The sequence below is a fragment of the Schistocerca americana genome, chromosome 6, assembly GCF_021461395.2.
Source record: "Schistocerca americana isolate TAMUIC-IGC-003095 chromosome 6, iqSchAmer2.1, whole genome shotgun sequence".
NCBI classification, from domain to species: Eukaryota; Metazoa; Arthropoda; class Insecta; order Orthoptera; family Acrididae; genus Schistocerca; species Schistocerca americana.
Window position 1 is genome coordinate 337649625 of NC_060124.1, and position 133197 is coordinate 337782821.

Below are 133197 nucleotides of genomic sequence, written 5' to 3' on the forward strand. Positions count from 1 at the left end.
CAGCACAGGAAATAGTGATGAAAGTCAGTTTGGAATTTATTACACAGAAAATGTACCATTTGAAAACTATGTAACCAATGGATTCAAATAAATATCCACAGAACAAAAGAAACAGTCTGAGGTTTTTAAAATCAAACATAAGTGAAAAGATAAGAACGCCATCGACATCCACCTCTATTATCTCGTGAAAGATGACATCATGTTTTATATAAGGAATGTAGATACAAATTCATTGGTAGTAGGTATTCCAGAAGAGTTATTTAATAAATACATTTGGTATACACATCTTAGCAATTGGCAGTACGGCCCACAAAAAATGTTACTTGAAATTAAAACATTTATGTCATTTTTCCGATATGGAAAAAAAGAATTAGAAACGAATTTGCCAAATGCAAAGATTGTCAGTGGGATAAGCACATAACTTTTCAAACCAGACCACCTACACATCCAATAATTCCTGAAAAATTAAAACACATTGAAGCAACCAATTTAATGGTACTGTTAAAATGGAGAAATAAGGGAAACACATTTATTTTGCTGTGGTAGAATTAACGCCTAAGTATGTTACACTCACTCCGCATAAGCGCTCTCCAACTTCCATGTACTTAATTTTATTTATCTGACAAACCCTACTCTTAGGGCTATATTTGATTTTGACTAATGCAGCTATGGAGATGTTTGTAAAAATGGCAATGACGTGTCACTCCATGTTAATATAATACTGCCGACGTCTGAAGAAGATAGGTTTAAACTTATCGAAACCTAGGTAAAGACTACTTTATCCTTTGCAACGGGTCGGCTGTTTTTAATCTAATTACAGTTAATTGTGTATTTTGATTTGCGTGACGCTCCTCTTATGTGACTGGACCGAGCATCGGTAAAAGAAGACACATTAGGATTCCTCCAAATCATAGCAGCTGCGACAAAATATAAGTAGTACCGTTTAGCCGGCCTCGGTGGTCTCGCGGTTAAGGCGCTCAGTCCGGAACCGCGCGACTGCTACGGTCGCAGGTTCGAATCCTGCCTCGGGCATGGATGTGTGTGATGTCCTTAGATTAGTTGGGTTTAAGTGGTTCTAAGTTCTAGGGGACTGATGACCACAGCAGTTTAGTCCCATAGTGCTCAGAGCCATTTAAACCATTTGGTACCGTTTATTTAACCTGTAATAGGTCCGAAATGCAGTATCGGTACGTTATACTTTCGCGAAATTTTCAAATTTTCACTAAAGATATGTTTATTCGATAATGAAGACATGAGAGAGGACAAGTTACTCTCTCACTTGTTTTTCGTGTACGGAAAATTATTAAACATTTTACTACTGCTTGGCTCATCTTGAGTGAGACTCTAGAAAGTTAATGGCTTGAGCGGATGTTGGTAGAGCCTGGTAGGGCGTTAAGAGCATGAGGTATTCTTGCGGTTCTGAACTCGTAGAAAAGCATGTTGGGCGTTGAAAGCAATTGGTGGCGAGCCCATCCCTCAGTAAATCTTGCCAGACAGGCCCACAGCTGTACAGGGTAGACAGAGCAGCCCCTTCTCGAGACAGGTCTCCAGCAGGACAATTCCACTATACCTGCACTGCTGCCTGTGGAAGGCTGGGCTGGGGCTGACAGACTGAAGGGACACGTCTATACAGTGGAATCCTAAACTGGGCATTGTGTGCAGAGCCATGCATAACAGGAATACATAAGTTTACATCTCCTTGATACTGCAAATAGGAATGTGACCCACTTCCATCAGCCACCTCGGTTGTATAAGAAACTATGGCGTCTGAGAATCGTTTAGAGATTGAATCTTTATTACACCTCATAGGTAGGACTAACAAGCCCCAAGGCACAGGAGATTTAGATAAAAATCTATAACATTGTACCTGATCGCTTCTTGCCATGGGAAGTGACACAACTTCAGAGAAAAACATCTTCCCCCCTCTGCAAAAACTTTAAAAAGCCAGTAATTGGCGGTTTGCTATTTTCCAGAGACACTGGTTTTGTAACTCTTTTCCTGGTGCGACATGAGTTTGTGCTGTCATGTGGGAGGGGAGAATCAGCGCCTCTAGAGCACTACGATTGGCTCAAGACGGTGTGCAGGCGGTATCGTTCGTGCAGTTTGTGGGAAAGCGAATTTTTTTTTTCTCGGAAGAGATGCAAATCAATCTCTGGTAAGAGACGTCTGATCGATGCTCTGGCATGTGTGCCTGGTGCTTGGGACCTGTCCTGAGAGGCAGGCCGGAGTGGCCGAGCGGTTCTAGGTGCTACAGTCTGGAACCGCGCGACCGCAACGGTCGCAGGTTCGAATCCTGCCTCGGGCATGGATTGTGTGATGTCCTTAGGTTAGTTAGGTTTAAGTAGTTCTAAGTTCTAGGGGACTGATAACCACAGCAGTTAAGTCCCATAGCGCTCAGAGCCATTTGAACCATTTTGAACCTGTCCTGAGACTGACTTCACTTGCGAGTAGTTGGGACGTGGACCCTGTGGTGAAGTTCTTACTGTAGCAACAGTGTGATTTCAAACATCTCAGACTACTCATTTGCCAAGGGCACACTTATTTGTTTCTAGTTTACCAGTCTTGATATTTGGTACCCTTGTGCGCTCTGTCGGATAAGTGAGCCAAATTGTCCCTTGCTATGTTAAGTAAACAGGTGTGTCTACCGTGATTTCAGGGCTCTGGCAGAGAGTAAATAGCGATCCATTCGCCTGATTGCTGGACCGTGAGATTTTTGCATTCCTTTTGTGGCCGCGATCGGTTCACAGGTACCACCTCACGTCTCGCCTCCACCACACATATCTCGCCAGCTGCGAGTTACATCGCCGCATGAAGCAAAAGGGTAACGTACTGCGGCTCCGGTCTTGTCAGGGCGCACATATCTCAATTGCCACTTGTTCTCAGCGGCACTTATATAGAGAAAATTCTGTGTGTTTGAACGATCAAAGTCTCCTCAGTTTCAGATTCATTCAGATTGCATTATCCACATTTTTAGGGCCAGAGTACTTGACGCACTTCTGGCACCCAGGATCCTTGCCCATTGTGGTCTTAAACCACCTGTGAGTTGTATACTGTATTCAACCATTGTTTCTTTAGCATAATTTATGTCTGTCTTTGTTTTGGGAAAATAAATGTTTTCAGTAAAGTAAATTTTGCTTCGTTCTTAATCATTTTATATAGCCCCCAAACAGGATAACCTTTCAATGATAATGAATTGAAACCCTCATCTGCCGACAGGTGTTGTTCAAATGGTTCAAATGGCTCTGAGCACTATGGGACTTAACATCTATGGACATGTCCCCTAGAACTTAGAACTACTTAAACCTAACTAACCTAAGGACAGCACACAACACCCAGTCATCACGAGGCAGAGAAAATCCCTGACCCCGCCGGGAATCGAACCCGGGAACCCGGGCGAGGGAAGCGAGAACGCTACCGCACGACCACGAGCTGCGGACAGGTGTTGTTGATATACCTCGATGGGGACACCTGAAAATATGTGCCCCGACTGGGACTCGAACCCGTGATCTCCTGCTTACATGCAGACGCTCTATCGATCTGAGCCTCCGAGGACACAGATGAATAGCGGGCCTGCAGGGACTTATCACTTGCACGCTTCCTGTGAGCCAACATTCCTAACCGTCCACAATCTACATACATAATGTACCTAATAGATATTTGCCCATACTCTCATTACTAACGCACACTAAGGTGACGATTCCCGTGAGAGTTCAGGCAACCTGTGTGCATTCGCACAGACGAAGGTCAATGGACGGGTAGCCTTTAACTTTATATGAAGATAGTAACTGCCCTCGAAAGAACAGATACTATTGATGACCATGCAGCTTCTCTAGAATAAATGATAATTAATTGAAACCCTCAGCTGCCGACAGGTGTTGTGCAGTCGTGCTATTTATCTGTGTCCTCGGTGGCTCAGCTGGATAGAGCGTGTGCCATGTAAGCAGGAGGTCCCGGCCGGGGCATACACTTTCAGCTGTCCCCATCGAGATATATCAACAACACCTGTCGACAGCTGAGGGTTTCAATTAAATATCGTTTATTCTAGAGATGCTTCACGGTCATCAATAGTATCTGTTATTTTGAGAGCAGGTACTAGTGTATATATATGGGTAACCTTACATTGAGGCATCTCTGACGGGATCTCGGATTGATGGCACCTTCTGTGACCGTCAGATTATAGATAGTGTTGCCTAGTGAAGTTTCTGTTCCCCATGTTTAATGTGGTGCACTGGGTAGAGTAGATTCGCGTGGCTGGCGCCTAGACACAGGAATAATATTTAATTATTGTGTGTGTGTATTTTCATGTTGTGGTTGTGATCTTCGTTTGTGAGTATAGACAAGCGTGCTTTTATTTGAATTCGTTGTCAGGAACTAGCAGCTCATGGGAGCGTAATTTAGAGTAGAAGCTGTGTGGCACAGTAATGTGCATTTCGTTTGGGTCATAATTAGAGTGCATCCTTACAAGAAGCAAGGCACGTTTGCTACAGAGTAGCAGAAGTAACTGTGTTTTGTTAAGCATGGATTATAAGCAGTGAGCGGGCAGACAGTACACGGGATTCTCTCGTAAATGCGGTTGTGGACAGGGCGGAAATGACAAACGTAGTACCTGCAATGTATGACGACATTCCTCAGTCAGGTGACGAAAGTGAACAGGAGACCAAAGCAGAACGAAATTTTGGCACTGCTGGTACAAGACGCACCATCAGTGAGACTGGCAGACCGAATCACGAACAAAACGTCACAGAATTATGGAAATCTCGTTATCTAGTCTTGGAGCTTGGAGGTTTTAGCGGTGAATCTCAGTTTGAGGCTCTCATGCAATTCATGCAAGAGGCAGAAAGGAAGAGGCGAGAGCAGAGAAAAAGAGACGAGAGGAAGAGGAGGAAAGACACAAATTAGTCAAAAGAACGGTCATAGACGGTATAGATGGAATCAAGAAAGAGATCGCAGGAATCCAAGAAGAGCTAGAGAACGTCAAGAAAACAACGGTATCGACGCGTGAGGCCTAGGACCAGGCGAAGTGCGATGCCAAAACAACGCGATAGGTAGCGCAAGTGGTGCGAAAGGGTGCATCAGTGGCCAAAGAGCAAGTAAAATTGGCAAGAACTAAGGTGTGTAAGACAAAAAAGGCACTTGCAACTCTCTAAAAGCAAGGCAAAAAATGCTTCAAGAAGTTCAGGAAAAGATGAGTGATTCTGTGAAGCGAATTGAACAGACAGAAATCAAACAGACCGAAATCTCTAAGGTTAAGTATCAGCAGACCCGAGTCGCCGCACAACAAAACGAGTTGGCTAAGGACGTTCGGCAGGCACATGAGAGGTTCGCGCAATTGTAAACGCAATCTCGTCCGGCAGAGCGCCATCGAGAGCATCACAAAAGTGAAGAAAATGTTTTGTGATTGTCTGAACCGCTATATGAGGACACATCCCCTACAGATGGACGAATGCAGCAGGAATATTCTCCTGCCGTGGCGGAACACGTAACAGAAAATGCTAGTACTCCGTCGGTAACACGCAGAATGTCAGAGACAGAGACAGAAAACAACTGTACACGTGTGTGGAGGTCAGAAACGTTATTACGTGAATCTGACAACACGAGGGGATACCATAAAACTGCACGAGGATCGTCTGGGCACGGATACATGGAATCACTCGCTGCAGACGAGAGGGAGAATTCGTACGGCAGGTACGTCGAAGCTTTCTACCACAAACTTTTCTTGACCATCCAAAATTTTCAAGTCTACAAGGAGACAGACAACGCATTACATCCAAATACCTGGGTGGCACAGTACGATCAAGCGCGAGCAGAAACTTGGCCACTGAAGTACGAGCTCCAGTTTATCTGTGGTTGCTTAGAAGGATCGACTGCAGAACATATGCCCGGGGTTGCGGAGAGTTGTCGTTCCTACCAAGAATATAAGGACGCATTCCGTAGCACATATTGGTCGCAAGACTCACAGGAGAGAAGAAAACAGGAGATAATGTTAGGAAAGGGCTTAGAAGCATCAGGATTCCGCAGTCCTGCCAAATTCTTTGAATCCCTGGTCAAAAAGAACCGATTCTTGAATCAACCGTACAGTCCCAAGGAAATTACAAGACACTGCTACGTTAAGTTACCTTTACGTTACCAGCAACTGCCTATCGGTAGATGCAGTGATTCAATCGAAGCCTTTAAGAGTGCGCTGTGCGAACTCGAGTACGTGAATGAAATTCACAATTAGCGGGAGAGAAGTAAAAACAATGACCGTAAATGGCCAGATTCATCAGAGAGGAATGACGGTGGACGAAATGGGGGAAAACATTCATCGATTCAAAACCAAAATTCAAACTTCAATTGGAATAACCAGCCATCTTGGGAAAATAAAGAAGACGAGGAAATTATAATCATAACAACAGCATCAATTACCGACGAAAAGGAAAGTGGAGAGTGTAACAGAATTGTAAGCTGGAACAATGGGTTTCTAGGGACCAACAGCAAAGCAATAGCAGGACACACAATGGTCAAGGTCAATGGAATGACCAACCTAGCGAATATATGCTATTGGGGACACCTAACGCATCACAGAAAATTCAACCAGGAAATGATACACAGCAGCCGCGGACTCAGCTCAAAACGGTGCTGAAGAAACTATCGGAACGACCGATATTAACCTGTTAGAGTACGAAAATACAAAACAACTGCAACTGGAAGAGAAGGTGCAGTATGTAAATAGCCACCATGAATGAACTGCTTAACGTAATTTAATGTTTATATTGTGCTGCTTAGCGTAATTTTCCATTTCTTGTATTTCAGTGTTATTTTGTTTGTTTGTCATTCCCATTAGTTTTCAGCTTGAGTCCTTATTGAACGTGGTCAAATGAGTTGCATATTTGTGACATCTTCACGCCGATATTTACTGGAAGGTTCAGACTGAATTAAAATTCCGTTGCCAGTTACATGTAATCACCAGTTAGCACCTTTTGTGGCATACCAAACCAGGCATGTTGCAATACTGAGTACTCCAACCAACTGAGTACTGCTATTATTTCCTTCGACCTCACAATTGTTGTCCGATTTCCGCAATTGAGCATCGTACTCTTAATAGCAGTCTTGTATAAGAGACTTCAGAATTATCACCATGGTTGATGAAATTGTTTCTGTTTACTTTCCGTGGTTCCTTGTACACCGCCCAAGTGACGGATGTACGCCACTTTATGTTTCTCGTGGTGTAAAGAAGGTAAATCATGCCATAGAGCATGTGGCTCTCAATTTTCGGATGTGTTTCATATGGTGTTAGCGGTCCACGCTTTGGGCGCGTGTCAACACTAAGACTCGGTGCGATATGAGCCATCGTCTGTCGTGCGATGTAGCCTGTTTCGTGGTGGAATTTCGTCGGCGCCACGTCAGCGCTCTCGGCGAAATATTGTGCATGGGGAATTAGCATGGACAAGTGCAAGTCACGGTAGAGTGGCGAAACCCAGACCCCGAAATAGGAAGTAGAACCGAAACGATGGGCCATGAAAGAGACTTAAATTATAAAAGTATTTTTATATTTATATTTCAGTAAGCTTTTGTTTCATTTCAGCAGCAACGATCATGACAGAGGAAACAGGAGGCATCCTCGTAAGATGTAAAATTTCGTGCACATAATCATAAATGGCAATACAAAGGTTTCAGGTAAATCATCAGCAGAGTAGAAGCACGTCCTGACCACTTCAATGCCAGCTGACAACACCAGCGGACATCGAAAAATAAAATAGGAGTGTACAAGGAATAAAATGTTTGAAAATTCGCTTCGGTAGTGTTAGCAAAGGCATAGGGTAGTACAATTAGTTAGTATTTAGTATTGGGAGAAGTCCGCACATTTGGTGGAGGTATAAAGGTAGCTCCACTGTAAGATTAGAGTGCATGACAGGAATATAACTAACCAAAAACGATCAAGAACACGTGCAAACACTAACAAAGACACCACACACCACATAATTTACGTCCATACAACGCTAACAAGGCCTTGCAGTCGTTAAATTTACTTTTTTGATTTGCGTCCTTAGCAAAAAATAAATAAATCAGTAAACAAATATATTTGGTAAGGGAAAAAAAATAGGGTTGTGCAGACTCTGGAACCCACATGGTAGACTGGATGTCACAGCCCACACCAGCCAGGGAGGGGCGAAGGGAGCAGGCAGACTTAATGAGTCACCTGTAGCAGCCCAGGTGGGCAGGGGACTGGACCACCTACTGTAACCGAACCAACCTGCCAGCTGACGTCACAAGCCGATTCAGACAGCAGCATGCTACCACAGGCTGGCAGCCACCCTAGCGGCCAACGACCCACCAGTTTCCTATTACAGGGACAAGAGAGTTGTATGGCACCATGGGTGAGTTGAGCCTAACCGACTCAGTGGGGCGCCGAGAGGGATGTGTCCCATCAACAACAGGTGAATCTGGTGTCCCACGCCAGCAGGCGCGTTCCAATGCAGAGGCATATGGGAAGAGCAGGGCTACCCCACGACCCACTAACGCTGAATGGATTTATTTACCAGAGGGCGGGTTGCACATCAAATGCAATGCTTTCACGCCAGTCGCTGACGGTTAACTGCTGCCTGACCAGGATGATGCCAAGGGTCCTGCTGCAGTCCGTAAGCTGCCCAAAGATGCCGCCTGCTGCCCAGTCGCCAAATGCTGCCTTGAGACGAGAGGGAACGCCAGAGACGTCTGCAGCCACTTCTGCCACTTTATCCACTAAGTGAGAGGCCATTCCACACTGGCGCAAACTGCTGTTCTTCAGTTCTACCAGTCACAGTTTGTGCGAGTGCATAAGTGCCATGTTTTCAATTCGTATGACATTTTCAATTGTAAAAATTGTCTCCACAGGGTCCTTTGAGGACAGAGCTATTGGATACCTTTCTGTCATATCATTACGTAATATCAAGTGTTTTTTTGTATGTATCAATTGAACTGTCTTGATTTTGAGATGTATATTTGTGTGCTCATTTATTAATGTTCTGATTATGTGCATGTATTTGTTTTCGTGTCATAGAAAATAATACACAAATTACACAACTTAGTAATAAGATAAACAGATTATAAATGTGATATCCTTCTTGATTGAGATTTTGAGAATGTATGTGTTTGATGATTGAGACAAAAGGAGTGATAGAACAGGGATAAATCTATGAGCAGAGAACAGTTCAGACTCCAGGACACTGTAAATGATTAGGGACATTAGTCATCTCTGACCTCAGTATATGGCGTGAATGGCTATATTTCTTTGCTGCAAGGCCTTTTAACCGCCAATCGAATGTTTATCAGATGTCTGTGATTTAACAATGACACAATTCATCCTACTATATGTACTCTTGCTGGGTTGCAGCTTCATGTGAGTGAAGGACCCCTGAAGCGAATGAGCCCAAGCTAGGATGTGTTTTAACCATGGGCAATCCTGATTGGCAAAGTTACCTTTTTTCACATAAATATCGGTTATCAGGATGACATTCTCCTACTATTTTTAATGATTTCCTCTGGATCGTGTCGCACTAAACAAAGTGAGACACTACCCATGCAGAAATCAACTGCAGGTAGAGGGCAGTGCGAGAGGACAAGTTACTCTCTCATCTATTTTTCGTATTTGGAAAATTATTAAAAATTTCATTACAACCTGATGCACCTTGAGCGAGATTTAAGAAAGTTAATGGCCTGAGCGGACGCTGATGGAGACTGGTAGGGCACTAAAAGCATGAGGCATTTTTATAGTTCTTAGCTCTTTATATGAATTCTTAGCTCTTTATATGAAGAAGATCCTGTCATCTGTATACTCTTTATTAAATGTCCCTCAGTGTATTTATTACTTGTGCTTCAGCTCCTTCTATATACATCTTTTCCTATTCAAACCCCAACATTCAACAGCTCTACATAAGAAAGGGAAAAATAATGATGGCACAGATTTCTGTTGTTAAACATTGTATGCAACAAATGCATAACGAAGTAGTTACATACTTCTTTGTCAAAATTTATTGAGAAATTCATAGTCACACTTTACGAATGTCACTGAAGGTGGCCTCCTTCCTGAAGTTAGAAGGTAATAATAGTATCCTGTGTAAGGCATTTACCTGATTTTTTTTTAGGTAGCGGAACGTTGTAGGAAGTTCCCACATAGCTGGACTTTTGCACGTATCAGCCTGCCGTAGTGTAATGTGAATTATCAATGTTTTATACTGACAGAAGATTTACCTCTACTGTTGTAGGTGTCTCTTTAGCTGTTTGTTTGAAAATGACGCAAGCTGCGGGAGAGGGAGGGGAGAACACGATGCAGAAAAATATCAGCCCTTGGTTCACAGACTGATATGTTAGTGCAATAAAGCACAGTGGATCTCGTTTCACAAACACAACTGAAAGTTGAGGAAGAAGGACAAAAGTTTTATCTTCCTTGACGATGTGTACTTTATTTTAAATTTTAAAATCGATTACCTATTACGTGTAATGAACATTTATTATTTATACTGATGAATAAGCGTTACTGAGTATCGAAATGAAACTATGTATCTGTTCGATTGTTATACACAGGTTTTCAGTACAGAATGTAACAACTTCACATGAACAACACAAAAATAGTTTTGTAACTGAATTTATTTTTCACATTTGGTATATCTTTTCTGTTAGTAATTTGGTTTGGAGTCTTGCTTTTCATTCTGGTACCTGTCTTTATCTTAACAACAATTTGATCTTGTGTATACTGTCCTCGTTGTGGCACTATGACATAATAGCTGTACTGATTGGTGTAAAAGTGTGAAATTTAAGAATGTTTCTTCAGGATAACAAATGAGATTTGCCCTTATTAAAAAATCCATCTTAACAATTGAAAAAATCAAAATAGTGACTGGTTGCATATTTATTCACAAGTAGATCACCAGTTCAAAGGCGGCTGAGGCAGATATGTGTCATTAAATTGCAAATTCTGTAACTACGTCGCGGGATGCAGAAGGATGAAGTTCAAACATTCCTCATAATTCCACATACGTGACGACGTTTAAATTCTCGTATTCAGTACTATCATAATTTATTAATCTCATTGTCTTACTGTGAACATAGTACTCGTCCTTGAAAGGTGGTATTTTTAGTAAAGCTGAACAAACTACAATTCTGGGAATGAGGATAAAAATGAACCTTCTCACGGCGGGTATTCGTGGCCTCTTACAGAAGACCACTGCTTGTAAGTCTAATGTAAAGCAAAGGCGTAAGTGATGTTCTGAAATATGTTAGTCTGCTCAAACTTCCAGTTCTCCATGCCATATTGTATAATGCAGTCAGATAAAGTTTTAACAGAAAGATGAGTTGTAGCCCATAAACGAGATATTTGTGTTGCATATAGCGTCACTCCACGAAGCTCATGTATGTCTCCAATTGCAGAGTTAGTGCGTCTTACACTGACATTTCAGCTGTATCTGTTCACTTATGAAATTTACAAACTACAAGAGACAATAGCAAAAAAAGAACTTATCTTCAGAATTCGCTAAGTGAAAACGATGGAGAATCTCTGTGTTGCGAACACATACTTAACTACTGTTTGAAAAACGTTTGCAGTACTTTTTAACGCTTGTTATCTGTTTGTGGACAACGACCTCTTTTTAAAATTCCTTCAACTGGTATATTGTTTCCATCCCAGGTGCAATAATGTAAATTCACTATGTGTGTCTCATGTATGCAATTCATTGCAGTGAATGGAACGTAGTTCTGTTCATCCTATTGATAGTATCCGTCCTAAAGGTCTTCTTGAATTTGCTATTACATCTGCATATCACTAAATTCATTAACAAGTGTGGGAGCTGTAATATAAAGGGTATAGATTGTTTTTATATCTGAGAACATGTATAAGTTAGGCTTTCCTTGGTTTCTGCAAATAATTCCATGTGAGTGTCGAAACGTCTAGGACTTAGACGACAGATGCAGATATCTTCGCCATCTCATTTTTAAAGTAAATTATAAATTAATCGGTGCTTCTGGAATTTTATTATTGTTATTATTATTATTAGTAGTAGTAGTAATTAATATTAGTAAAACTACCAGTGTTATTTTCATTCGAATATGCTTTTATAATTACGTTCTGTATTTCTCTGTATCATCTTTGTATGTTGTGGTATTGTACAGAAATGGCGTTACCACACCAAAGTTGATAACGCGAATCAATAGCACATACATTGGAGAGGGCCCAGTGCAATCCTCAACAATGTATGAGTGGCGCTACTGAAGACCAAGCCTCCCCTGTCAGCATAGCAGCGCCATTACGCTGTGGTCAATATAGTGTGGAGGTAGCAAAAGCTCTGTCCAGTTCAAGCCCTCATCTACAGCAGCCAACATCGTAGTCTAGGACCAACGAGCAGTTAAAGTTTCAAGTAAACTTCTAGTGTTGTTAATGTTTAACATTGTACCTCAAGAGAACGTTTTGATAATTAGTGCATCCAGTATGCTTTGCCAGTCTATGACAAACGTAAGTTATCCATCACCCTTGTGACAAAGACGAGTGTCAAAGTTAAGTTAATCTTTCATTTACTTATGTAATGAAGAGAACTAATACTTCTGTGTCAAAGTTAAGTTAATCTTTTATTCACTTGTACAGGGTGGTCCATTGATCGTGATCGGACCAAATATCTCACGAAACAAGCGTCAAAAGAAAAAACTACAAAGAGCGAAACTCGTCTAGGTTAAAGGGCGAAACCAGATGGCGATATGGTTGGCCCACTTGATGGCGCTGTCATAGGTCAAACTGATATCAACTGAGTTTTTTAAATAGGGACCCCCATTTTTATTACATATTCATGTAGTACGTAAAAAAATATGAATGTATTAGTTGGACCACTTTTTTCGCTTTGTGATGGATGGCGCTATAGTAGTCACAAACATACGCCTCACAATTTTAGACGAACTGTTGGTAACAGGTAGGTTTTTTAAATTAAAATACAGAACATAGGCACGTTTGAACATTTTATTTCTGTTTTTCCAATATGATACATGTACCTTTGTGAACTTATCATTTCTGAGAACGCATGCTGTTATCGTGTGATTACCTGTAAATACCACGTTAATGCAATAAATGCTCAAAATGATAACATCAATGCATTTGGCAATATGTGTAACGACATTCCTCTCAACAGCGAGTAGTTCGCCTTCCGTAATGTTCGGACATGCATTGACAATGCGCTGACGCATGTTGTCAGGGGTTCTTGATGGATCACGATAGGAAATATCCTTCAACTTTCCCCACAGAAAGAAATCCGGGGACGTCAGAACCGGTGAATGTGCGGGATGTGGTATGGTGCTTCAACGAGCAATCTACCCGTCATGAACTATGCTATTCAATACCGCTTAAACCGCACGCAAGCTACGTGCCGGACATCCATCATGTTGGAAGTACGTCGCCATTCTGTCATGCAGTGAAACATCTAGTAGTAACATCGTTAGAACTTTACGTAGGAAATCGGTATACATTGCACCATTTAGATTGCCATTGATAAAATGGGGGCCAATTATCGCTCCTCCCATAGTGCCGCACCAAACATTAGCCCGCCAAGGTCACTGATTTCCACTTGTCTCAGCCATCGTGGATTTTCCGTTGCCCAGTAGTGCATATTATGCCGGGTTACGTAACTGCTGTTAGTGACGCTTCGTCGCTAAATAGAACGCGTGAAAAAATGTGTCATCATCCTGCAATTTCTCTTGCTCCCAGTGGCATAACTGTACACGACGTTCAAAGTCGTCGCCATGCAATTCCTGGTGCATAGAAATATGGTACGGATGCAATCGATGTTGATGTAGCATTCTCAACACCGACGTTTTTGAGATTCCCGATTCTCGCGCAATTTGTCTGGTACTGATCTGCGGATTAGCCGCGACAGCAACTAAAACACCTACTTGGGCATCATCATTTGTTGCAGGTCGTGGTTGACGTTTCACATGTGGCTGAACACTTCCTGTTTCCTTAAATAACGTAACTATCCGGCGAACGGTCCGGACAATTGAATGATGTCGTCCAAGATACCGAGCAGCATACATAGCACACGCCCGTTGGGCATTTTGATCACAATATCCATATATCAACACGATATCGACCTTTTCCGCAATTGGTAACGGTCCATTTTAACATGGGTAATGTATCAAGAAGCAAATACCGTGATACCACGTAGTTATACGTTTGTGACTATTACAGTGCCATCAATCACAAAGAAAAAAACGTATTTCTTTGCGTACTACACGAATATGTGTTAAAAATAGGGGTTCCTATTAAAAAAAAAAAAAAAAAAAACGCAGTTGATATCCTTTTGACCTATGGCAGCAACATCTAGCTGCCCAACCTTAACGCCATCTGGTTTCTCACTTCTAGACGAGTTGCGTTCTTTATAGTTTTTTCGTTTGATGCTTATTTCGTAAGATATTTAGCCTGGTCACTATCAATGGACCACCCTGTACAATAAAGTAACTTAATATTTTGTAATTTCTAGTTTGGTGATCTTTCTGGCAGAGCAATGAAAGAACCCAAAGCTGTGGCCAAAGTATTTTCTCCTGTGCAGGTACATATTCTGGACTATATGTAACTGACACATAGCCATGAGCCCAAGACCTCGTCCCCATTCCCCAGCACACCCGTCCCGAATCCAACTCCACTCCTGATGTCATCCTCTCCTCCCCCAACCTCCTTGGCCACATATTGGTGGATGTCCTGGAGCCCATTGGTAGAGACCATCTCCCTGTCCTCCTCACCGTTTCAGATGGTCGTCGCCCCCACCCCGACCCTCGTAATGACCCTCCCTCGAAGTATGTCCATGATTATTCCCATGCCGACTGGAATGCCTACAGGGATACCCTCTCCACCCAGGTCGATAGCCACCCCTTCACCTACCACCACCCTGACGACGTTGCCCATGCCGCCTCCTTTCTCCAGCAGACCTTGTCTGAGGCCGTGGAGGCCCACGTCCCTACTGTCGCCGTCCACCCCCACCGTACTACCTTACCCCCACAAGCTGTCCCTTCCTCCGTGAATCCCGCCTTCTCTACCGTGCCTTCCTGCACACGCATCACCCGGACACACTATGTTGCCACCGGCAACTCCAGCGACACATCCGAAACTTGCTCGCGGCTAAGAAACGCCGGGACTGGCGACAGACATGCATCGGTTTAAATGCTACCCTACCTATAAACTCGTCTAAGTTCTGGTCAGCCTTCCGTCGCCTTACTGGAACTAAACCCTCCCCCTACTACCCTCTTCTCCATGATGATCACCGCTTCCCCTTAGGGGCCCTTAGTAAGGCCAATCACTTTGCCTCCAACCTCTCCGATGTCTTTTCCATCCCCGACGATCCCAGTTCGATTACTCCCTCTTCCCGGATGTCTGCGATTGAACTGACACCTCTGTCCCTCCCCTCGCACCTGGTTTCCAGTACTTGGACAACATTGCACACACGGAACTCAATGCCTCTATCACTACACAGGATCTCATTGCTACACTCCGCACAAAACGTAATACCACTCCTGGTCACTATCGTGTCACCTACCGTCACCTTCTTGAAGCTCCTGTCTCTTTCCTCTCCACCGTGGCCAGGCTCTACAATGTAGTCCTGTCCACTGGCTACTACCCCGACCTGTGGAAAACCTCCCGTATCCTGATGTTCCTTAAACCCAGTAAACCGCCGTCCGCCATCTCCTCCTACCATCCCATCAGCCTTACCTCGGTCTTCAGTAAGGTCCTGGAATCCATCCTCACCCAACGTATCCACTAGCATCTCCGCCAGCACCGCCTCCTTCCCATTACCCAGTGTGGCTTTCGGCCGTCCTTCTCTTCTGATGACCTTCTCCTTCACCTCACCCATCTCCTATCTGAACAGCTTAACTCCTGTCACTCTGAAATCTTCCTCTCCCTGGACCTTGAACATGCCTATGACTGCATATGGTATTCCGGTCTCCTCTCCAAGCTCCAAACCTTCGCCTTTCCCATTAACTACGTCCATCTGATCTGCTCCTTTGTCTCCCACCGTCCATCCTATGTCACCATCCATAACACAGATTCCTACACCTTTTTTCCCTCCGCCGGTGTGCCCCAAGGCTCCGTCCTCTCCCCCCTTCTGTACCTTTTGTATACGGCGGACATGCCGCCGCTGTCACCCCCCATCCACCTTCTCCACTTTGCCGATGACACCACCTTCCTTGCCCTTGCCCCAACCCTGCAGTGTTCCCAACACCTTCTCCAATCCCATCTTGACCGGTTCACCGCTTGGTGCAACCAGTGGTTGCTCAAGATCAATCCCTCCATAACCCAAGCGATCATTGTAGTCAAAACCACCCCTTCCTTCCACCTCCTCGATTTCTATCTAACCATCTATGGCCGTCCTATCGCCCTCTCCCCCACCCTTAAGTACCTTGGCGTCACCCTTGACTGTCGCCTCTCCTGGACCCTACATCTCCGGACAATCCAAGCCAAGGCATGCTCCCAACTCCGGCTCCTCAAGCTCTTCTCCGGCTATACGTGGGGGTCTGGACCCCTCCACCATACTCCACACCTATAAATCTCTCATCCGCCTTATCCTCTGTTACGCCCATCCAGCCTGGATCTCCACCCCCCCTCCCCTACCTTTTATAAATCCCTTCAGATACTTGAACGTCATGCTCTCCACCTCACGTATCGCATCCTTTTCCCTCCTCACGTGGATCCTGTACAACCTAATTCCGTTGCCCCACCTCCTCCTTTTCCTCGAACGGATATGGATCCTCTACACCTCCCGTAAACTCGATCCTCCTCACCTGCTCGTCTCACCCATCCTCTCCCACCCCTGCCCACTGCTGCGCCTGTATTCTCACATCCCACCCAGTCTCCATCTCTCCACCCTCCTTACCCTCTCCCAAGGTGGATTCCACCAGCTCCCCCTCCCTGATGATGCCCTCCTTCCCTCCATCTACCCCTCCTATCAACTTTGATCCCTCCCTCCCACTTCCTGTGTTTTTTCCTTTGGGCACCCTCCCTCCCTTCTCTCTCCTTTCCCCACATCCCCCCTTCCTCCACCCCTTTTCCCCCAGGCTTCCCCTCCCCCTTCCTCCCCCCCCCCCCTCCCCTGCCCTTGGTATCTCTGCTCTCCCCTCTCCCACCCCCTCCTCCTCTCTTGGCATGTCCCTGGACTCGTACACACTCAGTGGACATTCGCGCGTCGGAGATCATCGCCAACAGTGTCTCGTGTGTGTGCCTTCGTGTTTGTGTTTAGTGTTCTTTCGCCGTCACGCCACCACCCTTCACCTGTGCCGTCGCAGTTGTCCGTGTTTCGTGCGCCGTGTCAACTGGTTTTAGTGTTTTTTCTCGTCCAGCGTGAACAGCTTCGTGTATATTGTTTTCCGCGTCTGCAGTTTTTTTTTTTTACTCGCCATTTGTATTGTATCATCTGTACCTCCATTATGTTTTATATTGTATAACTCGCGGCTGAAGAGCAGCGTATTACGCTGCTGACAGCCGACCTTTGTACGAGGTGTTCAAAGTAACAATAAAGAAAAAAACCATGAGCCCAAAACTGTATAATAAATAATTAAAATATCGATTAAGTTACGTGGCAAATCGTATCTTCAGAGTTATGTCTGTTCTCTGTTTCTCGTAGGATACATCAGCAAGCATGTCAACTGCGTGTGTTAAAATTCTGTAGCACGGGCCGTCGTATATAAGTCAAAAAGTAACCCTACTAAAGCCGTGAAATTTATGTACTGCTACATTAAATGCAGAGCTACAATGAAGGTGAGAACCGAATGTCCCTTGTGGCTTACATATATGTTAAAACACTTTCATATTTGTTCACTAATATACTCAATACAGCCGTTCCAGCTACTGTAGACATAGGTCTTTCGGTGTTTAGAAGCAAAATAAACAACTAGATGACCTGGGATAGGACGTCTCTAATATTTTCCACATTAGATAGATATGTGTTGAAAACTGCGCTGTTTTACATCTGCCAACAAAAGGAAAAGAGATGATGAGACTTATAAAAGATGGAGGAAATCGAATTCATAATATGGTCAGCGCAGGTCAGGGACGGCCAATCGAGCCAAATTTTCCAGTTAATCACAGAGCAGAAATGCTGTGATATCGAGGAACACGCATAAAACAGCAGCGATCTATGCGCGGTGACTTTGCAGATACGATTTGCCACGTAACTGAATTGATATTTTAATTATTTGTTTTACCTGGAAAGTTAAAACGTCTGCATGTGGTGTCTAGTCACGTGGTTTTGGTAGATTAAGTTACTGCTATGTTAGGCTGACATTTTTATGCTCCACACAGTAATCTGGAGCATTTGCTTTAAAAAAGACTGATTTGAGAGAAATTAGTTTAAAATTTAAATTCTTTTTTCATTATCGTTTTAGCTTACATTGTGGATGTACTGTACTTGTCAGAACAAAAGACCATTGATACTCTCTGTACGACTGCAAAAACCGAAAGATGCAACCCTTAGATTCCATTATTAGTAACACTACAACTTAGAGTCTTAGACTATCAAGACGGCTATCTTACTGCGGTACTGTTTTTGGAGTACAGCCTATTATTGGACTTTATAAACTCCTCCTTCTGCAAAGCATAACGTAACCTTTTTTCTGTTTCCTATAGTGTTTTGCAGAAGGTTACATATAAAATCACGGATTTAATTCGTAAACACAGCATGGGTGCTAGTAACGACGTCGCATGGTGTTCAGCGATGAATCGCGGTTCCACACTACCATGGATGACCATCGTTAGTCAGTATGACTGTGACCTGGAAAGATGTTACATTCATCCAATGCTTTGTAGAGGCACAGCGGTGTTACACCTGGAATCATAGTGTTGGAAGGCATTGGGTATCAGTTCATGACACAGATGGCAGACATCGTGTGTTCTGTTACTTCTCATGCGACTGTATCACGGCGCCATTTATCAACAGGACAGCACTCGTCCACACAAGGGACTTACCTCTGTGAACTATCTTCCTGATGTTAAGATACTCCAGTGGCCAGCAGGATTCCAAGAACTGTTGCCAATGGAAGATGTGTGGGACACGCTCAGACGTCGTCTCAGTCCCAGGATATCGAGGACCAGTTACAACAGTGGTGGGCCAGCTCGCCTCAGAAGAGGATACGATGGCTTTATGTCACCTACCCAACCGAATAAGTACATGCTTCTAGTTCAGAGCGGGTACAACGTTGTACTGGTAAGTGACCTCACACTGACAAGTTCGTCGTTAATTTGACTCCAATCTGACTGAACTTACACCGTCTCAAACCTGAAATTTCATTTGGGTTCGTTCTCCCCTTCTGGATGCTTCCCGTGTCTTGATTTAACCCAAACACTTTAATTCACTGGCAGTGTGTCATTTTATGGCCATGGATGCATAAAGATACAGTTATGACTACAAGCCATTCAGAAAATTTTGTTCGATTCGACATCCCCTAGACTAATCTGAACATGTTGACAGATTGTTTCTCTCCAGCCTGTATATCGCACATACATTATTTTGCTACAACACAGAAGGAAGTGTACAACGATACGTTCCTCATAAATGGCACCGTGTGACATAACTTGCATGTAGGTGTGTTCCTACTTGACTCTGTAGCGGAAAGGTATAATTAGTAATCAAAAGTAGGATGTGAAAATTGTAAGGCAAAGTGTTAAGTTATTTTGCTTAAATCAAATCAGTTGTCAAGAAACTGATTTTATAAATGACGAAAATGTCAACAGTTTTATTATTCATAAGACAGGTGCTCACCCTTCTATCCACTTTTAAAATAGGAAAATATTCAGTGTCTGATTACTTTCAGAACTTTTTAGAGATGTAAAACCTCAGTTAACACCCTGTCGATACTCTGGAGGTAGGGAAGTGTGTCGCGTACGAAGCAGAAATTTTTCCATGCAAATTTGCGTCCCTCCTCTCTGCCTTTGCATGCGACCTATCCTGGTGGTTTTCCACTCCCTGCATGAAGATATGGGGTGCAGGTCGGAGGGGTAAGGAGGACATTCTAATCAAATCAGGGTGGCAGGTGCTGGTACGATCTCCCATGCCCATTAACAATATGAGCAATGAGATATCTTGAGAGAAAGCACACAGTACAAGAAGTAACTCGATCGGCTTACAGCATGATCTATATGTATTCTGTTACAATATCAGGTCATTTGCAAGCTGGAAAGAGAGCGTCAAGAGATGTTTTGTGCCCTATGTCATCTCAGTAGTACCATTATTTGATGCTCTACCGCCTGTCATTGTGTTGCTACATGGTGTCGCACAATGTGATGTTTCCGCAGCCAACTACACGGTGGTAGCCTGCTTCCCGTCATAACAACCGGTCTGAAGGTAGTATCAATGCTCCCACCTTAACTGGTAGCAGAATGACTCTGGTGTTCTGTGCACACTCCACTCAAGTCATCGGTCGAATCTAATCCAGTGTCAAAGACGAGACGTAGCCGCTGATATACGATTTGTCGGCCTCCGCTGACAGTTCCAGGCTACCATCTGGATTCGCCAAGCTCAGGTCATACAGCGGCTGTCTTCGCCTGAAATGGTTCAAATGGCTCTTAGCACTATGGAACTTAACATTTGAATCTGAGGCCTGTGTGGCCGAGCGGTTCTAGGCGCTTCAGTCTGGAACCGCGAGACCGCTATGGTTGCAGGTTCGAATCCTGCCTCGGGCATGGATGTGTGTGATGTCCTTAGGTTACTTAGGATTAAGCAGTTCTAAGTGCTAGGAGACTGATGACCTCATATGTTAAGTCCCATAGTGCTCAGAGCCATTTGAACCTTTTTTTTGTCATCAGTCCCCTAGACTTAAACCTAACTAACCTAAGGACATCACACACATCCACATCCGAGGCAGGATTCGAACCTGAGACCCTAGCAGCAGCGCGGTTCTGGATTGAAGTGCCTATAACCGCTCGGTCATAGCGGTCGGCTCACCTGAAATCCTGCCAGTCTTCAGAGGAACCTTGGTTTAACTTGGGACGTGCACGCTTACCGCCAGAGTCAGTCGATACCCTCTGCCTGGCTTGGCCTCACGCCAACAAGGTCAGGAAACGGGTTTGTGCAGCTTTGTGATTTCTAACGAGAGGCAGCTTTCGTAAAAATAAGCAACGAAATACGAACGGTCGGGATGAAATTACATCGAAAGCAAACCTGATTCCAGGTTGAAGCCTCACACACTAGTCATTCGAACCGGACTACTTGTTATAGTTCGCTGACTTTTTACAGTTCGCTGACTGTAGCGTCTTTAAAAAGATACTGTGTTATCAGTCCTGACACAAGATATAGAGAATGGTTGTGACAGCTGTACCCTGTGGGAGATACTCCGCAATCTCTTATGGAACACGACCATGATACACGCAGCACCACGAAAGATGCCGATAAATTTTGGTTTTTTATTCGCCATACTTATCGTTTCATGATAAATTTGCTTATTACTGCACATGGCGTTTCCTAGATGGATCTTCCGTGTTGAAAGGGTGCCGTCCTTTTACATTTGTGTGAGAGAGATGTGATTACATTACCAAAGTCTATAAAAGAAGAAAACTACAAATAATTATTTTGCGTTACTATGCGTATCAGCATGCATTAAAGGAAAAGCATGTAGTATTACCTACCATAAAATTAATGTAACATGGTGCGCAGTCAAAAATAATAAGCAAGTAGCAAACAAGATTTGTCAAACATGTAGTACATATGAGACTTTCTCTTACACATATCATGATATAATCGCTCATAATTACCGGTAGCACTTAACACTCTCGCAGACCTCTCCTTGCTGACCGAGATCAAGTGCCAATCATTTACCAAAACTTGAACTATCTTGTTACAGGTACATGAGCGTCACTAGTACTATTGCTGCCATCGCGGAAACATCTGAGCGCGCATATACCAAGTCATAGTAAAACCTACAAACAATCCTGCAATTGTGGTATAATGTTTGCAGCTACTGAGATTTGACAGAGCATGATACTGCTATATTATCCCACATACACTACCATTAGTGACCAACGATCCAAAATGTGCTCACTGCTTACATTATAAATTACAAACTATAAGCATTTGTGCTAAGGAGTTTAGGTTGGTGGCTGCTATTCACAGGTGGAAGCAGAAATTACTATTGCATAATTGTGTGTTTTCGTTCAACATTTTCATTCATCTCTATTTCATCTAAATTCGGTAGCAACCGGCACCATCAATAATTTTTCATGTTGTACCACGATATATAACGAAGTGTCTTTTGGTTTTAATAATCCGTGCTTGCTGCCTGCCTATCAGTTTTGACTCTGCTTAATGAGCTATTAATTTTAAGGCACTTTACTCTATATAGTAATATAGACGTCATCCATTACATGTATGTTATTATGTTTAATAACACGAAGTAGTAGTATTATCCTTCGCCTCTTTCCAGAACCTGACAACAGGCTCACGTCGCCCGGAATCAAGATCTGTTAAATAAATCACACATTAAGACAACTGTTGCGCCATAATATCTGTAGTGATTCGTGATACAGCTGTAGTATAGCTCACGAGCTGCATTATTGTAATTTAAATAAGTCACGTGCGAGATTATACAGGGTGCTACATAAAGGTACGGCCAAACAATTTCAGGAAACATTCCTCGCACACAAATAAAGAAAAGATGTTATGTGGACATGTGTCCAGAAACGCTTAATTTACATGTTAGAGCTCATTTTAGTTTCGTCAGTATGTACTGTACTTCCTCGATTCACCGACAGTTGGCCCAATTGAAGGAAGGTAATGTTGACTTCGGTGCTTGTGTTGACATGCGACTCATTGCTCTACAGTACTAGCATGAAGCACACCAGTACGTAGCATCAACAGGTTAGTGTTCATCACGAACGTGGTTTTGCAGTCAGTGCAATGTTTACAAATGCGGAGTTTACAGATGCCCATTTGATGTATGGATTAGCACGGGGCAATTGCCGTGGTTTGTATCGAGACAGATTTCCAGAACGAAGGTGACCCGACAGGAAGACGTTCGAAGCAATTGATCGGCGTCTTAGGGAGCACAGAACATTCCAGCCTATGACTCGCGACTGGGGAAGACCTAGAACGACGAGGAAACCTACGATGGACGAGGCAGTTCTTCGTGCAGTTGACGATAATCGTAATGCCAGCGTCAGAGAAGTTGCTGCTGTACAAGGTAACGTTGATTTTTATTTGCCGGTTTACAGAGCACGGTGAAAGTGAACCAGAGATATTATTGTACCATGTAGTATAACTTCTTTCACATTATTAATTGTTTATGCACATTATCCGTGAGTGTGCGACAACACTGGAAACAATAAATTACGAATGTTGTCAGTGACGAAGCGGTATGTCAAAAACCCAGCATGAAACATTATGAGTATATACCGGCTCCTTTCAGAATGTAGCCACATGTACTAGCTAATTTTAAACATATTCAAACATATTCTTCTTGTGAAGGGTAAACACTAAAAAACTAAATTCATATGAATGATATTTATACACGCAACGAGTACAAATTTACTAATTATGTATTCTGAACAACTTGGACGTTTACATTGGTACTGGGCTGAGGGGAGGCTGTTCATACCTACGTCTTGTATAACCATTGTTCCTATATCCATCTTTATTTGGTGTGATAACCACATATCAGTGATTATGTATAATCACTTTGTGTATAGTCGCACCACATATGAACAATTATAATATTTACATGACCCTAGGCTGCCAAGTGAAGGAGTGAATGTCGTATGCAGTGCACGAGATACCTGTGAACGCTAATTTCCTACTGTCCCTGTCGCTATGCACTATAACGGATAAACTAAATTTGTTGTGAGTAAAAGGTACAGTAAATAAACATGTGTGGAACGTAACAGTTTCTAGTGAAGAGGGTACATACTGTCTTATCCACTCATCTGGTATTTAATGTTAACTGGAGCCACTGAAGGAAATGTTATCACCTTATTTTGTCCCTGTTTTCAGTTTTACTATTTTATTCAAGCGAATACCATCTCATGAATAGTTGCCCCTCTAGGTGTCATGAATGTTTTTATTGCACAGTTAAGTGTGCCATTACTCTAATAGAGCTAGGTCTCTTTCAGTGGACCTACTGTGTATTATCATATGCAGGCCACTATTTTTTTTTTTTTTCAAATTAGTGCAGTGAAGTTATTTCTTTGGCTTCCCGTTTTAAGCGAGAATTTTACACAGATACCTTTCATAATAACAAAGAAATTTTTCAGAAAATGTGGAGGTATGAGAAAAGTGGGTACAATGATTGCAAACAATCGTTTTTCGTTGATTAGTTCGACTGTGTCGATTACTTCATTGGTATCGGTCACTTCACCTCAGTGTATCACTTGAATTAACCAAAAAAAAGTGGATTGGTTGATAAGTGTCAGACTACCACTCCAGACATTCCACTTCAGAGTTCATTCCTCAGTCACAACCAAGCAGTCAAAGTTATATGTCCCTCCATGATTGTTACCATCCGGGTTAAAGACAGTTGTACTCTTGTCTCTTTTCGTTTTTGTACCAATAAATGGGTTCATAGATTTGCGATGGAATATGTCTATGTTGCCTTTGAGTGTGGTACGTGTTTTTATGTTAGAAGACAGGTTAGTCGTGTTGAGAGAGACCTGGCAACAACTAGTGGATGACACATTTAGGAGATGGTCTCGCTGCTGCAATTGAACTTTCCGAATAATTGGGATATTTAGTTGCTGAAACTGAGTTTTGTATTGTTACAAACGCATACTTATCTCACGCTCTGTAATACTTCGCAGATACATACTACTGATGAAACCTGATTATAAAATTATAACATAAAATATGTCAGAGAGTTTAAAAATGCAGTTGAATGCATGTGGCAAAAGGACAAAGCAATCTGACGCCCTTAGGTTTACCGCGCTTGTATGTGGTGTTATAGAAACTCGTGGCTGAATGTGTTTTTATAGAAACTGAGATGCATCAACATTCATCACGAAATACGGAGCTCATTATAACGCTGTAAGCTATTTGTTCTTACAGTTGTAATATTTATTTCTATACGACGCTACGTGAGTTTGTTCGGCTGGAAAGCTTGTAGTAATAAAGTCATACGCCCGAAAATGGGCAGTTGTCTTATGATCCTTCACTAACACAACATATTTACCCATATTCACAGGTAAGTTACTTTATGCAGTTCAATGGATATGCATACTGACGTAGTACTTGTTTTAATACGAAATTTTCTCTCGATACACACACACAACGCACCTGAAGTTAGTACTGACTTGGTTCAAATCAAACAGAGCCATAAATGCTCCCCCAGTTGCTTAGGACTCTGTTCTGTGTTCAACTACAAGAGCTGAAACGGTCATCTCACTCACTCACTCTCAGAATTCAATTGCATTACTCGTGATTTGTTCAGTAAGATATTATTTGTTCAAGAAATAGAGATGTTGCTGTCAATGGATTCTGTTTACTTAAAACCAGGTGTATATGTCACAGAAAACATCTTAGGTATCCCCTCTGAAGCCAGTCTCATCAGTTTCAAATTAACCTAATACAAAGAAAATTACTGTACCATTCGGTTAATAATACACTTTTTTACTATGGTATCCCAGTATTTAGGTACGAAATACAACTGCAAAGGACGTGGAGAATGAAGAAATTTAAATACATTTAATGAGAATCGAAAAAGGTTTGAATGTAATTACGCGGTGCGTTAGGAGGGAAGCAAGAACATTTTTTTATGTTCATCACTTACAATACTCAGTCTGAACTGTGTCTTCATACAATGTGGTTAAATGATGTATTCATGTGTGAAACTTCACACTATGTGTCATATACAGTTATGGTACAATTTTACTATCGCTTAAATGTGGGCTGTTTATGTGCTAATGCGTTGTTTTTCATGTTATGCTTCCAATTAACAGCGCTACGACATATCGTAACAAGTATTGTAGAGTGTCAGTCAGAAAAGAGAAAGTGCATTCTTAGTGGCATGACCAGCTTTACCGACAGTGAATAGCTTCTAATCTTCTTTAAAATTACGAAGAATGGCGAAGAATGAATAGGAGACGTTGACAATCTGTAAAAAAAACAGGAGAAGAAGTTATAAACATCAGGTACAGTATCGTTTATTAATTACTATGACATTGTACTCATATTTTGCCTCTCCTTTTTATTAAAAGATAAGTGATTAATAATTAAATGATAATGAACTATAAAATATGAGAAAAGGTAGTCATCTAATAACAGATTCGTGGATATTTAATTGTTGATACACCTACACACATTCGCCGTATTTAGAGCAATGGAGGTGGATTACACAAAAGTTCGTTACTTTTACGGACAGTATTTCAGAAATAAATACCCTTCGTGAACTTGTACTACCATTTTTAACGTCACGCCGACGATAATGTCATCTGAAGAAAGGAAAGAATATCAGGATTCAGCGTCACGCCGACGGTTATGTCATTAGAGACTGAGCACACAAACTTGGAATGTGGAAGTAGGGTGAAGGAAGTAGGCCGTCCTTTTCAGAGGAACCATACCGGAATTTGCGTTAAGCGGTTTCGGGAAAGCGTGGGAAACCTAAGTCTGGATGGCCTGAAGAAGATTTGAATCACCACCCTCCTGTCTAGTGTCTTCTGTCTGACCAGGAGCCCCTGGCACTTCGCTCGATACTATTAACATTCAAAACCTCGTATCACATCAGTTATACAGTGTGTTTCAAGATTTTGAGTTTAAAAGCGGTGTGATGTAATATTTCGCTGTATTTGGCTTTGTTCGTTGATGTACTTGCTGTGGCCACCCGGTTCATATACATCGTAGCGCCTACTGCAACGGCGTCCCACTTCCCGTCCAACCAACACGGGATGACTGCATCAGAGGCCGTATGTTCAGCAGGAAAACGTACGTCGTCTGTGTTGTAAACACAAATAATTACCGGCGGGCACAACACAACACATCACTAGGTCTCCATCAACAACCACCAGGTCCGCTATCCGATATTCGGAGCCTGCAGAACAGCTTCACCAGATGTCCCAGCTAGCCCAACAACTACTTTGATACGGCAGGCACGTGATCGGAAATCGTTCCGGCAGGGACCTCTGCCAACGGAAGTTATAAGGAGGTGCACTGCCGGAAAAAGGCAGTTCGACGCACCACGTGGATGGATACAGAGCAGCCACAGCCAGAGGCCTGGCCTATCTCTTGCCTGGTACAGTCGACGAATCTCTTGGCATTGTACAGTTATTGATTGTGTTGGTTCCCCGTGGAGAGTCGGGTCTTTTATATTTTATCATTATTGTTTGGTATTGTGTCGATCCGCTGTTGGGATCGAGTCTGTCGTTCGTTTGGAGACTGTATTAGTGTTTCGTTTTGTTGAGTCCAATAAATTGGTTTCGGACTTGCGTTTCCCGCATTTGTATTCTACTAGCGCAAATACTTTAGTACTCTTTTTCCTTCTCTCTCTAAACAATCTCGTACTACGGCTACAAGCAAATTTATGAACGATCGCATGTGAAGTCATACAAGTCAGAGGTAATGAACATAATTCACAAGTAATTCTACTGAAAGTATGGAGAAGCGTCGCTAGGTGTTAGTGATATTCCAAAATACTGAATCCTGTAATCATTGTATACAGCAAAAATAACTTCACGTTTAAGGGATGTCAAGAAATACACAGTTCACGCAATGCTTGATATGTCTCATAAACGAGTTTACTTATATTCATGAACTTAGACGATCATTAGAATGAGGAAGTCGATAATTATAACATAAACTTTCTTCTAATTTACTCATTTCTAATACGGTTTTTGGGGGAATACTTATCAAAACCTCTCTCGGTGGTCTATAAGTGTAAGGCAACCATCATTTTCAGATTACACTTGATTTCATTATTTTCCAGATCGACATTTTGTATTGCTCCTGCAGAAATCAGTAGCATTCAATAAGCTCAGACAGTACAGCAGAGTGAATACCAGGGAGTAACGTTTCGTTGGCCATATTGGCTGAGGTCGCCCCTGGACCATCTGGAGTTGCCGGTAGACGGTGGACTGAAGCGCTGAGATTAGCTAGCTGTGGCAAAGACAGTTACGGCAGCGAAACGATACGCAGTGAAACTACAGCCACCCTGGCACGAACCATTTGAATTTCCTTAATAAATATTTACTAATAACAGCTATTTTTGACTATTTCTGTTAGGTTAGGTCAATTGGTCAAAAACAATTTCTTGCAACAACATTAAGACCCTAGACAGTAGTCATTTCAAAAAGCAGATGAACTTTTTTTACGTTAGCGAAGCAAAAAAATGGTTCAAATGGCTCTGAGCACTGTGGGACTTGACATCTGAGGTCATCAGTCCCCTAGAACTTAGAACAAACCTAACTAACCTAAGGACATCACACACATCCATGCCCGAGGCAGGATTCGAACCTGCGACCGCAGCAGTCGCGCGGTTCCGGACTACAGCGCCTAGAACCGCATGGCCACCGTGGCCGGCTTAGCGAAGCAGTAAGAGTGGTTAAGATCTCCCACAACTGGAAGTACGAGATCTAGAGAGCGCGCCACAGTAGCCAGTTTGCGATGTGATGCCTTTCGATGTAGTTCTGTCGCAAAACCTTGGTATTAGTCACTGCTATATGAATGCGTCCCAAGGAACAGACACGACGCATTCGCGTAAGTGATTCAGCTAGATGGTCAATGGATCCACCCACATCAGTGCTGTTGCACAAGTACCTCCGACGACCTGCCGACGCTCCAGGCAAATGCCGGGATGGTTCCTTTGAAAGGGCACGGCCGACTTCATTCCCCATCCTTCCCTAATCCGATTAGAACGATGACCCCGCAGTTTGGTCTCTTCCCCCAAACAACCAACCAACCAACATCCTGCCGAAATCTCAAAGTAGCGACCGTGGAGGAGATGGACAGGGCTGCGGACATGTGGCACTAGGTGGAGCTGTGTGCTGAGATAGTCCGCACAGCTGCGATAACAATGTGTCCTGGGTGGCCCAGTGTTTAACGCTCCAGCCTACTAAACAGGAAATTCCGGTTACGAATCGCAGTCCCGCACCCGTTTCCACTCTTCGCCACTGATACATGTAACGTCCCGATGCAGCTATCAGTCATTATTTTCCTTTCCTTTCTCCCTCTTCCAGCTTCATTTTAAATTAAAAATGGCTAGTTTGAGTCAATAAGTATTATATTGTTTCATTTATTATGAAATTACGGTGTTTCCGTAAATAAACACATCTTAAGGGTTTCCACCAACATTGTTTCAAATAAAATACCTTCCCCTTTCATCACTTAGAAATGACAGAACATATAATTGCACTTTCGGGAGAATCCGATGACGCTAATACTGCTCCTGCGAATGACATCAATTTGTAGGGTTTTGTGGCAAAACAGGTGGGAGGAAATCTTACGCGACGACTCAGAAGGATAATCCAAAGACGGGTTGGCCTGATCTTTGTAAGTGTTGGATGGAAAAGCACAGCAAACCATACTGCACTCCTCATGCACCATATTTTACAAGTTTTCTGACTAAAGTGACTGAATCTTACATAACCAGATCTGTTTTACGCACAGGTTGGTTTGAAACAACAGGTGTCTTCCTAAATGCACCAAAGCATCGATTGTACATATAAGTTTTGCTAAATTTTGCCCATCTTCCGTTCGCCAGTCACCGCCTGCACTAAAACGGCGTTGTAGTGCCTATAAATAGAAATAATGCTCATCTATGTGCTCGAGTTTGGTAGCGTCCGCTAGTACCTTCTAGTTAAAACTTATTCCAAGCGATTTCATTCCTACATCACATTAATTAATAGAAAAGGAGGTTGATCAAAAATCTACGGGTGTAACCTACCGAAACAAAATGGTAAGTTAGATTATTAGAAATCCATACGACTATATCGAGGTGAACAAAACTCTCCCTGACCTCTTTTAAATGAACAGTCTGACCAGCTGTTTTGCAGAACCAGATAATTTAGCGCCCTTTTACGAGATGAAAATAAAGTTCGCATTTTAACTAGTTCGTCGAAATAGGCTACTAAGATGCAGTACATTCCAGGCCCAGAACAAGCATTGTTGGAGAACACCTATAAATTCCTTTGCAGTGGCATTAATTAATATTTTCACTCATTTTATGCTTGTTTGTTGTATACATGCGGTTTAGATATTTTGTACTGTAAACTACGAATATGAGTATTAGAAGCAAAAACAGAATTATAAAAGTATACTATTATTACTGTAGAACCGATTATCGTAACAGACCTATAATGACACTGGTGTGGTATGGCTGGCGTCACATCCCTATACCTTCTCTGTTCTGATATAACCTTTAGGAAACCAGACACCTTCCATCATGCTGCTAATGGTCGACAGTCACACAGTGAATTGCACAAAGAAATCACGTCTTGTCTACCTCTTCCGTAAATTTGTTAAATGCGGAACTACAATGACTTTTAACTTAACTCATTCATTTTAACATGGACCCCAAACGTACATTGTCCGAAATTTCTCCCTCAAATTAAGGCCTATTTTTGATACTAGTAGAATCCTCTTATCCCGAAATGCTCTTTTTACCAGACCTAGTCTGCTTTTGATGTCCTTCTTGCTCCGCCCGCCATTGGTTATTTTCCTGCCTAGGTAGCAGAATTTCTTAACTACAGCCACTTGCCCCATTGCTGTATAATATCTATACCAATGACCAACCGATCAGCATGGACGCTCGCTCCTTCATCTATGCAGGCGATACAGTCGTTGCCACCCAGGGAAAACCTTTGAAGAGGTAGAAAGTAAATTAACTTTAGCGATTGAAAAGCTGGGTGACTATTGTGATAATAACCACCTCAATCCAAACCCAGCAAAAACCCAGGTCTGTGCTTTTCACCTACGTAATAAGGAAGCAAGGAGGAAACTCAACATAATCTGGAAGGGACAACATCTATCTCACCGCGACACACCAAAATATCTTGGGATTAAACTTGACCGTGCTCTCACCTACAAGGAACACTGTTTGACCACAAAGATGAAAGTGAGTGCCAGGAACAACATCATCCGCAAGCTAACAAATAGCAGATGGGGAGCGCAACCTACAGTTCTCCGCACGTCAGCTTTAGCTTTATGTTTCTCCACTGCGGAGTACTCGGCACCCGTTTGGCAAAATTCCACCCACGCTGAACAAGTAAATATAGCATTGAGTGAGACTGGACGCATCGTGACAGGATGCCTCCGCCCAACTCCCACAAAGCAGCTGTACCACCTCATGGGCATAGCCCCGCCAGACATCAGAAGAAGGACTGCCGCAGAAATCGAGAAACATAAACAGGAGACAGATCCCAGGCATCCAATGTTCGGATACAATCTTCAACCTCGCCGACTTAAATCAAGGAAGAGTTTCCTACGAACAACTGAAGCAACTCTTTTATCGCCTAGAGCACGACGAGAAGTGCTGTGGTACAATGTGGACCCAGGAAGACCAGGGAATAGCCCCAGGGAAGAACCCACAGCTGGCTCTGAACTCCCATATACGACCTGGAAAGCCCTGAATAGACTACGAACAGGCGTATCAAGATGCAGAGCAAACTTGGAAAAATGGGGCTACATCAGTGCAGACGAGCCCTGCGAGTGTGGAGAACAGCAAGACCCACAACACCTACTGGTCTGCAGGAGAGTAAACAATCCGTGTTCGACTCAAGACCTATTTGAAGCAAATGACAAGGCTATTCAAGCTGCAGTGTATTGGGCTTCACGTGGGATATGAAAATCGCTCTGTTTCGCATCCTTAGCGCTTATCATTATATGTTACATACTTTTCTATATTATTGTAGTTAATTTACCTTATAACCATGTATTACTGCATTATAACTGCTTCTCTTGCATTGTAATATAATTTTTTTTGCAAAATGGTGATGTCTTGGATACGATAAATAAACCCCCCTGTTTTTTGTCAATGTGTGCTGAACGCTAATTGAAAGTGGCAGAAGATTCCAAGTTATCGTGTATTATTTGCAAATATGTTCTACCTGGACATTGCTCATCTAGATATATGATAGATTTTTTTTATTTGTTTGTTTACCTTCTTCTGGAGCCTCCTCTCATTGTGGTCTTCCTAGAGAAAAAGATCTGCTTTCTTTTGAAAACCCGAGATGTGGAATTTATGTCCCTTAAGTTCTACATTCATAAAAAATAAAGAAAAAATAAAAAGGCATAAAAATAAAATAAGAATTTATCCTAGTACCATGTCCATATGAGGGAGCAGCACAGTAACCGGGTACTGGGTATGAGACAAGAGGGATGGGGGATGTGAAGCATTGTGGCCAGGCCTTCGGATTCTACTCCTGTGCATTTTGTCTCCACCAGCCTGAAGGTGACTGTGACTATTCTATAATGTAATGCAAAACAAAAAAAAAGACTACCCATGTGGTCTAAAAAGAGCAGTGGTTAGGTAACTTTTTTCTCTTTGCCTTTGAGAAAAAGTAGTATAGCTGCCAAGACATTAAACTGGAAAACCGCTGGTCCATGTTAGACTCTTGATCCACAGTATTTCATTTGATATTTCTTTCGTTGTAAGAAAAAATGGGGTTTCGTCATTGATTAGTAATCAAAACGTCCGCGGTCCTGGATTCGAACATCATCATCACTTAAATTTTGAACCACGTCATCATGGTGGCAGCCGAAGACTTCTGGTGTATGAAGTAACCCTCACTCTGACAATGCCCTTGTAAAAGAGAGCGCAGGAGTGGACAGAGGTTCAGGACACTCTTTTGCCTTTAGGGTGGGAAACTTCTCTTAAAGGGGAAATACCAGCAATGATAAAAAACAATGGAAGGTGACAGCTTGAATGAATGTTAATTTCGCACCTTACATGAGATCTTATACATCATAACAAGTAGATGGATATGTCACCTGACATACTTCAGCGACAGTGAACAGATTTCCCTATCAAAATGTACAGTATTTAATGCAAAGGGATGTTGATTTTAACACACCAAACCCAAATCCTTAATGTCAATGAGCAAAAGGTGAAAAAAGCTGCTGGAAAAAATGCATTAGTTTTAGGGCAGACTCGAGTTGCGCCATCGCGGCCCACATACACCGAATGGCTTCTAACAGGGATTGGTCACCTGCAGCGAGAGAGACCACGAACGCACCAGACGGTATATTAAGGGGATCAGGTAGCTGCCCAGCACTGTCTGTGAAGTAGAAATTCATTAGGAAACTGCATTGGGGAATTTCCAGATGGATACAAGCAGGCGAGCGACGTAGTTGCTCACGTGAAAGACCCGTGGTGCTCTTGTGTGCGTGTAACTTTTAGGCGTCATGAGCGAGCACAAAATATCAGATTGGCAGAAATAAATCAGAAGGAGTAAAAGTGGCGATATTTCGACCCAGTTTAAAGGCAGGAACTTTGCGATTGGTGGGGTAGTTTCCACAAGATGAAAGGAACGCTCCCAATGGTCTGAAAATGCCGTGACGTGAAGCACGAAAGGACTCAGGGGCGGGGGACAGTTTGCTACGAAAGACACCATACGATAAACTTCGGGGACTCTCCTCAGAACCAGCGTCAAGTGTAGAACAGAGCGCATCACGCAGCCATGCTTCCGTCAGCACGTCGCTGTCACTGGCAGAGGCGTAAAACTGTTGGATCACCAACGTCCACTGTGAACATAAGCAACCTAGAGTAATCTTTTGCTCATCTCATCACAAAAACTAACCATCCTCTGTAGACTTCATTGTCATCCTAAATAGTACTGAACTTAGAACCGGAATCGGATGATTTGTCGTAATACTGACCACCTCAGACAGTGCTTCACTGTCTAGAAGTGAGAAAAATCTTATTGGGAACCTTTTACTTAAATTTGATTTTGTGGTGTTCAGTGTTATTTATGCTAAGCAGGACTTAACACGTTATCTTGACAACTATTCTGAAATTGTCATGTCACAATCTATGTAAACCCATTACCTTCTATGACAACAATAGAGAAATTAAACAAATTTTACAGGTGAACACCGATGTAATCTGTCATAGAATAAAGGTCCACTCTGAACCTCATTAATGTTCTAGCGATGCTAACACACCCACAGGGTGTGTTTGCTGGTGTCTGACGAATGTGAAAAGGAGTGGAGTGTCAGAACATGGTGATGCAGAAGTCAATGGAAACCACTACACTAAAGACACATAATGTTTATCCTCAGGACACAGCCTGTGACTGAACATCCAGTGGTAAAAGATTCCGAACTAATCCCCCATTCGTATTGTCGGGAGAGGACTGGCAAGAGGGAGGTGACTATGAGAAAAAGACTCAGTAGTCAACGAGAGGATAACGTTCTGCAAGTCGGGGCCCGGAATGTCAGAAGTTTAAATATGGTAGGGAAGACAGAAAATCTGAAAAGGAAAATGCAAAGGCTCAATCTAGATGTAGTGCGGGTCAGTGAAGTGATTTGGATGGAATGCAAAGTTTTCTGGTCAGGTAGGTCTAACGTAATATCAACAGAAGTAGAAAATGGTATAATGGGAGTAGTATTCGTTACGAATAGAAAGGTAGGGCAAAGAGTGTGCTCAGTGACAGCATTGTTCTTGTCAGAATCGACAGCAAACTAACACGGACAACGATAGTTCTGGTACACATGCCGCCGTCGCAAACTAAAGATAAAGAGTGAGAGAAAGGATATGAGAATATTGAAATGGTAATACAGTGCATAAAGGGAGATGAAAATGTAACAGAGTATGCGGATATAGAGGAAAGAGTAGAAGATACCGTTAAGGGTGAATATGGGCTTGATATTAGGAATAAGAGAGGAGAAACACTAATTGAGTTCTGCAATAAATTTCACCTGGTAATAATGAATGCTCTGTTCAAGATTCACAAGAGGAAGAAATGTGGTTGGAAAGGCCGGCAGATTCAGGAAGATTTCAGGTGGAACACGTCATAGTCAGACAGAGATTTCGAAATCAGCTACTGGACTGCAAAGCGTAAACAGGGGAGATACAGACTCAGAACACAATTTAACAGTGATGAACAATGGACGTTAAAGAGACTAATCAGGTAGAATCGACGCTCAAAGTAGTGGTACACTGAGGTACTACGGACTGAAGAGATGCGCTAGAAGTTCTCTGATCGAGCGATAAGGGATAACCAATTAGGCAGTTCCACTGAAGAGGAATGCACGTTCCTAGATAGGGCAATCACAAAAGTTGGGAAGAGAAACATATGTACAACGAAAGTAGCATCGTGGGTAAAAGAAGAAATACTTTGGGTGATTGACGAAAGAAGAAAGCACAAAAAAGCTCACCAAGCTAAGGTGAAATGGCAGCAAGAAAAATATAAAGAAATTGAAGACTGCATGAGCCGAGTTGGGCGAGAGTTTTCGCACAATCGCCTTAACAGCTGATGCATCCAAGTTGCTGACAAGAATAATATACAGAAGAAAAGAAAATGTTATTGAAGATGTGTTGGATTACGATCAGTTTGGCTTTAGGAAAGGTAAACGTGCCAGAGAAGCAATTCTGACGTTGCGGTTCATAATGGAAGCAGAGCCAAGAGTGAACATTAAGAGTGGAAGATCAAGAATGATCTGCTCGGATTATAACAGGGTGGAAGAGAATGATGCAGTCTTTCGCCCCATCTGTTCAGTCTACATATCCTAGGACCAATGACTGAAATAAATAAAATGATACAAGTGTGGAAGTGAAGTTTATGGTGGAAAGATATCAAAAATAAGATTCTCTGATGCCATTGCTGTTCTCAATGAAAGTGAAGATGAGTTACAGGATCTGCTGAATAGAATGAACAGTCTAATGAGTATGGATTGAGAGTAAATCGAAGGAAGACGAAAGTAACGAGAAGTATCAGAAATGAGAACAGCGAGAAGCTGCACGTCAAGATTGGTAATAACGAAGCAGGTGAAATAAGGTATTCTGCCGCCTGGGCACCATGGGCGTAACAAGGAGGACATAGAAAGCAGACTAGCACTGGCGAAAAGGTCATTTCTTACCAAAAGAAGTCTACTAGTATCAAATGCATTCCGTAATTTGAGGAAGAAATTTATGAAAATGTACGTTTGGAGCACGCTATTGTATGGTAGTGGAACACAAAATGTGGGAATACAGGAACAAAAGAGAGCCGAAGCATTTGAGATGTGGTGCTATGGAAGAATGTTGAAAATCAGGTAGACTCATAAGAGATATTTATGGAAAACGCTGACAGGAAGAAGGGGTAGGATGGTAGGACATCTTCTAAGACATCACGGAATACCTTCAGTGGTACTAGAGGAATACATGTAGCAAATAATTGAGGACGTAGGTTGCAAGTGCTACTCTGAGATAAAGAGGTTGACAAAGGCTGAGGAATTCGTGGCCGGCCGCATCAAACCAGTCTGAACACTGGTTACACAAAATGGTACACTCAAAAGAAAACGAGACACATGGAGAAAATGTAAGTACACTGTTCATTGTTTCAAAATTAATTAATACATTTATCTGATTGTGACACAATAATGCAAGTGCCTTCCTGGAAAATTTTTGTGGTTGCCTACTGAAATTTGACTGCACCCAGTCGTGCACCTTTTCCTTTGAGGCAACACGACGGCCGCGTCTTTCTTTAGAACTACACCGAGCGGATTGGCCGTGTGGTTTATGGTGCCATGTTACGGATTGCGCGGCCTCTCCCGCTGGAGGTTCTACTCCTCCCTCGGGCATGGGTGTGTGTGTAAGTTAGTTTAAGTAGTGTGTAAGACTAGGGACCGATGACCTCAGCTGTTTGGTCCCTTAGGAATTCACACACTTTTCTTTTAGAGCTCCCAAAATATGGATATCGTATGGGGAGGAACCCGGACTGTATGGAGCATGTGTAAAGGCTATCCAGTGAAATTTCTGCAACGTAGTCGAAACAACCGTGGCAACGTGTGTGTCCCGCAGCGTAGAAAAAGAAACGCCTGCACAGTGGACATCCTCAAACAGAAAGAAATGTAGGGATGTAACGGTGAAGAGTGTATGTTAAGAAAGTGTGAAGTTGCTATCCTCACCGACACGAAGGACTCCCTGGAGAGCGGGAAGAGCCCGGCAGCTGTGAGGCTGAGAGGCCGTTGAGCTCGGTGCATCAGGATCAGCAGCGACCGTTTGATGGACGTGGGACACTCCAGCAGCGATGGAACCGCGTCGTACGCTGCCTGCGCCACGTTCTCGCTCTGAAACAAGCACGGTCGCTGTCAGCTCTTAACCTTTTCCAAATAGTACTCAATCACATACGGCGCTAATGTCTACTGTTTATACAATACAAGCTGTGTTCTCAGCAAGAAAATCGAAATTGTTTAATTTCATCCAGAAGGATCATTTGCATTAACAGTGATCAGCGTGGAACCATAATTTGAGAACTACCATTTTAAATTCCACACTGTGTTCTGGTTTCCTACCAGGCACATCCGCAGAGTCATCAAGTTGCTAGTGCTCCTTACAATTCTACTTATTACGTATAAAAACTGACTGATCCGTTCTTGCAAAACTTCTGATTGCAAGCACTTACGACGCACTTTTAGATTTCGCAAGGATGAATAGTAAGTTTTATGTTTCTTCTTAAGTGTGGTCTGTGGTATCGATAGCTACGATGCCAAAACGTAGGTGGGCTCTGCTGGGTTGGTACTACGACAGACAGCGACGACAGCTCACTCTAGCCGGAGCGGTAGAGCTCTACGTGCTCCGCTCCAGATGTTCCCCATTTGATCAAGAGCAGACGGCCGGACACTTCGCTTGCTATTAAGACTATGTACTGCTTACGACGGGTATAAGACGTCGCACCTACGTGCTCCTCAGTGCAAAGTTAGGTATTCACGTTATTATGTATTCGTTTAATATTGTGATATAGTAAAACAATTTCTAAGAGCAGTACGGAGAGATTTTCACCTTATTTTTGCTCCTACTCACTTCCTACATTCCGCCTTTCCGCCTACCCTTCAGTTTACAGGAGAAGCCCCACGCGCCGCCTTCCAGGAGGTATACAAAATGGTCTCTATACTCTTCCCGATCAGTGCAAGTGTTTGTTGTCGTAGCTTGTGAAAACGTAGTTAATTTAGCTTGGGGGATGAAACGCGAAAGAATTACAACTGTGAGTAACGTGATACTTTTCAAACGTTGTTTATGCTGGTTGTGAATGAGAGTAGAGACGAATGTGAAGGAGATATCTTGTATACAGTTAATCGTTCTAGCTTAGAGAGCCTAGTATACAAACTGCGAAAGATGTGTGGCGGAAACATTATTCCTGACATATACACATAGGTTTCTACGCTCAATCGCATTGAGATAATCATGGGTATACAGTAGCGTGGTCTTATGAAACTTAAAATGAGAAATTACTGAGAGAAGATGCCACAACATGGCCAAAACGTTGATTGTTTCAGTATTTTAAATTCTATGACGCGAGAAAAGCCGCTGTAACATGGCTGAAACGTAGATTATTTTACCATTTTATAATATAATGCGCCAGTGCGCCCGAAAGGGTTTCTAATGAGATTGGCCGGATCTGGTTTTAATTGTTCGTGTAATATTAAATTATAACGGAGGTAAGGAGGAGGATCTGTGTACCGAAACATCGAGAACATTTTCGATGAAGACTGAGAAGCACTGAGCAACGCCGACGGTTAACACAAGAGAGCACATCAGATATCTCTTGAATCTTCGCACTGATAAAAACCGTTATGATAACTGTCTTGTGTTACATTAGCATATTGAATAACAGTATTAATAACAAGCAAACTCTTGTCATTGGTGTTCAATGCGTTTTTATGTCAAGCGTTTCCGATTTTATAGAATTTCAAATCATGATCTTTACAGACTCTGAGAAACTTACCTCTGATATCAAGTCATCTGCGAACCAACAGTAGACAAAGAGCTCAGCAAACATGGTGAAAAGGTAGCTGCTGTACTTTCCGGCATCTTGGAGACTCTCTGCGTTCTAGAACATACGTATACAAACACAAAACAAGCTCACTGTCTCCACAGAACTTGTGCGTTAGGAGGAACAAAAAATTTAAAAAATGAGCAAAACTCAAAAATAAAGTTTGTGTAGGAATCAGGATAAAGTTCTGTTATCTAATATTTTTCCGAGCAACTCTGTTTTATTTGCGGCTGAGTCAGAGACGATCCCGCTAGCATTGCATTTTATACTATCAATAGGTTTTCCTCTTGGGTTTTATATTTATTATGAAATAGTCGAGCAACAGCGACTATGGTTAAAATGGCTCTGAGCACTATGGGACTTAACATCTGTCATCAGTCCCTTAGAACTTAGAATTACTTAAACCTAACTAACCTAAGGACATCACACACATCTATGCCCGAGGCAGCATTCGAACCTGCGACCGTAGCGGTCGTGCGGTTCCAGACTGAAGAGCCTAGAACCGCTAGGCCATTCCGGCCGGCCAACAGCGATTATCAGTTACATTACACTAACTACACTAAAGGGCCAAAGAGACTGGTTGTTGTTTAGGTCTTCAGTCCAGAGACTGGTTTGATGCAGCTCTCCACGTTAATCTATCCTGTGCCAGCTCCTTCATCTCCGAGTAACTACTGTAACCTGAATCTGTTAGGTGTATTCATGCCTTGGTCTCCCTCTACGATTTTTACCCTTTGCGCTTCCCTCCAATACTAAATTGATGATTCCTTGATGCCTCAGAATGTGTTCTACCAACCGATCCCTTCTTCTAGTCAAGTAGTGTCACAAATTCTTCTTCTCCCCAGTTCTGTTCAGTACCTCCACATTAGTTACGTGATCCACCCATCTAATCTTCAGCATTCTTGTGTAAAACCTCATTTCGAAAGCTAAACTATTTATCGTCCGTGTTTCACTTCCATACTGCGCTACACCCCATGCGAATACTTTCAGAAAAGACTTCCTCACACTTAAATCTACACTCGATGTTAACAAATTTCTCTTCTTCAGAAACGCTTTCCCTGACATTGCCGATCTACATTTCACATCCTCTCTACTTCGACCATCATCGGTTACTTTGCTCCCCAAATAGGAAAACTCATCTACTACTTTAAGTGTTTTATTTCCTAATCTTATTCCCGCAGCATCACCCGATTTAATTCAACTACATTCCATTATCCTGGTTTTGCTTTTCACGATGTTCATCTTATAACCTTTCAAGACACTGTCCATTCCGTTCAACTGCTCTTCCAGGTCCTTTGCTGTCTCTGAGACAGAATTGCAATGTCGTCAGTAAACCTCAAAGTTTTTATTTCTTCTCCATGGATTTTAATTCCTACTCCACAATTTTTTTTTCTTTTACTGCTAGCTCAATATACAGACTGAATAACATCGGAGATAGTCTACAACCCTGTTTCACTCCCTTCTCATTCACTGCTTCCCTTTCGTGCCCCTCGACTCTTATAACTGCCATCTCGTTTCTGTACAAGTTGTAAATAGTCTTTCGCTCCCTGTATTTGACCCCTGCCCCCTTGCGGTGTATGCTGGTATAGACATCCGTATTCGAATACAGAGGTACGTAAACAGGAAGAATACGACGATGTTTTCGGCAACGCTTATGTAAGACAGCAAGTGTCTGTCGCAGTTGCTAAATCGGTTACTGCTGCTACAATGACAGTTTATCAAGATTTAAGCGAGTCTGAACATGGTCTGATAGTCGGAGCACAAGCGATGGGACATGTCATCTAGAAGGTAGCGATGAAGTGGGGATTTTCCTGTACGACCATTTCACGAGGGTTTCGTGAACATCAGGAACCCGGTAAAACATCAAATCTCCGACGTCGCTGCGGCTGGAAAAATATTGTGCAATGACGGGACCAACAACGAACGACTGAAGAGAATCGTTCACCGTGACAGAAGTGCAACTCTTCCGCAAATTGCTGCAGATTTCGATGCTGGGCCATTAAAAAGTGTCAGCGTGCGAACCATTCTACGAAACATTACCGATATGGGCTTTCAGAGCCGAATGCCCCCTCGTGTATCCTTGATGACTGCACGACACAAATCTTTACGCCTCGCCTGGGCCCGTCAACACAAACATTGGACTGTTGATAACTAGAAATTTGTTGCCTGCTCGAACCACACTCGTTTCAATTTGTATCTAGCGGATGGGCGTGTAGGGCTATGTAGACACTCTCATGGATCCGTTGGGTCTGTTCAAGCCGGTTGAGGCTCCGTAATGGTGCGTGGTGTGTGCAGTTGGAGTGATATGGGACCCCGGATACATCTGGACACTGCTCTGACAGGTGACACGTAAGCGTCCTGTCTGATCACCTGTTTCCATTCATGTCCATTGTGCAGTCCGACGGACTTGGGCTATTCCAGCAGGACATCCCACACGTCCAGAATTACTACAGAGTGACTCCAGGAACACTCTTCTGAGTTTATATACTTCCATTGGCCTCCAAACTCCCCAGACATGAACGTTATTGACCACATCTTGGATGCCTTGCAACTTGCTGTCATAAAAAGATTTCCATCCCACAGTAATCTTACGGATTTATGGACAGCCCTGCAAGATTCATGGTGTCAGTTCCCTCCAGCATTACTTCAAATATTATTCGAGTCCATTCTACGTTGTATTGTGGCACTTTTATGAGCTCGCTATGGGCCTACACGATGTTAGGCAAGCGTACCAGTTTCTTTTTCTCTGCAGTGTATATTCACTGCATTACTTATCCAGATACAATGATACAACTCATCTTATTGTTCACTTCAAATGTGACATAATCGATCTGGAGACGTTCCACAATGTACCGACAAACTGACATTGCCGCTGCTGGTCGTCTGTGAATAATTTTGCAAGATGATCTCGCCTGACGAACAGAGGGACGTAAGAAATGGGGAAAAATGTTTATATGAGCATCAGAAAGCTGTCGAAGCTATTGCTGGACAAATTAAACAAGTTTTTGACAGTATAGGTATTACACAATCTTCTCCTACAAGGGAGTAGAAACCCAGAGATGATGGATGATGTTGGGTTGGGAGTTAGCCACAGAATCAGCGCGGATGAAATTCCTTGCTGGTTGCACTGGCGGCTACATACGATCGGCAAGGACAAGACTCTGCAGACGGCGCGATCTGCTTCGAAAACTGAAAGGGAGCGGCATGCGTGAGGCTTGCCACACGGCGAGCGTCGTTTGTGAGCAGATAGTGGCTTGAGATGTCTGCTAAGCTATGTTGTTGTTGTTGTTGTGGTCTTCAGTCCTGAGACTGGATTGATGCAGCTCTCCATGCTACTCTATCCTGTGCAAGCTTTTTCATCTCCCAGTACCTACTGCAACCTACATCCTTCTGAATCTGCTTAGTGTATTCATCTCTGGGTCTCCCTCTACGATTTTTACCCTCCACGCTGCCCTCCAATACTAAATTGGTGATCCCTTGATGCCTCAGAACATGTCCTACCAACCGATCCCTTCTTCTGGTCAAGTTGTGCCACAAACTTCTCTTCTCCCCAATCCTAATCAATACTTCCTCATTAGTTATGTGATCTACCCATATAATCTTCAGCATTCTTCTGTAGCACCACATTTCGAAAGCTTCTATTCTCTTCTTGTCCAAACTATTTATCGTCCATGTTTCACTTCCATACAGGGCTACACTCCATACGAATACTTTCAGAAATTACTTCCTGACACTTAAATCTATACTGGATGTTAACAAATTTCTCTTCTTCAGAAACGCTTTCCTTGCCATTGCCAGCCTACATTTTATATCCTCTCTACTTCGACCATCATCAGTTATTTTGCTCCCCAAATAGCAAAACTACTTTACTACTTTAAGTGTCTAATTTCCTAATCTAATTCCCTCAGCATAACCCGACTTAATTAGACTACATTCAATTATCCTTGTTTTGCTTTTGTTGATGTTCATCTTATATCCTCCTTTCAAGACACTGTCCATTCCATTCAAATGCTCTTCCAAGTCCTTTGCTGTCTCTGACAGAATTACAATGTCGTCGGCGAACCTTAAAGTTTTTATTTCTTCTCCATGGATTTTAATACCTACTCCGAATCTTTCTTTTGTTTCTGTTACTGCTTGCTCAATATACAGATTGAACAACATCGGGGAGAGGCTACAACCCTGTCTTACTCCCTTCCCAACCACTGCTTCCCTTTCATGTCCCTCGACTCTTAGAACTGCCATCTGGTTTCTGTACAAATTGTAAATAGCCTTTCGCTCCCTGTATTTTACCCCTGCCACCTTTAGAATTTGAAAGAGAGTATTCCAGTCAACATTGTCAAAAGCTTTCTCTAAGTCTACAAATGCTAGAAACGTAGGTTTGCCTTTCCTTAATCTTTCTTCTAAGATAAGTCGTAAGGTCAGTATTGCCTCACGTGTTCCAGTGTTTCTACGGAATCCAAACTGATCTTCCCCGAGGTTGGCTTCTACTAGTTTTTCCATTCGTCTGTAAAGAATTCGTGTTAGTATTTTGCAGCTGTGACTTATTAAGCTGATAGTTCGGTAATTTTCACATCTGTCAACACCTGCTTTCTTTGGGATTGGAATTATTATATTCATCTTGAAGTCTGAGGGTATTTCGCCTGTTTCATACATCTTGCTCACCAGATGGTAGAGTTTTGTCAGGACTGGCTCTCCCACGGCCATCAGTAGTTCCAATGGAATATTGTCTACTCCGGGGGCCTTGTTTCGACTCAGGTCTTTCAGTGCTCTGTCAAACTCTTCACGCAGTATCATATCTCCCATTTCATCTTCATCTACATCCTCTTCCATTTCCATAATATTGTCCTCAAGCACATCGCCCTTGTATAGACCCTCTATATACTCCTTCGACCTTTCTGCTTTCCCTTCTTTGCTTAAAACTGGGTTTCCATCTGAGCTCTTGATATTCATACAAGTCGTTCTCTTATCTCCAAAGGTCTCTTTAATTTTCCTGTAGGCGGTATCTATCTTACCCCTAGTGAGATAGGCCTCTACATCCTTACATTTGTCCTCTAGCCATCCCTGCTTAGCCATTTTGCACTTCCTGTCGATCTCATTTTTGAGACGTTTCTATTCCTTTTTGCCTGTTTCACTTACTGCATTTTTATATTTTCTCCTTTCATCAATTAAATTCAATATTTCTTCTGTTACCCAACGATTTCTACTAGCCCTCATCTTTTTACCTACTTGATCCTCTGCTACCTTCACTACTTCATCCTTCAAAGCTACCCATTCTTCTTCTACTGTATTTATTTCCCCCATTCCTGTCAATTGCTCCCTTATGCTCTCCCTGAATCTCTGTACAACCTCTGGTTCTTTAAGTTTATCCAGGTCCCATCTCCTTAAATTCCCACCTTTTTGCAGTTTCTTCAGTTTTAATCTACAGGTCATAACCAATAGATTGTGGTCAGAGTCCACATCTGCCCCTGGAAATGTCTTACAATTTAAAACCTGGTTCCTAAATCTCTGTCTTACCATTATATAATCTATCTGATACCTTTTAGTATCTCCAGGGTTCTTCCATGTATACAACCTTCTTTCATGATTCTTAAACCAAGTGTTAGTTATGATTATGTTGTGCTCTGTGCAAAATTCGACCAGGCGGCTTACTCTTTCATTTCTGTCCCCCAATCCATATTCACCTACTATGTTTCCTTCTCTCCCTTTTCCTACACTCGAATTCCAGTCACCCATGACTATTAAATTTTCGTCTCCCTTCACAATCTGAATAATTTCTTTTATTTCATCATACATTTCTTCAATTTCTTCATCATCTGCAGAGCTAGTTGGCATATAAACTTGTACTACTGTAGTAGGCGTGGGCTTCGTATCTATCTTGGCCACAATAATGCGTTCACTATGCTGTTTGTAGTAGCTTACCCGCATTCCTATTTTCCTATTCATTATTAAACCTACTCCTGCATTACCCCTATTTGATTTTGTGTTTATAACCCTGTAGTCACCTGAGCAGAAGTCTTGTTCCTCCTGCCACCGAACTTCACTAATTCCCACTATATCTAACTTCAACCTATCCATTTCCCTTTTTAAATTTTCTAACCTACCTGCCCGATTAAGGGATCTGACATTCCACGCTCCGATCCGTAGAACGCCAATTTTCTTTCTCCTGATAACGGCATCCTCTTGAGTAGCCCCGCCCGGAGATCAGAATGGGGGACTATTTTACCTCCGGAATATTTTACCCATGAGGACGCCATCATCATGTAATCATACAGTAAAGCTGCATGCCCTCGGGAAAAATTACGGCTGTAGTTTCCCCTTGCTTTCAGCCGTTCGCAGTACCAGCACAGCAAGGCCGTTTTGGTTATTGTTACAAGGCCAGATCAGTCAATCATCCAGACTGTTGCCCTTGCAACTACTGAAAAGGCTGCTGCCCCTCTTCAGGAACCACACGTTTGTCTGGCCTCTCAACAGATACCCCTCCATTGTGGTTGCACCTACGGTACGGCTATCTGTATCGCTGAGGCACGCAAGCCTCCCCACCAACGGCAAGGTCCATGGTTCATGGGGAGGGGGGGGGGGGGGCTAAGCTATAGCAGAACATAATTACTGAATCCGCTACTGGCGGCCGCGACACTGTATGTAATAGCAGGACTAGCAGAGGGAAATCAGTCAACCTTGACTATCAATACCTTGGTCACTCACCCTGCGAACCCTGGCCTCTTGGCCGATGGATGATCCAGGTGGTGTGATTTACTGCCATGGTGGGAGCTCAGCGTGCGAAAATTTGTTTCGCGGCAACAAAATGCATACAATTTAAAGCATTATTCTTCAAGTTAAGCAGGTACGGCAAATTGAATTAATGAGGTGGGAATATCCGTATAAAAGTCCTCTCAATAGACCAGTTACAATTTAAGCTATTTAATATTAACAATCTGTCCTAGGTTGCACAATGGTCTTTACTGATTCAAAAACCACACGTTTCACCCGGGCAGGCCCACATCAGTTTATGTGGAACTACAATGGGAAATGAGCTCAATAAATAACAAGACCTGATCCTAGTCTACTACACTCAAGTACAAAAACCAGAAACTTAAATTCATAACACGTAAAGGATAGGAAAGCACATGTAAAATATTCTAATTGCTGCCGAAAAGCATTAGTCAAATACGCCTGAAACACTTCGTAAATGAACGTGAAGAACACCGTAGAAGACGATATTAAAACCACCAAAAAATTAACCTATTGAAGAATACTTAAGAACATGTAAGTGTCGTTTTACTTCGTAGGATGTGGGTCATCAGTCACAATAGCGTGGAAGAAGACCAGGCTCATCAACTGTAATCATGACCTCCTTGCTCGTGCACCTGCTCGTAATATATTATTACGAAAGTGCTGTTTTCAATTTATAAGGCCTATTTATGTTTCTGTTACGGTTTTATCTTACATAATTCTAGTTTTACAATTATATTAAATTTTATGAAATGTTTGATGTTTGCAGTATTGTCTTGTTTTATTTCAAAGATTCTTGGGCATGACAGCGAATTCTATGCCTGTCTTAGGAGTATATACAAACTGTGTTTAGAGATATACACTCATGGCAGTTAAAGACTCTTTAACAAAACTCAACGAACGGCACTTACAGAATCTTACAGGAGAGGTATCTTTTAGTCGCACTCAACTACTTTCATTACAGTACTTTGAAAATTTTTTGTAGGATGTAATGTTTTCGACGTATAAGCGAACAACGGTTTTTCGGTCCTCAGATGTTTACCACAAGCCAAAAATGGTCGGAAACCCATTTAACTCTTGTTTGGGATGCCTAACGTCGATTAAAATTATTTCCAGCTTTAGCATGCTTATTGTCCAGCAAAAGAATTATGTGCGTGCACTAACCATAATAAGATATCATAATGTTTAGCTTTTGTATTATTCATAAAGAGGCTGTCTGTAAAACAAATAAGGTCATTGAAACACAAACATCCTGCTTTGCTTGTGGTTTTCTTTGTTGTATGGGTATGATTACAGTCTATATTCAAACTTCATTTCAGTGCGTAGTCGTACTCTACTCCTGCTTTATTTTGCGTTTTTCACCTCCTGAACAGTTCCACAATATTCTCAATCTTGTAGTATCTTAAAAATGATGTTCCAAAACGAGCTTACTTGCTTGATCTCTATACTTCCTGAGTGTACGTCTCGGTTTTAGAGCAGGGCACTTCGGCGTGCCTACAGATTCTTGTCATCTGCTAAATCCACTATGCTCTAATTAGGCAAAGAATTTTCCACCAGTCTGTATGTGATAAAGAGTTGTATACTTACTTCTGGCTTTGAATTTTACATCAATAAGCGGTCAATCGGCTGATGTGGGAGCAGAATCGAAAAGTATTTTCATTTTGCTTCCTCGTGACATTTCGTGACACCGGTGTTGTAATTAGGCAAGAAACTAAAAACAAGCATCTTTGGCCATCACGCTCAGGCAGATTGAATTCGGCATCTGGTTAGTCTACTGATCACTGATGTAGTACAGCAGCTACTAATCTTCTAATAAAGTAGTGGCTGTACATTAAAGAGTTTTTAGTGAAATATTTTGCACTGTTGTCCAACAGACGCTTAGCAAACAGTTGGTTTATCTTCCGGGATGTTGTGAAATTGTCTGATAAAAACAGAAGCGAATGTAAAAGCTATTAACTTTAACTTTTAAATTTTATGTTCTAAGTTTCAGCTATACAGTATAAAAGAAGGGTTAGTTGAGCTTCGTGGACTCTTGAAAAATTAAAATGCCAAGTTTTGTGAACATTTGCTTTTAGGATCGTTTTACGAGGCAAATGTTTATATTTTTCGTATTTTGATTTAGCCTCTGTCTTAGGATGGTGTTAAAGTACCATAATTGGTTGAAAAGAGAAGTTTGAAAAACAAAAACGATGTTCGCTGAGTTTTATTAGCACGATTCTCAATTATTGGCACACATTTAGTTTTCGTTATTGTGCATAAAATCTTACATTCCCGTTTATACACCTCCTGACTCGTGCTCCGGTGCATAGTTCAGCAAAATTTTAAGTTTATGAAGGTTTCTGTTCGTATGTTGTAGTGTGCATTTCGTTCTATTTTATCTTCTTATTGTATGTGAGCTTCACGACTCTTTTTATTGTATTCCTACGTCTGTCGTATTTCTCTTTCTTGTTTCTAAACGTTTTCTATTTAGCATACTATGATCAAATACTTGAAAGCTATGCCTCTGTTATTGGACAGTATTATGTAATAATATTTATAAAATTTATTTCAGTGTCATGGTCTTATTCTGCGTTGCTTTGAATGATGACAAATCGCGCAAACCATGCCGACGGTTGTACATTTTTAAAGATTCCTCTTTAATGTAATTCGTGGTGGTTTTATACCATTTTCTTCGGTGTTCTTTACGTTCGTTTAGCACTTACCTATGCGTATTTGAAGAATGCTTTTTGGCAGTAATTATAATATCTCGTACGCGTTTTCTTATCCTTTACGTCTTACATGCAGAGTTTACACTTTCGGGCTTTACTATTGGATATAGTAATTCAGGAGAGGACCACGCCCAGTTATTTTATACCTCCTGACAATTCCCTAACCGGGTGAAACGCGTCGATTTTTAAATATTAAAGAGTATTGTGCAACTTATGACTAATGTTAATCAAAATACATGGTAGCTATACCACCACGCCACAGTGGATTGTAATAAAATTTTAGTTTTTTAAGATGCAAGATTTTCACATATCTGCGGAACTAGAATATTAACAAAAAGCAAATGTCCACAAACAGCGTTTGAGCACCTCTATCGACGTATATATTTCCAAACTTTTCATCCGTGTAATTTATTTTGAGCTATAAGCCAGAATGTCCATTCTGAAAGTTAAAAACATTAATTCATGTATAATAAATTGTGAGTTAGTAAAATAGCAGAGTGAGAACTATATTGTAGTATCTACTAATAATAGTACGAATTCCATAATGCTTGATGACATTTAATAGTAAAAAAGTATAAATAAACTACCTCACTGATATAAATGTGACTAATTCAAAACCTGTAATTGAATAATTCTAAATCTGTAAACCGCAGGCAAAATCTATTAACACCATGAGGAAGCTGTTAAAATTCTAGTCCTATTTAATACATATTGTGTATGAGAACAATAAGATAAATGTATACTAAAAAATTCCTATCACGGCAGATTAAAATTATTGAAGTGGGGCTACCATCTTCGCTCAAAGAATTCGCTTAGAGATTTAGCAATGTATGAATGTATGGGATTATGTGCAGCGTGTCAGTCATGGTTTCAGGTAATAAAAAATTTTTGGAGGAGATTTTATGTGGACTTTGTTACATAGCAGTTATGAGAACACAGAAATTTTTTGGTCTACTCGTCCACGGGCATATTACATTTCGTACAGGAGTCGTGCTACATTTGATAGTCATTTTTACTTTTGAGCACAAGCCTCGGATATGTACGTCACTCAGCTGGACAATTAAATTTGAGCAGAAGCACCTGGACTTTTAAAAATTCTGTCAGTTAGATGCAGAATTTCAACATTTCGGCATAAGTGCTTCTTTTCGACAGTTTGCTCGACTTTTTCGATTATTACTCGCAAAATTTTAGTACTGAATACTGACATGAGGTGCTGCACTTAGCGTTTCTCGTAATTGCGAAGAACTCGAACAGTCGTTGTGTTAGTACATGAACAACATTTTATTTACTTTCAAATGTAAGCCAGCTAGTTTTATTATTAATTTTCACCATTAACCAAAACCTTGCCTGCAATTTTTAAAGTACATAGAAGTTATCACCACAATGTATTGGGTGTGGCAACAGATGTGTTTCTGTCCCCTAGATAATATAGTCAATGAACAGTTATAATTAGTCATGTATCTGATAAACGCTTCACCTTATCATAGATTGCAGGCTATCACAGGCGGTATTTGCTTCTAAGATTTGATTTATAATCATAAGGCTACAGTCCAACTCATAGTTCACATCTTTTTAATTTTCAATATTTTGTTAAAAAAAGCCAGCAAGTTTATTAATTTTTTTAAAAGTGTTTATTAACGTCTCTGACAACGGTTGCAGTGTTTGTATTAGGGGACTAGTTTCGAAACTTACAAGTCAATTTTCAAGCCTGGCCGACTGAGGCTACAAAAAAGCAGTATATAGCTTTCAACGAAAGAGAATAGGAAAGTGAAATTATGATTAAAAATTCAAATGTTACTGAAAATAATTACTTGAATAGAAACATACCTGCTCTGACAGTGCCTGATCCTTATAATAAACATCAAAGAGGCAACATATGCGTTATAAATATTTGCAGAATGAATGAAACAGTCAACACGTGCCTCTTACCGAGTCAAAACGGCAACAGCACCCCTGTAGCTAATGGGCATGTCGCGTTTTAAATGTGGATGCATCTAAGCATCTTTATTAAACCTGACATCGAAGCAATGAATCACAACAACAGATGTACAAGTATTACACAAATACAAATATCAGTGTCCCTCGTACGTGTCACATATCTTAACATAAGACAAAAATATCACACTTAAGTGCGCCTATAGGGAAACTGAGCGATAAAATTAAAAATAGGGGACATCACAGCGCCTTTATAAACTAGTCAGATGTAATACGAAGCACAATGACACAAATCACATTTCTTGCAGCATTACAAATTTTGCGGCATACATACAGATTTCCAAAAGTAAATATACATAAATTGCTTACATACATTAAACATTTAAAAACAATCTGTGTCGTTTTCTAGCCAATAATATTTGTAAAAAACAGTTAAATAGGCCTACTGAAACAGCGTTTCAGGGCAGAGAATCATTATTACATCTTGTCATGCTCGACTATATTGCGATCGCCTTGTCCTGTACTCAAAGTGTCTGTCTATTCATTTGAGTCCTTTTGTCGTAAATCACAGAGTACGAATACTGAAATACTAATACTCAAAATTATTGCATGATTCTGAGCAGTTTTGCCTTAGCAGTCATTCATGCTGTGTGAACAAACTTTTTCCTATAGTACCCCTATGATTGCGGAACCAGTGAGGAACTTGCATCATGACCTGACATAATTTACTTACCAGACACACTAATCAAGTTACATATGCACATAAGTGCTCTCTTACAAGATATTGTTTCAAATTCAAACTTCATGATCTAACAAACTTATTGGCTTGACATGCATATCTAATTACGGATTACACTCAAATGATATAATGTCCACTACAAAGCGCTCTAGTAGAAAACGTTGTGCAACGTGTCATACAGCGTGTAGTGTATCCTACGAGTGTTGTCCAGAAAGTAATGCACCGCATTTGTTCTTCAACAGTTCTTTGTGGAGCATAATAAGAATTACTCACATGAAAGAATGGTCTTTTATGTACAAAAACTATTTTTCCACGTAATCTCCTCCCCATTCTATGGCCTTTCTGCATAGCGAAACAAGGTAGTGTATGCCCTTTCAGTCCTTGCTCAGGTGGCGGATCCAGTTTTTCACAGTGTGAATCACCTCCTCATCGTCCGCAGAATGCATCCTTTAATTGCCCAAACAAGTGGAAGTCCGAGGGGTCTAGGTCAGGGCTGTCTGGTGTGACAGCCGTGGATGGTCTCCCCAACCGCTGCAAATCGTGGAGCTCAGCCGAACAGTCCTCTGATGATCTCACCCTCCGTGCCCAGCTACTAATTGTACTTCCGTCGGCAGCAGATACTCCATAGACTTTGCACATGCGTTTGTGAATATTACCCACACTTTCTTTCCCTGCAGTGAGAAATTCAATGACGGAACGTTGCTTGTAACGTTCATCGCCTACAGACGCCATTTTGAAACGGCCCTGTCTGTCGGAAATAACGGAAACTGGGCGCACTCACTCAGAGGACATCAAATAATACATACGCAACGTTTCGCATTCGTAGCATTGTTTTCGGCTGAAAAAGAAAATGCCTTGCATTATCTTGTGGGCAACCCTCGTATTTATTTGCTGTGAGATCTTTATACACCATTCCGGATACCTATGTAAGTAAAAATTGAAAATGTCATGCTACGGTCGGAGGTTCGAATCCTACCTCAGGCATCGATGTGGATGATGTCGTTAGTTTACTTAAGTTTACGTATTTCTAAGTCTAGGGGACTGATGACCTCAGATGTTAAGTCCCATAGTGCTTAGAGCCATTTTTTCAAAATGTCATTATGTATGGCCTGAATGCGACAACCTACATATCTTCAACTAAAAACGAAATAAAACGAAACTGAGATTAAGAAAAGAAATTAAAAAGCCAAGAAACAAAACTTTAAAAATCATGCCATTTTGTTTGGTCTCCATGTACGAGTATTTTTGCACGTCATCTGCACACACTATCTAAAAACCATTTAATCCTAAAGATCGTGTAATAGACAGCTTAGCCGCTTTTAATACACTTGCATTAGTATCTGGCAATTACCGAAAAATGGCATTAGCATCCCAGAACGCGTGACAAAGACATTGATGACATTAAGCGGACGTTCAACGAAATGTTCATGTATAACTATGTACGTGGGCGGGCGCGGAATGCTTACAGAATAGTGATCGTGATCTTGCACACGTGCATTGAACGGCGCTGTTCTGGAAATCACAAAAACAGAAATCACAACAAGCCCTAAGCTAGTTTTTAGACGACGTCACAGCCCTACGGGGCCACATGTAGTTCTAGATAGAGGTGAACGGGGCACGGATCATTTGATGCTCAAAGCAGCTGCTCCTTGGACTGCGCAGTCCGCGGTGTGGTGCCAGCAAAAGCGGGACCACCTCTAGTACCGGACCCAGTCGGAACGTTAAACAGTAATCTCTTCCTCCTCCGGAGACGGCTTGCATCCTCCTCGTGATACAAGCTTCGGATCTTGCTCTTTTCTGTTAGGTAACGGATGCCGACTGATAATTTCTGTTGCTAACGACTTGGCGAGGACATAGGCACTTGTCCCACAGTTCAGTTTTCTAGCTCGCACCGACTCCACACGTTCAGATTTTGTGAATTTTTACTTTGTTCTGGGGCTCCTTTATTTCAGAGTTAATAATGTTTGTGCACGATGATACACAGGAAACTTACTATCATGTGTAAAATGTAGATAATGGCATTTGTTATGAATATAAGGCGACATGTGGCACAGCGGCTTGATCGTCTGTACGATACAAATATCGTCAGCAGTTTCACTCTAAAAAAAGGCTCAAAGCTGTAGTACAGGCTTTTCAGAGGTGACTGCTTTTTCCCCATACAGAAGAAAACTTACTTTTTCCCGGACAATTCTGAAATTATTCTGCGAGCTAACAATATAGTTGGTTCAAATGGCTCTAAGCACTGAGGTCATCACTCACCTAGACTTAGAACTACTTAAACCTAACGAACCTAAGGACATCACACACATCCATGCCCGAGGCAGGATTCGAACCTGCGACGGTAGCAGTCGCGCGGTTCCAGACTGAAGCGCCTAGAACAAGTCGGCCACTGCGGCCGGCTAACAATGTAATTGCACTGTTATTTTGATTCGGAGCTACCAAAATAAATTACTAATAACGTGAGAGCTTGAAAGCGGTGCTTTAGACGTCGACTTCGAATTATTCACTTTTATGCGAATTGTTGATCGTTAAAGTAGCGCAAAGACGTTCCATATCCGGGTCTCTGAACTGCTAAGCATTCTATGGTCTTTGGCTAGCAAACTGATGGTGTATCTCTAGTCAACACCCTTGAGAGTATAATAGACTGACAAATAACGAAACTGCGTGGGAGAGTTTGGTGGAAGCAAGCAGCGCTGAGTGCTAGACAAAGGCATTCAATTATGTTATGTTTTCCGCCGGTGCTCTGTGTACTCCACTGATGTTCGTTCCGAGGGTCATTCCTGAAATGTGACCTAATTATTAAATTATTCAGCTGAAGAAAATATATACTAACAGCCGTAGTTTAATGTAATAATTGTTTGATGGGGCCACCCGTTTTGGTCCCTCATTTTCACCAACTTCAGGCCCCTATTTGCGAAACTACGGGAGTGAGTCGAATGAAAACGTTAAATGTTTTTTTTTAATATTATTTATTGTGCAGAAGTGGTACAAAGCTGTATCACTTTTCAACATAATCTCCCCTATGGTCAATGCAAGTCCTCCAGTCCTTACAATGTGCATAAATTCCTTTCGAAAATACTTCTTTTGGTAGTCCGCGCAATCAGTCATGCACCGCGTGGAGTGACTCTTCATCAGAACGGAACTTCTTTCCTCCCATTGCGTCTTTGAGTGTCCAAACATGTCGAATTCACTTGGGGCAAGGTCTGGTGAGTATGATGGATGAGGAAGACACTCAAAATGCAGGTCTGTGATTGTTGAAACCGTTGCACCGGCAGTGTGAGGCCTTTCATTGTCATGTTGCAAAAGGACACCTGCTGACAGCAATCCACGTCGCTTTGATTTGATTGCAGGCCGCAGATAATTTCGTCCCAAAAGAGAGTGAGCATATCCTTCCCTGCTGATGGTTCTGTTCGAAACTTCTTTGGTTTTGGTCATGAGGAATGGCGCCATTCCTTGCTCGCTCTCTTCCTTTCCGGTTGGTGGAAGTGAACCTAGGTTTCGTCCCCAGTAACGATTCTAGCAAGGAAGCCATCACCTTCTTGTTCAGAGTAACGAAGAAGTTCTTCACAAGCATCAACAAGTCGTTCTCCCATTTCAGGAGTCAGCTCCCGTGCCACCCATCTTCCAGACACTTTTTGAAACTGGACCACATCATGCACAATGTAGTGTGCTGACCCATGACTAATCTGTAAACACGCTGGAATGTCATTCAGTGTCACTCGGCGGTTGTCCTTCACTATGGCTTCAATTGCTGCAATGTTCTGTGAATTCACAATTCGTTGTGCCTGACCTGGACGAGGAGCATCTTCCACTTGCTGCTGTGACAAACGTGCATCGCCGTACTGGACCTTCATTCACCCGATGAATTTCAATAGGCTTCACACCTTCACTACGCAAAAACCGAATAACTGAGCGCTGACCTTCCCTGGTGCAAGTCGCAAGTGGGGCGGCCATCTTTATACTGATACTGCTACGGTATGTGTGCATTTGCACTATGCTGCCACCTACAGGCCATTCTGCACGCTCTTTGTAGCACGTTGATCAACTTACAGGATAACAGCGCGAAATTTCAATTTTTTATTACAAATTAAAGGTTTTCATTTGACTCACTCTCGTACATAAATCGTCTAACCGTTTGTGTTACTATAGGGACCACTACATCAACTGTTTTCCGTGGACTTTAAAAAAATTCTGGTCGACATGGAACACTTACTCCTTAGAAGTTTATGGAAACCAGGTGAATATGGTGGTTCGTATAATGACACAAACGAATGGATAACTTACATGGTTTCGTGTACAGGGGCCTCAAGATGCGTCAACGAGGCGCAGAAACTGATAGCTAAATATTGTTACTACATAAAATCACGGCTGTTGGTCTCTATTTTCTTCAAGTTTTTGACTCCCATTTCATTTACATAAGACAGAATTACAGATGCGAGAATTACGGTGAGATCGTAGCTTTACTGTAGCACATCGGCGTAATTTTTTGTTTGCAATGATTTCAGGTCTGTGGATGTATCTTCAGACGTGTTCAGAATTCATATCACTTGTTGAAAGACAGATATATTTTTCTATGTGCACGGAACGATATCGGTATTTCAGTTGTCCAGCCGTGAAATTACACTACGGTGTTCATCGCGTTCCCACTATTTTGGTATTGTCATAAGTATTCATCACCACTCAGGTCTATCATAAGTCAAATGCAGTTTCATTGTTGCCACTGCTTACTGAATTAGTTATTAACAATTCGTAATTTCACTAAACTGTTTTCGGTTTACTTGTATGTCTCAGGAAGCATTCATGAAATTTCCTCTTTCTTTTAATTTTTTTTTTTAATGATCGCATGTGCTCTTATAAGGTTACACTTTAATTCACCTGAGGACGGCTTACGTAAAAAAGATCTCTCTTAACGAAATACTTTGAAACTTTAAATGCTTACTGCATCCCGTTTAGTTAGCCAGTGTTGGCGAAGCTTCGAGTCTTGTTGCTGTTTCTGACTACATTCTACGCGGCTGTTATATTCCACGCTCTTTTCATGAATAGGCGTTAGGCTTTCAAGGTGAGGGTGCAACTCTTCATGGCTCGTGAGCAGTCTATATCGGAGGTCACAATCACATTTACTGATCGTGCCAGAAAGTTACTGTGTGTAAGCATAATCTTGTGTTCATTCAGATGGTCCTTCATGCCCCATTTTCCTACTGGTGCGCAATGAAAGCATTCTCTAGTTCAGAATATTTGAATTAAACAGAGATGAGTTAACGTTAATGGTTGTTACTGGGTAAAAATATTGCACAAAAGAGGAATATTTTCAGGATACTTCTCTGAAGACACATTTCTGACGTAGTCTCTTTGGTTCCAGAACAGAAGTAGGTGGCTTTCAAGCTCTCAATAGCCATAAGCCATCCGTAGCTGATTTGCAACACCCTCCTGAGAATAGTCGAAATTTTTAAGTTTCAACAAAACAACAGATAGACTGTCTGCAACTATCAATGAAGTAATACCTAATAACATTTTACCAATAACATTTTCCTTCCCATATAATCTTATGACTGACAGTTTACTCATAATCACTGGATAGTAATCAAGTCACGGCATACACGGTGTATTACAACCAATTGCCTGCTTCTTCATAGTACGTCCCAACTACAAACTGCTGTGTCTGCGAGAGAGCACCCTGTTTGGCCCTTTTTCTAATCTAAAATTAATCTACTCTGTGGGCGCAAGCAATAAAATTTACAGAAGGAGACGCATTCTCAAATACGATTAAGCTCACCGCAAGCACTGTTCGGTCTGGAGTGCTGCTCATCGTGCAGAACCGGTACCAGACTGTCAAGTGTCCGTCCACCATGGTAATGTGGTGTTGCATACATCTCACTCAGTTGTACGGAATTAGCGCAATAAGATGGATCGACCTGGTAATGTGATATAAGGGAGCTATCGTGTTTGGAAGTGCCTAAGACCGCACTGCGAATTAAGTTGCACAATTTGCTGTTGTATCAGTGTAGACTGTCTACAATGTCTACAAGGAATGGTGTACCATTGACACCCATGACAAGCATAGTAAGGAGTGTGGTCGTTATACGTTCGTAACTAATAATGATACGGTAGTAATTTATGTTGCCAGTGAATGCAAGTCTTTCGCAAACAGTTAAAAAGGGAACATTGCGAAGAGAACTTCATGGAATCCCATTTAAAGTCACATACTTCGCAAATGGTCGTTGCTCTCAGAGGAACATAAAGCTGCTTATATTCTATGGGGCAAACGACACAGAAACTCGACAGTAGCTGACTGGTGTCCTAATCGTGATTTTTCCTCTTTTCTGATAATGTAAAGCGTCGAGTGCGCCGATGCCCAATGGAGCGTTTAGTTCACGGTGTGTGGATAGTTGTGTTCACGCCTGCGATATTTACATGACGTTTATCCTACAATGATATGGGCCCACTCATTCAGATTACCGTGAACATGAGCCAGGATGTGTACGTTAATATTTGCGGTGACCTATTGATGCCCTTACTTCTGTATCTGTATCACAGGGAAGACCCAGAGTCGCGACGCTCTCTGGCGTGAAACTCGTTACTGTCTCACAGGTGAAGCGGCAATAGCACTCCAAGCCGTGGGCTAGAAGACGCTGACATGTGTCATAAGGATAATGTGCGTGTTATTTTTTTCTACTTAATTAACGAAATAATTGTTACACTTCCGCGTACCAAACGCTAGAAAATTACCTAGGGACATGAATTATCACGAAATAAATGTAGAAATAGCTGAATTTCACTGGTTCAATGACATAAGCTACAACTTACATACGAAGAAGTACTTTCGGGCCGGCCAGTGTGGCCGAGCGTTTCTAGTTACTACAGTCTGGAACCGCACGACCGCTACGGTCGCAGGTTCGAATTCTGCCTCGGGAATGGATGCGTCTGATGTCCTTAGGTTAGTTAGGTTTAAGTAGTTCTAAGTTCTAGGGGACTGATGACCTCAGATTTTAAGTCCCATAGTGCTCAGAGCCATTTGAACCATTAAGTACTTTCGAATATGTATGTAATTGCAGATTACCCTGCTAACATCAAGAGAATATAGATACATATTTCTTGCATTGAAGAATATACTTCTTTTGTTGTCTGTTCTTAGTATGATAGATACTTCCTCGACACGTAAAAAACATTTTACAGAGGCTAGTGTTTCGCCAATTCTTATACACTGCTGGCCACCGTAAATGCAACACCAAGAAAGACAAGAGGTAGCACAACAAGATTTATTTTGTAGATAACATGTTGACCAAGTATCAAATGATTACGTTTACAGACGTCTGTGACATGTGGTTCCTGCCAGAATCAGTAGCCAGAGTAGCCGCCATTGTTGGAGATCACCGCTGCCACACGTCTCGGCATTGAGTCAAAGAGACGTTGGATGTGTTCCTGGGGTACAGCAGCCCAAGCAGCTTCCACACGTTGCCAAAGTTCATCCGGTGTGGCAGCTGGGGATGTAATCTGGGTCACTCGTTGAGCAACCATGGACCACATGTTTTCTATCGGCGAAAAATCCGGAGAGCGAGCCGGCCAGGGAAGCAATTCAATCTGGTTATTGACGAAGAACCTTTGGACAATGCGTGCCACGTGTGGTCGCGCATTATCCTGTTGAAAAATGGCTGTGGCTGAGCCCTGAAGGTAAGGAAGGACAACTGGCTCCAGCACCTCGGATATGTAGCGCCGGCTATTTATAGTACTGGCAATGGGTACTAGAGGCGTGCGAGAGTAATATCCAATACCGCCCCATACCATAATACCCGGTGCAAGACCAGTGTGGCGGTGCATAATGCAGCTGTCCAGCATCCTCTCTCCACGGTGTCTCCACACTCGAATCCGACTATCGTGGTGCTGCAGACAGAAGCGTGCCTCGTCAGTAAAGACAACGTCATTCAATTCTGCCGTCCACATCCGTCTGTCATCACACCATTGGCGACGGAGACGTCTGTGGTTCTGCGTCAATGGTAGACGAAGCAATGGACGTCTTGCGGACAGACCACTCTGCTGTTAACGGCGTCGAATGGTACGCGCAGCACTGGATGATGCGTTACAGACGCAATGTGCTGTGCTATGGTTCGGGATGTCACTGAGCGATCCGTCACTGCCATGCACACAATTTGCCTATCAGCACGTGCAGTGGTGCACCGAGGTGAATGCGATCGACCACGTCGGTCCGTCGTACCCTCCTGCATCCAACGGTCACATATCCGCATTACAGTTGTTTGGTTTCGTCCAACACGACTAGCGATTTCTCTGTATGTTAATCCACACTCTCGGTAAGCCACTATCCTTCCTCTGTCGAACTCGGATACTTGATCAAAAGATGTTCGCTGTTGTCTACGAGGCATAACTGATCGTCTTGTGAAACAACCACAAGGTAAACACACGTGCCGAACGTACACTCGTCGAAATCGCCAAGCCTTAAATGGCGCTATGAGGCGGCGCCACAGGTGCGCGTGATGTGCGTCTGCGCTGAAATTCTAATAAGTTGCATATCTCATTGCTGCAAACCCATGGTGTAAATTTCACTTGATTCGGATGCTTCCTTCAGGGTGTTGCATTTACGGTGGCCAGCAGTGTACTTCCCTCGACTTTCTGATAAACTAATTTTTTGTAAATGTATTTACGTTTACTTCAGGACCGAATATATCGAAGATTGTTACCGTTCATGGCTGAAATATAACAAGAATCATCGAACAGGTTTCTCTTCTGTTGGGAAACAGTTTTATTGCTGTTTTACGTTTTATTATGAGGTCTGTGCGGTTTTCCTTTCAGCTACATAGTAGGCGGCTTATTTGGTACCTTAAATAAGGTAGGAACTACGTTTCGTTCTCGTTTAATGGGTTCCACATTCACTGATTTGGTTGGAAGCGGAGCGAAGATAACTTCGCGTTGTTGGGCTGATAGACGACGTCTTCCTACAGAAGGTCAGGTCTTCCGCAGTTCACTAGCCATTTTCTGTTCTTAAAAGTAAACGATACTCTTTCGTAAGTAACTATACGTTACCAGAGATTCGCAAATAAACTGTCATGTAATCTACCGTTTTATACCTCCTAGCATCCTCAGGAAACAAATGACTGACAAATGAACTGTCTTTTTTTAGTTATCATCAATTATGGCTCAACATACACTCCATATTGTAAAAAACGTTGTTAAAAATCAATGTAAACGATAGTACTGGAAGTAATCCAATACTGCACTAAGCAGAACCACTTGTCGGCCACTTGGCGCGTTGCTGTCACGGTGGGTGGCGAAATAGGAGACAGAGCGTCGCGACTGTTATGTTAGACTGTGTCTGTGTGCTGAATATGCCAAGGGCATTTTTTTTATACAAGATGAAAACAGCCAAGTTCGCAGGGTTGACGAACGCATAGGAACCCAGACTGTCCTGCTAAATCACTCAGTATAAGCCCTGTAAAATGGTCTTGGACTACTTTCAACAGCGAATTGAACGTAGCAACCCACATCTTCGCCATTAGGTAGCTGTGTGCGGTCGGGTTATCCATAAGTGGCCTCTACTAAATATGGTGTAACATATATAGAGCAAATATTTTCCATTTTTATTTTACACTAATTGACAAAAAAAGTGAAACACATAAAACATACGGTGAGATGTCAACGTAGCTTCGTATACGTATACATCATCGACGGAAGGAAAAGGAGATGCTGCGTACTCGTGTAAGACAACGTTACCAGTATCTAATTGTGGATATCTAATTGTACAGTTAGTGAAACTGGGCTATATCCAGATTTGTGGGACATTCTGATGTATTAATGGTCCGATGTTCGATTTTTGACTGCATGGGAACGTGTGGATTATGCGTAATCGTAGTCAAGGTTTTGGTCTACCACATACGACCGCCGCCATGAAGGATCACCATATCATCAGAGAACAACATAGTAACGGATTCCCTGCAACATTCTACATCATCCAGCACCACTGGTCGGAGATTAGGAGGAGCCGGACTAGGAATTTGACGTCCCATTCCTAGACTGCCGTCAACACAACAGCACAATGGGTCGCTTTGGGAGTGGTGCCGTAACCAGGGATCATGGACTGCCGATGAATCGCGTCGTATTGTGTTCAGCGATGAGTCCTGTGCTATCCCAGATGATTATCGTCAGCTTGCAAAGCGGTGACATAGGGAGAGGTCATACTCATCTAATGGTTTGGAGAGGCACAGCAGTTTTACGCCTGGCATCTTGGTGTGAGGAGCAATCGGGTATGACTTGTCACAGCAGGCAGTAATTGAGGAAACTCTAGTGGCACAATGGCACCTCACGACATTCCCTGTCAACAAGTGTTAATTGTCATGTGACTATTGTGATGCCATTTTCCAATACTATAATCTGCTAGATGTTGAGGCAATAAAGATCCCCGGAACTCTCCCTGATACAATATGCGTGGGTCTAGTTCAGACGCTAACCTCGTTACAGTGTGTGTATCTGGGATATGAAGGACGAGTTACAACTGTAAGCCAGCTTGTCTTAGGAGAGAATACAGTAGGTTTATGACACCCTTCTCAACCAAATCAGTGAATGAAACCAGGCCAAAGCGGGTGCTCAGCATATTCATAAGTGTGCTGGTACTGCCAAGTTCCATCTAAACCTGACTCGACATCTGATCATTCAGATAACTTGATAAATCCTTTGAAGCCATGAAACTCCTTCTCTGCTTCTGCGTGCTTCACATTTGAAGGAGATGTTCAAATTCTTAAAGTCCTTCAGTAATTTCAGATCTATAAATGGAAAATTTGTAATACTGGTATGAACAGACTGATTGATATTGTCCATCACGAGAGGACACCGATTCTTTATTAAAATGTACTAATAGCCAAAGAATCATAGGAAACTAGGAAGCTCAGTGACAGTTTATTGGGACATAAATGTAATCTACAAATTATTAGATGGGAGCCATTAATGTACACCACATATGATTAGATTGTTATTGCAACAAAACACCGACACTGTATCTCTCCAAGGGCCACACTGTATACACAATATCATAGTTCCAATATGGAGGGTACGCAAAATATTTAGAGATACAAATACGAGGAAAAGTGCTGCGTTCATCGTTTGCAGTTTACTATTAGAAGTAGTAATAGCCCATCAATTTACAGATGAAACTATGGCGCCACTAGAACTCACTAAGGGATTCCGACAGTTCAATTCACACACGAATCTACCGATGTGCTATGATACATAGACACATACTTCGGTAGTCGTATTTTTATCACGAGGTGATGAAGAAGCACAAGAACACTCGGAAATACTGCAAGGAACATCAACGTACGTTCCAATCTTACTATTGCCTCCTAATAGGGTTGAATGAGTGTATTATGACGAATAACGTTGATCAGATCGCGGAATTATCTGTTTCAATATTCGTAGACACTCCTGAATGTAACTGTTTTCTGCAAAATTCTGCTGCTGGACGGCTGACAGGTGCATCGCAGTATGTAAGTTAAATGGCGTGGTAGCTGTAAAAGTACTTCAAATTTGAAGTACACAGCGTACAATAGATTCTCCTGGTCAAATGAAATCTATCGTCGCGTCCAGCCGTTGTCAAATGGTGCCAAGAATTACACCAGTGCCGCACGGACATGGATGATGTCGGAAGCTATTGAGATCGATACTGACAATAAAGTCCAGGAAATCTCTCTGCGAGTTAAAATAACATCTATTGCAAGGAAATTTCCTGATGATGTGGACATTAAAACAGCTCCTCACGATTGGTTAAGTAATGAAAGAGCTGATTTCCATCGTTGGGCAACTGAACGTTTGGTAGTACGTACCGACCGTTGTGACATGTTAAAAAATGGTCTCATGTATCTGCGTCACTTTGTGGTGCCACATTCGGTACAAGTTACTGACATTCGTTAACAATGTGTAACTGTCTTTTTGAAGTCATCTCGTGGCAACTCCCTTACAGTTACAGTACATTAGATACGTTTAGCCGGATATATGGATGGCCCTTCTCATCATTTGCATGAAAGAATCTCTATCCGTCACACCAACCACCTACAGCGCGAAATAACTAAGTCAGGCAACCCAACGTGCAAATTTATCGAGATGAGATTTTCCCTGAGTTATAGGGGGCGTGTGACAAATTTTGTTGTGCAGGTAAGCTTTTCTTCATTTATAGCTGTCGACTTCTTTGATCGAACGATATGTATTTCACGTGACTACGGAAAGAGTCTTCTAATAGAACTTCAGTGGTAAAATATGTGTGGAATTTGATCATATAGGATTTAGTCGAATAGTAACAAAATAACAGGTGAAGACTTAGGGCAAATGTTTGCCCTACTGTACCAAATGTACGCAGACACGTAACTCAGATGCAGTTCGCGTGTTTATTATTGCGAGTGGCGTATGAAATGCTTAAAATGTTGACCTTCAGGACTGATACGGGCTATAAAACGAATCTGGACAGGCAATATTGTATTTCATCAGGATTTGCCTCACTACACACCTGTGTAGTACAGGCGCCCCCCCCCCTTTTTTTTTTTTTAAATTCCTCGTTTTAATTCCCTCCTTGCTTCCGCCTTCGAGATGTATTAAGTGTGTGAGCGCGAATGTCATTTTGTGTTTCCCGAACGACCAATCCAGTGGTCTGCATGAGATCTATTACGAAAGACCGTAAATATCTTCTCGGAATGGACAGAACATCCGTCATCTTTATACCAAATCCATTTCCTGTGACCGATGAGGTGGTTTCCAATGCGGTGGAGTATCTCTTAGGAAACGTCCAAGCTACAAGTTTATAGGCAAGTGCGTTATTTTCCCTCTCTTCTGCACCATTTCTTTCCATCTTCTTTCATGATTCTTAACCCAACTGAGAGTAATGATTAAATTATGCTCTGTGTAAAATTCTACCATGCAGCTTCCTCTTTCATTTTATTTCCCAAGTCGATATTCACCTACTATTTCCAATTTTTTCCTTTTCATGCTATCGAATTCCAGTCTGCGACGGTACCTAACGGTTGCTGCAGAGTAGTTGCTCTACCTAAAATCATCCCATATGAGAAAAATCTGCTGCGTCTTTACCTGTTGTTTCTCGTATCTTAGGTACTCGAGCCACGCACGGCCATTTTTAAAAAGGAGAGCTTGGTGTAGTCTTACCGTCCAGCCACGTGCATCTGCTTTCATGTCCCGCAGTTAATTCTATGTGAAAGAAAGCTGCAGCTGTGATCCTGCAGTCATATAGCCTATGCATTGGCTAGAATTGCGAATTAATAAAATACACAAAAATACAAAATAAAATGAAGAATTTAATAACAAGAGTTCTCTTTTAATGCCTGTAATTGATGTAGATGTCAATACTTATATTGAGTAACGTTCATTCAAGAAAGGACATGTAAAATAAACGGAAAGTGGTCCTACCACATTCATTTAAAAACAGACCAAAGTTCCCTTATCAAATGCAGTGAAGTTACGTTTAGAGCGATACGAGAATGGTAGCAAAATCCCCAAATTAGTCATTGAAGACTTGCGAAAACTAAGTCCGTTTCGTGACCACAGTACACGAAAGATTCATCAGCTTCAAACAGTTCAGAGTTCAATGTGATGATTTAGTAACTAATACACATTATGCGAAGAATAGTGACTCATACGGTGTTTATTCTCAGTTTTGTAAATCAAGCTCCGAAAGTTCAGAGTCCCAATCTGAAGCACATTCAGACCTTTCGAAATGTAAGGTGCTTTGGGAGTTTAAGTTTGGTAACGGCCTTTCAGCGTCGAGAACCAATCACCTAGACGGCTGAAACACGCACATAGGTCTGTCTTCTTCCAGAACTCACCACAAGCAGACCAGAATCGCTCGGTTGAGCTCTTCTTTCGCTCCAGTAGTGTCCGACAAGTGTCTTCTCTTCCGTTGGCTAAAGGACATGACCACCAAAAATTCATCATCCTTAAGCTCTACAGACACGATTTGATTAAAGTTGACCATTTCTCAGACTAAACTTATATGTTACAACAATATTTATATAAAGAAATGTCATAAACTTTCTGTTACCCTCAGATCATTTACTACAAATGTAAGTCGTAGTTGATTCATAAATAAATACACCAGCATTCTTGCGCATGTGTGCTCACGATAAATGACAACACATTGTCCCTATTTATCGTTAAAACAGGTATTTATGCCTTCTTGACGGAAGCATCTATTGGTTCTCTTTTCTGTCGTGGTGTCCGCTAAAACATGCGATTGGTCACTTACAAATTAGCACAGGTTTTTAACAGCACTTGAAATCAATATTTGAAGAAAGTTACAGATAAAATAGTAAACTGTTCATTAAATAACTACACATGTACAACAAAGTGAGATATTGATGCTGTCTTCATTTACTGTGTTTGTGATAAACATTTGCGTAATGGAACAGATACAAAAACGTCATAAATCCACAATAAAGTCGATACAGTTACATAGATTTCAGGGATCATAGCTATAGTCGAATGCTATCATCTGAGATACATGCGATTCTTCAGTTTCTCCTGGCGTATTTCTTGCTCGAACAGTCCACGGGTATACTGCCGGTCCATAGTGTCCAACGGGCACAGTATTTCGGAGATCACACATGTCGCCATGGTCAGGTGCGCTGACGAACTGTTCCTGAAGGCGGTCATGGAGCAGAGGAAATTTAAGACGGCCGCCCGCCCTCAGGAGCTCAGTTCGTCAGTCAACCTAACGATGGCGACATGTCTGATCTCCAAATTATTCTGGCAGTTGGGCACTCTGGGCCGGCAGTACACCCGTGGACTGTTCGATCTGAGATACAGTCTGTTGAAATTACATGTTGTTGCTGTTGTGGCCTTCAGACTGGTTTGATGCAGCTCTCCATGCTACTCTATCCTGTGCAAGCTTCTTCATCTCCCAGTACCTACTGCAACCTACATCCTTCTGAATCTGCTTAGTGTAATCATCTCTTGGTCTCCCTCTACGATTTTTACCCTCCACGCTGCCCTCCAATACTAAATTGGTGATCCCTTGACGCCTCAGAACATGTCCTACCAACCGATCCCTTCTTCTGGTCAAGTTGTGCCACAAACTTCTCTTCTCCCCAATCCTATTCAATACTTCCTCATTAGTTATGTGATCTACCCATCTAATCTTCAGCATTCTTCTGTAGCACCACATTTCGAAAGCTTCTATTCTCTTCTTGTCCAAACTATTTATCGTCCATGTTTCACTTCCATACATGGCTACACTCCATACAAATACTTTCAGAAACGATTCCTGACACTTAAATCTATACTCGATGTTAACAAATTTCTCTTCTTCAGAAACGCTTTACTTGCCATTGCCAGTCTACATTTTATGTCCTCTCTACTTCGACCAACAGCAATTATTTTGCTCCCCAAATAGCAAAACTCCTTCACCATTCCAAGTGTCTCATCCCCTAATCTAATTCCCTCAGCATCACCCGACTTAACTCGACCACATTCCATTATCCTCGTTTTGCTTTTGTTGATGTTCATCTTATATCCTCCTTTCAAGACACTGTCCATTCCATTAAACTGCTTTTCCAAGTCCTTTGCTGTCTCTGACAGAATTACAATGTCATCGGCGAACCTCAAAGTTTTTATTTCTTCTCCATGGATTTTAATACCTACTCCGAATTTTTCTTTTGTTTCCTTTACTGCTTGCTCAATATAGAGATAGAATAACATCGGGGAGAGGCTACAACCCTGTCTTACTCCCTTCCCAACCACTGCTTCCGTTTCATGTCCCTCGACTCTTATAACTGCCATCTGGTTTCTGTACAAATTGTAAATAGCCTTTCGCTCCCTGTATTTTACCCGTGCCACCTTTAGAATTTGAAAGAGAGTATTCCAAACAACATTGTCAAAAGCTTTCTCTAAGTCTGCAATTGCTAGAAACGTAATCACATACAGTGATTAAAAGTTGTTAATTCGGAGGTTCATAGTGTAAATGTTTATTCACTGTGAAATATTAACCTCTGAGGTTTTAATGATATTGAAATACTGTTGTGTCACTGGATGCGCCTCATTTTTCTGAGATGGGAGATGTATTCAGATTTGCACTAATATTTGACTGTGTGAGTTATTGACGAATCTCAAAGAGCTGTAACTTAGACATGTTTAAGACTGTCTGCCACTCCGCCATTTTTGAAGCGCCTCCTGTACAAAGGGGTTGTGAGTGACAGCTGTACAAATTCCCAGCTTCGGGATTCCTCATTTCTAGCGACGTTGCTAGTCTTTGTACCTGATCTCGTTCATACCGTTCACTTAGCAGGAAGCCGGTATTGGCGCGGCGCCTCTTGAGATCTGGGCCACTGGTCTTCACCTGTACAACAAATTCATCTTACCTCGTACCAACAGTGGGTAGCAGATTATCTCGTCTAAATAGCAGCAATGTTAGAAGTCTCTCATCGCAATTAAATTTCCATCTGCTTTAAATATCTGTTCAATTCCCTTTACACCATCACACATATCTTCAATTCCTTCATCTGCGGAGCTAGTTGGCATGCGAGGTGCGACAATAATGTAATGAGACTGACGTGAAAAAAAAAAGTTGCTTACCGTTTTAGCCAAGTTTAGTGTTGTCTCCTTCAAAGTAGTTCCCTTCTAATTGCACACACTTTTTCCATCGCTTCTGCCATTGATGGTAACATTTCTGCAACTCATCTTCTGTAAGATCATCCAATACACTCGTCACAGCTTTTTGGACATCTTGTGTTGTTTGAAAATGGTGTCCCTTGATCGCCGTTTTGACTCTTGGAAATAGAAAAAAGTCGCAAGGAACGATATCTGGTGAATAAGGTGGCTCTGGTAGTACTGAAATTTGTTTTCAGGTTAAAAATTGCTGTACTGACAGAACAGTATGGGATGGCTAATTATCGTGATTTTTCTCATACCAAGATCTTCAGTTATTATTACATGAACCGTTTCTCGATTGATGTTCAGTTCTTCTGCAATCATTTTCGCGGATAATCTCCGATCAGATCGTAGGAGTTCACGCACCCTGGCCAAGTTGACAACCGTCCGTGAAGTTGATGATCGTCCACTGCGGTCTTCATATTCAACATTCGTTATGCTTTCACTAAAAATTTTATGCCAATGAAAATCTTGAGCTCTTGACATAACCTCCTCTCCAAAAGCCTCTGAAGCTTACCGTAAGTTGTCGTCGTGTTTTCACCCAATTTTACGCAAAAAGCAATGACATACAGTTGCGCAATATTATGCAGTTCCATTTCCGTGATGAGAGACACAAAAACGTGTTAACATATTACAGCACAACTCACGACTGAGCGGTTACATCGATGTGCCACTGGGACTAGAAGCAGCTTATAGACCAAAGTCAAAATTATTGTACCTACTCAAATCTTCATGGTTGCCACATCTTGCAAAGAAAATCAGTCTCATTACCTTATTGTCGCACCTCGTATATATGTGTGGTGGGTGTTGGTTTCGTGTCTGTCTTGGCTACGATAGTACTTTCACTATGCTGTTCATAGTAGTTTACCTGTATACCTATATTCCTATTCATTATTAGATCTACTCCTGCATTACTGCTATTTGATTATGTGTTTACAAACATGCACTCATGTGACCAGAAGTCCTACTCCACTTATCATCGAATTTCACCTACCTCCCATCACATCTAGCTTCAATCTACCCATTTCCATTATAAATTTTCTAACTTACCAGCCCAGTTAAGGGATCTAACATTCCACGCTCCACTCCATAGAATGCCAATGTTATTTCTCCTGATAACAAAATACTTCTGAGTGGTTCCCACCCATAATTGGAACAGAGGAATATTTTAGCTCACGAATATTTTAGCAAAGAGGATGCCATCATTACTTAACCGTACAGTAGAACAGCACGTCCTCAGGGAATATAAGGCTGTAGTTTCCCCTTGCTTTCAGCTGTTCACAGTACCAGCACAGCAAGGTCATGGTGGCTCATGTCACAAGGCTACAGGAGTCAGTCGTTCTGACTGTTGCTCCTACAACCACTGAGAAGGCTGCTGCCCCGCTTCAGGAACCACGCATTTGTCTTGCGTCTCAACTGATATCCCTCCGTTGTAGTTGGACCTAAGGCACGACTATGTGTATAATCGAGGCACAGAATCCTCCTCACCACAGCAAGGGCATGGTTCACACGGGTGCTTAAGACCATCAACTCTCGCAATTTATGTAAATGACGTAATGGGTAACGTTGGAAGTTATGCGGGGATTTTCTCAGGTGATGCTGTTATATACAGAAAAATTGCAAGTTCTTCAGATGATAGATAGTTGATGTAGGTGTTAACAGTTAACCCTCAACATAAACGTATACAACATATTGCGCATAAATATAAGGAAGAATAGTCATTAAGAAATTATTAGGTAGCAGAAGAGTCATTGAAAGCAGTCAAGTCCATTAAACAACAGGTATTGCGTGTACGAAGTATTCCAAATACAACGATCATTCAAAACTAGTCGAGGTAAGGAAGATGTCACACTAAGATTCATTGAAAGAATCCTCGGGAAGCATAGTTCACCGACGAAAAAGTTAGCTACAAAACCCTCGTTCGAAGTTGGGTGTCCATCTTTCAGCTATGTCCCAAACAAACGTCTTTCATTATAATTTTATATTTGGTGTCAATGGAGCATATTCAACACAGGATACATACAGTAGCTCAGGATTAAAGGTCGGCTGTATATGATTTGTTGTTTTTGGTTAATTCCACAGTTTGAACTGAACTGCGTGGAAATATTTTCAGTCAAAAACATTGCAGGCGTTAGACTAAAAGTACTCACCTTGGCGACCTGGTAGAGTTGGAAGCAAACAGAAATACCGATGGAGAGACTCTGTCCCAGCAGAATGCTGCCCAGACATCTTTGAAGCAGCTCAACATTCCTGCACAAACCACATTAAAGCCACATTACTCACCGATGAGCGCTACAGGGAAACAAAGTAAATGTCACAAACTCATATGAACTATTATCTGTATCATAAAACTCTAGTACTTAACGTCTTTCATGGAGAACTGAATCCTTCTTAGTCTGCCATATACAAAGATTTATGAACGTTTGTAGAACTTCTAAATAGTCACTAAAATTAAGTTAATCTTTGAGGATCAACTGACTGTGTACAAGCCGTAAGAGGTGAAGACTGCTGTAATGAATGCTAAAAGAAACGCCATTTTCTTCATTAAATTTAGAAAAAGGCCTTCCTGCGAGATCAGACAGTGAAGAATCGTGCAACACAGTGCAAAAGTGAGAAGAAGTACTAGAATTCACTGGAGCGAAAGAAGGCAATATAAGGACGCGGGTGAGTTAGAAAGAAAGAGAATTAAAGAGTTTCGGAAAATATGTTTTATATATTGTGAAATTTCGTCTCTTACAGGGAATGCTTCTACTCTCATGATTGACAAACGTAAGTAGGTTGAAGCGAATTGGAAGGCTCCACAAACACGCTTCTATCTGTGTACTCTTCTGCTACGATTCTCCCAAGTCAGGAGCAATAGGACAATACATTCCCCAGTCAACTGTAGCACCCATTCAAGTAGCTTGTTATCATCCCGTGTCAATATACTCCGTTTGATTGCCTCTGTCAACTACCAAAAAGATACGGTGGGGGCACAAGCCATCTGGCAGTAGTTGCACGCCATTTCAATGGCAGTCCTTCAGTGTGACTGAATGCAACCCTTTGATAAGGCGTGTCCATAGTAAGGGCACACCAGAGACACGTAAATGCAGAGGAATTTGTATACACCAGCAGATGGTGGCAGAGTGATTACAAAGGAAATTTACAATACGTATAATTTATCTGCACTGCATTGTTCTAGTCGTACCTGATAATGGCTTGATGATGAAGTATGTTCTTCTGCAGTCGGTAGTAGACATCACTGGTACTGAAAGGGTGACACGGCCGTACACCGTCCACCGACTCTGCTTTGTCTAGCAACGAGTATGGTTTCTCGGTAACGTTGTTACAGTTGATAATATTTCTGCTCAGCAGGGTCAGTTGCATTCGCAGTTGGACTATAAGGCTGGCGTTGAACGCGTCGGCGGCGAAGTTGGCCATAATGGTGTGTAGGGTGATGAAACAGCAGTAGACGGCAGTAGCGACGTACGCGACTGGCCGGGTGACGTCATAGGGCAGGGCCAGGACGAAGGGTAGGCCGGTCTCGCTGGCGGGCGCCGTTAGCCACACGCAGCACTCGGCCAGCCCGAAGGCCAGGTAGAGCAGCATCACAACGCGCATGCGCCGGCTGCCGGCCCGCAGAAAAGCCACGTCCTCCGCGCTGGCGAACTGCCCGAAGTCGCGGCCCACCTGCAAACGACAAGTAGCTAAGGCCGGTATTACACTATCAAATTTCTGTGTCCAATATCTTTGTCAAAGATATTTGATGGTGTAATAGGGAACTTTGTCAAATGTCGTCCAATGTTTGATCAAATCTAGGGCCTCGCTGTAGATCTGATCAAAGAAGTCGTTTGTGTTCTGTTCACTGCAATGTGACATGTTACCACATGGAGCGCTAGCATCGCTGCAGCATTCTGTCGTCTGTGGTGTTTTAATAAACATTGCCGGTAAATACAACTGGTGTGTGCCAACAACTACAAAATTGATAGAGATGTATGAAGCTGATGAGGCGCTTTACAACGTGAGGCACGCTGAATAAAAAAATAGATTAAGAAGATTGGATACCTGACTGGACCTAACCTAACCTAACCTGACCTAGCCTAACCTAACCTAACCCTCTCCTGTAGCAAGGAATCGGTGTGTTACAGTGAGCCTGTCTTCTGCAGATGCAGCAGATCTTAAGTGAATATTGTGCTTTGTGATATGAGGATACACTTCATTGAGCACATACAGAAATGTATGCTCATCCATTCTTAAGTAATTGATGTACGACTTGACGTCCTCCACTATACGTTCACGTAACCAGTTTTGTTGAATGCTTTTATCGTGTCGTCGTAAAACCCACGCCTTCACCCAGGTATGTTTACTTTTTTTTTCCCCCACTTCTCATCCACATGTGCACACAGTGCAATTGTGGTACATGCAACTGCTGCAGTTAATAACAAGTTGTTGTTGTCAGCCATCCTGTACTTTGATGTGAAATATGATGACAGTATAATACCCCTTCTAGCGCTACATCAAAGATCTTTGTCAAATATATTTGATGGAATATTTGATCACATCTTTGATCAAATGTTTGACAAAGAAATTTGATAGTGTAATACCGGCCTAATAAGTGGTCCGTTAACGTGAACACGTACTGTACAACGAAATGATTAAATACGAGAGATAATCTTAAAGTTTTCATTATAATCTCGATTAAATTGTATTGTAGACATACAAATAATAAAACCGTAAATCCGTCGTGTATATCTTTTTATTTCAAGAAGATAATTTACAAACGTTCTAGATGAATTTTGATGGGGGTTTCCACAGGTGACAAGCGCAGTATGAGGCAACTTACAAGCTTCACCTCCTCAGAATCTGATCGCGGGAAAAGAGGATATTGTGATCCAAAATTTTGTCTAAAACCATCATGTCTGTCTGTCTGTTTGAACACGCTAATCTCCAAAACTACTAAACGAATTTTCATTGGTGTCTCACAGGTAACGTGAGCGTAACTTGGGGAAACATATAGGCCTTATTTTATCAAAATCGGATCACAGAAAGAAGATATCGTAGTTGAATATTTTATTAACGCGGAAGTGTCTTTGTTACCTTTATATGACTAAACTGCTGAACCTATTTCAATGGCAGTGTGTATCGAGATCTCTAGAACCCCGAGGGAGAACGTAGGCTGTATTGGAAAGTAAAATAAAGGAAAGTAGAGAAAAAATGGTTCAAATGGCTTTGAGCACTATGGGACTTAACGTCTGAGGTCATCAGTCCCCTAGAACTTAGAACTACTTAAACCTAACTAACCTAAGGACATCACACACATCCATGCCCACGGCAGGATTCGAACCTGCGACTATAGCGGTCGCGTGGTTCCAGACTGTAATGCCTAGAACCGCTCGGTCACTACGGCCGGCGAAAGTAGACACTTAAAAGTATTAAGTAGGGGATAAAATACAATTTTTTTTTTTGCATCAGTGAAAGCAAACCCTGTGAAAAGCTTCTAGTGTGTCATGTAGTTGGTGTAGTTGATGGACAGACGGGCAATTTATACATCATGCTACACTCACTCGAACAGACAGACACCTGAGAACAGCTGACGTTATTGAACGTACTATAGTTTACTTACTTACTAAATTATCATCACTCATCGTAAGGAAACTACTCATCCTCGAACATAACTGCAGCAACTACCAGTATTTAATATTTTCTGTGTTTGTTGGTATATGTTTGTAGTTCTGGTACAAATGCAAGTCTTTGCACCACAGTACCGTCGCATGGCAAAACAAAGTGATAAAGACAACTGTCGTGCGATAATTCGTTTTCTGCTTTTAAAGGGGAACAAGACTGCAAATATGAATGCTGAGATGGTAGATAGTGTTGTTAATGAGTCGCATAAGATGCTAAGAGTAATTAGCCACAATGGTAATGTTGTACAATGTGTGGATGTATAAGGGTAATCTAATGTCAGTAGGAACATTAGGAAACAGAAGCCTACCAGACCACATGGTACATGTGGGATTCCACAACATAGTCAACCTCTTAGTGTCTCGCTGGATTCGATAGTAGCTCACTATCCTACTTTGTTGCTGAGTGTTAGTCATTTGCCAGAGTTCCTCGTCCTTTTCCCACCGAGTTTCCTTATCCGCAGATATTTGAACTTGTATTCTCAGATACTTGATCTACAAGCTAAACGAACTACTTTACTACAGGGGATAGCGTCAACTCCCATCCTCATCCGCTTGCAGGACACAACAGTAGGCAATGCACCACTGCATCATTATAAGAACTGGTTAGGTGCCACAGACGCTTCCAGTATGGTCAAACAAATCAGAATGAGGACAAACGAAGATGCAGGCAATATCTCTGTGAAGAACAGGGAGTCGCAGGGGAAGCCGAGACGCTGGTACTCAAAGACTGGCGAACCAAAACACAGCCTAGAAGGTGAAAAAGATCGATCGATTAATCTCCTAAGTCTTGCGTATTTTAATATGGCATTGATTTCCCCTATAACCTCCCATTCACCACATACGCCACCGCACTCAGAATGTTCCTCAACTGCTTGCACCATTGTATAAAATAGTCGAACGGCCACCGCACTCAGAATGTTCCTCAAATGCTCGCACCATTGTATAAAATATCGTCGAACCGAAGCACTGACCTAATTGCTGCATCTGTGTCAAGCCAATCTAGACGAGTTCCTTAGCCGCCTAATGACCTTGGACGAGTGCTGGTGTAATGCTATGAGCCCGAGGCATAGCAGCAAAGCAAGGAATGGAAATCAGTGGATTCACAAAATCTGAATAAAACGAACACCCAACCAGTGTGAGCAACATTATTTGCTATGGGAGTGCCATGGTGTGGTACTAATACATAGTCCAGTCAGATTAATGTGATCACCGCCGACGGGTCACGTCAACGTGCAATAACGCACTAACAGATGGCATGTGGCAGCACTAGTAGTGGAGGGTCCATCATACGTGTCAGGGGACATGGATAATAGTGCAGTCGTTGATGTAATGCCGAAATGGAGCGATTTATCTGTCCGAAAGAGCATAATCATTGGCATTCAGGCCAAGGGAGGATGCATTTCAGAAACAGTTAAGTTTGTAAACTGTTCGCATGCCACTTTGGTTAAAGTATATGGTGCATATCAAAATGGCACTACCCAAAACCGGTGTCAAGGCAATTGTGGTTCACTATGGGCCATAGGTGACAGGAGTGAACGACGGCTACAGAGGTGTGTACGGGCGAATAGACGTGCAACTGTTGAGCATCTGACCCCCAAATATGAACCAAGGGGCTACCAACAGTGTCTCCTCAATGATCGTTTAGCAAATGTTACTGAGTACAGCCTTTCACAGCAGTCGCCTGGTTCACGCAACCATGCTGTAGCGGCACGACTGTTTAGGATAGGGAAAGTTAGTTTTGTGCGATATTCTGAGCACAAGTTACAGCCAGGTGCGGGCCGGATTGCAGTAAGTTACACATATCAGCAGTTGCGAAGGCAAATAGTGGCCACAGGTCTGTAGAACTGCCAGAGAGGGCTCACACACCACTTTTCATGGCGCAAGTCGCAGGCAGAAGGGGCCCAGTGGCCAACCTAGTGTGTTATGAATACGTGACGCGAAGCGGCGTGGTTGGCAAACCAGGGGCGCACAGCCACATATAAATAGCAAAAACAGACATAATGTCTGATGGGATAGCAGTAATCAGTGATTTTATAATGTTACTCATAATCCGTCTTTATTGCAATTTTATTTTATTCATTTGACCGATTTCGGTTCATTCAGAACCATTTTCAGATCTGATATTTCAGTTACAGGAGTAACTTGTCCACATCCAACAACTTTCACATGTGACGTAGCTGGATTTGGACGGGTTACTCCTGTAACTGAAATATCAGATCTGAAGATGGTTCTGAATGAACCGAAACCAGTCAAATGAATAAAAAAAATTGAAATCAAGACAGATTATAAGTAACATATAAACAGGCGCCGTTTTCTAATGAGATTCATTCAAGTGTGGCACTTCTCCTGGATGGTGAGGCATGTCACACCACCAGCTATACACAGCAGCAGATGGGGCGCCAGCAGTCTAGTTCACGGTGGGTCATTGGTTCGATCTCCTGAGGCCGTCACAGGGTCCATAGCCAGCCAGCCAGCGGTGGGCCACTCCACAGCTCACTACCGCGGGCAGTCATCCTGGCTTCCAACACACGCCAGAGGCATCCCCAGGTGAGGGCCGCAGATTCGGACGCCAGATCGCAGGCGCTTGTTGTAGCTGCGACCCGGGCTATGCGGGCGAGTACATGTGGCGCAGGCATCTTGCGGTTGTCAGCTGCCTGCGCAGCAGCTCCAGGCAAGCAGCACTGAGGCAACGGGAGCAGAGACTGCTGAGTTGGCAGCCGGCACATCCTGATGTAATCACACGCCAGAGGCATCCCAACGTCATGGCCACAGCTTCGGACGCCAGATCACGGGCGCTTGTCGCCAGGGAGGACATGTGGTGCGGGCATCTTGCGGATGTCAGCTGGCTGCGGAGCAGCTCCTGGGAAGCAGCGCTGAGGCAATGGGGGCGGAGACTGCTGAGTCGGCAGCTGGCACATCCTGATGTAATTACAACTCTGCTGGCGTATAAGGCTGGCTCGACACAGTATTATATTACACAGGCCACTGTGGCGATTCCTCAGCATTGCGGGGGCCCTGTGACGCAGACCAAGAGGAACGAGGGTACTGTAGCTAAAAACAATCACTTGGAAAGTTCTCGCCGAGTTTTAATACGGCCTCTCGTGGCAACCACCCACTACAATGCTGACTCCTTTTCATCGGCGATGAAGACTCAAATTCGCACATCAGTACGGAAACTGGACATCCACTGAGTAGCTTTTCGACATGAATCACTCTTTATGCTCCATCAGACAGATGGCCATTGATATGTACGGTTTGAAATATCTGAAAGTAAAAAATCTGAAACAATCATCAGAAGAGCCCAGGCCAGAGAAGGGAGCCTTAAAGTCTGGGGTATGTAATCATGGTATTCTCTGGGGGCACAATGGCTCAATAAAAGCATGCACCTATCATTCAGTACCATGTCCACCCCTAAATGCTGTCTCTGTTTCTTTGGTACGATCACATCTACTAGAACGACAATACAATGCATGAAGTTTGCAGTTGGAAGAGTATAACGTTATATGTTTATTGTTCAATTAAATTTTTATATATATATATATATATATATATATATATTTTTTTTTTGCTTTAAAATTTTCAATTTTTGGTAGTATATTTTCTGTAGATGTAAAGTAAAGTATGCTATGCTGGAGATTCAACATCTTTGCTTTGTATGTGAGTAATGTATGTAAAATGCTATGTAAATTCTTTATCAGGTTAAATAATTTTCTGATGATATTTTATATTTAAAAATATTTCAGTGTATAAATTGTTCATGTTGATGTAAATTTGACAATTTAAGAAATGGTCATGCTTGGAAACAATGTGAGAAATAGATGTTATGTAAAAGTCAGTGTCCTTTTGCTTGAAACGAAAGTGGCTCTGGGGAGAGGAAAAGGTGGCAAGGGCAAACTGGCATGCTACATAGAGCCAGTGAGGGAAGTAAGTCACACAGTCTGTAAGTAGTAGTGTTTGAGGCAACACCTTTGTGGAGCAGGAGAAGCTTTGCCTACAGATTTGCACAAAAGTGCCTCTGATCAAGACTGCAAATGACTTATCGTCATACTTGCAAGCTGTTGGGCTACTGTATGTAAAATTGAACGACGAAAAGAAGACAAGTTGAGCCCATACATCAAGATAGTTGCAGGCCGTTCTGTGGGTAGTGTGCTGTCAAAATTGTTGTTCGCCTCACCCAAGCCTACAGCCACCAGATAAGACTTTTTTTATTTTTACTTTCGTACAGCGTCAACCATTAATTTAAATTATGTTTTAATCATCATTCTTCAACTTTAAAGAAACTGGTTCACCCTGTTATTCATTCTAATCATACACCTATATAGGGTTGCTTAATGGTATATGATTAATCCGAGTATCCTGTTTTACAGACTTATTAACTGCCAAGTTAATATAAAGAGGCACCATTTAAATTGTTTTTGTGTTTTCATAACTATTGCAAAGTGCTATAGTAAAAGTTTGCTTACATAAAATGCAACCAGAGTGAAGCCAATTTACTAGAATCTGTTAAATGACTATACAGAAGTAGTTCAAAGAGTAATAGCTTCTAAAAGTAAGTTCCAGTAAGAAATGGGTTTTCTTGAAGTGTATGTTCAATATGAAAAGTCTGTGCTTTAGTATCTAAGTATTTTGGTATTAAAAGTGTTGATTATGGAAAGTGCTTCTCCAAAAGTCCCCCATGGTCATATTTTTATAGCTTCCTTGAAATTATTCCCTGGGATTTTTCTCGTTTAAACGCTTGTTTAAGTGGAGTAATATTTATTTGAAGGACGAAATTGAACAGTAGCAAGAAAGTAGGCAAAATTCATACCTCTGCTTTTCAAGTACTTCACCGTTTCATTGCCTGGATAGGCTGGCGACCTTCGGTACCTGTTTTAAACCACTAAAAGAACTTGTAAATGAATTGTCTTAGCTTTAGTATAATGTTATTCATACTGCGTTTCTGTCTAGCCACAGGGTAAGATCTTAGGAAAAGAAGTGAGTAGTCTGATTCACTTATCTATTAGACACAAAACATGGTCAAATCCTGTAAAAATAGTAACTCTGTTGATTAGCTTTTCCCATAAACAGCACTATCCCCCCATAGTGTACTTTATTTGGAAATAAAACTTAATTATAGTAAGTGGTTTTTCACGTGACAGGACTACTTTTTCTGTTGGGGTATGGGATACGTGGCAACACAGAGACAATGTTTTCTGTTATCCAGGTAAAACCATACTAAATTACAATAGCAGTGGTAGGGTTGTAACAGCACCCGGATGAGTATACCGTACGCCCCTGGCCACCCGACATCCCGGATTTAAATCGAATCGAGAATCTGTGGGATCACTTCATTTAATCTGTTCCTACACCTCTCACAGTGGTCCGCAGCAAAAATAAGGTGGTCACTCAGGCTTCTGACAGATGATCATGATAGTATGACTGGACAGTATAAAGGAAATGACAGACCATGATAGGACCATAATGCCGGTTCCTTACGAAATTATGGGAGGCATTCAATTCAAAGAATTGAATGAAGGTGTCAGGAGCTGTTGCTCCCCTACAACACTCCATTTCATTGTGTACAGGGCATAGTTATACATGCTGCTTCTTTCGGCTATAGAATTTTACCCCACTCCTCTCCTGAAGTGGTACATAGTGGCTTCCACTTTCCTGAGATTCAGAAACTATTGCGTAGCACGGATTTCCAGAATGGGAAGGAATTGGATCGTTTTATGAACAAAAACAATACGAACTTCATCAAACAGAGTCTGTCACCTACTTATCAATCTTTGCGAAATATGTGTAACGTTGAAGGAGAAGGCTTAAGAACTCATCTAGCTTCACAATCCAAGTTTGATGTTTTTGAGGTGATAATTAAAAATTAATAACTACTGCTAGTAAAAAAAGAGCTATATTTCGAAAGTTTTCTTCTATCACCATTTATTCCAATTGCAGTCTTTATTCTTGTTAAGCGAAACTAGTATGGACAATCAAAATTTTCATATCATCTGATGACAGTGCAACATGATTTTCGACAAATATTTGCAACCTGTGAGCCCTCTTTCCGGAAAACTGCCTAATGTAATTTATTGTAAGACTGGTCTCTTAGTGCACTCTGTACGTCATATGTTGTGTTAAGAATTTCATCGCTTCTTACCTTGTGATGACTTTGTAAGGAGATCTAGATGAAAGTCAGCCAGGCAGATAATAACACAATTGAGTGGAACGGTGCAGATGTGTTCTTTGTCGGAGAACAACGATGACTTATGTAATAAATATAGCACCTAAAGGATAAATTCCTGTTGTGAACGGGTAGCCGACTAATCACGCAAGTAGGAATCGTCCTATTTATGAAAAGTATTTCTACGAGATTACGACCCAAAGAGCCAGCGTATCAAACAACGAATTCCGCGATTATTATAGGAAGCAAAATACGTAACATTTATTAATGCACCACTGAATAAATTTATAGGATTGTGAGCAACTTGTAAGGGAGAGTATTAATTTCTTGGCCAGGCACTTAAGAAACTGTATCTCTGAGATCCAAAATGAATTTAATTTAAAATGCAGTTCATATTAGATCAATATCTTTTATCAAACTTTGATCGCATGAGTAAACTTAATTCCTGAAGTGCGATTCTGACAGTATCTACAAGATACCTATCTATGATCGTTATTACATCTTCATTCGACTCCAAAAGCATCTTAGCAGTAAATATCTTTATATGTGAACGTAGCTGGGGATGAATGGGTGTCAAATGTAATACAGACGACGAATGTCTCACTATTCCTACTTCAATTTGTAACAAGGATTCCGTGTACACTATTTCATCAAAGCTATCTGGGCACACCTATGTAATGTGGAGTTGATCGCTAGATGAAACTAGAGGTGTAGCCGCCTGTATAAATGTAGACGAACGGTACTGTGCAGTCAGTGGAGAACCGTTAACAGCAGAATGGTTGGGTCAGGAGAGTTCACTGACTTCGAACGTGGACGAATCACTGAATGTCATTTGTGTAACAAATCCATCAGGAACTTTCCGACCCTCATGAAGTTATCCAAGATTATTTCTTGTAGTGATTGTGAAGTGGAAAGGCGAAGCAACAACTAAAGCTAAGCAAGACAATGGAGACGTCATGTACTGAGGAACTAGAACCGCCAATCATTGCAAAGGGTAGGTGTACAAAAGTATATGAAATCAGAGGAAGGAATCAGGAACTCCAAATTGGTAGCAGCAGTCTACCTACCAAAATGTCTGTGCATAGAGAGTCTAAAAGAATGCGGTCCTGATAACATACAATTTTGTCTCGTCAATGCTAAACAACGTGCAAACAGCGACGCCATCGAACAGTAAATGAGTGGAAGCAAGTGATCTGGAGTGATGAATTGTCTTATACCCTGTAGCTATCCGTGGAAGGCTTTGGGTTTGAGGAAAGCATGGAGAACATTACCTTCCATTATGTGCAGTTCCAATAGTGAAGTAAGTAGGAGCTGGTATTACGCTATGGGGGATCCTTGTTAGGATCTGGTCACAGAAGGGTATGCACACATTTTATAGCACTATATACTGCACCACGAACACTTCGGTGGTGATGATTGTTTGAGTGAGCGTGAGAATGTACGATGTCGTAGAGCTGCGTCTGTGATTCAGTGGTTTGTAGACAGCAAAATTACTGAAGTGAACTGGCCTGCCCACTCTCCCGACGTGAAACTAATGGAACACTTTCGGAATGATTTACAATGCCTACTTCTCTCCCGATTCCAACATCTAACATTGCAACATCCTCGATTTTCATCTCTTGGGCAAGAACGTACACAGACGTTCAGACACCTCGCTGAAAGTGTCCGCAGCAGATTTCAGGAGGTCACAAAGGCGAGGATTGAAAACACGGCTTATTAATTTCCACTAATAAGAGTAGGCTGCATCGTATACGGTCTTATGTCGGGCTTAATAGGTTCCCTTGTTAGTTGGATCATGCTTTCCTGGAGAGACTAGCTTGAAAATGCTAAAAGAAAATAACAAAGCAAAAGATTTAGTTACGGATGTAATGGAGAACAGGGTAAAGTGGCCGCTGAGGTCCTCGGTGTTATAGGGTGCTGTCATGCCGCGGAAAATATTTCAACATATTCTCCATAAATGGCTCGTCACGCAATCAAGTCCATCCTCTTAACTGTGTCAGATAGTGCGTTTATTGTGGAGAGGGAATGTTATTTGTGTCTTTTTAATGAAGCTCTTCATATCTTGACACCATAATCCTACTTTAGTTATTGAAACTTGCGTCATGCTATTAGAGAATACACAGATTTTGTGTAAAGGGGTCATTACGGGCAAAGTAGCCACCTCTGCGGTCTCATCTGGCCACGGGAGAACGTAAAGGCGTCGGCCGAAAGAAAGGGTTCCAGGCAATATTTATAACGAATCCTTATAGCATTGAGCTAGAAATGGCAATTAAAGAAAAAGAAGAAAAAGAAATTTGAATCAAGGAAGAATGAAAAGCAGCCGAAGAGAAGGCAGTGAAAAGAACAGTGTGAAGCGCAAGGACCCCAAAGACCACTTTTTGAGAACATCGTTGAAGATCGAGAGTGCATGAACTGAGAAGAAAAACTGTCAAATTGAAGGCCCGAAGAGCAGTGGACATACTTACAGTTGTGCTTCATCTAGGACGACGAATTCTATCCATAAGTTGTGGCAGTTTAACTTTGAAGAGTGTAAATAATTTAATTCGAATCATATTTTATGATACTAATTGGGCTGCCAGATGAAACTGACGAGATAACCCAATATTCCCTGGCAAAAGTGTTAGCTAAGATGTGGGTGAACACTGTAAAACATATAGTAAACATCAAAAAATTTATTCTTTCTTTGCTAGTTACAGCTTGCAACAAATTTTTTTTAGCTTTAATTTTCTTGTACTGTCGTTGCGAAGCACCTGTGGTCTAGGGCTAGCGTCTTTGATTAGTAATCAAAAAGTCTTCGATTGCAGGTTTCAAACCAGCCACTGCTTAAATTTCGATTGATAATCAGAGTTGGTGCCGAAAGCATCCGGTGTAAGAAGCCACCCTCATTCTGCCAACGGCCTTGTCAAAGAGAGCAGAGTAGCAGACAGAGGCTCAGGGCACTCTCTTGTCCTTGGGGTGGGAAACTGCTCCTAAAGGCGGAAGAATCAGCAATGATCAACGGCATATGGATGCAGCAGGCAATGAAGATCACCGCGTTAAACACACATTAAGTGTACCAACAAGACATGTGACCTGTAACTGAAAAAGTGTCATGATGATCTCCCCATTGGTTAAAGATTCCGGAATAGTCCTCCATTCGGATCTTTGTGAGTGGACTGCCAAGGGGGAGGTGAACATGAGAAAAATGAATAACAAACAAGAGGATAACGTTCTACGAGTCGGGGCATGGAATGTCAGAAGCTTGAACATGGTAGGGGAAATCAGAAAAGGGAAATGCAGAAGCTCAATCTAGATATATTAAGCGTCAGTAAAGTGAAATGGAAAGCAGACAAGGATTTCTGGACACATGCATATGGGGTAATATCGGTAGCAGCAGACAATTTTATAATGTAACGGGCTTAGGTTTCATGCTTAATAAGAAGATAGGGCAGGGAATATGTTACTGTGAACAGTTCAGTGATAGGATTGTTCGCATCAGAATCGACAGCAAACTAACACCGACAACGATAGACCAGGTATAGATGCTGACGTCGCAAGCAGAAGATGATGAGATAGAGAAAGCATATGAAGATATTGAAAGGCTGATATGATGCGTAAGAGGAGATAAAATTCTAATAGTCATGGGGGACTGAAACGCAGTTGTAAGGGAAGGAGCAGAAGAAACGATTACAGGAGAGCATGTGCTTGGGACAAGTAATGATAGAAGAGAAAGACTAATTGATTCTGTAATAAACTTAAGCTTGTAGTAGCGAATACTCTGTTCGAGAACCACAAGAGGATGAGGTATACATGGAAACGGCTGGGTGTTACGTGAAGCTTTTAATTAGATTACCTCATGGTCAGATAGAGTTCCCCAATTCAGACACGGGATTGTAATACATACCCAGGAACAGATATAGAATCAGATCACAATGTAGTATTGATGAAGAGACCAAAGTTTAAGACATTAGTCAGGAAAAATCAATGTGCAAAGAAGTGCGATACACAGAACTGGGATACAGAAGTTCTAAGGACGTTCTCTAAGGCTATAGATACAGCAATAAGGTATAGCCCAGAAGGCAGTACAGTTCAAGAGGAATGGTCATCTCTAAACAGGGCAATCACAGAATTTCAAAAGGAAAATATAGGAACAATCAAGGTAGCTTCGAAGAAACCGTGACTAAGAGAAGAAATACTTGAGATGATCGATGAAAGAAGTAAGTACAAAAATGTTCAGGAAATACAGGAATACAGAAATAAAAGTCACTGAAGAAGGAAATAAATAGGAAGTGTAGGGAAGTTAAGACGAAATGGCTGCATTCAAAAGCATAATAAAAATCAAGGTAAATGCGAAGAAACCATGACTAACGGAAGAAATATTTGAGATGATCGATGAAAGAAGGAAGTACAAAAGTGTTCAGAGAAATACAGAAATACAGAAACAAAAGTCACTGAAGAAATAAATAAATAGGAAGTGTAGGGAAGTTAAGACGAAATGGCTGCATAAAAAAGTGAAAAACTCGAAAAAGATATGATTGATATAAGAACCGACTCAGCATATAGCAAAGTCCAAAACTGCTTCGGTAACATTTAAGGCAAGGGTGGCAACATTAAAAGTGCAACGGGATTTCCCTAGCTAAATGCAGAGGAGAATGCGGAAAGTTGGAAAGAGCACATTGAGGATGTCTATGAGGGGGAAGATTTGCCTGATGTGATAGACGAAGAAACAGGAGTCGATTTAGAAGAGCTAGGGTGTCCAGTATCAGTATCAGAATTTAAAAGATCTCAAAAAAGGTAGAAGGAATAGATAACATTCCATCAAAATTTCTAAAAGCTTTGAGGGAAGTGGTAACAAAACGACTGTTCACATTGCTGTGTAGAACGTATGAGTCTATCGACATACCATCTGACTTCTGCAACAATATCACCCACACAATTCCGATGACTGGAAGAGCAGACAAGTGCGAGGATATCGTACAATCAGCTTAATAGGTCAAGCATACAAGTTACTGACGAGAATAATATACAGAAGAATGAAAAAGAAAATTGAGGATGTGTTAGATGACGATCAGTTTGGCTTTAAGAAAGGTAAAGGCACCGGAGAGGCAACTCTGACGTACCTATTGATAATGGAAGCACGACTAAGGAAAAATCAAGACACATTCATAGGATCTGTTGACCCGGAAAAAGCGTACGACAGTGTAAAATGGTGCAATATGTTCTGAATAGGGGCAAGCTATTGGGAGAGACGGATATTATACAGTATGTACAAGAGCCAAGCGGTAATAACAATAGTGGACAACTAAGAATGAAGTACTCGGATTGAATAAAATGGCTCTGAGCACTATGGGACTCAACTGCTGAGGTCATTAGTCCCCTAGAACTTAGAACTAGTTAAACCTAACTAACCTAAGGACATCACAAACATCCATGCCCGAGGCAGGATTCGAACCTGCGACCGTAGCGGTCTTGCGGTTCCAGACTGCAGCGCCTTTAAGCGCACGGCCACTTCGGCCGGCCGGGATTTAATAGGGTGTAAAACAAGAATGTAGTCTTTCGCTTCTACCGTTCAATCTGTATATCGAAGAAGTAGTGACGGAAATGAAACAAAGATTCAGGAGTGGGAATAAAATTCAACGTGAAAGAGTATCACTGATACGATTATCTAATAACTTTGCTATCTTGTATGAAAGTGATGAAGAATTAAATGATCTGCTGAATAGAATGGCAGTCCAATGAGTGCAAAGTACGGATTGAGATTAAATCGAGAAAAGACGAAAGTAATGAAAGGTATCAGAGATGAGAACAGCGAGAAACTTAACATGTGGACTGATGGTCGTGAAGTAGATGATGTTAAGGAATTCTGCTTCCTAGGCAGCTAAACCACCAATGACACACGGAGCAAGGAGGACATCAAAAGCAGACTAGCACTGGCAAAAAGAGCTTTCCTGGCCAGTATCAAACATAGACCTTAATGTAAAGAGTAAATTTCTGATAATTTACGTTTGGAGCACATCATTGTATGGTAGTGAAACCAGCACTGTGGGAAAACCGGAAAAGAAAAGAACCGAATCATATGGGATGTGGTGCTACAGACAAATGTTGAATATTAAGTGGACTGAGGTAAGGAATGAGCATTTTCTTGCAAAATGTGGGAGGAAAGGGGATATGTGGAAAACACTGTCAAGGTGAAGGGACAGGTTGATAGGACATCTGTTAAGACAGCAGGGAATGTCTTCCATGGTACTAGAGGTAACTGTACAGGGGAAAAACTGTAGAGGAAGACTGCAATATATCCAACAAATAATTGAGGACGTAGGCTGGATGTTCTGTTCTGAGATGGAGAGGTTGGTACAGGAGAGGTATTCATGGTGGGTCGCATCAAAAAAGAACTATCGTTGCATGCTGCCAACTCCAAATTACGACGAATGTATAATTCTGCTTTTACGCTGTGAACCCTCCGTTTGGTTCTAGTGTTAGACGATTAATGATTCATGTGATTTAAGAATTTCTGCATAGGCGTAGCTACGTGGAACTGCCATTATCCTCTTGATAATTTTGCATATCAAAATCTAATTTGCGATACGAATGGAAGATAAAAATACGGAAGCACTCGTACGTCATGTCGGGCAGAGTGGCCATTTGCCGCTTTCCGAAAATGTAATCGTTTGAAATACATACTCTGATCCAGGGTAAATTAACTATTCAATATTGTTCTTCAACAAAAACAGATTATAATCAATCGTTTAAGCGAATTTCCGTCTACTGCTACTCAGCCTAAAAAATAGGAATACCTTAGCCTGGCCATCTTTCCCGCCTCTGTCCCATTAAGACATAATGGCTTCTTCGCACCTTGCTTTGCTATGGAGAAGTTACAAAGAACAGCCATCAATACACCCAGAGAAATAACAAGGAACATACATTGAAGGAAATGAATGAGACAATAACATACATGAATTGATGAACGATAAAGGAATTCCGTTCATACCACAACCGAAACACCACGTGTTAAATGCTTATCCACGTCTATACGTCCAGAAATCAAGAGGAGGCTGATACTATAACTACAGTCCAATTCACTAGCCGGCCGCGGTGGTCTCGCGGTTCTAGGAGCTCAGTCCGGAACCGCGCGACTGCTACGGTCGCAGGTTCGAATCCTGCCTTGGGCATGGATGTGTGTGACATCCTTAGGTTAGTTAGGTTTAAGTACTTCTAAGTTCTAGGGGACTGATGACCTTAGAAGTTAAGTCCCATAGTGCTCAGTGCCATTTGAACCATTTGAACCAATTCACGAACTATAGCCGATAGCGCAGATCGAGGAACGGACGGGGACTGCATTGTTTCCAGTTCCAAGCGACAGTTATGATATATGAACTGGCATGCTTCGCGCTTACAGAAAACGAGTATTTGCTGGCCGGAGTGGCCGAGCGGTTCTAGGCGCTACTGTCTGGAACCGCGCCACTGCTACGGTCGCAGGTTCGAATTCTGCCTCGGGCATGGATGTGTGTGATGTCCTTAGGTTAGGTAGGTTTTGGTAGTTCTAAGTTTTAGGGGACTGATGACATCAGAAGTTAAGTCCCATAGTGCTCAGAGCCATTTGAACCAAAACGTGTATTCTGAAAATGAAGTCTCTCACTTGATTTGGTAGAATTTGTAGGAACAAATGGAGTAAAAATTCTCCAAATGACTCGCTATGATCAGGTTCAATACTCCCACTAGCTACGATGTTCACATCAGACAACGAAAAACTCTGCTGGACGCTCTTTGTGTATTGTAGAATACGTGACGCAGGTGCTTGAAACAAGTCGAAACTCGACCGCGTCTTTCGTGACTCCAACTGTAATCACCTGGTGAGTCTGTTACATGTATAGTCTTTTCCTACTAAGCAGATCGCTTATGACGCCCTGCGTCCGGCCACCTCTTACAATTATTGCTGAGATGAACTCGAGCTTCGTTTTCAACACCGCCCAGACAATGTGCGACATATCATTATCCTCTGTGTTGTTAGCGCTGTCGATCACCTAGAAGAAAAATTATTTGAGATACTCGCTGAGAATCGCCGAAGTTTACTCTGTAAGAAACATCAGCAGACGGTCAATCACTGACTGCTCAATAGACTTCGGTGGAATGAAACAGCAGCCTACTCCGGGAGATAATGCTTCCGTTAAGACAACAAGTTCGTTGTGGTATGTTTGTCGAGGACGCTACCATCATGACTGGACGCCGCTGCGATCAGTTAGACTCTTATAATTACACCGGTACCGAAACTGTTCCCAGCACCAAAATTCCGACTTTCGGTTACAGCAGCTGGACTTCTTGAAACTCTTAAAGCTGTGTACATATGTATTAGGTTTATGTTGAAGACGGCGTTGTCAGCTTCCTTGTGCTTCTGTAGTCCATGCTCACACTGACCTGACACAATGTCAGCTCACAGTCCACTTCTGTATTCTCCAATTTTAATTGTCTGTACCTCCAGGTATTTAGAGGCTTCGAAAACTTAAGAATTTGCGTGATTTAAGGTGTAATTGAAATTTAACGTACTTTTTAAGTACACGTGTGGAGGACCCGCACTTTTTATTTATTTAGGATCAGTTGCTTCTTTTCGCACCATGTAGGTATCTTATCTAAGTTATTTCGCCACTAATTTTGATATTACTATGTCTGTAGTAGATGGTACAAGGCGGCATTTTCTGCGAACAATCTAAGAGGACTGCGCAGGTTGAGACCTATTTTATTTGTGTAGTTTATGAACAGCAGAGCGCGTATCACACCCGCCTGGGGAGCTTTAGAAATCACTTCCGTTACATTACATGACTTCCAGTCGGTTACTATGAGCTGGGACCTCTTTGACAAGAAATAACAAATCCAATCACACAACTGCTAAGCTACACTACTGGCCATTAACATTGCTACACCAAGAAGAAATGCAGATGATAAACGGGTATTCATTGGACAAATATATTAAAAATGGTTCAAATGGCTCTGAGCATTACGGGACTTAACATCATAGGTCATCAGTCCCTTAGAACGTAGAACTACTTTAACCTACCTAACTTAAGGACATCACACACACCCATGCCCGAGGCAGAATTCGAACCTGCGACCGTACCGACAAATATATTATACTAGAACTGACATATGATTACATTTTCACCTAATTTGGGTGCATAGATCCTGAGAAAGTACTACCCAGAACAACCACCTCTGGCCGTAATAACGGCCTTGATACGCCTGGGCATTGAGTCAAACAGAGCTTGGATGGCGTGTACAGGTACAGCTGCCAATGCAGCTTCAAACGAGACCACAGTTCATCAAGAGTAGTGACTGGCGTATTGTGACGAGCCAGTTGCTCGGCCACCATTGACCAGACGTTTTCAATTGGTGAGAGATCTGGAGAATGTGCTGGCCAGGGCAGCAGTCGAACATTTTCTGTATCCAGAAAGGCCCGTACAGGACCTGCAACATGCGGTCGTGCATTATCCTGCTGAAATGTAGAGTTTCGCAGGGATCGAATGAGGGGAAGAGCGACGGGTCGTAACACATCTGAAATGTAACGCCCACTGTTCAAAGTGCCGTCAATACGAACAAGAGGTGACCGAGACTTGTAATCAATGGCACCCCATATCATCACGGCGGGTGATACGCCAATATGGCGATGACGAATGCAGGCTTCCAATGTGCGTTCACCGCGATGCCGCCAAACACGGATGCGACTATCATGATGCTGTAAACAGAACCTGGATTTATCTGAAAAAATGATGTTTTGCCATTCGTGCACCCAGGTTCATCGTTGAGTACACCATCGCAGGCGCTCCTGTCTCTGATGCAGCGTCAAGGGTAACCGCAGCCACGGTCTCCGAGTTGATAGTCCATGCTGCTGCAAACGTCGTCGAACTGTTTGTGCAGATGGTTGTTGTCTTGCAAACGTCCCTATCTACTGACTCAGGGATCGAGACGTAGCTGCACGACCCGTTACAGCCATGTGGATAAGATGCCTGTGATCTCGACTGCTAGTGATACGAGGCCGTTGGGATCCAGCACGGCGTTCCGTATTACCCTCCTGAACCCACCGATTCCATATTCTGCTAACAGTCATCGGATGTCGACCAACGCAAGCAGCAATGTCGCGATTCGATAAACCGCAATTACAATAGGCTACAATCCGACTTTGTTTCACCAGGAAACTCCGGTCAACTGCTGTTTGTGTATGAGAAATCGGTTGGAAACTTTCCTCATGTCAGCATGTTGTAGGTGTCGCCACCGGTGCCAACTTTGTGTGAATGCTCCGAAAAGCTTATCATTCGCATATCACAGCATCTTCTTCGGGTCGGTTAAGTTTCGCGTCTGTAGCACGTCATCTACATGGTGTAGCAATTTTAATGGCCAGTAGTGTACTTTGCAGGCTCGCAGTCTGGACAGAAACCGCTTGTGACGCAGAACGTCAAATGATTTTATGGAAACCTAGAAGTGTGTGATCAAACTGAAATCGCCTGCCGATATCACTCATTACTTCATCGAAATAGAGAGAAGAATCTTAATAAGATTAGATCTAAAGTCTTAAGGGTTGTTAACTGACCAAGTTACATTAATTTAATTTATACCATCAAACGGACGTTTATTAACAATTTCGAACCTCGGGACATCGCCTGTTTGTTTGATTGTAAAGATGTACTGCTATAGCACACTTTCGACGTTGTGAGAACACCTTTCAGACCTGATGCGTTACCACAGTCTCCCGGGGCCGCCAAATGTTCGTAGCCCACAGAGCCGTGCTGGTGTGCCACACAAATCAGCTGCGTCCGCGCGAACCAGAGGCGCAGCGCCAGCCGTTACTGTCACCAAACACGGTGTTGGCCAGTACGACTTCTGACGCCAAGCCAAGCTTCCGAACACAGGGCCATAGGCGGAAACACAGGCCGAAGCACACTAACCTCAGTGTGTGCTGTGCTTCACTCACAACAGTTCCTAACACTGTGCTCCATTCTGTCTGGCTATTTATTAGAACTCTTCCTGTGCTTATTATTTGTTGTTGTCGTTCCACATTGCGACTGATTGGGTTCTGGCTCAACTACGGCCACTGTTGCTGAATCCTTAGTTTGGTATCTTTCATGTTTACGACTTCGAGGCACTAACTAGTTTTGAGACTGTCAGTGTATGTTGTATTCCGTAAATAGTAGTAAAACAAATCGATTTCTTATGTTACTCGTTATTGTCAGCTCTTACATATTAAGTCACTTTTGCTGCGTCGACTCTAGGAGTAGCACTACACTTTAAATTAGGGAAAAGCAATGAAAGAACGAAACATTACAGAGAATGGCAAAGCTGGAAACGGAGATAGATGAAAATATAGTTCTATCTAATGAAAGCGTTGTATTCCAAATTAATGCCCTCAGCATTTCTAAAGTAATAGGAAGTTTACTCTACCTGTATGCCTGGAGCAGACCTTTATAACAAACTGAATTGCTAACAGTAGAAATAGCAAGCTATAAAAATCTTATGGACTAAAAGAATACCGTTTGTTAATGACACTCCTTTGCAAAACTGAAGGACGAGACAGATAAAGTATCGTAACGTATTAACTAATCTGTGGAAATAAAGCAAAGAGCGGAAGCATGTTGCCGAAAGTCTCCCAGTCGCGCACACAAAGTTCATAGACACATTGCGTGATGTAAGCGTTATTATAAAGCTAGATGATGTTAGCCCTGCAACACGACGGAATTCAAGAAATGCGAAAAAAGACACTGTGTCTCAATCAGTGAGTAGTTATTGTGGTGATGTTCTTCACTGAAAAATGACCAGGAGACAACATTTGGCTTATTTCACAAGGTTGGAATTATCGGTAAACTGGAAAAAGGACGAAGTGTGACGGTTCTAGACCAAGAGTTCTGTATTACTCACAGCACTCTTTCACAAGCAGGGGGTGCGTTCCGATCCACAGGCACTCTAGCGCGAAGGAGAGGCGGTGGTCGGCCACGGTCGAGTACGGCAGCAGACGACCGATAGTGCAAAAGGCAAAAGGTCACCCGCATCAAAGAGCGGGTGCAATTTCTACCACGTTAACAGGACTACCGGGAACGAATTTTCTAGCTCCACAGTAGCACAGCGACTGCATGGGTGTGGTCTCTTTGTCCGACGACCAGCCTGTTGAGACTCGCACGCGGATAGCAGCGTTTGCGGTGGTACCAAAAGCATACAGATAGGATCGCCGAAAAGTGGGGCCGCGTGTTCCTCTCGGGTGAGAGTTGAGTCAGTCTGAGTAGGTGAATCTGGACGAGGAACATTGCCGGCCGAAGTGGCCGTGCGGTTAAAGGCGCTGCAGTCTGGAACCGCAAGGCCGCTACGGTCGCAGGTTCGAATCCTGCCTCGGGCATGGATGTTTGTGATGTCCTTAGGTTAGTTAGGTTTAACTAGTTCTAAGTTCTAGGGGACTAATGACCTCAGCAGTTGAGTCCCATAGTGCTCAGAGCCATTTGACGAGGAACATTGTCGAACATGATCATATTAGGGGTCCAGGTGTTATGCTCTGTGGAGACATATTGCTGAAAGAGCGTACTGACCTCCAAATTTTTGCACACGATACAACACTGCTGGCCGTTCTGGCCGAGCGGTTCTAGACGCTTCAGTCCAGAACCGCTCGCAGGTTCGAATCCTGCCTCGGGCGTTGATGTGTGTGATGTCCTTAGGCTAGCTAGGTTTAAGTAGTTCTAAGTCTAGGGGACTGATGATGTAGTGTTAAATCCGATAGTGCTGAGAGCCATTTGAACCATTTGATACAACACTGGTCAACGTTATCGTGAGACACTCCTCATTCCACAAGTAATTCAGCCCAGACTTCATTTTTATGGATGACAAAGCATGACGCAATCGAAATGCGCAGGTGGAGCTGTTGGATTTTCGAGGAATGGACTGGATTGCCCGTTCCCCACTGAACTCCCATGGAGCACGTATGGGAAGCACTGGTGAGACGTACAGCAGCACGTACACATACCCCAATGAGCAATCTGCAATAATTTGTCAGAGGCACTGGTGGCAGAATCTAACATCCTCTCGCAAGAACGTCTTACGAACCTTGTTTCCAGCATGGGAACACGCTGCAGAGTTCGTGTTGCCCCTTCGTAGTGATAACATGTTAAGAACGACGTCCCACGTTTTGTAATGCCCAGCGAAATTACAAATCGCGGTTTCAGTGTTACCTTACCTGTGAACAAATGTGTCTGTTCGTCTGATTGAGTATTTCTTTCGGTTAGGCTCTGTGCTATAATGTACCAGTTCTTTCTATGCATCGTCCATTTGTCATCGAGTTACTTTATTGGCGATGACACATCATTCGTAAGTTACTTCAGTTCTTATATTTTTCACAATACTGCCTGGAAATAGTGTGGATGAAGGAGTGCTAAGAATAATAGGCAAAAGAAGGACTATTTGGGGAGCCTTTAACACATGTAGATAGAAGTTACCAGACCCTTTGGTAATGTATCTGGAAATAGAAATCTACGTGAGAAACAAATTGTGCTAAACAGAATTAAAGAGGCTATTGCAGTAGCAAACAGGACGAGGTAAAAACATCGCCACACTGTAGATAATAGTAAAGGAGGAGATTTACGACTTAACTCGAAATACAAATGTGTCAATGGAAAAATCTATTCATATCTGTCGACCTCTTCTGATGGAACTGGATAAAGATCATTTATTATGATAAGAAATTAAGATGTGAAGTGAGACAGACGTTATTGACAATAGTGCGTCCCCACAGCATACAAAATAATGTATGTTGTAGTGGAGTGTTGTCCATTGGTTTGTTTACCAAGCGAGATGGTGCAGTGTCTACTACACTGGACTCGCACTCGGGAGGACGACGGTTCAATCTCGCTTCCGGCCACCCTGATTTAGGTTTCCCTTGATTTCCCTAAGTGGCTCCAGACAAATGCCGGGATGGTTCCTTTGAAAGGGCACGGCCGACTTCCTTCTCCGTCTTTCCCTAATCCGATGAGACCGTTGACCTCGCTGTCTAGTCTCTTCCCCCAAGCAAACCAACAAAACCCCTCATTGGTGCCGGCCAGAGTGGCCGAGCGGTTCTAGGCTCTACAGTCTGGAACCACGCTACCGCTACGGTCGCACGTTCGAATCCTGCCTCGGGCATGGATGTCTTTAGGTTACTTAGGTTTAAGTTGTTCTAATTTGTAGGGGAATGATGACCATAGTGCTCAGAGCCATTTGAACCATTTCAACCCTCATTGGTTTGTTAACAATATATTGCATAGACACGACACGCGGCGGTTTGAAGGACCAAAGTCAGACCCCACACACAGCTGAAAAATTGGTTCAAATGGGTCTGAGCACTATTTGACTTAACATCTGAAATCATCAATCCCCCAAGGCAGGATTCGAACCTGCGACAGTAGCAGTCGTGCGGTTCCAGACTGAAGCGCCTAGAACCACTCAGCCGCAGTGGCCGGCTACAAACAGTTGAGTGTGGAAAGTATAATTTACAGCAGAGACCTGGTAAGCGAGCCTGTGGAACTGAGGCTGGAGCGCGGCGATGTGCCTGATGCGCACCAGCCACGTGCCCTGCGTGTCTATGAGGCTGAGCGTGAGCGTGAAGCTGTCCAAGTCCGACGTCCCCCCGCGGAAGAGGATGACCGCCTGCGAGCACACGAAGTAGACGAAGGCCAGCGTGACGGCCGCGTTGGCCGCTCGGTAGGCGCGGGACGCCAGCGGGCCGGCGCGCGGGTGGCGCATGGTGCCCGTCCAGTGGAGGAACGTCAGCAGGTAGTCCAGGTCGCACGCCTCCTGCGCCGCCTCTGCCGCTGCCGCTGCCGCCGGCTGCTCCACAGGCGCGGACTGCATCGTGGGCGGGCGTCGCGTCGGCTCTCACTGTGCACATAAACCGTCAATTTACTGTAGGTGCTAGGAAATACAGCCTTTCTATTCTGCTACCAGTACGTTGGAGGCGCTTTGGGGGTATCCGCTCCTTTCGTTGTTGAAGGCAAGGAAATCTTTTTTCAGTAAAGGTGTAAGACGTGTATATTTCTATTGTCTATTGTCAAACCACAATTTTGTTAATAGGATTAAGTAGGAACAATTAATATTTGTCATTTTGGAAATAATTGTGGTAGCAGGGAATGTCTGCGACAAAGTATTGTTGACGGTAGAGACCGCACATTGATGTTGTTGTTGTTGTGGTCTTCAGTCCTGAGACTGGTTTGATGCAGCTCTCCATGCTACTCTATCCTGTGCAAGCTTCTTCATCTCCCAGTACCTACTACAACCTACATCCTTCTGAATCTGCTTAGTGTATTGATCTCTTGGTCTCCCTCTACGATTTTTACCCCCCACGCTGCCCTCCAATACTAAATTGGTGATCCCTTGATGCCTCAAAACATGTCCTACCAACCGATCCCTTCTTCTAGTCCAGTTGTGCCACAAACTTCTCTTCTCCCCAATCCTATTCAATACCTCCTCATTAGTTACGTGATCTACCCACCTTATCTTCAGCACATTGATATAATTTTAAAAAGGGCGGGAGAGACCGCGTATTGATACATTTTAAGAAAAGAGCGGGAAAGACCGCGCATTGATACATGTTGTAATGGTAGCAGGGATTGTCTGCACCAGAAAGCGTAGTTGGTGTGAGAGACCGCACTTTAGCGTTCGTAGGAATTCTGTCATACGAAATCGCGCACCAGACCGTGACACCAGGTATACGACCGGTGTTGTGTGACACGCAGACAGGTTGGTTCCCGGCCCTTAGCCAGCTTCCTAATCAACAAACAGAAATGACACCGAAGCAGAAGCAGCTCTCATCAGAAAACACAAGAACGCAACAGACCTCCATCCTGCCCACCCGTGAGCTGTTGCTTGACACCACGTAAGTCGCAGATGTCGGAGTTTTCCTTTCAGTTAAATACACGCTACATGGAGTGTGGTCCGCAGCTGCCCTTGAAGTAATAGACTTGTAACAGTTCGTTGTGTCACTGTTGTGCCAACTTCCGTTGAGACTGCTGCTGTAGATCCAGTACGATGCGCCAGAGCCATTTGCCGAAAACGATAATGTTCCCTCCTGGTAGTGGCACATGACTGTCAAGAGCCCGTAAATTGGCTGTTAGCAACCATGTACAGTGACTCCAATCCTGCCAAGTCTTTCTGCATTATAGCAGAAGCCCTCGTAGCCCTATCACACGATCTCGTCAAACTCAGTGAGGTGTTTATAATGGCGTCTTTGTCAATTTAAAGGCATTTTTGACATTAACTCAGCATGTCCAGTCTAAAAGATAATCAACTCTCACGACTGTTACAGCGTGTATTTACAGCAAACCTGATTTGTACGCTACTAGCGCCATTATTATCCGACCGGTCCGAAATTTTAATAGAATTCGTCTTTCATATGTAGAAACACGCCCTACCAACTTTCCTTTAGGGTAAATCACGGAGAGGCGCCGTTTCGGTTTAGACTGCGCACCCCTCGTAGTTTCGGCAAATTCCGATGCAGTGTCCGCCAATCGGCACTGCCGTTGCTCAGTGGATGTCAGGTCTTAATAAATCACGTTTCGATCGAGTAAGTTTTCCATAAGCTCTGGGGAGGATAACCGAAGTAAGTCTATAAATATACCTTCAAAATCCTTTCAGAGTCACGATTAGTTGTTAGTGTGTGCTAAATTGTCACATATTTCTAAATGTTTCAGTAATTGTAGTAAGAGTAAGTTCTGATTCTATTGCTGCCATCTTGGCTATCAAGGTCATGAATTTCTAAGGGACGGCGTCTCTCCCATACACATCGGGATACATGCCGCAGTAAATTGCGGTACATCTGCCGAATACTTTTTCGTTAGGGATACTTGCGCAGAGATCAAATAACAGTGTTAAATAAGTGAAAACATTTCTGTTTTGCTTGTATTTTGGTTCAATTGATTTAGCATGCATTTTTAGGATGTTCACACAGTCTTATGAAAATCACTGCACAATATTAATCATTATTGCCAAATATGTATATCGCCCAATCACTTAAAATTTATTCGTCGAATATTGACAAAATAAGTGTATATATACAGGATTTGACTTAAAAAAACAGGGCAGTTTTTTAAGATGTGGTATATCGTCCCTAGCGTAAAGGGTAGACGCTGCAATGTAAGAATATTTTCGTGGTTAAATATTATATTTTAACGTTAAATTAAAAAAAACTGAAAAACTTTTATCCGATAGACAACTGGTGTGTTCAGTTGTACAAGTTCGCCACCGGACTTCACATACGCGATTTTGAAAGTGTGCGCCATCTTTTCCGGATTTACCCTATACGACACAACACCTTGGTGTTTCGAATTTTCTCCATCTGCGTATATTGGTTAACGCACCTGTGAAACCGTAATGAAAATAAACCAATAAAAATGGGACTTCAGTAATTAAAAGAAACTCGTTTGAGATAACCGAAATATTTTCCTAACACTTACATCTTTTCTTGAACATGAAGGTCTGCCGTTATGGTGCAGTGTTCAACATAAATTCTGCACACGCAATATATTAGCAGATTTAAAGAAACATACATTTTTGGGTAAACACGTAGTCAAGAAACAGTGATAGATGATACAAAACAAAACAGCTGAAACCTACAAACAATTCCAGAAACTCGCAGTTTCAATGCGTATGTCAGACATTCATTTCGTGACACACTTTAAGATATCATTAATAAGGCTGTGATACTTGATCAGACATGGTAAGAATACGGATTGTAAGTTCATTCTGTATGTCTCGAAGAAGCAAATGCATGCGTGATCGTTTTCAGCAAGAGAAGCTACTGAAAAATGAAAAACTAAGTCAAGACTCGGGAACGTTTCCTTATCAACAAGGCACGTCCATATTCATAAGAAAGCGTAGCAGAGTGTTTTTTTTCCCTCACGTTTCGTTATTTTCAAGTCATGGTACCAGGGTAAAACAGTTTCGAATGCGGACAGACGTGCCACCAATTGGCCCACTGATACACACGACTGAAACATCTGAATAAATTAAAAAAAGTCGTTGTTACAATTACACTGAAGCGAGGAAAGTTAGAAGATACCTCCTAATATCGTATTGGACCTCATTGTTCCCGGAATAGTGCAGCAATTCGACTTGACCTGTACTCGACATGTCTTTGAAACTTCTATTGTCTCTACAGCCTTCCATAGTTTCCAAAGTGTTGTGGTGCAATATTTTGTACACGCCTTTCCTCTCGATTATGTACCACAAATGTTTGACTGGCTTCATATCGGACGATACGGGTAGCCAAATCGTTCACTCTAATTTTCCAGAATGTTCTTCAAATCAATCGCAAACAACTGTGGCCCGGTGAAATGGCGCATTTTCATCCATAAGAATTCCATTGTTGCTTGGGAACATGAAGTTCATGAATGGCTGGAAATGGCCTCCACGTAGCCAAACATAACCATATCCTGTCAACTATCGGTTCAGTTGTACCGAAGAATCCAATTCATTCCATGTTAGCACATCCCACGCCGTTGTGGAGTCACCTCCAGCTCACAATGGCTCGTTGACTTCGTGCGGTCTGCGCCACAGTCGCACCCTGACATCAGCACTTACTGACTGAAATCGGAACTGATGTGAAGAGGCCACAGTTTTTTCAGTCGTCTATGGTCGAACCGATATGATCATGAACTCAGTAAAGGCGCTGCAGACGATGTTGTGCTATCAGCAAAAACACTCGTGTCGGTCGTCTGCTGCCACAGCTTATTAATGCAAAATTTCGCCGCACTGCCATAACGGATACGTTTGTCGTAGGTCCTTTGATGATTTCTGCAGTTACTTCATGCAGTGTTCCTTGTCTGTTAGCATTGACAACTCTATGCAAACGGCACTGCTTTCCGTCGTTAAGTGAAGTCCGACAGCCACTCCGCCGGCCGGTGCGGCCGAGCAGTTCTAGGCGCTACAGTCTGGAACCCCGTTATCTCTACGGTCGCAGGTTCGAATCCTGCCTCGGGCATGCATGTGTGTGATGTCCTTAGGTTAGTTAGGTTTAAGTAGTTCTAAGTTCTAGGGGACTGATGACCTCAGATGTTAAGTCCCATAGTGCTCAGAGCTATTTGAAAAGCCACTCCGCTGTCCTTGGTGAGAGATAATGCCTAAAATGTGGCGTTCTCGGCACACTTTTGACACTGTGAATCTCGAAATAATGAATCTCTTAGTGAGTTCCGAAATGCAATGTCCCCTAGCGTCGATCTCGAACAACCATTCTGTGTTCAAGGTCTGTTGATCCCAGTCGTGCGGCCAGAATCATGTCGGATACCTTTTCCTACAATCATATGATTACAAATGGCAGCTTCCCCAGTGCACCGCCCTTCTATATCTTGTATACGTGATACTATCGCCTCTATATATGTCCTTATCGTTATTCGATGAGTCGCCACCTCCTGTAAGCTCTTCACGTCATTACGATTGGTAATCCTGCCACGTAGTGGTTTCAGCCCGAGAAAAAAATGTAGCTCAAACATGATTTTCTTCCGACACGCCTGTTCCTGTTTCTATGCGGGGTGGCGTTCCCACGGGTCGTGCTAATGTTAGTAGGTGACCGGATGCCCTTCCTTATGCCACTAGTTGCCCCTCTCCGCGACAGAAACCGGTACTTAATCTGCTTGCGTCCAGAGTCAATCTCATGTTCAAGTAGTAGAGCGTTGTATAATTGTTTGCGTAGCGTATTAGGATTGACGAGGATACCAGCCAGGTATTTATGCATCTAGACGTTGGAAACCGTCTAGGAATCACGTCCAGGATAGTCAACTAACCAACCCCCGTCTTTAATTCGGGGAACGGATTCAATCCGGTGCAGGCTCGCGTCCCCGAATGTCGAAAGCGACGCGTTAACAAGCTCGGCTATACAGGCGGGCTCAGATGAAACACTATCTGTATCATGCTTTCTAGTGATATTACTCAGTATGACTCTAAGTAAGAATAACCTATTTTAAAGCATGCAAGTAAAGGAGCTGTAAAGTAACATTGGTTGACTAGAAATGAATGGCACTCTTCTCTCCATAATGACTGGCTTCTTTACGACCAGCAAGTTTACGATTTTACTATCAAATCACCAAAAATTATAACCAAGTTATTGAGGAATTTCAGCTTCTTTAAGAATCATCAAACTATTTTAAAACAATTAAACTACCACAGTTCTAGGGAGCACAGCAAATCTCGTAGCAAATTACGAGAACGAATGCGTTACAAAATATTCCAGGTCACTTTGACACATACAAAAAAGAGAAGCACGTAAGACCGATGGGATTACTAGGCATTTGAGAGCGGAATTTGCACAATTATTTGCTAAATGTTTATGTAAGAGAAAGTTACCTAATATTTACATAAAACCTCATTCATACTTTAAGTTCACGAAGAATTGGAATAGAAAATTGCAAGCTAATCTTATGTTAGTGGTACAGGTAGGTTTTACCAAAAAATTTTGTTAACTGTTGCGGCAGCACTCTCATGTAGAGTAAGACAGAACATTTAGATGACCAAAAGAATACAATAAAAATTTGTAGAGAAAATTTAAAATTGTGCTTTTATACATAGCCTCTCCTCACAGAACCTTCATATCGTCATGTGAAACAAGTCACGAAAGTCCTTCTTTGCAATGTCCTTCAACCAGCGTGTTCCACTGGCCGGAAAGTCGGTTCCGTCGTCAAAGCAATAACCGTTGATATCAATTTCTGCCCTTTATAGTTTTTTGGTTAAGCTACATCTAGTAATTTACAAGTCGATGTTTTTATTATTATGCTAACAAAATATTGTTATGATGGAAGCATATTACTTTGGGAGTGGTTTAAGATACTAAATCCATGAAAATAAGCCCGGATTTCTGTGTTTCTTTAAACTTCAAGGAAGTATTTTCTACATATTCTACAAACGGGACTACAACAAAGGGATCCACAATGTATAAAACTGTTACTTTTTCAACTGATTATTTTAACACGATTTCCCAAGTTATAGAAAAACTATCAGTTTCCTTGGCGTTTCCTCTAACAATAACAATGAAAGATATGCGAAACGTGTCACACAATATCACTATTTGTCGAGGATTGTTGAGAGGGAACTGTCGATCCGTTTCTCCCAAACTTAACGCACTATTCTTTACTACTGGCAATAACTCATTAAAATTTATTAGGTTGACCTATACAACAACCAATCTGTGCACACTATTCTTTACTATTAGCTATAACTAATTAAAATTTATTAGGTTGACTTATATAACAACAAGTCTCTGCACAAATCTGCGTATAACTGATGATAATCATTTGTTATGCTCGTTTTCTAAACAATGCAGAGTCCTGACTTTCCTCGACTGGTATGATATTAATATTTATGATTAATTTCGTGACACATAATTTTAAGTTCAGCATGTAACATTTTTGTTTAAATATTCATTAGAAAATATTGCCGATGTTCTGTTACAAGAAAAAGGATTTAGTCATTTGTATTATATTTAAGAAAAACCTGTAACTATCATTTGCAAACGATGTATTGGTCTGCTGGTAATATCAGCACTATTATAATCCTAGACTCATTACAGGCAGCGAAACTCCTGGTTTGCAGATTGGTTTAACATAAATGGAAAATTTATGTTTGAAAAATGTCTATTGTTATATGTTATTAAAAACAGAAATTTTTTAGTAATAGAGTAACATCCATTGTAGAGAGAAAATTCTAATTAAACGGAAATAGCAAGTTTGTCTGTTGACAGATTCACAAGATATTTTTTGGCGGACTCACATTATGTTTCTAAACCTAAGTCTGTCGCGATTAAGGAAAATAGTGAGCGTGACAACCAGAACCGACACATAAAATAATACGCTGAAGTTGTGCAATTCTATAGAGGACGTAAAATTGTTTTGAAGATAATTGACATTTCTGTCAATTTTTTCCTGCACAAAGAACTTTTTATCAACCGTATAGTGCAGTCATGTGAAACAAAGCTTTGATACGTGAGCCACGGCTGTGGGCTTACCTCTCCTGCTGTTGCCGCAGGAGCCACTGGCAGTCGTCTGAGGACTGTACCGCTGCACAGCCGGCTGCGGCCCCGTGCTGGGCTTTTTAAGAGCTGCACTGCGCGTGCCTTCGCTAACATAAATATTTCAATCATCTACATCCACTAGTGGAACACCAATGCTATTTTACGACGTGGAAGAATCCTGCAGTCTCCGAAAAAAAAAGAGCAGTTGGTCTCTTCGTCGTCATGAGTAATGAGCCACACAGTCGAATTTGGTTGACAATTATCGATGCCCTAAAGGCTCTAAATTTCCTGCCGTTGTTCACCCGAGACTTAATTACTCCCACCGACGCGTAGTAAATATTTCATTTCCATTATCGTGCGCCAGGCAATCAACTTATTTCAGTAAAAGTTCGGTTACCCGATGAATATTACTTAACTAAGCTAGAAAAACATTGACGTAGGAAATCAATTTCCCTTCATAATCTTCTTCTCTTCTTGCGACGTTCCGCCGAGAAAATAACACTTACCAAATGGCATGATCAAACTGTCAGTCACGCATTTGCTTTCCTAAATATCTGTGACAGACCTCCAGTTTAACTGCAGTGAGTTCAATATTCGAGACACAGGCCATTCCGAGGTACGTCAACATCCATGACGAATGATGCGGAATGATAGCCTTATTGCAACAACTGTGTGACTGTGCTTAACACTCTATGGTTTGTCAGTCCTTCACGTGGAGAGAAGGAACAACATCACTGCACCGGAGTCAGCTGAAACGTAACTAAACGAGATGAACTGAAATTTTTTTCAACTTGTAAAAACGGTTTTTAGCAATTTATTCGTCTCACCGTGTGGCAGAAATAGACTACAAGCAAGACACCTATGTTTATAGATTTGAAGTTGATGCGTCAAAGCTGTCACTCCACGAATTACTTATCTTTCTGGGGAACAAATAACTATCGTTGACACAGATGAAGCTGCAAAATTGATGATATCTTTCTTACGGTATTGATTAAACCAGTAATTTTCGCACAGAATGAGATGACGCTGTGGTTAACATAACTGACTCGCTTTGGTGAGAATTGGAGTCCCTTCCCACTGCGGTCATTCAGTTCCATATTTAGCGACGTTTCCCTGAATCGCATTAGGCAAATGTGGACAGTATTCCTTTGAGAAGGACATCGTCGATTTTCTTCATATCCTTCTCCTTTTCGGACTTGTACACAGTCTCTAGTGACATAGGCGTCCAGGGGACGGTGAACTATTTTGCTGAGAAAAATATTAGAAGCGGTAAGTGACTGGATGTTGTGAGGTCACAGATACTTGGCAACTTCAGTTGTCAATTATATTTTTTACTTGACTTTCCCCACGAATTCTACCACAGATGCGTTCAATACAGATATTGAACGTTTCTCCTCTTCCTCTTCTCTGTGTCCACCCCTTCCTCTCTCTGTCTGTCTACTTCATCCTCCCAACTCAATCTATGACCTCCTCCCCACTCTCCCTCCCTCTTCATCCTCTCATCCCCCACTCTTTGTCTACTTCCTCACTATAACTATTTCCTCCTCTCCCCATCTCCTTCCATCTACAACTCCACATACTCTTTCCACCTGCCTTACGCATCTCCCCTCCCCCCCCCCCCGTCTGTCCCTCATCCCACTTCCTGTGTCCATCCCTTCCTATATGCAATTCCACCTCTCCATCTTCATTGGCACTTGCAGCTCCTGCAGTACATTTCAACAAAGCTCCCACAACACATCTGTCATGCAGGGCAGCCTACATATTAGGGCTCTCGAAAAGTGTTTCTTGCCTTGATTTGTAGGTTTCAGTGCATAGCAGGTTCAATTGGCAGGTAAATACTGTTCTTGCATAACACTCTTGTCATGCAGGTCAGCCTATACAATAGGGGATGAAAAAACATGGTTTTACAGGCAACTCCGACATTTGGAGCTGAGTGAGAAAAGCTGGGTGAGACAAGCTTCTTCTGTAGAGATATCAGTAGTGAGAAACACTATCTAACGAAAGATGAGCGGTGTATCTTACACTAAATGTCAACTGATTAATGCTGATACTTTAAATAAACGCAGCTTTAACAATGAAGAGAATGTACAATGGAAATCAGCAAACATACAACTAATTCATTACTAATTATAACAATAAATAATGCAGCTGGGTAAATATTCAAGACTCTATTTTGTTACTAACGTATAAATGAAGGATGAGAGAACGCATTAAAAACAAAGACTAATTTTTCAGATCAGAACTGAGAGTAACAAGAAATAATAAATTATAATAGCACAGGAAATTCCTATACCATACTGGAATGTAGGGAAGGAGAGACTGGTTAACCAAATTCAAATATACACTAGGTCAGCAGAGAAAAAAGATAAGAAAAGTTATTCAGGTTAATCAGACTTAATAGTACAAGAGAATGTACTTGGGGAGTAATTTTTAGCATAGATCGTTCCACATTTACAGTGTCAAAATGTGACTTTGCTGTGACTCTGTAACACAGAACCTTCCACAACTGGAACATCACAATGTGATCTTCCAGTGTCACTTCCATTAGAACAGTAGTAAATTGGAACACTGAAGCCTTCAGTAATTAGAGCAGCTACAACACGAACAGTGGCCAGACCATATGTGACACCACAACTAATGTTTTCATCGAGCATCACTGATGTCAAATTGTTGAATGGCATTCATGTCGGGCAGTCTCAGTGGCCAAGTCATTCACTCGAATTGTCCAGCTCTTCGAATCAATAGCAAAGAATTGTGCCCCAGTGACATGGCACTTTGTCATCCATAGGAATTCATTCGCTGTTTGGGAACATAAAGTCTTTCAAAGGCTGCAAAAGGTCTCCACATAGCCGAATATAACTGGGACCCACTCCATTCTAGTAAGCACAGCCCACACCGTTAAGCAGCCAACACCAGCTTGAAGAGTTTGTTGTTGACTATTGGCGTCCATGGCTTTGTGAGGTCTGTGATACTCTTTTACCAACTGAAATCTGGCTTCATCTGACCAGGCAACGGTTTTCTAGCCAACTGAGGACCAGCCGATATGTTGATGTACCCAGGACAGGAGCTACAGGTGATGACATGCTGCACTCGCCTCGGTCACTGCTGCCGTAGCCCAGCACGCCAGATTTCACCGCACAGTCCTAACGGCTACGTTCGTCCTACATCCCACATTGACTACTGTGGTTATTTCACGCCACGTTACTTGTCTTTTAGAAGTGACGATTTTATGCAAATGACGCTGCTCTCGGTCGGTAATTGAAGACCGTCGGCCACTACGTTGTCTATGGTGAGAGGTAATACCTGAAATTTGGTATTGTCGCCATTTTCTTGAATCTAGGAATATGATATTCCCTAACGATTTCCGAAATGGAATGTTCCATAGGCCTAGCTCCAAGTACCATTCTGCGTACAACGTCAGCTAATTCCCATCGTGTAGTCACAATCACGGCGGAAACCATTTGACATGAATCGTCTGAGTACAAATGACAACTCTGCTAATGACTGCCCCTTTATGCCTTGTGTACGCGTTAGTACAGCCATCTGTATATGCGTATATCGCTATCCAAAGACTTCTGTCGCCTAAGAGTACATGAAGTGTGGTGTTTTGTAAATGAAAATGCGAAGATTGTAGACTGTTTTCCAGAGTTATAATACTTACCGCAATTACCTGAAGGGGTGGCCTCCATTAAAGCTATTTCATGGCGTCCTTGAAGTTGTTCAGATATTAATACACGATGTCGGCATACTGTACAAGCTTCTTGACCTTAATCTCACTATTTTTCCCACACTGATGATCAGGTGCTTGCCGATGAATCACTCTCCCTCACTGGGATTCAAAACGGCTTCTTGAGAGAGGAGTGCAGTTGCACTGGCATTTGTGACAGACCTCGGCTGCTAACTCAGTAAACGTGGTACATATGACCAAAAGAATTAGCTTCGACTCTGTTGGAAGAGTGATTCATTTCAGCCGGCCGCGGTAGCCGAACGGTCTAGGCGCTTCAGTCCGGAGCCGCGCGACTGCTGCGGTCGCAGGTTCGAATCCTGCCTCGGGCATGGATGTGTGTGATGTCCTTAGGTTAGTTAGGTTTAAGTAGTTCTAAGTTCTAGGGGACTGATGACCTCCGATGTTAAGTCCCATAGTGCTCAGAGCCATTTGAACCATTTTTTGATTCATTTCATTACGAGTATGTACATAACAGTGTTGAGTAGGTTTTGTGGCATTTGGGTTTATGCTGGGGGATTTGTAGACTTGGGCTTAATATAACTTTTAATTTATTAAACATGAAATTCATATTGATAGTAACCAAGTAATAATGTGACAATGAAACAGATCTTAAATTCCACCCCGAAAACTTTTTGGAAACGGGGCTCAAACGAGGGAATACAATTAAAATGCCTTCAGTCTAATAAACAGAATCAAAGTCAAAAATTTGACCCAGCAAACACAATCATGCAACAGCACTAACAATTACAGACAGGAAACGCTATGCATGCATATAACACGTGCAATAAACCATAAATACTGAAACAACTATCTGACATAATTTACCTAGCACATAACTGAATGTTGGTCTATTACTACTACTAATACTACTGTCAGTACTGCCGTCACCAACTAGCTACTACGACAAGCTACGACAAACCCACTACCAAGCTTATAGCACATACATCTCAACTTACATACAGTAAAACATACTAACTTGTCATTCGCTCAGAGCAAATAATAAAAAAACTTTCTCTGCACGAACAGCATCACCAAATCAGTCATGCTCACAGATTTATAAAAACTAGATCGCTTTCTGTATAGCTCTAATTTATCATGCTCACGATATTCAGTTCAGAAAAATCAATGGCTCTCTATTTTAGAGAACATATCTGCCCACACAGCGCGTCATCGAACAAAAACCACAACTTGTCAGACAATAACCACTGCCTGCGGTTCCTAATATCGCTTGTTAATCAGCACACTCAAAGAACGTCTTGTATTCTGCCCTGCACTGTACGCTGAATTGTTTAACCAACAGAATGCAACCGTCTGCTACAGATGCATGTAGGTAATGCTCGTGCTGTCATACAGAAGCACATTTCTCGTCTTCCACTAGACTCGCCATTCTCTCGTCTCGGGAAAGACACTAGCTGCTCCATTAGGTTCTTGTGATCACACAATGTGAACATCCCGCTCTGACCATTAGTGACATCCTAGTGACAGCTGTGCAGCATACCAACTTGTAGAGGCTTATGGGGCAATGCTTCATTCCTCGCCATCCAAAACTTTTCCAACTGCCTGCCACTGCTCCTTCTGGCTCATGGCTCCAGCTGAAGGCTGCACCGCAAACCCCTATGAAACTTCGCGCTCTCCGCACCCTACTCTGATTGTTGACGATGCGCCATAGGCTATCTGACAGTGAAGTCACGGCACTGGGTTCCGGGAGTTGTACGACGTTTGAAGCGGAGCACGAGACAGATCTCTCTCTCGTCGCGCTGTTCCATGAAAGCTCGTAGTGGCACCAGGAGCGCCACAAATGCCGCCCACCGCGCCTTTGCCCAAGCGCTAGCACGAAAGCAGTGCTAACGTGGCAGTCTCGGTAGATCAGGAAACTAGATGTGCCACGAATAATAAATTCGTGGGAAGTCAGTTTAGTGTCCAAACCAGCTACAAAATTATTGACAGCTCTACAAACATAGCACCAAGCAAAATATCTTTCTCATACAAGTCACTTCTATGTTATATCCCCATGTTCAGAGACATACGAGGTACAGTACTTTAATTTTCCAGCATATTGCCTTCTTTTTGATAAGTTTCGGGAATATATAGGTATACACCTTTCAGTATGGCTGTGGTCGGACAATGTGTTGTCCTCAACAGAAGGACTCTCAAAACAGTTTTGTTCAACAATTATTCGAAATAGAATATAATGTCCCAATATATATTGGAGATTCTTTCCTTGCAAGCAAGCACACCACAGTCGAACTCATGGGAATGAGTGCTAATGGGCAAGGAGCACTATATTAATAGCGTGTGGGTAACTTGAGAATTTGGGTCTAACAAGATAAGTAGGTAGGTAGTCTGTGCAGTTGCGATGACCACTGTCCTGATGGCTTAGTGATCAGAGAATCTGCATAGACAGCAGGATACCCACGTTTGAATACCAGTCCAGTACAAATTTTTAACCCCCCATTGATATAAATTAAAGTCCACTAGCAGCTAAATGTCACTAATTGCTTTACGTCTTGAAACATAATGGCTGCAGGATTAAAGTGGTGTCTTTTCTTCCGGACATGTCCAGAAGTAACGACATAACACATATAAATAAGACAAGACTGGCCAGTGATCCCTTCACTGTTGATCCACACCACATTCGAACTCTTGAGAAAATCGGCGAGACTGCGTGACTGATGAGGATAATGGGCACAGGCAGAGCGTGAAGAGTGTGTGGAAAAGTTGAGAATTTGGGTGTGATGGGAAGCGTGGTATGGTAGTCTTTACAGCTGTGATGACCACCGTGTCCAGATGGTTTAGTGGACAGTGCATCTGCCGAGACAGAGATCTGGGTCGAATCCCATCCCAGCAAAAGCTTCCAGCTTTCCCCATTGATATAAATGAATGTCGACTAGCAGCTAAATAACATTAATTTCTTTGTGTTTTCAATTTACTAATGATTTATAGCGATTTGGAAATCGAAAAATGGCACGAACTTCAGGATATGACGTTAGAGCAACTTCGACTATTTCTATTAAAGAGGTAAGAAGTAAACCTTATTGTGATTGAAAAATTCTGCTCAACGACATTCCAACAAAATGGACGACAGCTACTATCACAGAAAACTGGATTAAACGGTTAAATAATAACTATATTGTAAACTACGTTGAATCCGAAGCGTGGTGGGAGTAAGATTTGCCTGTTTTCGACAAAAAAATAATGGCAGCAAATGAACAATAAGCACGCTCTGTATGGAGACTGCGAATGATGACAAGCAAACTATTAGATCATGAATATCAGACCATTCACCATAACAATGGTAGCAACGATATAAATCAACACCACTGCACAACTTACTATTAATTTTCTCTTTATTTAGTGTCATGTACATCGTCTGTAATTGTGAACTGGAAGTTCAGAGTCGATTAGCAGAATGCTTTGGTATTTAAGTGAAAAAGTGAATATCATAGGGGTTCCACTGCCTGTCACTGTCACTCCAGCAGTAGGAACTTTTTGGTAACTGCAACCAATATACTTCAAGTTTTGTTGACATACATACGTGTCATATGCGACAGAGACAGAGGAATCTAGATAACTTGCGCAGATCAAGGATACTGCAACCAACAGCAATACATTCAGTTTAGCTACAGCCTCAAAGCTTATGGACACAACAGTGGAACTTACCTCACCCTTGTTCGCTCAAGGCAACATTCACTTTTCATATGACATCAGTTTGCTCAAACTCAATTTCATTTATTTTGTCTTCTCTCTCTCTCTTTCTCTCTCTCTCTCTCTCTCTCTCTCTCTCTCTCTCTCCTTATATTAACTCACAGGCATTTCAGTGTTACCTCAGATATAAGGGAATAATTAATCCCATTTTTGTTTTGACTGGGTTTTTACTATCAGATCGTTAGGTAGCGAAATGTTTGGAATACTTGTCAATCTGGCACAATGGCCTACACCATTCTAAAGTTATAGTCATGATAACCAATAACTAATACTAGAAACAAGTACCTGACTATTTAAGAGAGATTGAGGTATGGTTTTTGATCTACCACTTATCGAAGCAAGTCTGAAAAACTGGAAGTATGTTGGGCCAAGCACTGTGTTGCTGCAACATTTCATCAATCTAAAATGACACACAACAGCAAACAGCAGAACTGTTCCCATTGAAATGAAAGGAATTAACTTTGGCTACTGTAGCATTTTTGTCCAAAGTTTCCCTGTAATTAAACAGATGAAAAGAGTAGCTACATCATGCTGAGACAATAAAAAATGTTAACAAGGGCTCACGGCATGTCTTTAGTGACCATACTGAGACAAGTGGAAAATTCATAAAAACGCTGCAAGGATTAAGGTATTAAAGATGCCTGTAGTCAACGTGCACACACACACACACACACACACACACACACACACACACACACACACAACTCATGTATTCGCACAATGAAATACTAAAGTCATGCTTGCAGTCAAGCACTTGATACAATTAGAAATTCAAGGAAACAAAATAGCACAAAATATTAATATGGCTGGCCAATCACTGGGCTAGTAAAGAATGACTCAATGGACAGCCACAAAAAAGTTAAATATGAATTATTGACTTCCGTTGTCACTGGCGTTTATCATGTTTATAAGAGACAGAAGTTAAAAAATGGTGAATTTTATGATTAAAAAACGTAACGTGTAGACAATCAAATATGGAAGATTGTTAGTGACAATGTACTATCGCATGCTCCTTTTTTTCTCCATGTTTAGCTACTCTTATCGCTTTGTTAATAGAATGCTTAAGCTGATTACAAATTAAATATATGTTTCATGGGTTTCAAGAAGAGAAAAACTGTGTCATGAAATGATTTACTGCAAAATAACAGAGAATCACAACTGCTCTGATTCTAGTATGCAGCATTGAGACCCAACACAGTCTGTAAGATTTTAGATACCACAAATGACACAACACAAATATCACAAAGATAATAAGGCAAATAATACAGAATATACAAATTCCAGCTAATAACTACTAATCTGAATTTCAATTACTCACAAATAGTTCTTGGGCAATTTCACTTGTATGTTGTTACATATTGTCATTTCTAAGCAATGTGTGTGTTTTATTATATCAACATTCTATCATTTGTAAATGCTACAACATACTTTGATGCACGTAGTTCCTAATTCATTCCAGTCAGTTACTCAGGATAAGGTATTGTTTTTAAGGTTGGCCCATCTCATATAGAAGACACACAGTCTCCACAATAAAAAAATAAAATGTCAGTATCACAAATCAGTGGCATGTTTTCTTGATAATTGTTTAGTATTGAATTTTCGTTGGCATATACTACCAGTCTCCCACCTCCCACCATAGCATACCTTAAAGAGCCGGCCGGCGTGGCCGTGCGGTTCTAGGCGCTACAGTCTGGAACTGCGTGACCGCTATGGTCGCAGGTTCGAATCCTGCCTCGGGCATGGATGTGTGTGATGTCCTTAGGTTAGTTAGGTTTAAGTAGTTCTAAGTTCTAGGGGACTGATGACCACAGAAGTTAAGTCCCATAGTGCTCAGAGCCGTTTGAACCATACCTTAAAGTATAAAGGTGAAGATTTCCGTTACTTAAGGTATAGGTTTAATTTTAAAGCTTTTATTAATCTTGGAAAGAACAATAGAGTATTTATAACAAGTGAACCCTTTGTATCATGAATAAGCAGTACCATAATGCTACTCATAAGAATGATCCATTATTGAATTAGTGACCTGATAAGTATTTCACTTATCAGACTAGCTGTGATAGTTTATACTACTCTCTAAGTAATTCCTTACTTCAATACTATTAAATGATATTTCTCAATAACAACACCAACCATTTTACTGTATGTAATTTTAGGTTTGTTCTGCAATAATCAACTTAGATTACTCCAGTTTACATCTCTAATTCTTCTAATTCTCCCCAACAAACAATCAATTTATATAATGCAGTAAAACATTGATGTCTAGTATGATTTTTCAAAGAGCATTAGTGTTACACCATGCCATAAATATCTCTGGTCAAGTTATATTCTGTCAGTGTACAGCACTGTGTGGTATTCTATTACTACCATCTATTACTACCATCAACAGCAACTACCTCATTCTGTCTTCTAGCCAAATACGATCAGCCAAGTACTTGGCACCTAACTATACTTTTGCGAGATGTTTCTGGGTGTAGAAGTAAAATGTATGATCTTATTTTTGCATCTTTTCCTCTATTGATAAACACTCTCCTGTACAAAAGTACTTCCTGTTTCAGTACATAAGTTAATTAGTAGAATTATTAAATTTAGAAAATTTGTTAAAACTTACCTGTATTCAACTGAAGCAAACTGCTAGTTGACGTAAGAGTTTCCATTTTCATTGGAAACGATTACTCAAAATTCGCTTTTATATATCTACAGGAAACTGTTCCCTGGCTGTAAATTGTCTACAACCAGTAAATGAAGGTTTCAGTTTCAATGGTCTATACCTAAGTTTGATGTTCATTGGTTCAACCATGAAATTATATCACACATTTACTGACAAATTTTCTAAGTCCAAAAATAATATCATTTCCCCAATTTTATAAATCTTGTGAACATGTGAACAACAGGCGATGTTCCTCCCAAGAATCACAGTTAAACCAAGACCAAACTTACTGTGTCTACCATAAACATCCACTTCCTATAGTATCCATAACACGAGTTCACTTACTTCATCCTCCCCACCTACCTCACCACTCATTGGCTGATTGTATCACACCCTTACTTCCAGCCACGCTATGATGAGTGAAAATAGCTACATTGTGTCAAAATTGCAATTATTCTCAAGCCAAGTGAAAAGTGCAATTTGATATGCACTAAGACACTGATAAAGGTCTGGTTTATTTAATCCTAATACACATAAATTTGTTTTTAAAGTTTGTTCTGGTTCACAAGCGAATTTTTCTTTTCACTATTGTCTTTATAAAACAACTAATGGTTTAAATCAAACTCAAGTTTCATCGTGTTTTGAATTGTTGCAGTGAAACTATACTGGTCTGCACAATTTACAATGTATTTCTTGAAGTGTTACAAGTAAAATGTATTTAGGCACTATAAAAACAAGCAATGCTTCCCAATCATTAAATATTTAGGCAAAGTGAATTCCGATTTGGGCAATCCCTGGAAATTGTGTCAGGATATAAATTTCGGCCCATCATTGCCTATTCACACAGTCTGACCTTATCATACTAAAAAGTATTATAAATCATACAGAATATGAAAGAAAAACATCTCAAAACGTTCTTGATCGATTAACTTCAAATTTTTACACACTATTTTTACACAGTAATTTGACAGAGTATTTTGACTCCAGAGGGTGAGAGGCTATATATGTTTTAAAATAAAGATATATAAGTTTTCCTATAGCACAGAATGTGAGAAGGAAAACGTTGTGCTCTGAAAGTATTCTGTCCTATTTACTTCTTCACAGATGATTCTAATAAATACTTCTACATGAGGAAGACTGAAATTATGACTCATTTTCTTGTGGTGAGAGTACCACTATGCAATCTAAATCGTTTCTAACCTTTCAATTCAATCTGTTTCTAAATCAAAATTCTGCAAAAAAAAGTCATTGAAACCCCCATCTCCCAAAAGCAGCAGCATGATAGGACTCTCATATTCTATATAACACTGATCGCATCTGATTTACCCATTGATTTTCAGCTATCATAATTAAAATCAACTGTGAGAAAGAAAACAAAGACAACATTTTCGTAGCACAACAAATCATTCTCTTTATTGAGGAAGGTTTTAGCAGAAAACCTATACAATTTGTTAAAAATATATAGCTTAAGCCTTAGCTTATGTACATCTGTATGTTTTTAGAGGTATGTGTAAAAATTTGAAGTATATATACTACTAGCCATTAAAATTGCTACACCAAGAAGAAATGCAGATGATAAACGGGTATTCCTTGTACAAATATATTATACTAGAACTGACAGATTATATTTTCACGCAATTTGGGTGCATAGATCCTGAGAAATCAGTAACCAGAACAACCATCTCTGGCCATAATAACGGCCTTGATACGCCTGGGCATTGAGTTAAACAGAGCTTGGATGGCGTGTACAGGTACAGCTGCCCAAGCAGCTTCAGCACGATACCACAGTTCATCAAGAGTAGTGACTGACGTATTGTGATGAGCCAGTTACTCGGCCACCATTGACCAGACGATTTCAATTGGTGAGAGATCTGGAGAATGTGCTGGCCAGGGCAGCAGTCGAACGTTTTCTGCATCCGGAAAGGCCCGTACAGGACCTGCAACATGCGGTCGTGCATTATCCTGCTGAAATGTAGGGTTTCGCAGGGATCGTTTGAAGGGTAGGTAGAGCCGCGGGTCGTAACATATCTGAAATATCCACTGTTCAAAGTGCCGCCAATGGGAACAAGAGGTGACCGAGATGTGTAACCAATGGCACCCCATACCATCACCCCGGGTGATACGCCAGTATGGCGATGACAGATACACGCTTCCAATGTACGTTCACCGCGATGTCGCCAAACGCGGATGCGACCATCATGATGCTGTAAACAGAACCTGGATTCATCCGAAACAACGACGTTTTGCCATTCATGCACCCAGATTCGTCATTGAGTACACCATAGCAGGCGCTCCTGTCTGCGTTGCAGCGTCAAGGGTAACCGCAGCCATGGTCTCATAGGTCCATGCTGCTGCAAACGTCGTCGAACTGTTCGTGCAGATGGTTGTTGTCTTACAAACGTCCCCATCTGTTGACTCAGGGATCGAGTCGTGGCTGGACAATCCGTTACAGCCATGTGGATAAGAGCAGTAATGTCGCGATACGATAAACCGCAATCGCGATAGGCTACAATCCGACCTATATCAATGTCGGAAACGTGATGGGACGCATTTCTCCTCCTTACACAAGGCATCACAACAATGTTTCACCAGGCAACGTCGCTCAACTGCTGTTTGTTTACGAGAAATCGGTTGGAAACTTTCCTCATGTCAGCATGTTGTAGGCGTCGCCCCCGGCGCCAAACTTGTGTCAATGCTCTGAAAAGCTAATCATTTGCATATCACAGCATCTTCTTCCTGTCGGTTAAATTTTGCGTTTGTAGCACATATTCGTGGTGTAGCAATTTATGTATGTGCATGTATGTATTAAAAATGTAGCTCATATTTTTTCTGAATGTTTATGAAAATGGTATGTGGGAATTTGAGGTAAATTGGTCAAGTACTTTTCGAGAATTTAGGAAATAATTTTAAGGATCTATGCCATTTCTATATTAGTGTAGACAAATAATTTGAACACAGAAATTATTATCCTACAAAGTATGACGATCATCCATTAGTAATGCAGTTGTCCTGCCTGCAAGCTGTGGTAAGTATGTGCTAATTCGTCATTAATCAATCATGTACATTGTTTGTCAGAGACAGTGTGTTAGTATCAAAAGTTAACTATGAGTGTTTGATATATAATAACACTCTGTCATGTGGCACTGCTTCGAAAGAACTCTGTTTGATGCGTGAGCTTGAGATACTTATATTTCGAGTTGGAGTCCAGAGGAAAACGTCCTCGCATATTGATGTGTGCATGTGGCCTCATCAGCTGTAGTGTCATAGTCAGTATCCTGATGATGGTCCTGGTTGCCCTGTAGCTCGTTTCACACATCACGGCTCTCTTCCATCTTCTCATAAACAGGACATATGCAGCATCAGGTCTTTCAGTCTGCAACCAGTGAGAAACACCCTGACTGGTGGTTTTTTAACATTGCTCGGCAATCCCTTGCATGGTTAATGTTTTTCTAGAAATTTAGTACGATACCTCTTTAGACAAAGTGTTTTAATTACCAATAGTGCATCGCATTCTGAAATGGCCTGTTGGCCTTTCCGTAAGTAGCTTATTTCTACTTGGATGGAGTGAAGCATTCCTTACTATTTACATGTGTGTGGTGTAAATGAGTCGAACATGTCCATTGTTATATCCCATAACGGTATTGTGTAACATAAATTACGGAAAATCTGTGAAAAAATTTAATATTTTGTCATAGTACAGATGTTACCTCCCCCCCCCGCCCCCCCCCCCCAACCGTACCCCCACATTTATTCACATTATTAATCACAGAATGACAGGAAGGAATGTATTTACGACAACGAACGAACATCTTCCAAACATATTATTAACCACTGCAGAACAACTTTTACTTCTCATTTTTCATTTATCTTTCTGCGTAGCATTCTTAATTTCAAATCAAGACTATTTTTTGGAAGGAAGGAAAAATACTAAAATTACAATTTGCCAACAAAAATTAAAATTCAGGCAAGCTCTTTTGTCCCTCTTAATAAAATTTCAAAACGATGAAACCAAAACCGATTTTCTGAAAAACTCAGAAGTTAAAAATTTATTTCTCTTATTTTTGAGTGTTCCTCGCTCGTCGTCTTGCGGTAGAGTTCTCACTTCCCCCGCACAGGGTCCCAGGTTCGACTCCCGGCGGGATCAGAGATATTCCCTGCCTCGAGATGACTGGATGTTGTGTCTTCTTCATCATCGTCATTCATCCCCATTACGGTCGGTGGAAGGCAATGGCAAACCACCTCCGCTAGGACCTTGCCTAGTCAGCGGTGAGTGATTTAAGGATTTATAAACAATATGTTCCTCTTAATGTGAAGTTATGTAGAAAACCAAATAAATTCTTTTATTACTTTCGAGTGATTTGAGGGATAAAACTTATACCCACCTGAACCTGGAGACTGTCACCAAAAGAAAAAAAAAATAGTCCACTTAATTTGGTGTGTGTTAAGAAATCAAAAATATATACCTCTTCAATTTGGAATGATTGAACCCAAAATTCCAGATTATAACTGGAACTCTTCAGATTCAGTAGATTTTTTCGACATCAATACCTATGTAAGTAATAACGTTTGTCTTTGTGCTTCAGAACTTTGATCATACTAATTTTTTATGGCAGTGGGAAAAACCATTCATATTTAGCTCACCAGGAAGTCACTTTCTTTTACCATCTTGCCGCAGTATTACACTGGCAAACTACGGTTCAGTCACTGTCTTTACGTAGACAATTTTTACTAACATAGTGGAGAAATTCCTGTATAGTCACTGCCTTTTCTTAATCATCTTCTCTTTAGCCTGTCTAACTGTCCTGTGTATCTGTTATGTTCTTCTTCAAGCAGTCTTGCTCTTCATTTATGCTTAGCTGCTAGAACGTTTACGTTAATCTCTGCGTTTATCTCTAAGAAGTGAGTAACACCCCCTGTGCTTCAAGTGACTGTGAAACAGATCAAAGGCATGAAATTGCTAATTTTAGTGTTTGGTGTGAAATATCAAGTCATAAACAGAATTTTCTCACCGTCCCGTGATTTTAAGATCAGTGCATCTGTAACATCGGTCCTCGGTAATCTGTTGTAGGAATACCAAAACAGCTCTATTGAATATCATCAAACTATTGCTCCTCGTCGGTGCTTGAGTTGGTTTCAGTAGCTCTCGTTTTATCTGACAGATCTGTGTTTGATTAAATCCTGATATGACTTTGGATCTCGCTCACTATACACAGTATCAAAATAACTCTCAAGGTTCCTTGGTGATATTTTGCTCTGTACGAATGTGAAGTCTGTCTCATAAACTGTGCAATATAACATACTGCTTGATCAATTCTTCCAATATTCGTATATTTTCCGTGGTAGTCCTTTGCTTTCCTCTTTCCGCCGATTTGCTGAAATGTGTCCACTACTTACTTTACTTGTGTCTTACAAGGAATCTCAATCTACTTTATCTTTTTATTTTCTGCTAGTTAATTTCCTTCCTTAAATTCCATGGTGACAGCTATCCATTGCAATTCGTTATATTCTCTTATTCCTTCAAGACGATATCTTTTTTGCTTCGTGTCTCTATTTCCTTTTATCTGTTTCGCCATTTTTCCTCTTTCCCTCTTCCCTTTCTCCTCTTTCAATTATTTCAGTCGTTCTGCTTTTCCTCAGTATACATCTTCTCAATTCCTGATTCTAACCTACCGTATAGTTATTTAAATACTTACAAGAGACGATATCTGCTTACCATCTTTTTCATTTTATAAACATCATTTCCTAAAATACGAATGTATGGCTTCGCGAAAATATGTACTGACAAAATTCTCTCGAGCTTCTAGCCGCGTCAAGCAGTGTATATCACTTGATGCAACTTAAAGCTCGAAAAACTTCTGTCAGTCATTTCCCTTCCTTTTTCCGTCTTTTTCTACGTTCCCTGCAAGATCATTCCCATTGTATGAAACCATAGTTGTTATTTAATTATTTCCCAGTTAATTGACAATTCTCATCATACTTTAATTTTTTTCAGTCAAAAGGTCTGTTGGTTCTTTACAACTTTTCATCCAATAATTATATACTGATTTCTGCAGACGATTAGCCAAAGTAGTGGAGTCAGCAGGACTTGCAGTACGATTACTTACTATGCAGTTTTGTGTAGCGTAGTGGTGTTGTGATGCCGCCACGTCTTAGCCTCACATAGTTTAATCATAACGGTGCTGTTCCCCTGCGCATCCACTAACGAGCTCTATGGCTTTGTCAGTCCACATGTAGTATTAGGTAGCAGTGTAATAAAGTACGAACGAAACCGCCATGTTAAACTGTAGTCCATCTTCCTCCCATGAACCTAACAGCATGTATCAGCAGGATACTTCATTTTATCTGTTGTAGAAGTGATAAAAAAGCAGTATGAAGCTAGAACCTGGCAATGAATCTATAAGCGGGCACGTAGAACTCAGAAAGATGACATCATAACTCCATATTCCATTCAAGATTTACTTATTCGGCCTCTCACTGATGTCACTGCGTAATGGAAAGTCATACCAGACAGATGCAAACCATTCCAGTTCTTACCAGTAAATTGATCATTTTGGAGGTATCGCACAGTCATATAGGTGAAAACTGGGCCTCTGTTACATTAATAATCGAAATGTAGCTTTCAAAAGTTATTTTCTCAACTCTTCTTGTGCCTGCAACCCTTTACAAAATGTAAGCACTAAAATAAAGTATCGTATCCATTAAGGTGAATATTTTTATTCGCAAAGAAGTTGTAGTTAATGCAATCAAATTTTAATACAAAATTATTGTAGCTGTTTCCTGTTCATTCATTTTTGTCGAATAGTAGTCTAGAGCAGTTTCTTACTGGAAATTTTTATAGATAACTCACAGGATTTTGCCTGGTGTTCTAATATTCTGTTTCCTTGTTTCACGTTTTTATTATTTAGCGTTAATCTGTCACTGTTAGTTTACTTTGTCTGCAAAGTTATTTATGTCAGTGCATAACACTGCAAAGGCCAGTTTCTATGTTAGGACTGTTTTAGCACAGATGTGCTCTATGCTAACTGAGCCGTTATTCAGAACTTTGTATAAAATTATAAACAATCGTACACTGATCTGAAACCATCACTCTGCAATGAATGAAGTGCTGACTCTTATCTCAAATACAGTACCAAACATATGTCATCTGTGAGGACATAATTGTTACTAAAGTTGTATGTCTGCTGTGTTCAGTTTTTGATTAATTACTAATAATTTCTGTGTCTGTGTTTTAGTAACTGCTCAACCTACTCCTGTAGTACACTAGACTTGCCACATTACACCACAAAACCTATATGCCAGCAGCAACAGCTACTTAAACTGGTGACATATCACAAAAATGCTAAGTACGTGAGAGGCTGTGTAGCTAAGTCCTGTTACTATTTCTGCAACTGTCAACTTCTGGTGCTGATGTAATACAGTTTGTAAAGATTCATTACATGCATCACAGTCAAACAGAATGTTTCCTCACTTAGTGTTGGACTCATACGTATAATTAATAGAAATAAATGCTATAATAATAATGAGAACTATGAAATGCTAGAAGACAAGTATACACATAGCACAATTAATTTGTTTCATGGATATGTTGAAAGACAGTCTCACTGAGATAAGAGGGAAATGAAGTTATGATGATGCCGTATGTTCCAATAGTAATAACTTCGCAAGTGTGCACTTGTCTAATGGACATAATAAGCATACAAAAAATCCTTGTTTCGTTGTTGTTTCTGTTGCAGCATATCTATGGATCTTAATGAAATTAAGGTATGAAACTTCCCGACAAACTGAAACATAGTCTGAGATACACAATTGGCGATATATCTTGTGCTCATTTAAAATTCTCAGTTTTCTTCGGTCTTAATGGTATGTCACTAATGTTTGTGATGGAACTTCAAAAGCATTGTGATCCTTATTACTATGAAGATATGATATGCATAAACCACAGATTTTTTAAGGTTGTGAGATTGTTCGCACTTTGTATCTGCAAAGCGAGTAGACTAATGTGTGCAAACTTAGCTTACCACTTTGTGCGCAAATGCACAAATCATCTGAACTGTCTTCTTAAGCCCAGGGTGTTAAACAGACATTCTACATAAATATAAACCTGAAAGGCAGGTAATATGGCATGCAGATGGTAACAATAACCTTTAGAAATGCTGCTGTCACTTAATTAGAATGTATGGATTAATAAAAGTGAAAGTTTGGGCTCTATTCTAGAAGTACAAAATAGCTACTCCCTTTTTTTTCTACATATAATTTATCAACTGTGCTCTCAGGGATCAAGTGATACACAAAATCATGTTCAATTACTTTCAACACTCAATAACAAAATATTTAGCTCTTGGACATATTGAATTGGCGATTATTAAAATCGTTATCTCTACATATGAAATTTTTTTTATCACATGAAAGAATGATTAAAGTCTTCATTAGGTCATTTACATATAGGATGTTGTAGCTGGTCAATGCACTGAGTTGGTGGAGAATAAATTTACTTTTTAAACCAATGAAAAAACTCTCATGTACTCAGTGTGAGGGCAGGTTAGTATCCTAGGTTTTGATGTTCAATAGTCAAAGTGTACACAAGTTGGAGTGTGCAAAACTTCGACTCAACATTTACTGTGGCCTGATGTGTGATGGTACTTTACCAAGCAGCATCTGCAATGGCGTTGTCTCCATGCTGCATCTGAAACGCTAATTCCCTACTCTGACCTTGACTGAATTCACTCATTCTCGTCTTTCCTGCATTCTGTAGAATGTTAATTTTTCCCTATTTGAAATAATGGCAATTGCACACTCGTTATGGATTGGAGTGATGTGCACAATTTCCTTGCCCACAAAAATTCCCACAGGTATAATTAAGTAACTCATTGCTATCTGTCACCATGGTACATGGAGCCTATCATCCAAATTTCACAGAAAGCGAAGCTCTCATCGCCCTCACTATTTTCCACACACTTGTGTGGTCTACCGTGAGACGAGACAGAGGTCTAGCAATTTTAGTTCTCAAAATTGGATTTATATTATGGAGATCTCCCCACTGTGCCGCATCTGCTTCACCCAGTATGGCTTCAACCAATTGCCGTCTTGTTAGAGGTGAATTTTATTTTTCTTGCCAGGTCACAGTGTAGCCCTGTTAAAGCCATTCAGTCACATCCTCAGTCTTGGCCATATTTACGTTAAAAGGAATAATCTATTGTTCTGGCCTTATCCCTTACTGCGTTCAAGCTCGCCATTCTCTTCTTACGCGGGGTTTTCCGATGGCATTAACCACCTGCTCAGTTCGCCTCCAAAATGCGTTTCATTTTAGCTTGTTGATGCATGCCCCTGTCCATATATTAGTAGATGTTGTTTTGTTAGTTTTCCATACATGAGATTACTGCAATTGCCTTTTGTTGATGTAATACAATTATTATTTTTCGAGGATCTCATACTGTATCATACTGTCTTTATGGATCAAGCTTATGTAAGGTCCATAAAATCCAGACGCGTTACAAGGGCTGCATTAAACTGCTTCAAAACCATGGAGTAGCATGCACCCTCCATCCATGTATGTGCCTGAGACCTGCTACTGCAACACATGGTAACACATTCAGGATCTGCGTATCTATAAATTATCTTAACTGTGTACCAGCATCAGTAGCAGGAAATCACACGTGGCGCAGCATCCACTCCACCACAGCTTAATCACTATACTGAGTCCATTTCCACGATAGTATGAACTCGATGACATTTTGCATACAGACACACACACACACACACACACATGCCAAGTGCCTGGGGTGAGGAAGATATCAGACATGACTAACAAGTGACCTTTGAGAGCCAGCTCCAAAATGTAACTGAGAAGAAATTCCTTACAGCTTCGTTCCGTTTAGTAATATATTAATCACGTAAGTTATATATACTCAAATTATCTGTACATTAGCATGAGAATCAATACACTGTATCTTGAGAAACAGCTCCTTATGTTCGAATTAACTTAACTCCAATCGAATGCACTTACAAATACTGACAACATATTAAGGACACTGAACAGATGCTGCTCATGATCAAATACAACAGTGTAACCAGCTGGCTTGGTCTGGATGGCAATTCTCGCAGTGCCCTACAAATGATTAGTGGTACGTTAAACTCCCAGGGAGTTCATAGCTATAAGAATCCTCCATATGTTTAATTAGCATGATAATTTTTTTTACATGTTTTCGGTTACTCGAGAAACTATAAATGCCTTTCTAGCCTTACTTCTATAAAAACAACCAGTCAACAACATGGCATATTTGCCAGTGAGCATGTTACTGTATGACCATGGTCTTTTGAGTGTGCTCCTAGAGCGCCACATTTGGGGCAATCTGTACCTTGTAGTCTTATTTCCAGTGACAACAAACCTGACTTTCTATTGTTGTTTGCCTTTTCGTTAGCAACACAATGAATATGGCTCGAACATGCTATTATGCATTATTCCTTTTTTGTAAGAAGTCTATGGAACTGTTATCACACTGCACCAAATGATTAGGTTTGGTAGTTAAAGTGCTTCAGGCTAAAGACTTGTCTTTGATCAGGAATTCTTGCAGAAAGTCTGGTAGTCTCGTAGAAGGTCGCAGTTTGCAGGAAGGAGTGGGGGGGGGGGGGAGTGGGGGAAAGGACAAAGACGAGTGACTTCTGCTTCAGAGGCTAAGAAAAAAACCTGTATTAATTGAACTGGGAAGTGAGTTGACAGTTCTTCTAGATTTAGGAGACTGATTATGGAACCTGTAACGAGGCGCTGATATTTGTTACACATTTATGAAGTGAAGAATCAGTGACTGATAGTGATTACCAAAGTTAGTCCTCTAGTATGGAGAGCTCGGAGGAATTCCGTCATTTTATCGTTATTTTAGGTAAGTGTTATGTGCTCTTGGTCGGTAAGCAGAAACTCTGTACCAGAATGTGGTACCATAAACTTCCCACAAGTGACGTTTAACGAATGTGACAAAATTGGCACTCCTTTTGAAGTAAAAAAAAAAAGAAAAGTTAGCCTCATTTTTCATCTGTGTCGTGTATTGCTGAAAGTGCTCGAGTCAGTAGAACATCTAGTGGTGACCCTCAAAACGACGTTGTTTCAGGAAATGGACACAGACGCAATTCCATTCTGTCCAGGCTACAACAACTTACTGAACTGGGGTGTAACGTCTGACTCACTACAGACATAATTCCACATGTTTACCTTTCCAACAAATTATCTTGTTGCTTTTGTAAAGAAGGAATTCTGTTTTGATATATAAATTATTATATATTCTCTCACTTGATTGTTTAACTGTACTTCTAACTGTAATTGAGTATTCTCACATTCACCCTTCCGCTTCAGTAAGATATTTGATAACGGTAATGTTTAACTCTAAATGAAATGCACAGGGCTACTTGACTACCAGCAGATGTATGTCTGTTCTCAGTACTTTCTGTAAATAGAACTGTCAGTATAGGAAATGTGTGCAAGTGCATTTCAATTTTATACAGATTGCACTATTTGACTGAATTTTACTCACTTTGAGAAGAGCGACGGAACGATCTTTTTTTCTCGCTAAAATCATTCGAAAGCCTGGATCCTATAAATATTTTTTATTTCAAACAACCAGTTTTGACAGACTTTTTTTGCAATTTTCAGATCTTGAAAAACCTTTTGTTTGTATAACATGTTCATTTTACATTGGACCTCAATCCAAGTTGTCATATGAATAACAATCAACATATTATAAAAGGTCTGTCGTAACTAAGACATTTAAAAACATAAAGTTCCTTGTGCAATTGGCCACATATATATGGCTCGCAGATGTTTGTTATATCACAAAAACACAGTACACAGTAGCACTCTGTTTACGTATGCTGGAGGTTTTCTAAATATTGAAAATCTACGTTCAACAGTGTATAGGGTTGTTTTTAATTAAAAAAATATTTTTTCGTTCTTGGCTGTTGATTGTTTGCAGCATGACTCAATAATTCAGGTATCTTCAATTTTAGAGTATTGTTATACACTCACTAATCTGGTCACATGTTGAGAAATAAATAAATAAAATGTTTATCAGTCAATATATATATTTGATATTTTCAGAATACAGAAAAACTTTGTTATAGTCAGTTATAAACACAACTGTGTCCATTCCACGCGCTGTGCACGTAACAAACATTTTGTTATATCCAGTGGTTAGGAACTATAAGCGCTCTGCACTCATATCCGAAAATTATGATGGCCGGAACGCCTTTTCGAACTCTAGTTCCACCAGAATCGCCTCGCCGTACGTCGTAAGTACTTTCCCAACCCTTTTTAACGGAAATTTTTCACTTATTAGCAGTTTCGACAGCCTTGCGAAAGGCTTCAAGTGGCTGGGTCCACTATTGGTACTGCTGAGTTGCTATATTTTCTGACTGTAATGTTGGTATATAACTATACGTCAAAACAACTGCTTAAACTGATATTTCGTTGTCCTGTGAGTAGCAGAAGGAGCGCATCAGCAAGCACACTAGCATGTTGGTGGGGGACGAAAATTACTTATAAAGAAGGTCTTGAGGCGCCTCCAACTATATATGGTAAAGAGTTTTAAAATAATGATGACAATTCTGCTGCTAACACAGCATTCCCAGAGTGTGGCCATATGTGCATTTTTGAAATTGGGTCACTTTGTTCCACAGTGCGACATTTTCAGTAGCAACAGCTGTGTATCGACTGTAGTTTGTTGGTTGTGACACCAGTCTGCGTTGTTGACATAATTTTTTAACTATTGCTGTCAGCTCACATTGCATCATTTAACACACGTAGCACAAGGCTCCCTCGGACTGTAGCAGCAGTCGTGGCATGAGCTGCATATGGTCTGAGTACACACCATGTAAGAGCTTAATAAATAAATACACACTTTTTTAAGAAATAGAGTACCTAAGCTATAGTATAAAATAGGGTATTATTCTCTCTCCATTTATTACACAGATGTTTTAGCTTCTATCCGTGTTTGTGTGCGCCTATGTGTGTGTGTGTGTGTGTGTGTGTGTGTCTGTGTGTGTGTGTATGTGTCTGTGTGAGTGTGTGTGTGTGTTTGTGTGTGTGTGTCTGTGTGTGTTTATATACACAAGATGAATCACCTAAAACATGCACCACAAATATTGCAGAAATGGAAACTGGCATTGACGTGTGGTTTTCACAAAACGGACTGGCAGTTAGGGGCTGTTATCGTTAGCCTATAAACAGACTCCAATAATTCTACAAAGTGTATCTGTTTTGCAAACATGCACTTTTCTTAAATGGAAGAATGTCTACTGACATCAATTTCTGTGGTATTTGTCTCAGGATTCTAGCGTGAGAGGTTTATGAGATATCGTGTTTTAAAAAGTTTACACATTAGCACTTGGTTGTCCATTCAATCTGTGCAGTTGCTAGGTACGATGTTGTTATGATTCCTTTGCGTATGCTTGTGTGTTCCTTGAGTCCAGTGTTACTTGCTAGTTAGTCTGTGTGTGAGAGTCAGTCCTAGTAGTAGGTCGTTAGTGGATGATGGGATTTACTAATGTAGAAAAAGCCAACTTTCCCAAGGTTTACGGTGAATGAAAGAAAGTAGTTCGTTTTTGCACAGTGTATATGGCAAGATATAATAATAGATGTCAACCATCTATGCAGTTGTTAACTCTTCCACAAGTTTGGTGAAAGTGGTAGTGTAACACCCAGACAACGTAATAGATGGAAACAAGTGATTACATAAGAGGGGTAAATTAATGTTCTTGCTGCTGTTGTAGTTGATCTGAACATTAGCTCCCACACAACCACAAGAGGTAGTAGGGTGAGTCAGCCAAGTGTCCTGTGTATTCTCCGTCAACACTGATTCCATCACTATCACTTCTCTCTCCATGAAGAGCTACACGCAAACAATTATGAAAATCATGTTAACTTTTGTACATGGGCATCGAGACAGGATGCTCAGGATGCATCATGTATCGTTTTAGCATGAAAGCACATTTACCAATCATGGCCGGGCAAACCGCTGAAACAGGCAGTATTTATCTGTTGACAATACCTGTTGGCTTTGTCAGGCGAAACGTTCGACTCTAAGCAGTGTAAAGTGTGAGGTAGGACAGTGAACCTTCAGCTCATAGGCTCGTTTTACATAGAGGTAACACTGAATGCGTACATATAGTGCAGCCTCCTAACAGAACTTCTTCCATATATGCTAGAACATGTTCCTCTGCAGACTAGGAGGAACCTATGTTCCCATCATAGAGGCTATGCAGCCCATAGTTCATAAGTAATACAGCATGTCTTCACAAATTGTCTCCAAATCGTTGGACGTGTACCTTGGCCTGCCCATTCCCTGGATTTGATGCCTGTAGAATTTTTTCTGGGATGAAAGCTGAAAGGCACGGTCTGAAAGGACTTACCAACTACACCCAGTTATGCGCAATGACTTATTATTCCAGCCTGCTTGTACATCTCGCCTGAAATATTAGTAGGTGTGGAGAGTCATTCCATACCAGACTGGAAGCATGTGAAACCGCTGATGGTGGTAATTTTGAACATAGCCTGTGAAGGTCAGTTGTCTCGTTCTTAGTCATCATTCATATAACTAATATATGAACTTGCGTTACTCTTTATTGCATGCTACCAAAGGTATTGTACAAGTATCAGAGTGGAAACTTTTCAAAGTGCAATGTCTCGTAAGCGACTGGCACTAGAATCCAAAAGCAGACACCACTGACATTTTGATGGATTCTACTCCTAATTTTTTAATGTCAATAGCCATTGTTGAGTTCAAAAATATACTTTTGCTCAAAAAATACACTTTCTAAGTATTATTACAGTATCATGGCCGGCTAACAGTACGAGGCCCTGACTACCAATCCATTCAGTGAAAACTACACATCAACAGCACTTTTCATTTATATGTATATGTAAAGTTTTGAGAACAATAGTTGAGTCAAGGATTTGGATTTGATTGTATGGAAACAGACAGAATGGAAACTATCAAGAAACCTCATCAGTTTAGAGTTGTGAGCCGTGATGGTATAACCTTCAGACCACCTCATTAAGTGTTCGTTTTACTACAATACCACCTATCTTCGACTGTAACCCTGCGACACTTTTCATTAGTATGTATCAAGACGAGACTTTCGTCGGTCGAAAGATACATACCCCTCCACGTCTTACTACCATACCTGATAAAAGTTGAGCCGTACTTGATGTACTCCATTTGTGTCATATCCAAGCAGAGAGATGAAATTTATATTGTGAGGGGAAAATGTCTGGTACCTCTAATGCGTTTATGTGTAAGTCTCGACATATCTACGTAGTACTATACAACTGATTTTACTACAAAAATCGTAATCTTACTCACACTATGATTTATGATATGCGTACAGTGCAACTATCATTGTGTAACTGTACACATGTAAAGTTCTGTATTGCTAGCTTCTTGTGGCCTTTCTGGAAACAGGATTTCAGCACACATTCCATCACTCTCTCTATATAAACCAAATACGGAAAAAGGAGATAAAACACAAAAGCAAACACTAAAGCAGAGAAACCTTTTACTAATGTTAAAAACAATGTTAAGCATATGCACGAGTCTCCATGCCAGAATCTGTAAATACATAAGATTGCATTGGAGTATCGCAGTATGAGGACGTACGCCTGCAATTTATGTATTATAAGATGGCTACGTGATCATCAATTTGAAATATCTCAGGCAGGTCTGCCCGCCCATGCTGACGTAGTTTGTATACTTTCCCTGTCAGGCACCTTGGTTCCCTGCCTGTATTACGTCTTTTGGTTATAACGTATCAAACCGAAACGTCAGGATGAGTTATTCCATTTTGCTCTCCTACTAATCCCCATCAACATGGTGCTACCTGGGAAGACAATGTGCTGTGTCCTTCCCTGATTTCAACACGTTTTATCTGAAGGAACTAACCGTGTCTGTGAGTATGCCTTAAAATGTGCCATTCATTACGAGATTTAATACAACATTGGTGAGCAGCTTCGTAGCTCCTCTGACGCGTACTACTTCCTCGAGGAAAAAGCGTTTGGTTTAATGTCAGTGGAACCATTCACAGACGGAATATAGCTATTGCTTTTAATAAGTAAGCCACTCTGGCTCACCCAGAATAACCTGTCGCAGATTCTCACAGTCACCAGTGGGCTAAGTCAGCGATATGGCGAGTTAGAGAAGTTCTGTCGTTTAGTTGACGCGAAATTATCGCAGAACGATAGCAAAAAGCTTCTCGAGACGATGGTAAAAGAGAGTTGTTGTATTTTTGAGAGTGTAAAATCAGAGGAATATATTACTCCACTCCACGTGCGTCACATGAAATGTCTACAACAAGACCATGAAGTTCAGAGGTTTGTTGAGAACTACTCTTTCCACGAAAACGGTGTGAGACACACACGCAGCAACAGACATAGTTGTGAAACCTAAGAGGGTACCTGTGAGGACGTTCATGGTCTCTTGTCTACGACAAAGCACTGATTTCTGCCTGGAGATAAACCATCTGCGTGTCGGTAAACGTGGGAAAACAACGACATTCTGCAGAATACCCATCTGTGCCTAAAAAATTTGTGCAGGAAATTTAAGAACAGTAGATCGATTGATTGGCTAGATTGTAAATTGTAAGAACATTAAGCAATGCAAGTGGCTTACACTCTCAGTCTAATGTAAAATATGTGACGACATAATCACATGACCAGAAGTGTCATCATCACAAATAGTTTAGATATTATGTGGGGTATTAAAAGCAAACGTAGTGGATGCCTGTGAAATGTGTTTGTGACCTATACAGAATATAAATACATATACACTCATCTCCTGAATCAGTGGCGTTGAATCGTTCAATATGTGATGTACGGGACATTTGGTTAGCTCATTCTAAATATGGAACATATGATGCGGGGTTGGTGTCATTTGTGAAGCCAGACTGTGTTACATTGGTAATGGAAATAAAAGCATATGTCTCCACTGCGGCAAGTGTTTCGATGTTAAGAAATGCACTAGTATGTGTTTAACATGCTGTATGATTTCCCAACTGTTTGTTCGTAATTCTTGTGAAGGTTAGAAAGCTTGAAGGTAATGTTTGTTGGAAGACAAATACAAAAATTAAGTCTAGGAAGAAGCTAATATTAAACATCTGCCAAATCTTCTGAAAGCAGCGTCAATACCCCATGTGTCAATGGGAGCTTCTGACTAGGCTGTACTATATAATCTGGTTCTGGGAAGACGTGGGAGTGCTATTCTTTTTCAGCAGAAGTATCGCTGCTTGCATTAAGTGTGGTCCTCACCTTTAGTCCTTTACTGTGTGCTAGAGACCTGTTTCAGGTACAGTAAGAACATTTTGTATGAAAAAGTGACTCTTTAGAGGAATTACAATTATTTTATTGTATATTTTTCATTCATTGTGAAAAATGAAGTATTGTAGTTAAACTGTTTTGTTAATATTCCCTCCACCAACCACACTTAGATCTGCTCTTGATGTGATAGCTGTGATCTAGTAATGCAGAAAGCGTTTGTCCATTCAACATTGCAGAAGTTTTTCTATTTCTTATTGCTTGGACTTTTCTCGTTTTCCTTCTCTGACTTAAACGCCTGTCTTCATGAATGCATTCTTCTGGGTTATCTCCTCTGACAAAAGCCGAATGAGATAATTACTATGCAGTGTATTCCATTAAGGTATAGCAATATGATTGCCCTTCAGTACAATAGAGAACGATCGTAACCTCTTCCTGGCGCTAGAATTTAAGCTTATGTTATTCTGTTACCTTAATGTATAACAAACATGCTGTACTCGAAACTTCCTGGCAGATTAAAACTGTGTGCCGGACCGAGACTCGAACTCGGGACCTTTGCCTTTCACGGGCAAGTGCTCTACCAACTGAGCTACCTAAGCACGACTCACGCCCCGTCCTCACAGCTTTACTTCTGCCAGTACCTCGTCTCCTACCTTCCAAACTTAACAGAAGCTCTCCTCCGAACCTTGCAGAACTAGCACTCCTGAAAGAAAGGATATTGCGGAGACATGGCTTAGCCACAGCCTGGGGGACGTTTCTAGAATGAAATTTTCACTCTGCAGCGGAGTGTGCGCTGATATGAAACTTCCTGGCAGATTAAAACTGTGTGCCGGACCGACAGTTTTAATCTGCCAGGAAGTTTCATATCAGCACACACTCCGCTGTAGAGTGAAAATTTCATTCTAGATGCTGTACTTCTTTCACTGTTGACACTCCTGGTTCTTGGCTCTGAGAGGCAGGAATATCTAGATATGTGCAGTAACACCTACCGGAATAGTGGAAGGGACTAATGGTTAACTATACGCAGCGAACGTTGTTTGAACGGTCTAAAGACGGGAGACAGTCAATTTCAAATGAAAGTGGATCATGCGCTCCTGCTACTGCTTTTAAGAAAGATAATGTTTGCTGATGACACTTGGCTCTGTCATTTTGGTCCAGAGCGACAAGTAAAACTTAGTGTGGAAATTTCCTTCATCAACAACACCCAAAAAGGTAAGAGTGGTTGTTACTTCTGACAACGGTATCGTCATCACACTTTTTGATATTCATGGAATGGTTAATCAGCGTGTTGTACCTGAACACAAACCAATATCTACCCTACTACAGGGATGCCCTGAAAACATTGCAAATTCGTTTCAAGCGCAAAAGACTACACATAAGTGAAACAGCCTCGATGCTGCACCACTGTAATGCACGGCCGCATACTGCAAATGTTACTACCGAATATTTTGCGGACATCAGTGTGAAGTGCATTCCTATGGTCCAGATTCAGCCCCGTGTTACTTGTTTCTATCCCCATCCTGAACCGACGTACTCGTATTCGTGGAAGGCTTTTCCCATTACCTGGAGCGAAGGTTGCAGAGACGATTCTGAACGATCTGTCAAGAATGTTTTCCAGCATGTCTTCGCACACATGTCAGAATCTCTGGACAAGTGAATCATATTACAAGGAGACTGTTTAAGATGGACTATCTAAAGTGTGAGAATAAGTGAAAGCATGTAGTCAAAAAAAGTCATGATTATTCTTAACAGCTAGAAATGTTCGGTTACTTAAGTAATTTTTTTTCATTCCAGGGGAACTGTGTCCATATGGTTTAGTGATGTATCATCAGCCTTAGGTCTGACATCCTCAGTAACGACTGAAAAAGAATGTAGTTGAAGGGGTATATGCCAAGCTAGATCGGAGTGTCTCATATCATTACATATATGACCTATTGGTTTTGTACCTACCTAACGAGGTCACGATGCCGGAGGCCACTGAAATCAATGGGTATGGATTTTGTTGGTACCATACTCTTTGTATAGGAGCAAGTGGAGGAGGACACAAAGCACTGAAAAATAAATTTAAACTGATGGGTTTTCTGTATATGAATAGTGCCGTTCCAGCTATCGAAACCGGACGTTATTGATAAAAACGTATTAACCTAGTCTCACAGCTAGTAGTGCTTCCTATAAGACGTCAATACCGCTGTTGTTGTAAAATTTGTAACAGCTGTCAAGCAAAACCTTAGTTGTCGGATGCAGCAGCTAAAAATGCCTTCAGTGAACTCAGTATGTCATGATGTACCATACTTCTGCACGCTGTCACCTCGCCGTTTAGCGGGAAACACGTGCACTTGTGGGGGGAGTCATGGCTAGGCATGAGGGAAAATAAACTGCGTTAACTGAAGATATCAGACTGTGGAGTACTTCAGGCTAGTCACCCCGACGTAATGAAGTCTTCTTGACACACCATCGCACATAACAGTGTCCATTAATGCGTGGCTTCCTACTCTAGAAGATCTGCCAGTCCGTCGTTCTCTGTAGTACGTCTCACCATAAACAACATTTTATGAGAGCGCATTATGTATTCCGACCAAAGGGCAGCGTCTAATATAAGTGGCTATCTGCCCTCTGTTTCAGCTAATGCTGAGATCATAAATCTGGAATTTTTTGCATTGCGTGGACTTAAAACTAAGAAAGCCGAGTGGCTCTTCTTTTATCATCCTAGTGATCAGCCAGTCACGTACATCTACCACACCCTTCTAATTATTTTTATAGTGTCTGTGCTAATTTTCTGCTAATATTGATCAACCAGCCTATCAGTTTTTTTCTGGTTATATTTAATCATCCAGACACATACATGTGGCATATTTTATAATCATCTTTTTTATCGTATCCATTTGTACATATTTTCCTACAGGGCATAAAGACCTTGACGTTGTGAGCCCGTTCAGTCGTGTCATTATCATCACCACCATCTTCACCATCATCATGATCAGCACCATCATCATCAAGTAACTATCACTACTGTTTCATACGTTAATCTAACGTCAGATGAACCTTCAAAGAAAGGCAGTTGCTGGTAGATATAACTGGTTGCTTCCACCGTTCAAAAATGTTCAAATATGTGCTGAAGTCATCGCTCCCTAGACTTACACACTGTTTAAAGTAACTTATGTTAAGAACGACACACACACCCATGCCCGAGGAAGGTCTCGAACATCCAAGAGGAGGGGGATCACCACTACAGTTTAAATTACAACAAAATGTCTAATCAGGTAGTCAGAAAAAGTATTCCACATCTCGAGAGGTGATAGTATGGCCCAAGACAGCGTTACTTGACAGCCATTAAAATTCTTTTTGGTATATAATCGCATTGTGCATGTGTAATATTCTCCGGTGTTTCAGCCGCAGTTAACGTAAATACCCTGAGGAAAGGCATTTGCAACAGCGTTCGAAACGTCGGAGAATTTTACGCATTAAAAATGCTGTCACATATCCACAATGATTTTATTGGCTGTTACAGCGGCCCTAGAGGGGTAAATTTACAAATATTAATTCAGTTTTATATTTAATAGGTCAGTTATGTTAATGAATTTTCCAAACAACGTGTTATACTGGATCTACTTCTCGGCAAATTATACTGAATAACACAGTCGTTCCTGTAATCATATTGAAAATTTCCTACTGAAGAAATATTAGTAATATTTTGATACTCACATTCCGGAAAACTTTCTAATACCAAATTTTAGTTGGATTTAGTTGCATTTATTAGTTTGCGTTATACTCAGAATGATTCTTCTACCGACTGAGACATCTAACTGTGGCATACATTTTGCTTATCTTTTAGGCACTATGTGCTGTTTCATCTGGCATTCCTTAATGTCTGCTATATCTCTTGAATTTTTGTTTTTTTACAATATAGCTTTATCAGCACATCCTCCCTACTCTGTCATTCTGTTACAAAACTTGTTTTGAAGCTTTAATCTCTTTATTTTTCCTCAGATCGTCTCATACTTGCAAGACACTCCATTTGACGTGATTAAAGCTAACTTGTGAAACCACTTGACACATGGAAACTACGTGCTAAACCGGAACTCGCACATGGTATCTTTGTATTTTGCTGTCAGTACTCAGCCGACTGATTCATCACGCTAAAATAAGCGTCCTGGCCTCATAGCTTCACTAAAACCTGTCACAAGTTCCCCTGCGTAACTTGCGAGACGAGAAATCCCAGAACAAAGTAGTATGTGGGGAAAGGGCTTAGTCACAACTTAGACGACAGTTTCCAGAAAGCGGCTGAAAACATATTCTCAAACCAACCCCATAGTGTGTGACTAAACTTTATCTCGACACTATCGTTTCTTTCGGGAGTGCTAGTCTCACATGTTATGCAAGACTACTTCTGTAAAGCTTGGGGGTTTGGAGAAGAGGTACTGGTGGAAGTAGA

At 41.6% G+C, this 133197-nt stretch overlaps 1 protein-coding gene across 1 annotated transcript; it reads right to left on the minus strand.

Moving 5' to 3' along the window:
• Positions 1-25721: 25721 nt before the first annotated feature.
• On the minus strand, positions 25722-71049 carry LOC124619915 (odorant receptor Or2-like). Its single transcript, XM_047146550.1, has 5 exons — positions 70794-71049; positions 69757-69856; positions 38807-38911; positions 36990-37151; positions 25722-26046 (listed from the first exon to the last, which is right to left on the minus strand). Exons 1-5 carry the CDS (start codon positions 71024-71026, stop codon positions 25990-25992), a joined length of 657 nt encoding a protein of 218 aa, XP_047002506.1. The 5' UTR covers positions 71027-71049; the 3' UTR covers positions 25722-25989.
• Positions 71050-133197: the final 62148 nt, after the last annotated feature.

Bases quoted from the DNA above. Each gene is read 5' to 3' on its own strand.
- LOC124619915 (XM_047146550.1), bottom strand. From the start codon at position 71,026: ATGGCCAACTTCGCCGCCGACGCGTTCAACGCCAGCCTTATAGTCCAA. The intron at 37,152-38,806 runs GTAAGTTTCTCA...TGCTTGTTTCAG, and splicing joins CAGATGACTTGATATCAGAG to AGCGAGAACGTGGCGCAGGC. The intron at 26,047-36,989 runs GTGAGGATAGCA...TTTTTTTTACAG, and splicing joins CCAGGGAGTCCTTCGTGTCG to ATTGTCAACGTCTCCTATTC.